The following is a 128,608-nucleotide window of genomic DNA, read 5'->3' as shown; positions in this document are numbered from 1 at the left end:
AGGAAGATGAACGAATGCGTAGCCCCTGAATCTAGCAACGCATACGTGGAGTTTCCTTCTACTAGAATTCTCTCTGCACGCAGAAAATCCCAACAATCGCATACTAAACTTACTCTCTCCCAATAAAAGTTATAAATATTTCTCTTAATTAAACACAAGTAAAAGTACATCTTACTCTAATCATGCAATCAGACAACTTTGTAAACAAACAATCATGTAGTAAATCCCCAAAATTACTTAAAAGAAGAAGTTAGGAAATACCGATGATTAAGGAGGTATCTGGGTCAGCCTCCTCAGCCTGCATAACAAACACCCTCCCAGTGGTGTTCTTCCTCTTTGGGCAGTTGTATGACACATGCACTGGCTCCTTGCAAAGACAGCATACATTGGAACCCACTAAACACTTCTCGGTGTGTGGCTTCTGACACTGCGGGCATATCGGAACTCCTCCAGTCTTAGGGGCCCCGCCCCTCTGCTGCTGCTGACGCTGTGGCTTCTGCTGATATGGGCCCTTAGATGGCCCTGCGTACTGCTTCTTCGTAGGAGGCTGCAAAGTCGCCCTCTGAAACCCTAGCTGAAATTGCCTCTTACTCTGCTGCTCTCTCTGAATCTCCCTTCTGCCCTTCTCAGAACGCAAAGCTCTGCTAACTGCAGCCTCATATGTAGTGACGTCCATCATCCGAACGTCATGCTTGACCTCAGCCCGCAATCCCTCAACGAATTGCCTCAGCTTCTCTGGTGCACTGTCTGCAATCAAGGGCACAAAGTGACAGCCCCTCTCAAACTAACTCACGTACTCCACCACTGACTTGTCCCCCTGACGGAGACTCATAAACTCTCGAACAATGCAACTGCGCACATCCTCCGTGAAGTACTTGGCATAAAAGGTACGCCTGAACTCTGCCCAAGTCAAGGTAGGAAGGTGTACTCCCCTGATAGTGCCCTCCCACCATAGGGCTGCATCTCCCTTCATCATGTAGGTTGCACACTTGACCCGGTCAGCATCAGTAATCCCCATGTAATCGAAGATGGTCTCCAGGGACCGAATCCATTCCTCAGCAACTAGCGGATCGATAGTACCCAAAAACTCCTTCGGTCCCTTCTTCTGGAATTGCTCAGCCACGTCCTCCTCATGTGACAGCCTCGGGCGCACCGCCTGCTGCTCCAACATAGCAGTAATCCCAGCCATCATGTTTGCATTGGCCTACTCCAATGCTGAAAGAGGGTTCTGCGGAGGTAAAGGTGGAGGTCCCCCGCGTCTGTTAATCTGTCTCGGAGGCATTCTACACCACCACATGTTTCTTTACGTAAATCGCAATGCATAGCTAGGGTTTCAAAAGTTTTACTAAGTATGAAATTCTCTAATACATAAGCTCCTAATAAATCTTATTAAAGCATTTAAAACTTACAGACCGATAGTGAGATTTCTGAGCTTCACGTGGCAGTAGGACACCCTCCAATGACCGCGCTTTGATACCAAATGAAACATCTAATACTCTTTAAACTTAAATGCGGAAAACTTTTTTTTTAAAATACTAAAAATAATACTATACATATATGCCCATACACATATGTATAAACATGCAAGAAAAATATTTCTTATTAAATAAAATATCTCAAATAATAATAAACAACTAACAACTTAAAAAGATTTCATGCATGAAATAATATAATAAGTATACTAGTGAAAAACTCCCATAAGCGGAAATAACAAATAAAGTATAACTGGTTTGAAACTCAGCATAATAAAATAACTGTATCTTAAAACATCAACTATAGAGCTGCAACGGTCACGGGGCCACTGCTCCGTGAACTCATACGTCCTCATCACCGGTAGGAGCTACATAATTAACATCTGTCTCACCTGCACCATATAAGCGTAGTGAGCCTAGGGGCTCAACATGTCTAAACTTGAATATCAAGGTTTAAAATAATGCATCGCATAATCATACTAATACATATACATGATACATGAACATGCATGGAAACATTTTCATAACATAAATGCTGAATCATAATCTTAAACATAATCATAATCTTTTCTTTGTCATACATAACATAGTTGAGCATGAGATTTCTTTGAAACAGCCTATGGCCCTATCCGTAAGTGTGACCTTAACTGTGCCGACTGATCAGTCTCCTGAACCAACGTACGTGGCGGTAATAAATCACCTCCTATGGTAGTAAACTATCTCATAAATCATATGGTGGATAACCACCCTTATGTCACACTACATCAATTTCCATCAAGAAAATATTTTATTGCTCAACACATACATAATCATAAGCATATAAAATTTCATGAATGCATGCACTGAAAATTTTGTCCGTAATATACATTTAATTGATTTGTCATAATATATACTTATACTTAAAATATTTTCATGCACTAAAATAAATAAATATATATTTCGGACTTAGAAATTTTTTTCATGGTTTCGGTCCAGACTGTTGGTCTCTCTACTAAGCCCCTTAACTGACTTAAATCATATTATCTAACTTACCCCATAATTAATAAATAATTTTAAAAATTATAATTTTATTTTTTACTAAAATAAAATGCTTAAATATTATTGGGCTTAAATAAAAATATTTAGGCCCATTAACTAATTAATTCATAAAAATTCATGGACTGGCCCAATAAAATCACTGACTGGCCCAAAAATTCCTATGGGCCCACAAGCCCATAAAAATTATTGGGCTAACTTAAAAATAATTTTGAAAGCCCAAATAAAATTATTTGGAAGCCCAAATAATTTTATTTCTAATTAATTGGCCCAAAAACCAATTAAAACATAATATACTTAAAAATTAAAAGACTCGAGCCCGGCCCACCTAACCCGGACCCGAACCAACCTAACCCGACCCTAGACACCCCAGACCTGACCCGGACCACCCAGACCCGACTGGGATACTGCCGCACCAGTCCGGCAATGACCGGCCGGACTGCCGCCGGCAAGACCTTCCCAAGGTCCTGCAGGTCCTAACCTAGCCACGGGTTGGCTGGTTCTCGGCCCTGCAAGCACCAGCCGACCCCCTCTTCTCCAAAACCCTAACCTGTGCCCACCTTGGACCAAAGTTGCATCAGCTTGCCTCCTGCCCTTAATCAACCTGAACCACCTAGACTAGCACAACCCCAAGGCCCCCTAGGACACCCCTGACCGAGCCCTCAGCCCTGGACCGTACCGTGCTTGGCAAAAACATGATTCATGACCAAACAAGCAAGAACATGCATCAATACAAGGCATACATGCATAAACTCAAAAGTTTCATGAAAAATCTGAAATAAAACACGTCATGCATGAGTAATAGCTTATATGGTGGCCAAATAAAAGTTTTAGACATGCCTTAAAAATTCTAGGACGATGATTGATGCGTCTACGGGGCTCCGGGACGACGAACGGACCAAAATCTTCAAGGAAGACTGAGGGATCGACTATGGAGGCTAGGTTTTCTGGAAAATGGCATGAAGGAGGGTTGAAGATGAGGAGGGAGGTGGCTGATCCGATTTGGAATCGGTTAGGGAGTGATTTTTGGGATTAAATTTTGGGTAAAAAATAGGATAATAACTAATATAATTTAATTAGGTAGATAATATAAAATAAACATAAGATTTTAAACTTTTAAAAATACCTACTAATCTGATATAAAACATAAATCCCGAAATATTAAAATAGGCAAATTTTAAAATTTAATAAAAGTCAATAAAGGGACTAATTTTGGCTAAAAATCAATCCTTAAATAAATATATAATTAAATACTAAAATTTTCTTAAAAAATACCTTAAAATATTATTTTAAGGCTCATAAAACTCCTAAAATATTTTTTGCTAAAAATTTTGGTGTTTCGTTCGTCCACGGTCCCGTCTACGCGATAAAATTCTCAAAAATCTAAAAATCCTAATATTGCGGGTTAAATGCTAAAATAAATTAAATCATGCATATAAATCACATAATATCACATAAATACATTTAACCCTCATTTTAAAAATTAATTTCGCCTAATTATGCATGCGGATTTACGTATAAATTTTCTGGGTGTTACACATACAATATCAATTAAACACCTCATATTGAAATGTATCAATCATCAATAAATCAAATGAGGGTAGATGTATGCATGACTTCAAAACATCGGGATTATCAAGTCAGATAATCGAAATATCAATCAGTACTCGGTTGGGATCCCGGGGTCAAGTCATTACAAACAACTCACCTACACTCCCATTCGGGGTGGATGTCGTACAACTCAAACCCCTAAACTTCAGAGCAACTATAAGAAGTATTCTAGCACTTGATAAAACTCGAAATCCAAAGCCACTTCAATATAGCTCCATAAATCGTCTAATTTCAAAACGAATCGAATATTCGGCTCAATATGAATGCAAGTAAAAACAAAATAATCAATCAAGTTCACACCAACAAATAAATATGCAGTATGTGATTTTCGGGACTCGAGAATCAATCGAACTCGATTACTCAATCCCAATTCAATTAAATGTCGTCTTTTACCTTTTCAAGTTCGTCGGAGATTCAAATCTGAAAAATGACAACGAACTCAATCAATATCGAATCAAATCAAAACAAACCATTACAAGAATTTCAATACTATACCGTCTTCAACTCTCGAATCGGTTCAAACTTTCAAGTTCGTTCCAAACCCGAATATTCCAACCAAACTCTGAAAAGTTGAACATACGGATTCGGTATCAATTTACTAACTCAAACAAAACCCAGAAATTAAACCGAAATAATAAAACCGATAATCCAAAACTCGATTTCGACGGCATAACGGCTATAAACGGTGAAACCAAAAATCTCAAACCAATAATCATCATCCACATAACCCAAACCATCTTCCAATCCATCAAAAACAACCAAATCCAACCAAAATCACAAGACCCATTTTTGAAAATATTCTCCAAAAATCATATAAAATCCAAACTTCGTTCTTTTTCTGAACCAACTTCGAATACACGGTCTATGCTAGCTCAAGAGCAACATACTAAAAAATTATCAAATTCTGACAACCCGACAAAAATCAAAGTTCATGGAACGTAGCGAAACTTACGGCAAAACGAAGCCCTCGTTGCGGTGATCGTGAATCTCAACTCGAAACAAAAATCTGACGGTCGGATTGTGCGAATCGGAAGGAAAAAAAGCTTGGAGAATCGTCCATGGCTTTCTCTCGGTCTCGGTTGGCGTGTGGGAGTAGGGAGGAAGGAGAGGAGTGATGGTGGGATATGATAGATAATAATAATATAAGTCAAGGCTTTGACTTGGTCCATCCCATAATTGCAACTCGGTCCCTGAATTTCCAATTTAAATCGATTCAATCCCGGCTCAAATAATCTCCATTAATTCCAAAATAAATAATAATCAACTCTGCTAATCACAAAATAATTAATTTCAGGGCCTTACAATTCTCCCCCTCTAAGATTCGATTTCGTCCTCGAAATCTGACAGATCACACACTGAAACAACGGAAGAATCATACTGAAGAAGGACTCACCTCAATCAAATAACTCTGGAAATCGCTGCCTCATATCAGATTCGGTCTCCCAAGTTGCTTCTTCAACTCCGTGACGACTCCACTGAATCTTCACTAACGGAATCGACTTGTTTCTGAGCTGCTTCTCTTTTTTGTCAAGAATCTGAATCGGTCTCTCGAAGTAACTCAGAGTCTCATCGAGTTCGGCCTCATCTGGCTGAAGAACATGGGAAGGATCCGGATGATATTTCCGCAATATCGAAACGTGAAACACATCGTGGATGCCTGAAAGAGACGGAGGAAGAGCAATTCTTTAGGCAAGATCGCCTATCTTCTCCAGAATCTCATACGGACCAATGAATCTCGGCGACAACTTCCCTCTTTTACCCAATTTGACAGTACCTCGGAACGGAGAAATCTTCAAAAACACTTGGTTTCCCTGATCAAAACACAGTGGTCTGCGTCTGATATTAGCGTACTTGGCCTGTCTGTCTTGGGTTGTGTTCATTCTGATTCGAATCAACTTCACCTGCTCTGTCATATCGTTAATCATATCTGGACCCAACTCAGGTGATTCTGAAATCTCATCCCAAAATAACGGAGATCTGCACTTCTTCCCGTACAAAGGTTCAAAAGGTGTCATTCCAATACTCGCTTGGAGGCTGTTATTATACGAAAACTCCACTAGAGGCAAAGAATCCTGCCAACTTGAGCCAAAATCAAGCACTACTGCTCGAAGCATATCCTCCAAAGTCTGGATTGTACGCTCGGACTGACCGTCGGTCTGAGTGTACAATCCGCTGTGCTCAAGTGCAAACGAGTACCCAATGCCTCCTGCAAGCTGTGCCAAAAGTGAGAAGTGAATATCGGATCTCTGTTTGATACTATCGACTTTGGCACGTCGTGCAATCTCACAACCTCTCTGACATACAACTCGGTCATCTGGTCGTGACGGTATGTCATTCGGTATGGAATGAAACAAGCAGATTTTGTCAGCCGGTCAATCACTACCCAAATCGCATCACAACCTCTGACTGAACGTGGTAGCTTCGTGACAAAATCCATAGAGATGTGATCCCACTTCCATTCCGAAACATGCAAATTGTGCTATAAGCCACCTGGTTCCTTCCTCTCGGCTTTCACCTGTTGACAATTCAGACAACGAGACACAAACCTCGTGACGTCTCCCTTCAACTGCTTCCACCAGAACTGAGTCTTTAGGTCATTATGCATCTTCCAGCCTCCGGGATGAACACTGAACCTACTGCAATGCGCATTTTGAAGAATACGCTGTCTCAATACCTCCCTGATCAACTGAAACAACTCTGGTTCTGCCTGAATCGCAAAAACTCTGATGGATCTCCTATCGGTCTCAAACTCCAAACCAGAAGTACAACAGTCTTCAATCAACTGAGAGACACCAATCGTAGCAAGAGATAAGGAACAAAGCTTCCGACTAAGAGCGTCTGCAGCTGCGTTCGAATTTCCGGGGTAATACTTGATCTCACAGTCGAAGTCCTTAAGAAAATCCATCCATCTCCTCTGTCTCGTGTTCAGCTCGGACTGGGAAAACAAGTATTTCAAACTCTTGTGGTCAGAAAATATTTCAAACGACTCACCATAAAGGTAATGGCGCCAGGACTTCAAAGCAAAAACGATCGCAGCAAGCTCAAGATCATGGATCGGATAACGAGTCTCGTGCGGCTTCAGCTGCCTCGATGCATAAGCCATGACGTGCTTCCTCTGCATAAGAATGCATCCAAGACCATGGTGAGAAGCATCACAGTAAACGAAAAAACCTACCGTACCTGATGGAATAGATAAGATCGGTGCACTAGTCAATCTCTTCTTCAGCTCAATAAAACTGGCCTCGCACTCCTCGGACCAAACAAATGGTGCATTCTTCTGGGTTAACTGGGTAATCGGCTTTGTAATAAAAGAGAAACCCTCGATAAATCGGCGATAATATCCCGCTATACCTATAAAGCTTCGAATTTCTGGCACTGATGTCGGTCTCGGCCAATTCATGACTCCCTCGATCTTACTGGGGTCCACATCAATTCCATCTCCCAATATAATGTGGCCTAGAAAAACCACTCGGTCCAACCAGAACTCGCACTTTGATAGCTTAGCATACAATTGTTCGGCTCGCAAAATCTGCAATACAATCCTCAAATGCTCTGCATGATCTGAACGGTTCTTCGAATAGATTAGAATATCGTCAATGAAGATAATGACAAACTCATCTAAATACCGCTGAAAGATACGATTCATCAGATCCATAAAAACTGCTGGAGCGTTGGTCAAACCGAACGGCATGACTATAAACTCGAAATGCCCATATATGGTTCTGAAGGCTGTCTTAGGCACATCCTCGTCGCGAACTCTCAGCTGATGATACCCTGATATCAGATCTATCTTCGAATACACTGAAGAACCCTGCAATTGATCAAAAAGGTCATCTTCTAGGTAGAGGATACTTGTTCTTGACCGTCTCTTGATTCAACTGGCGATAGTCGATGCAGAGTGGCATAGAACCGTCTTTCTTCCTCACAAAAAGCACTGGAGCACCCTAAGGCAATACACTAGGTCGGATGTATCCCTTGGCAATCAAATCTTCTAACTTCTCCTTCAACTCTTTCAATTCTAACGGAGCCATTCAGTAAGGCGCTTTCGAAATAGGCTGAGTATCATGTGCAAGTTCAATGTTAAATTTGATCTCTCGAATAGGCGGCAAACCAGGAATCTCGTCTGGAAATACATCTGGAAACTCGCTAACCACCGGTATCTCAGTCAACTCAGGACTAGACCTTTGAACATCCACTGCATAAATCAGGAATCCCTTTGCTCCTTTCTGTAGCAAACGAGACATGGATAACCCAGAAATTAAAGGAATTCTGGATCGAGAACCCTTACCGAAAAACTTCCATTCGTCTGCCATCTCAGGTCTGAATCGGACCACTTTCTGAAAGCAATCTACTGTCGCCCTATACTTGGTCAAAGCATCAATCCCGACAATACAGTCAAAATCAGATAGTCTAAGTACAATGCAGTTAATCTCAATCGAATTCCCTTAGGACTCTAACACACAATTACGGACCAATCTCACCGAACTAATTTTTCCACCCAAAGGCGAAGTAATAGAAACAACATCCGATAAAGGCTCAGCAAATAAATCATGCATCACGACAAATATTTCAGAAATAAAACAGTGAGAAGCACCCGTATCAATCAAAACATACGTAGGATAACCATAAATCGAACAGTTACCTGCTATCCGATCATTCGGAGCTGCATTGGCCTGATCCTCTGTCAAAGCAAACACCCTCGCCTGCTGTCGAAGAGGTTGGTTCTGATTCTGATTACCTCCCTAACGAGACTACTGCTGGGGCTGAAAAGAATGGACTGCAGAAGCTGATCTCTCGGGCTGAGCTGGCGGTCGAGAAGAAATGCCGCTCTGAGCTCTATCGGATCCCCGCTGAGGACAGACTCTAGCAAAGTAACCCTGCTGCTGGCAGATATTACAACTACCAAACACGCCTCGACACTGATCACTTGGGTGACGACCTCCACACTTACTGCACGATGCTCCTGAAAACCTTGAACTATGCCCAGAACTGAACTGTCTAGAGCCATTGGAACTCGATGAACTGCTCCCAGGCTTCTTAAATTGCTTTCCTTTCGGTCTATACTGATCTCGCCTGTTTCTGCCACTGTTACCTCCCTCAACCCTCTGAGACTGATTCGACTGCTGAGAAGGTTGGTACTGGTACTGAGACTGCTGAGTCTGAAACTGAACAGGCTGATCATTTTGAAAAGATCTCTGCTGCTGCTGAGGAGCTATCTGATTTTCTCGCTGCATCAAAAGTCCAGCTTCGGCTCCCTTAGCCTGATCCATAGCATCTGCGAAGTTATTTGGTCTCCCGGTATTGACCAAAGTGAAAATCTCCGGGTTCAAGCTGTTGATGAAATTATCGGTCTTGGCTTCTTCGTTGTCTGCGATGCGATGTGAGGTGCGAACCTTAAGAGACTGTCAAACTTGCTCATATAATCTTTGATACTCAAGTTTCCTTGCTTCAAATTCACAAATTCGGCACCCTTTTACTTTCGGTACGACACAGGGAAGAATCGCTTATAGAATTCAGTCTTGAATAAACTCCAAGTGACAGCGGTGCCTCGATTCTCATTTGATCTCTTGGTTGTAGTCCACCAATTCTTAGCAACTCCCTGTAGCTGGTGAATGACTAACCTGATTCTACGATCATCGGTATAGTCGAGAGAATCAAAAAGCTGATCAATGTTCTCTAGCCAACTTTCACAATCAACGAATTTCTCGGTACCCGTCAAGGTCGGCGGTCAGAACGATCGAAATCTCTTCAATAGAGTATCCATAGGGGTCGTGGTAGCATCCATCTGATCCACTCCAGTACTACCCTGATCATTCGGAGGAGTTACTACTGGCTGCGGATTCTCATTAGAAGGAGGAACCAAGTGTGGTTGATTCCTTCGAACAGATCGTCGAGGTGTCATTTGATATAAAAGGATTAGGACACAATATGTAACGCCCCGTTTTTATCTTAAATGAGTTTATTTGAGTTAATCGGAGATTTCAGAGTTCTCGAGCCAACTTGTTTTTGATCAGGATCCTTTTTGTAATTTTTGGAAATTTCAGGGACTAAAACGCAAATATCGATTTTAATAGATATTTATAAGGGAAATGGCTTATTCTATTCACTCATCTCCTTCCCTTAGCCGCCTCCCCTCCATTGAAACGCTTCCAACGTTTCTCCAAGCTCCCAGATTTTAGTCCGAGCTCGATCCGGCCGTTGGAATTTATTTCTGAAGGCAGATTATTGATCACTGCAGTGAGAGCTCTGTTATATTGTAAGTTTTTCTATGATCGGATACATTCTACTTTTTGGATGTTGTTAGAATCGTTCGAGATTCGAGTATGTTTCTTGACAGAGTTCTGATCGTTTATTATCTGTCGGTTTTGAATTAGAGCGACGTTCGGATTTGTTATGATTTTTGGAATCCATTTTCAAAAATGTGGATTTTTGGATTGATGGGTTTGCTTTGTTATTATTGTTTTGGGCATTGATATGAAGTTATATCGGTATTGAACTGCTGTCTGCGTTTCCGGTTTGTTCAGTTTATAGCCGTTATGCCGTCGGTTTGAGTTTTGGAGATTTCGAACCATTTTCGTATTGATTGAAGCTTTGGCTTGTGAGTGATCATTGTTGTTGATCAACTCTTGTATTCGTACAGATTCGTTGGAGTTTGTCGAGCCCTGTGTTAGCAGCATTGTTCGTCGAGAGTTGGACGAAGAACGGTAAAGAGATTTCCTTGAACCGTTGTTTGTTATTTATGTTGTATAGTTGTTGATACAATCTTTTGTTGTAGCTTGTCCGGAGTTGGATCTACGGTATTGAAAGGTAAAAGCAGTCATCGTAGCGGGATAGCATACTCGGGACAGTTAGTTCTCGAGTTTCCCCTTTCAAATCACATATTGCATCTACACTTGTTCTAGCATGATGAACTTATGTCTTGTTGATTGATTTTGTTTTTGATCATGTGGCTTATGTTCTATGTTTATGCTATGCATTCATCTTGAGCCTACGTTGATTTCAGCGGGCAGAACCGCCCTTTTTGTTTGGACGTTTGGGAACTATGATTGAGTGGCCTAGATCGTAGTCCTATCGTCTAGTGCTAGCATACTCATTATGGTTGCTCAAAGTCTAGAGGAGTGAGTTATGTGGCACCACCTTGATTGGGAGAGTCGGTGAGTCGTCACATGATCTCATCCTCGAGATCCCAAAAGCACAGCAGCAATCCTTCATTTATCAGATTTGATATCCCGGTTTAAATACATGCATTTCATTACGTTGTTATTGATTTTGTTGTTGTCTTGAAAGCATGTTTATTGTTGTATTACTTGATATGTTTCTTTTACTGGGATTATATTTCTCACCGGTTTATCCGACTGTTGCTTTGTTTTGTATGTGTACTTGGCAACAGGAAGGGCAGGATCAAGTCAGCATAGACCTGGTTAGCGTCCAGAGCAAGAGATAGAAGTGAGACTCGTTTAGAAGTCGAATCAGCATGTCAATCTAGTTATGTTTTTGCGAACATGTTTAGTCATTCGAACTTCTCGTATTTGTTTTGTAAGCAAGAATCGATGTAGGTACTACCGAATTGAATGTTTCTCTTTCCTAAACCTTTATTGTATTTGTGGGGACCCGGGTTGCTAATCTCATCTTAGGATAATTAACGATTAATAGACAATTAATCAAACAATAAAAGAATATTCAAACCAAGAGCAAACAAAAATTTTTTTTTAAAGAAGGCCCCTCGCTCGATCGGGCAAACACAGCCGATCGAGCGAGCTAAAATTCTACGCTCTCGGGTTTGCAACACTTTTGGTCTCGCTCGATCGGTGGAACTCACCCGATTGAGCGAGCCCAAAAGCTTAATACTCTGTTTTTGCAATACAGGCCTCGCTCAATCGGTGGAGTTCACCCGATCGAGCGGGATACTCTGCTTCAGAATTTTGCAGAGTTCATTTGCTGTTAAAAACAATTTCCAACTACAAATCATGGTGTATAAAATCTCAAACATGCATATAATCTTTTCAACATAATTCTAAATAATTTACATGCATTCAAACTAATACCAAGTGATCTAGAATACATGAACTCTCAAGTATAAATCAATACTTGACAAAAACAACCTATACAAAGGTTCTTGCTTTCTAACATGTTTACCAAATCATAAATACATGTCATCTGCTTAAAACCCAAATCACCACATGCTATCTCTCTTCTCAAGCTATCCAAGCCAACTCTAGCTTGATCATGCCCCAACCTGATGCAATGCACACATACAAACAAAGCAACAACCGGATAACTCCGGTGAGAATAAATCTCAGTATGAAAGACATGCATATACATCATGAAAGCATATGGAATCTATATGCCATACTAATCTAAAATCATAAAACATGTAATCACATGTAGATCATAGAATCATCATCTATTCTTAAATTCTTAAAGCATAACGATTCATCTACAGCAATAGCACACAGTCATATCTAGAATAGCGTATTACAACATGCTAGCATTTATAACTGCATAATCTAAACCATAGAAAACTCTAGGTTAATGCATAAATGCAATGCATGTGCCAAGGAATAGGCTATCAAATCTGATACCAATAAGCTTAGTTCTTGGGATCCCGGGGAATAAAATCTTTAACTAACCACCGACTCTCCCAATCGAGGTGGTGTTAAATATCTCAATTCCCCTGACTTTAGTGCAACTATAGTGAGTCATCTAGCTCTGGATATAAATCTATATTCCGTGCCATGAGTCATCTGACTCTGGAAGTAAATCTACATTCCATGCCACTCAACTACAGTTCTCCAAACGTCATATGCACTCTAGGCCATTCTGCCCTCTGTGCTATTCAAGGTAGGGTTCAAGATGAATGCAACATAATCTGTATGCATTAATCAAATAAATACTGATAAACATATTGAACACATAAGTCAATATTCATAGCAACAAAAGCAAGTAAATCACATAAGAGCACTTAAACAACTAAGTATGTGATTTTAGGATAACTCGAAAACCACCACGTTCTCGAGTTGTTCTAACTGGCAAGAATAATGTCAACTCATACCTTTCATCATGATTCAAATATCTTGAATCTGTTGCCAATGCTGAGTATCTCAAAGCTAGCCAAATCAGTCATACAAAATCTGCTCATTTCGTGTTTTTGATTCAACTTCAAACACTTCAAGTCATTCGAACTCAAACTCGTCAATTCGACTTCGATAATCTTTAACTCAAATCTGAAATAGATTATAACATATCTAAACATCAATATCCAATCTGAATCGATGTTTCTTTAAAGTTATATAGTTCAAATCGTGCTAATACAATCGAAATTCAAACCGACGTCGCAACTTATTCGAGTTCGATAAATCTTTTGATTCAAATATCATTATATCTACATTCTAAACTCAATCTCATATTCAATTCATCTACAATAAACTTGAAGATGAGCTCTAGATCTTTAGAATGCATATCAATTCAAAATCTTGAACCGGTGGCGTAACGGTATGATTTCGGTAATTCTCAAAGCATAAGCATCATCAATACAACCATCTCAACAATATATCATCACCAATTCCACAAGATAATTTCGAAATATACAGCCCCATATTTTCAGAATTTCAACAATTCTTTCAAAAATCAAAAACATGTCCAAACGACAATCTTTTCTCGATCCGTCTTAGATATGCTATCGTTGTATATGCTAGAACATGTTTATACAATCAAATCGTAATTCTACCAACAACTTAAAATTCAAACATGGTAGAACTTCATAAAACTTATGTCAAAACGAAGTACTCGGAGCTGTGATCACAAATATATATTCAATCGAAAATTCTACCGGGCGGATCAAAAGATATCGGAGTTGAAAGGAAGAAAATGAACTTTGAACCTTTCCTTCTCTTTCTCTCGTTCACTTTCTGAATGTTGACTGAAACAATCTGATAATTCCTTACTTTACACGTATAAACATATCAAGTTGCAAGGAATTTGCATTTTGGTCCCTGAACTTTGGCCTAATTGAAATTCAGTCCCCGGACAAGCGATTTAATTTAATTTCAATCCTAAATAATTTAAGAATATTAGAATTCAAGTCTTAACTCTAAATATTCTCAAATTAAATATTCTCGAATTAAAATTAAATCATTTCGGACCTTATCGCATTTTAGTCCTTGAATTGCTCAATATTTTCAAATGGGTCCTTGCTCGGATTTTATCCTCAAATTCAATATTTGATATTTATCATCTTGGAATTCACATCTTAAATTCCATAAATATCAATTGCAATTTTTAATCTTTTAATTTAAGAATTCTGGATATTAAAATCTTAAAATCCGAAAATCCTCAAATTAAATATTTCTGACCCGAAATTGAAATCTCTAATTTCCATATTCTTAAATTCATCTTTTCACTTTTATTCGGAATTTAAATCTTAAATTCCGTAATTAAGAACTTAATATTTTCGGGCCTTACAATTCCTCCCCTCTAAGGAATGATTTCGTCCTCGAAATCGCATTCAATCTGACTGCTGATTCTCGTAAACTGTATAGCTGACTGAAGTAATACTGACTTCAATTCTCTAAGCTTTCGATATCTATTCTGATATATTCTCTTCTATCGTATCTTAATCTTCTTTCTGATTGCTTCTGCAATACATATAATCACTCAGTCAACTTATATCTAAGATTCTCTTTCTCGTGATCTAACTCTGCATCAGTTAGTTTGTCTTGCTTACAATCTTATCGACTTCTATTGTATCTGAATTGAATGCACATACATATTTTAGCTGATATTCTTCAGCCAATGCATATGGATAACAATTCATCTATCTGACAATTCGAGTATGACTCCATAAGCTAGATCAAATACTCATAGGAATCAATTCTAAAATCTCTTTCTAAACCTAATGATGCTCGGAAAAGAAATTCTTAACTGATCATTCTGTTCAGGCTTCACATTTCTATCTGTTACTCATTTGCTCATTCTGTCTATGCTGTTCTGTTCTTATTCTGTTCAAAACCATCTTCACATTCGCTATCATTTCGTGACTCATAGCTGGTCTGATAGCTGATATTTCTGAAATTTTATTTCAATATAAAGACAATTCTGTGTTTCTGATCAATCAATCATCAAAATACTGTCTTTATATCTATCAAATAGCTGTCACAGGAATCATAGTAATCAAGTGGCAAATAATCAATCAATTAGTACCGAATCTAGTACTATCGTTCTGAGAATATCCTCGTAAATCTGGATAATCACATCTGATAATCCACTAATCAGAGGATGGTATAATGAAATCTCATACAACCAAACACTCAGAACATCTGACAATCAATGCCACAATCTAGAAAACATATCTAAAGTCTCTATCTCGACAATAGATTTCAAGAATTCCTGTAATCTGATCATCTTGCTAAATGCATAACCAGTATTTTTTATGTTTGTATCATATCTAATACAACATATTCATGAATCTGTCGAAATCTACTACACTCTAAATCGCAAAATCATTACGATTCGAGTAGATTCGAACCAAAGTCGTTCAAAAAGTTGATCTGATTTCAACTCTTATGTAACTAATCTGTTACATAAACCATATGAATTCTTCTGCTTCTTTTACTGGAATTTTCGTATTGGTACTGTTAATTCTGTCGTATCTGCTTTCAGTTCTTCTTCCAATACTGATTCCACGTAATGACTACATGTAAGTCATACATGTTTAGACAACTGAATGGATATTCAATCTGTTTTCATATACCTCTTTCAGAATCTAATATTTCATATCTAGAATATCTGGCATAATCAAACAATTAATCACCACAAAAATTCATCTGTTCTGCTCTGCTGTTTTATCTCTTATCTTAATCTAGCGTTCTCAATAAATCTGTTGCTTTTATCTGTCCAAACTAATTCGAGTTTAGCTTGGATCGATCACAACAATTTTGATTGTTTAAGTATCTGCCAAGCATAAACATTCAACAAGTACAGATCTGTACTCAATCAATCAAGCAATTATCTAAACCCATAAATCTTGCTAGTATTCTGAATCTGAATTTCTATCAGTTACGAGCCAAATACTTCAAGATACACTGAATAAATACATCAAATAATCAAAATTCTCAAATCTCAGCTCAAAGAACTTGCTCAAATCAAGATCATCCAAAATTACATATTCTGAATGATAAAATCTGCTAAGTGATACCATATCACTTGCATCATAAAAATCAAGAAGAAGGAATCAAATCAGACTCTAGTAAAACAATAAGAGTCCATCAAACTCGATCGAGGTCGAATACAAAAACCTCAGAATCGATAGCAAGAGATTTAAGAATCATGATTTCTATGATGGAATAGCTTCAGCAAAATTGAAGATAACGCTCAACTGTAACTGATTTTTCTTATTCTTTATTGACATGAGTTCAGTTATTAATTCTTAGCTGACAATAGTCGAATATAATCTTTTCGACGTAACTTATTGTCATAGAATTAATCATCATTTCGCTACTACATAACTCTTTTCTACGCAATCTGCTAGCTGTTTCTGAAGTTCTTCACTTCAAGTAATGCTCTTCTATACAAGTTGTCATAATACCATCGTACTAGACACCACTCTATATAGAACTGCATTCATGTTGTAGAAAGGTAGAAATATGTCATTGAACTATTTCTGTACAGTCTAACCACTGACATTGCTGTCAATTCTTGGTTAATTCTGTACTAGTTCAATATATCAACTAGACTTCTACTGACATTCTTCCACGATCATCGTGATATAAACAGTACCGACATAATAGAAATTTATTTCTGCAACTCATATCAAGTAGATCTCTACTCATTGCTGTTTCTGATCTAACTTAATCACTGCACAGAATCAATTAATTCTTATCTGATACTCAGTTATTGCAGTAATATCTATAATGCATATTCAATCTTATTTCCTCAAGTCTGCATTTCATCTTCTCTGTCTAATCATTCAAATGCATTTCTTCTACTCAAAGGCAAAAATCTCAGCAAATATATTGAATAAAGGCTCATCAGATACGGCTTATAGCATAACAAATCACTAATCTATGAATGTATACTATGCAGTCAATATATAAGCGGTTAATTAGAATTAACTCACTTACCTGTAATATTCTTATCTGATACAACTTGAGCCTTTCAATCTTTGCTGCTGTTGCCACTATCTCTTGCTTCATAGCTATACTGCTATGGAAGTTGTAGTGGAGGTGATGATCATAGTGTTTCCACAATTACAGAGGCATGAATAAAAATTCAACTCTGCCTCGTACTACCGGTTCATGATTTCGTTCTTCTATTACTGGCTTGAAATCAACTTATGCGTCTCTACTGTTCTATCATCTTTAGCATATACGGAAAGAAACAATTCTGTTTACTTACCTACCAAACAATTTCAGTACTTCTTCTGGCAACTTCACCAACTTCTTGCTAAGTCCTGGAGTTGATATAAAATCAGGCTGGTTCTATGTTCATCTGAATATGCTTCTCTTGAACAACTGATCCAGCTCTTCAAATCAAATCCTTTCTAGACATAGCATATTCTATATCTTTCTGAGTTGACGATTCATAGCTTTGGAGTTGTTCAACTAACATACTCCTCAGTGCAATAGGCTCAAAAACTTACCTCAACACTGTTCTGTTCTATCTGCGGTTCTGTTCTATCTGAGATTCTCATGCTCTCTGCATAATCTGTCTTATTCAATAACAGAAGCAATCGTTATGGCAGAGATTATAAAATACAATTGCAGTATAACATACATATAATCTCATGCTTCTGAATAGAACACTTGCTTGCAAATTCTCATGTTTTTCAATTAATACATGCTCGCAACGAATTCATTTATTCGAATGAATTCAAGAAATCAGGCATACATATCAGCATATAAGCATGTAATTCTTATCTCAATAAAGCAAGTAGTGTTCAATCAAGCAATCAGAGTCGCATACAATTCTGTAAAGCAAGTAAAGCATACTCATGCAATACTATAAATGCATGCGACTCAATCTACCCCCGCTCAACTTCTAGCTTAGTCCAAGACTTTACGCTCCAAGACTTTACGCTTCGCTCTGATACCACCTGTTGTGGGGACCCGGGTTGCTAATCTCATTTTAGGGCAATTAACGATTAATAGACAATTAATCGAACAATAAAAGAATATTCAAACCAAGAGCAAACAAAAAATTTTTTTTAAAGAAGGCCCCTCGCTTGATCGGGCAAACACAGCCGATCGAGCGAGCTAAAATTCTACGTTCTCGGGTCTGCAACACTTTTGGTCTCGCTCGATCGGTGGAACTCACCCGATCGAGTGAGCCCAAAAGCTCAATACTCTGTTTTTGCAATCACAGGCCTCGCTCGATTGGTGGAGTTCACCCGATCGAGCGGGCTACTTTGCTTCAGAATTTTGCAGAGTTCATTTGTTGTTAAAAACAATTTCCAACTACAAATCATGGTGTATAAAATCTCAAACATGCATATAATCTTTTCAACATAATTCTAAATAATTTACATGCATTCAAATTAATACCAAGTGATCTAGAATACCTGAACTCTCAAGTATAAATCAATACTTGACAAAAACAACCTATACAAAGGTTCTTGCTTTCTAACATGTTTACCAAATCATAAATACATGTCATCTGCTTAAAACCCGAATCACCACATGTTATCTCTCTTCTCAAGCTATCCAAGCCAACTCTAGCTTGATCATGCCCCAACCTGATGCGATGCACACATACAAACAAAGCAACAGCCGGATAACTCCGGTGAGAATAAATCTCAGTATGAAAGACATGCATATACATCATGAAAGCATATGGAATCTATATGCCATACTAATCTAAAATCATAAAACATATAATCACATGTAGATCATAGAATCATCATCTATTCTTAAATTATTAAAGCATAACGATTCATCTACAGCAATAGCACACAGTCATATCTAGAATAGCGTATTACAATATGCTAGCATTTATAACTGCATAATCTAAACCATAGAAAACTCTAGGTTAATGCATAAATGCAATGCATGTGCCAAGGAGTAGGCTATCAAATCTGATACCAATAAGCTTAGTTCTTGGGATCCCGGGGAATAAAATCTTTAACTAACCACCGACTCTCCCAATCGAGGTGGTGTTAAATATCTCAATTCCCCTGACTTTAGTGCAACTATAGTGAGTCATCTAGCTCTGGATATAAATCTATATTCCGTGCCATGAGTCATCTGACTCTGGAAGTAAATCTACATTCCATGCCACTCAACTACAGTTCTCCAAACGTCATCACTCTAGGCCATTCTGCCCTCTGTGCTATTCAAGGTAGGGTTCAAGATGAATGCAACATAATCTGTATGAATTAATCAAATAAATACTGATAAACATCTTGAACACATAAGTCAATATTCATAGCAACAAAAGCAAGTAAATCACATAAGAGCACTTAAACAACTAAGTATGTGATTTTAGGATAACTCGAAAACCACCACGTTCTCGAGTTGTTCTACCTGGCAAGAATAATGTCAACTCATACCTTTCATCGCGATTCAAATATCTTGAATTTGTTGCCAATGCTGAGTATCTCAAAGCTAGCCAAATCAGTCATACAAAATCTGCTCATTTCGTGTTTTTGATTCAACTTCAAACACTTCAAGTCATTCGAACTCAAACTCGTCGATTCGACTTCGATAATCTTTAACTAAAATCTGAAATAGATTATAACATATCTAAACATCAATATCCAATCCGAATCGATGTTTCTTTAAAGCTTATATAGTTCAAATCGTGCTAATACAATCGGAATTCAAACCGACGTCGCAACTTATTCGAGTTCGATAAATCTTTTGATTCAAATATCATTATATCTACATTCTAAACTCAATCTCATATTCAATTCATCTACAATAAACTTGAAGATGAGCTCTAGATCTTTAGAATGCATATCAATTCAAAATCTTGAACCGGCGGCGTAACGGTATGATTTCGGTAATTCTCAAAGCATAAGCATCATCAATACAACCATCTCAACAATATATCATCACCAATTCCACAAGACAATTTCGAAATATACAGCCCCATATTTTCAGAATTTCAACAATTCTTTCAAAAATAAAAAACATGTCCAAAAGACAATCTTTTCTCGATCCGTCTTAGATATGCTATCGTTGTATATGCTAGAACATGTTTATACAATCAAATCATAATTATACCAACAACTTAAAATTCAAACATGGTAGAACTTCATAAAACTTACGTCAAAACGAAGTACTCGGAGCTGTGATCACAAATATATATTCAATCGGAAATTCTATCGGGCGGATCAAAAGATATCGGAGTTGAAAGGAAGAATATGAACTTTGAACCTTTCCTTCTCTTTCTCTCGTTCACTTTCTGAATGTTGACTGAAACAATCTGATAATTCCTTACTTTACACGTATAAACATATCAAGTTGCAAGGAATTTGCATTTTGGTCCCTGAACTTTGGCCTAATTGCAATTTAGTCCCCGGACAAGCGATTTAATTCAATTTCAATTCTAAATAATTTAAAAATATTAGAATTCAAGTCTTAACTCTAAATATTCTCAAATTAAATATTCTCGAATTAAAATTAAATCATTTCGGACCTTATCGCATTTTAGTCCTTGAATTGCTCAATATTTGCAAATGGGTCCTTGCTCGGATTTCATCCTCAAATTCAATCTTTGATATTTATCATATTGGAATTCACATCTTAAATTTCATAAATATCAATTGCAATTTTTAATCTTTTAATTTAAGAATTCCGGATATTAAAATCTTAAAATTCGAAAATCCTCAAATTAAATATTTCTGACCCGAAATTGAAATCTCTAATTTCCATATTCTTAAATTCATCTTTTCACTTTTATTTGGAATTTAAATCTTAAATTCCATAATTAAGAACTTAATATTTTCGGGCCTTACAGTATTGTTATTGGCTTGTCAAATACTTTTAAGGCAAGTCTTTAGGTTTTGTTGAGTTTATTTCGGTGCCTTAATATTTCTGGGCGAGAGGACGGCGAGGGCGCGCGGCCTCTTTGCGAGAAAAGGGTGCGGGCGCTCTTCCTTAGAGCGCGGGCGCGCTGCCTTAGAACGCGGGCACGCTGGTTTTAGCAAAGCTTCGGCGCGGGTGCGCTGACTTCAGCGCGGGCGCGCGAGCCTTCTTTTAAAAAAAAATAAAAATCAGTGGTTGCTTCTAATCTTGGTTTCTTGTTTACTTATCGGTTGTTTTGACCGAGATTAGTTGATTAAAAATGAGGTCTCACATTAAGTGGTATCAGAGCGATAAGATTCTTGGTTGAACTAGAGTGAGCGGGGTAGATCGAGTCTGCGTGTATTGGCTCCTCGCATGTGTTTGAATTATTTTAGCTGTATAATTAATTCCATGCAAGCATGCTTTATTGTTGAGAATTATTTGAATTACATGGTTATGTGATTTATTTTTATAAAGCATGATCTACTTGAGATATAACTGCTTATGTTATCGACTGATATCCGGTTTTTTTGAGCGGTTGTTTAGGGCACCGGTTGTAGCGATTGAGATATCTTGTGCCCTAACCTTTGTTATTCAAATGGGTCCTCGTCGAGTGATAAACAGAAACACATCGCCAGTTTTCCCTGCGACTGAGCAAGCTAGCACTGAAGTTGATCAGTTGGATGCTTCAGCAACGCCTATGGAAACCTTGCTGAAGAGGTTTCAGTCATTTAATCCGCCGTTGTTGATGGGTTCAGAAAATCCAGTTGACTGTGAGAATTGGTTGGATGATATTGATCAGCTGTTTGATTCCATTGACTACACCGATGACCGCCGAATCAGGTTAGTCATTCACCAGCTCCGTGGGGTTGCTAAGAGCTGGTGGATCATGACCAAGAAAGCAATGGAGAGTAGAGGTACATAAGTTACTTGGTCTCTTTTTAAATCTGAATTTTATAAGCGGTTTTTCCCTATCTCGTATCGCAAAGATAAGGAAGCAGAGTTTGTCAATCTGAGGCAAGGGAATCTGAACATTGAAGAGTACGTGGCTAAGTTTGATAGTCTGTTGCGTTTTGCACCGCTAATTTCCGGAGATGAGGAAGCTAAGGCAGATCAGTTCATCAATGGGTTGAATCCCGATGTCTTCACGTTGGTAAACACCAACAGGCCTAACAACTTTGCGGATGCCATGAATCACGCAAAGGGAGCAGAAGCAGGCTTGTAGTGGCAAAGAGGTAACCAGGTAGCACCTCAGCAGCAGAGACAGTATCAGAATCAACCATCTCAGTATCAGAATCCGCCACCTCAGCATCAGAACCAGCAGCAAAGGTATGAAGGTGGAAACAGTGGGGGAAACAGAAAGGATCAGTACAAAACAAGAGGTAAACAGTTCAAGAGGCAGGGGAACAGTTCTTCTAGTTCCAGTGGTTCCAAGCAATTCGGTTCAGGACAGAGCTCTGGATCTTCAGCCATGTACTGCAGCAAGTGTGGGGGAAGACACTCATCGAATTAGTGTGTGGGAGTCTTTGGTAATTGTAACACCTGTCAGCAACCGGGACACTTCTCTAAGGTGTGCCCTCAGCGTAACAGAGATAGAGCTCAGAGTGGAAGTTCATCTCGACCTGCAGCTCAACCCGAGAGGCAGTCTTTGGCAGTGCACTCTTTCCAGCCTCAGCAGCAGAACAGACATGGAGGTAACTCTAGTGCGAACCAGCCTCCGAGACAGCAGGCACGAGTCTTTGCTTTGACAGAGGATCAAGCTCAGGCAGCACCTGATGATGTTATAGCAGGTAACTGTTTGATTTTCGGTTATTCTGTTCATGTTTTGATAGATACAGGTGCTTCCCATTCCTTTATCTCTGAGAAATTTGTGTTATTGCATGCCTTGCCTACTGAGTTGTTGCCTACTATAGTAGCTGTTACTTCACCGTTGGGTGGAGGAATTGTTTCTGTCAAACTAGTCAGGAACTGTGAACTTTGTTTTGAGGGGAATTTGTTAGAATTCGACTGTATTGTGCTTGGACTGTTAGATTTTGATTGTATTGTCGGTATCGATGCTTTAACCAAGTACAGGGCAACAATCGATTGTTTTCTGAAAGTTGTCAGGTTCAGACCTGAAATGGCAGACGAGTGGAAATTCTTTGGTAAGGGTTCTCAATCTAGAATTCCTTTGATTTCAGTGTTATCTATGACTCGTTTGTTACAGAGAGGTGCAGAAGGATTTTTGGTTTATACAGTTGATGTACTGAAATCTAGCCCAGCTTTGGTAGATTTACCAGTGGTTAGAGATTTTGCTGATGTGTTTCCGAAAGCTGTTCCTGGATTGCCACCTATTCGAGAGATCGAATTCAGCATCGATTTGGTGCCAAGTACTCAACCCATTTCCAAAGCTCCTTATCGTATGGCACCTATTGAACTGAGAGAGTTGAAGGAGCAACTTGAGGATTTGATTGCCAAGGGATACATCAGACCTATGTTGGAGAACGGCGATCAGATCAATCAGAATTGATACCCGGTGCAGCGGAAGTTTAAAAAATTTTATATGGAACGATTCCATAATGGGTATCAAAACTTTACGATTAAATTGTGTGTGTAAAAATTAAATAACAATTATAAACTTTTACCTCCAATCTCGAATCGAGATTATGGACACCAACAGATTGCTCTGCTCTTGTTGTATCTCCCAGGAACTGATGGACGAACTGTTCTTCAATCAGGTCCACGAACAGAGATTTAATCCCTCTGATAGATTGCACTAGAAAATCTATCAGAAGTTTCTACGAAGAGAATTAACGAATTTGATCCGTTAAACCAGACTGTAAATTCAAAATTCACAGGCTGGATTTTTCCCGAGCAGAGGGGAGGGGGGCGGCCACTTAGTAAAACGCAGCTAGGGTTTTTCAAAATATTTTGTGACCTCTGTTGTGTAATTTCTGTACTGCAATAACTTATTTATAATGTGGGCTGCTAACAGCTTAGGGCCCATTAGTCATAAGTTCAAGCCTGACAAGCAAAGCCCGCATGTTCAGAAATTAATATAAAATTCATCGTGACTTAGATTGATAAACCTATTTTACCAATGTTCACAGAAACCATTTCTGCATCTTTTAGAGTCAAGATAAATTTTCTGAATCCGAATTCAGTGATTTCCAAAAATGCCCATCCCTATGTCATTTTAGGAAATCTTACTCCTCTACTCTTAAATAAGAAGTCCCACTTCTTTGTTCATTAAATTTAACTCTTTAAATTTAACTATCTCAACGGGGATTAAAAATCCATTACTCTGTGTGACCCTCAATGGTTCAGGGATACAGCTAGCCGTGGGCTCACAACTCCTTGTGACTCGGAACAACAATTTCCGACTTGCCCATCGAATCATGGTAAGAGCGCCTAGCAACATCGCCCCATGATTCCCTAGGTATCACTGATAGTGCCTACAAGAACCAATAGATTTTGGTTAGCGTACAGTACGGTCCCTTCATCCATATATCCCGATCGAATCAACAACCATTGGTAAATCGAGAGTCGTTCTAGATTCGATAACTATGCAACACATCTTGAAGATCAAATAGTGACATCGCATGTGCTACTAAGAAACCATTTCTTAAAACACATCATGTACTCTGGCCAGAGATTCGTCACACTAATATCTCCTCAGATTGCATAGGATATCCACACTCGCAAGTATGTGGTGAATCCTTGACAACAAAGCATCGACTCCTATATGTGTTGTAACTGTACCCAATCTCGATACCTGATGACCCCAATAGAGTCGGTAAACGAGTCAAAGCACAGTACTAGCATATAGAGTCTCAATGATGTTTCAAGTAGTAAGGACTAATGGTGTACAACCAAAACCGCGGACTTTATCCACTCGATAAGTGATAACCACTTGGAAAGTCCGGATAGGGTAGTTCGATCATTCATCGTATGAATATCCATTTGCATGCTTCGAACATCTCTATGTTCCTTACCAATGAAACGTGGTACTCTGCATCGCAAATGCTAGTCTCAAACTCGAGCGATCCTTATCCTTATTAACGGACGGCTCAATCGACTAGGAACTGTTTAGAATATACAGTGACTATAAGATGTGTTTCATGATAGACATCCCCATGTACTACCACATCTTACATACACTATAGTATATTCAAGGTCTTTATCAAAACAACAATAGTATATCACAATATAACAATATGAAGAAAGATAAAGTCATTGCCATTAATAAAAGTGTAAATTATATTAAACAAAAGATTGTTTATACAAAGAGTCATCAAAGCCCTTAGCCACAAGTTGGCTCACCGGGCACCCACTCTTTCAATCTTCCACTTGCCCTAAAGCCAACTAGTCATACTACGTAGACCCATTGTTTCGCGATGTTTGTCAAATAATGGTCCTGGCAAGGGCTTAGTAAGTGGATCAGCGATATTGTCTGTAGAGGCCACTCTTTCGACAGTGATGTCTCCTCTTTCCACAATCTCTCGGATGATGTGGTATTTCCTCAGTACGTGTTTGGATCTTTGATGAGACCTTGGTTCCTTTGCCTGAGCAACGGCACCCGTGTTGTCACAGTACACCGGGACTGGACCAACAACTTCAGGAATAACGCCCAACTCTTGGACGAAATTCCTCATCCAAACGGCCTCTTTAGCAGCAGCTGATGCTGCAATGTATTCTGCATCAGTGGTGGAATCTGTTGTGGTGTCCTGCTTGGAACTCTTCCAAGAGACAGCACCGCCATTGAGCATGAACACAAATCCAGAGGTTGACTTCGAGTCATCCACGTCACTTTGGAAGCTAGAGTCGGTATAGCCTTCCAATTTTAGTTCTCTTCCTTCATATACCATGAACATATTCTTAGTCCTTCGTAAGTACTTAAGAATGTCCTTCACGGCTTTTCAATGCATTTGATCGGGATTAGCTTGATATCTGCTCGTGACACTCAGAGCAAATGCTACATCCGGTCTGGTAGATATCATCCCATACATGATACTACCTATGGCTGACGCGTATGGTACATGTGTCATTTTCTCTATCTCTTCATCAGTCTTGGGACACATAGACTTGGATAGAGAAACTCCATGACACATGGGTAGATGTCCTCTCTTGGACCCATCCATTGAAAACCGTTTCAATATGGTGTCGATGTAGGTTGCTTGAGTGAGTCCTATCATTCTCTTAGATCTATCTCTATAGATCTGTATCCCTAGAATATAGGATACCTCACCTAAATCCTTCATCGAGAATCTACCTGATAACCATATCTTTGTTGACTGCAACATCCCTACGTCATTCCCAATGAGTAGGATGTCATCAACATAAAGTACTAAGAATGTCACAGCATCCTTAACTACTTTCTTGTACACGCATGGTTCCTCCGGGTTCTTGATGAAACCAAAATCCTTTATTGTTTCATCAAATTTCTGGTTCCAACTTCTTGATGCTTGTTTTAGACCATAGATTGATCTCTGAAGCTTGCATACCTTATGCTCGCTTCCCATGGATGTGTATCCCTCAGGCTGCGTCATATAGATCTCTTCCTTAATTTTTCCATTAAAAAATGCAGTCTTCACATCCATTTGCCATATCTCATAGTCATACCAAGCAGCTATGGCAATAAGGATTCTTATGGACTTGAACATTTCAACTGGTGAAAAGGTTTCATCATAGTCAACTCCTTGTCTTTGAGTATAACCTTTCGCCACCAATCGCGCCTTGTAGGTCAATACCTTACCATCAGGCCCAAGCTTTCTCTTGTAGATCCATTTACACCCTATTGGAACAATTCCATCGGGAGGATCTACTAAAGACCAAACTTGGTTTGTATGCATCGAATCTATTTCCGACTGCATAGCTTCAAGCCATAAATTTGAATTCGCATCAGAAATTGCTTCTTTGAAGTTTCTTGGATCACATCCAACATCGGGTTCATCTTGATCCCCTTCAAGAAGAAGACCATATCGAATAGGAGGTCTAGAAGTCCTCTCGGATCTTCTAGGTATAGGCGTGTCTATCAATGATTCCTGAGTTGTAGGATCATTATTTTGTATTTCGGGTTCTTCTCGAATTTCTTCGAGTTCCATCATCTCGCCTTTCTTATCCAATAAGAACTCCTTCTCCAAGAAGGTGGCATTCCTTGAAACAAACACCTTTGTTTCAGCAGGATGATAGAAATAATATCTGATTGAATTCTTCGGATACCCTACAAAATAACATAAGGTGGATCGACTATCCAACTTATCTCCCACTGTCTGCTTCATGTAAGCAGGACATCCCCAAATCCTCAAGTACGAATACTTAGGAGCTTTGCCATTCCATAACTCGTATGGTGTTTTATCCACTGCTTTAGTGTGGACGTTGTTCAACAACAATACCGCCGTTTCAAGCGCATAGCCCCAAAACGAAGGTGGAAGCTCAGTGAAGCTCATCATGGATCGAACCATGTCCAACAAAGTTCGATTACGACGCTCCGATACACCATTCAGCTGAGGTGTCATAGGAGAAGTCCACTGAGAGAGAATCTCATTCTCTTTCAGATAGTCCAAAAACTCGGTACTTAAGTATTCTCCACCTCGATCCGATCGAAGTGCTTTAATACTTTTACCTAGCTTGTTTTCTACTTCAGCCTTGAATTCTTTGAACTTTTCAAACGCTTCAGACTTATATTTCATTAAATATAAATATACCTTGAATAATCATCAGTAAAGGTAATGAAGTAGGTGTGGCCAAATTTAGTACCAATCCTAAATGAACCACAAACATCTGTATGGATCAAATCCAACAGATTTTGACTACGCTCAGGTTTCCCCTTAAAAGGAGATTTAGTCATTTTTCCTTTCAGGCAGGACTCACAAGTAGGTAGAGAGTTAATATCAGACATATCAAACATGCCCTCTCCCACTAGCTTGTTCATCCTCCTTGAGGAAATATGACCTAGCCTAGCATGCCAAAGGTTTGCCGGGTTTTGACTATCGATTTTCCTTTTGTTTGTTGTTACCGGTTTATCAACATAATTTATTGGAACGTCTTTTAATTTTAAGTTATATAGATCATTTTCAAGTTGTCCATTTCCAATCAAACATTCATTCTTGTAAATATTGCAAATCCCATTCATAAATTGCAAGAATAACCATCTCTATCAAGCATAGAAACAGAAATAATGTTTTTAATCAAATCTGGAACAAATAAAACATCTCTCAAAAGTAACTTAAAATTGTTCTGCAAAATTAAATAAACATCTCCCACAGCTTTAGCTTCAACTCTGGAACCATTTCCGAGCCTCAGCTGGGTCTCACCCATTCTAAGCCTGCGACTTCTTGTCATCACCTGCAAATCATTGCAAATGTGAGATCCACATCCGGTATCCAATACCCAAGAAGTAGTATTAAGTGAAACATTTATTTCAATATAGAACATACCCTTCGCAGTTCGCAACTGCTCTAGATATTCCTTGCAGTTACGTTTCCAATGACCGGGCTTCTTGCAGTAATGGCAAACATCCTTGGACTTTTCCATGTTTGAAGCCTTTGTCTTGTACTTCTTCTCGGGTTCGGTTTTCTTGGGTGGGGCAGAACGTTTCTTACCCTTTGTACTTGGCCCCTTCTTAGCAGAAGAAGAGGAGCCCACCAAAAAAGCCGGTTTATCCTTCTTTAAAGTGGATTCATATGTTACAAGCATATTTAACATCTCTTCAAGGGAGGCCTCTATCTTGTTCATATTGAAATTCACCACAAATCCGTCAAACGAAGAAGGAAGAGATAGAAGTAATAAGTCCACGTTGAGTTCATGCTCCAACACCAAATCAAGCGTTACCAACTTCTGTATGAGCCAAATCACTCGTATCCCATGATCACGGACCGAAGTCCCTTCACCCATGCGACACGTCATTAGCTCTTTTACAGTAGCGAACCTTTCAGCTCTCGATTGAGCCCCAAAAAGTTCCTTGAGTTGTACGTGAATGTCAGCAGCATTCACGGTGTCCTCAAATCGCCTCTGGAGTTCATCAGACATCGAGGCTTGCATATAGCATTTGGTCTTGATATCATGGTCCCACCATGTATCAAGTTTGGCCAACTCTTTCGGACTTACATCAGCTGGTGCTTCCTTCGGAGGAGATTTTTCTAACACGTAGAGCATCTTCTCCGAAGTCAAGACAATCTTCAACTTACGGAACCATTCCGTATAGTTTGCGCCAGTCAATTTATTTTGTTCGAGGATAGAGAATAGTGGATTACGCGAATTCATCTTTATGAAATACTGAAAAGAAACAGACAATAATCAGTGATTGTTTAATTAATTTACTAAGACATAAAATAGGCAAAATTTATTTAATGAATCTCACTCCCACTATTTTAACGATTTCACTACCCTCTAGTGAAAACGGGAAACTGTTTTCCTTAGTGAGAACATGGAACTGATGGACGAACTGTTCTTCAATCAGGTCCACGAACAGAGATTTAATCCCTCTGATAGATTGCACTAGAAAATCTATCAGAAGTTTCTACGAAGAGAATTAACGAATTTGATCCGTTAAACCAGACTGTAAATTCAAAATTCACAGGCTGGATTTTTCCCGAGCAGAGGGGAGGGGGGCGGCCACTTAGTAAAATGCAGCTAGGGTTTTTCAAAATATTTTGTGACCTCTGTTGTGTAATTTCTGTATTGCAATAACTTATTTATAATGTGGGCTGCTAACAGCTTAGGGCCCATTAGTCATAAGTTCAAGCCTGACAAGCAAAGCCCGCATGTTCAGAAATTAATATAAAATTCATCGTGACTCAGATTGATAAACCGATTTTACCAATGTTCACAGAAACCATTTCTGCATCTTTTAGAGTCAAGATAAATTTTCTGAATCCGAATTCAGTGATTTCCAAAAATGCCCATCCCTATGTCATTTTAGGAAATCTTAATCCTCTACTCTTAAATAAGAAGTCCCACTTCTTTGTTCATTAAATTTAACTCTTTAAATTTAACTATCTCAACGGGGATTAAAAATCCATTACTCTGTGTGACCCTCAATGGTTCAGGGATACAGCTAGCCGTGGGCTCACAACTCCTTGTGACTCGGAACAACAATTTCCGACTTGCCAATCGAATCATGGTAAGAGCGCCTAGCAACATCGCCCCATGATTCCCTAGGTATCACTGATAGTGCCTACAAGAACCAATAGATTTTGGTTAGCGTACAGTACGGTCCCTTCATCCATATATCCCGATCGAATCAACAACCATTGGTAAATCGAGAGTCGTTCTAGATTCGATAACTATGCAACACATCTTGAAGATCAAATAGTGACATCGCATGTGCTACTAAGAAACCATTTCTTAAAACACATCATGTACTCTGGCCAGAGATTCGTCACACTAATATCTCCTCAGATTGCATAGGATATCCACACTCGCAAGTATGTGGTGAATCCTTGACAACAAAGCATCGACTCCTATATGTGTTGTAACTGTACCCAATCCCGATACCTGATGACCCCAATAGAGTCGGTAAACGAGTCAAAGCACAGTACTAGCATATAGAGTCTCAATGATTTTTTAAAGTAGTAAGGACTAATGGTGTACGACCAAAACCGCGGACTTTATCCACTCGATAAGTGATAACCACTTGGAAAGTTCGGATAGGGTAGTTCGATCATTCATCGTATGAATATCCATTTGCATGCTTCGAACATCTCTATGTTCCTTACCAATGAAACGTGGTACTCTGCATCGCAAATGCTAGTCTCAAACTCGAGCGATCCTTATCCTTATTAACGGACGGCTCAATCGACTAGGAACTGTTTAGAATATACAGTGACTATAAGATGTGTTTCATGATAGACATCCCCATGTACTACCACATCTTACATACACTATAGTATATTCAAGGTCTTTATCAAAACAACAATAGTATATCACAATATAACAATATGAAGAAAGATAAAGTCATTGCCATTAATAAAAGTGTAAATTATATTAAACAAAAGATTGTTTATACAAAGAGTCATCAAAGCCCTTAGCCACAAGTTGGCTCACCGGGCACCCACTCTTTCAATCTCCCACTTGCCCTAAAGCCAACTAGTCATACTACGTAGACCCATTGCTTCGCGATGTTTGTCAAATAATGGTCCTGGCAAGGGCTTAGTAAGTGGATCAGCGATATTGTCTGTAGAGGCCACTCTTTCGACAGTGATGTCTCCTCTTTCCACAATCTCCCGGATGATGTGGTATTTCCTCAGTACGTGTTTGGATCTTTGATGAGACCTTGGTTCCTTTGCCTGAGCAACGGCACCCGTGTTGTCATAGTACACCGGGACTGGACCAACAACTTCAGGAATAATGCCCAACTCTTGGACGAAATTCCTCATCCAAACGGCCTCTTTAGCAGCAGCTGATGCTGCAATGTATTCTGCCTCAGTGGTGGAATCTGTTGTGGTGTCCTGCTTGGAACTCTTCCAAGAGACAGCACCGCCATTGAGCATGAACACAAATCCAGAGGTTGACTTCGAGTCATCCAACGTCACTTTGGAAGCTAGAGTCGGTATAGCCTTCCAATTTTAGTTCTCTTCCTTCATATACCATGAACATATTCTTAGTCCTTCGTAAGTACTTAAGAATGTCCTTCACGGCTTTCCAATGCATTTGATCGGGATTAGCTTGATATCTGCTCGTGACACTCAGAGCAAATGCTACATCCGGTCTGGTAGATATCATCCCATACATGATACTACCTATGGCTGATGCATATGGTACATGTGTCATTTTCTCTATCTCTTCATCAGTCTTGGGACACATAGACTTGGATAGAGAAACTCCATGACACATGGGTAGATGTCCTCTCTTGGACCCATCCATTGAAAACTGTTTCAATATGGTGTCGATGTAGGTTGCTTGAGTGAGTCCTATCATTCTCTTAGATCTATCTCTATAGATCTGTATCCCTAGAATATAGGATGCCTCACCTAAATCCTTCATCGAGAATCTACCTGATAACCATATCTTTGTTGACTGCAACATCCCTACGTCATTCTCAATGAGTAGGATGTCATCAACATAAAGTACTAAGAATGTCACAGCATCCTTAACTACTTTCTTGTACATGCATGGTTCCTTCGGGTTCTTGATGAAACCAAAATCCTTTATTGTTTCATCAAATTTCTGATTCCAACTTCTTGATGCTTGTTTTAGACCATAGATTGATCTCTGAAGCTTGCATACCTTATGCTCGCTTTCCATGGATGTGTATCCCTCAGGCTGCGTCATATAAATCTCTTCCTTAATGTTTCCATTAAAAAATGCAGTCTTCACATCCATTTGCCATATCTCATAGTCATACCAAGCAGCTATGGCAATAAGGATTCTTATGGACTTGAACATTGCAACTGGTGAAAAGGTTTCATCATAGTCAACTCCTTGTCTTTGAGTATAACCTTTCGCCACCAATCGCGCCTTGTAGGTCAATACCTTACCATCAGGCCCAAGCTTTCTCTTGTAGATCCATTTACACCCTATTAGAACAATTCCATCGGGAGGATCTACTAAAGACCAAACTTGGTTTGTATGCATCGAATCTATTTCCGACTGCATAGCTTCAAGCCATAAATTTGAATTCGCATCAGAAATTGCTTCTTTGAAGTTTCTTGGATCACATCCAACATCGGGTTCATCTTGATCCCCTTCAAGAAGAAGACCATATCGAATAGGAGGTCTAGAAGTCCTCTCGGATCTTCTAGGTATAGGCGTGTCTATCAATGGTGAGTCTTTCGAGATCTTTTCTGACCATAAGAGCCTTAAGTACTTGTTTTCACAGGCAGAGCTGAATATGATACAGAGAAGATGGTTAGATCTGTTGAAGGATTTCGACTGTGAAATCAAGTATTATCCGGGAAATTCGAATGCAGTTGCAGATGCCTTGAGCCGAAAGCTTTGTTCTTTATCTCTTTCTACTATCGGTGTTTCTCAGTTGATCGATGATTGTTGAACTTCTGGTTTAGAGTTTGAAACAGATAGGGAGACTATCAGAGTGTTTGCTATTCAAGCCGAACCGGAGTTGTTTGTTGCAATCAGAGAAGCACAGAAGTCTGAGCCGAGCATTCAGGTTTCAGTAGAGAAAGTCAGATCTGGGCATCAGTCTGAATTTCAGGTTAGAGATGATGTTTTGTTTGTGAATAACCGTATTGTTGTGCCTGATATTTCGGAGTTGAGACAGCGTACTTCAAGAGGCTCATTGCAGTCGGTTTAGTAATCATCCTGGAGGTCGTAAGATGTACAACGACCTGAAGAACCAGTTCTGGTGGAAAAGAATGAAGAGCGATGTTGCGAGGTTTGTATCTCGGTGTTTGAACTGTCAGCAAGTAAAAGCAGAATGGAAGCGACCAGGAGGTCTGTTGAACAGTCTATCTGTTCCTGAATGGAAGTGGGATCACATTTCCATGGATTTCATCACGAAGCTACCACGATCCGTTCGAGGATGCGATGTCATTTGGGTAGTGATCGACCGATTGACGAAGTCTGCGTGTTTTATTCCGTACAGGATGACGTATCGTCATGATCAGATGGCTGAGTTGTATGTTAGCAATGTTGTGAGATTGCATGATGTGCCGAAGTCATTCGTTTCAGATAAAGATTCTAGATTCACTTCTCACTTCTGGCACAGTCTTCAGGGGGCACTTGGTACTCGATTGCATCTGAGTACAACTTATCATCCTCAGGCCGATGGACAGTCGGAGCGGACTATCCAGACGTTAGAGGATATGCTGCAAGCGGTAGTGCTAGACTTTGGCACTAGTTGGCAGGATTCTTTGCCTCTTGTCGAGTTTTCTTACAACAAAAACTTCCAAGCGAGTATCGGTATGGCGCCTTTTGAGGCTTTGTATGGTAAGAAGTGCCGATCTCCATTGTTTTGGGATGATTTGTCCGAGTCACCAGATTTGGGACCGGAGATTCTTAGAGATATGGCAGAGCAGGTTAAGATCATTCAGACCAAAATGAAGTCAGCTCAAGATAGGCAGGCAAAGTATGCGAATGTCAGGCATATACCTCTGAGTTTTGATCAGGGAGACCGAGTCTTTCTGAAGATTTCTCCGTTCAGAGGCAATGTCAGATTCGGTAAGAGAGGGATGTTATCTCCGAGATTTATCGGGCCGTACAAGATTCTCGAGAAGATAGGCGATCTTACCTACAGACTTGCACTTCCTCCATCTATATCTGGTATTCAAGACGTTTTTCACGTCTCTATGCTGCGAAAGTATCATCCAGATCCTTCTCATATTCTTCAGCCTGACGAAGCCGAGTTAGACGAGACTCTGAGCTACTTTGAGCGACCGATTCAGATCCTTGATCAGAAAGAGAAGCAACTCAGAACCAAGTTGATTCCGTTGGTTAAATTGCAGTGGAGCCGTCACGGAGTCGAGGAAGTGACTTGGGAGACAGAATCTGACATGAGACAGCGATTTCTGGAGTTATTCGGATGACGTGAGTTCTTCTTACTGTCTTTAGTTCTTTATTCTATCTTATGAGTTGTGGTTCTTGTTGATTTCGAGGACGAAATTTTTTCTTAGTGAGGGAGAATTGTAACGCCCCGTTTTTATCTTAAATGAGTTTATTTGAGTTAATCGGAGATTTCAGAGTTCTCGAGCCAACTTGTTTTTGATCAGGGTCCTTTTTGAAATTTTTGGAAATTTCAGGGACTAAAACCCAAATATCGGTTTTAATAGATATTTTATAAGGGAAATGGCTTATTCTATTCACTCATCTCCTTCCCTTAGCCGCCTCCCCTCCATTGAAACGCTTCCAACGTTTCTCCAAGCTCCCAGATTTCAGTCCAAGCTCGATCCGGCCATTGGAATTTATTTCTGAAGGCAGATTATCGATCACTGCAGTGAGAGCTCTGTTATATTGTAAGTTTTTCTACGATCGGATAAATTCTAGTTTTTGGATTTTGTTAGAATCGTTCGAGATTCGAGTATGTTGTTCTTGACAGAGTTCTGATCGTTTATTATCTGTCGATTTTGAATTAGAGCGACGTTCGGATTTATTATGATTTTTGGAAGCCATTTTCGAAAATGTGGATTTTTGGATTGATGGGTTTGCTTTGTTATTGTTGTTTTGGGCATTGATATGAAGTTATATCGGTATTGAACTGCTGTCTGCGTTTCCAGTTTGTTCAGTTTATAGCCGTTATGCCGTCGGTTTGAGTTTTGGAGATTTCGAACCATTTTCATATTGATTGAAGCTTTGGCTTGTGAGTGATCATTGTTGTTGATCAACTCTTGTATTCGTACAGATTCGTTGGAGTTTTTTGAGCCCTGTGTTAGCAGCATTGTTCGTCGAGAGTTGGACAAAGAACGGTAAAGAGATTTCCTTGAACCGTTGTTTGTTGTTTAGGTTGTATAGTTATTGATACAATCTTTTGTTGTAGCTTGTCCGGAGTTGGATCTATGGTATTGAAAGGTAAAATCAGTCATTGTAGCGGGATAGCATACTCGGGACAGTTGGTTCTAGAGTTTCCCCTTTCAAATCATATATTGCATCTACACTTGTTCTAGCATGAGGAACTTGTGTCTTGTTGATTGTTTTTGCTTTTGACTATGTGGCTTATGTTCTATGTTTCTGCTATGCATTCATCTTGAGCCTACGTTGATTTCAGCTGGTAGAACCGCCCTTTTTGTTTGGACGTTTGGGAACTATGATTGAGTGGCCTAGGTCGTAGTCCTATCGCCTAGTGCTAGCATACTCATTATGGTTGCTCAAAGTCTAGAGGAGTGAGATACGTGGCACCACCTCGATTGGGAGAGTCGGTGAGTCGTCACATGATCTCATCCTCGGGATCCCAAAAGCACAGCATCAATCCTTCGTTTATCAGATTTGATATCCCAGTTTAAAGACATGCATTTCATTACGTTGTTATTGATTTTGTTGTTGTCTTGAAAGCATGTTTATTGTTGTATTACTTGATATGTTGCTTTTATTGGGATTATCTTTCTCACCGGTTTATCCGGCTGTTGCTTTGTTTTGTATGTGTACTTGGCAAAGGAAGGGCAGGATCAAGTCAGCATAGACATGGTTAGCATCTAGAGCAAGAGATAGAAGTGAGACTCGTTTAGAAGTTGAATCAGCATGTCAATCTAGTTATGTTTTTGCGAACATGTTTAGTCATTCGAACTTCTCGTATTTGTTTTGTAAGCAATAATCGATGTAGGTACTATCGAATTGAATGTTTCTCTTCCCTAAACCTTTCTTGTATTGTTATTGGCTTGTCAAATACTTTTAATGCAAGTGCTTAGGTTTTGTTGAGTTTATTTCGGTGCCTTAATATTTCTGGGCGAGAGGACGGCGCATGCGCGCGGCCTCTTTGCGAGGAAAGGGCGCGAGCGCTCTTCCTTAGAGCGCGGGCGCGCTGACTTCAGCGCGGGCACGCGAGCCTTCTTTAAAAAAAAAAAAAATCAGTGGTTGCTTCTGATCTTGGTTTCTTGTTTACTTATCGGTTGTTTTGTCCGAGATTAGTTGATTAGAAACGAGGTCTCACATTAAGTGATATCAGAGCGATAAGATTCTTGGTTGAACTAGAGTGAGCGGGGTAGATCGAGTCTGCGTGTATTGGCTCCTCGCATGTGTTTGAATTATTTTAGCTGTATAATTAATTCCATGCGAGCATGCTTTATTGTTGAGAATTATTTGAATTACATGGTTATGTGATTTACTTTTATAAAGCATGATCTACTTGAGATATAACTGCTTATGTTATCGACTGGTATCCGGTTTTTCTGAGCGGTTGTTTAGGGCACCGGTTTTAGCGATTGAGATATCTTGTGCCCTAACCTTTGTTATTCAGATGGGTCCTCGTCGAGTGATAAACAGAAACACACCACCAGTTATCCCTGCGACTGAGCAAGCTAGCACTGAAGTTGATCAGTTGGATGCTTCAGCAACGCCTATGGAAACCTTGCTGAAGAGGTTTCAGTCGTTTAATCCGCCATTGTTGATAGGTTCAGAAAATCCAGTTGACTGTGAGAATTGGTTGGATGATATTGATCAGCTGTTTGATTCCATTGACTACACCGATGACCGCCGAATCAGGTTTGTCATTCACCAGCTCCGTGGGGTTGCTAAGAGCTTGTAGATCATGACGAAGAAAGCAATGGAGAGTAGAGGTACGGAAGTTACTTGGTCTCTTTTTAAATCTGAATTTTATAATAGGTTTTTCCCTATCTCGTATCGCAAAGATAAGGGAGCAGAGTTTGCCAATCTGAGGCAAGGGAATCTGAACATTGAAGAGTACGTGGCTAAGTTTGATAGTCTGTTGCATTTTGCACCGCTAATTGCCAGAGATGAGGAAGCTAAGGCAGATCAATTCATCAATGGGTTGAATCCCGATGTCTTCATGTTGGTAAACACCAACAGGCCTAACAACTTTGCGGATGCCATGAATCACGCAAAGGGAGCAGAAGCAGGCTTGTGGAGGCAAAGAGGTAACCAGGTAGCACCTCAGCAACAGAGACAGTATCAGAATCAACCATCTCAGTATCAGAATCCGCCACCTCAGCATCAGAACCAGCAGCAAAGGTATGAAGGTGGAAACAGTGGGGGAAACAGAAAGGATCAGTACAAAGCAAGAGGTAAACAGTTCAAGAGGCAGGGGAACAGTTCTTCTAGTTCCAGTGGTTCCAAGCAATTCGGTTCAGGACAGAGTTCTGGATCTTCAGCCATGTACTGCAGCAAGTGTGGGGGAAGACACTCACCAGATCAATGTGTGGGAGTCTTTGGTAATTGTAAAACCTGTCAGCAACCGGGACACTCTAGTTCAATTAATTCAAGAATCAATAAAGCATGCTCGCACATATTTAAAATAATCATTTAAATAAATCAATCACATGCGAGAATTCAATTCATGCGGACTCGATCTACCCCGCTCACTCTAGTTCAATTCCAAGAATCTTATCGCTCTGATACCACTTAATGTGAGACTCTGTTTCTAATCTTCTAATCTCGAATAATTAACTACAATCGAACACAAAGAGCCGAGGAAACGAATCAATTTTTTTTTTATTTTTTTATAAAAGCCTAGCGCCCGCGCGAGCTATCGCCTCGCGCGCGCGCAGGCAACGCGGCCAGAGGCCTCGCGAGAGGCTCGCGCCCGCGTGAGGTGATAAGCTCGCGCGCGCGCGCGGGCAAAACAACCCGAGCCCCTCCAGGCTCCTCGTTCGCGCGCAGGCCAATCGGGCAAAATGTAAGGCCCAAAAATATTAAATTATTAATTATGGTATTTGAGAATTTAATTCCATATTATGGGCTAATATTGATTTAAGAAGTGAAAGAAATTATAGATTTAATTTCCGAGCCGAAAATATTTAATTTAGAATTTTCTGGATTTTGAGAATTAAATTCCGAGAATTCTTAAATTAAAATAATAAATATTCGATTTGAATATTTATGGAATTTGAGATTAAATTCCATATTTCGGGAATTAAAGAAGATTAATTTTGAAGATACAACCCGATCAGGGACTGATTTGAGAATATCGAAGATTCGAGGACTAAAGAGCAATAGGCCGGGATTATTGATTTAATCCGAATTTATTTAATTTTAATCCGAGTATATTTAATTTTGGAATATTTAGAGTTTCGATTTAAATTCTAATATTCTTAAATTATTTTGGATTGAAATTGAATTAAAACGAAGGCCGAGAACTGAATTGCAATTAAAGAAGACTTGAGGGACTAAATTGCAAATAGGCAATACATATCTGATTTTACATTAGATTATCAGCATGAAACGTGTTTGTAGCATAGGAAATTCAGAAAAGGAAAGGGAGAAAATCGAACAGAGGCCGAACCCTCTTCATTTTCTTTTGAGTTCTTGTTTTCAAATCCTCGTAACTTTTGATCCGCTCGTCCGATTTCAATTCCGAAAGATGTTCTGGAATCCTTGCGACGAGAACTTCAATTTGATGTAAGTATTATGATATGTTTGATAGATTTCGAAATCAGTTATGAGCAGAGATCAGAACTTGATGTTAGTTTGTGTTCATGCATGTTCATTCATTCCGATATTGAAACCGAATCGACGATTTGATGTTGAATGAACTTGTCATGATTTCCAGCATGTATATAAAGATTTATAGCAGCTGATTGTGTTTAATATGCTGGTGTATGAGGTTATAGTGATGAGATATCACACGTTTATGAAATTAAAGAAGTTAACATCGAATTCCATATTTCGTTGATTACCGATATTTAATCGCTACGCCGTCGATTGATGTTTTGAAGCCGTTTTGATAGCCAATGACTGAGATAAGATCTTCTTTGAAATGTTATCGATGATATAGCATTTTTATTTCTCAGTTTCAGATGAGTTTCGAAGGCTAACGACTCACGACTCCGAGTTGTATCGAAGAAGAAGACGTTGAGGTTTGAAGCGATATGATTGATGACATATTGATGATTTTGAATCGATATTGACATGGTTGAATAGAATGAAGATTGATATGAATGTTTGATGCTCTGTTTCAGATTTGAAGCGTTCAAAATAGAAGAAATACGAAGGTATAATGACGACATCACGAGTCAGGGACTTTGAAACTCAAGAACGACTATTCTTGAGTTATCCCGCCAAAATCACATACGTATTTATTGTTTTGACTTGATTTTTTTGTTGTCGATCCATCCCAGGTAGTGGATCTTTGATTTGAGTTGATATGATTATGATACGAGACTATATTGAATTGATTCTATGCCAAGGTTGCGGTTAACCTTATTTTCTAGCCCAGAATGGCTACGTTAGGTGAATATTCATGTCAAGATCGGATACGAATCTTGATGGCAATGAAGTTGAATGAATCAATTCTCGATCGATCAAAAGAAGCGTTATTTACTCTATTTGTTGAGTCGAGTTAAATAGAGTCGATATGATTTATTTAACGCTTTTGATATGTTGCTTATACTGAGATGATTTCTCACCGTAGTTTATTCGGTTGTTGCTTTGTTTTGTATGTGTGCATTGCAACAGATGGGGCAGGAGCTAGTCTGAGAGGACGTTGATAGCTCGGGAGCGATATTTTGCAAGTGTGGACTCGAGTTTTAAGTTGAAAAACTTGACATGAAACTTATGTTTTAGAAGCTCACTTTTGAGACTTGGTGTAGCTTGTAGTTTCATGCCTTTTGAGCTATTTATTTGATGTAATAAATGCATGATTTGAGGTTAGGAACTTGATATATGAATGTATGCATGTTCTTAGATTTTATAACATGTTTTAGACTTGAATTTGATAGCTTGGAATGGATGGAAAGTATCAAGAATGGCTGTTGAAAAACAGGGTGAAATTCTGCCTAGGAAGCGCCCGAGCTGCAGTTTTTAGCAGCCCGAGCGCGAGCCTTCTGTTTTGGAAAAGATCAGGGGCGCCCGGGCGGTAGTTTTTAACCGCCCGAGCCCACCCCCTTTTGAAAAAAAAAAATTCTTGATCCTTATTCTTTTCTTATTAGATTAATGATGCTTATTCATTAATTGCCCCTTAAGATTTGAGATTAGCAACCCGAGGCCCCACAACAGGTGGTATCAAAGCATAAGTTTCTCGGACTGAGGTAGAAGTTGAGCGGGGTAGATTGAGTCACATGCATTTATAGTATTGCATGATTATGCATTACGCGATTTGATGATTTGATGATGTGATGATTTGCATGTAAGCGTGATTTATCTTTGAAATTCAACTATTTGATTTGCTGATTTGTAAATTTTTGAATTTCTTACTGATTTTGTTATAAGATTTTTCCCGGGTGATGTAAACACCCAAAATTGAATAAACCATTGTTCTTTGGGTGACGTAAGCACCCCAGACTGACAGAATAGTATGGCCAGGCGAAACAGATTGGTATGGTCAGATTGAACAGAACAGTATTGCTCAGCTGAAAGAAGTATCTCTGATTGAACAGAACAGAATATCAGTGAATGAATAGATGTTATTGCAGGTAGAAGTTGGCCTGAAGTACTTGATCAGTTGTTCAAATACCTGAAAGATACAGATGAATATCGTATCAGATCGACTGTCTACCAACTTCAAGACCTAGCAACCAGCTGATAGATTTTGACGGAGAAAATGATGAAAGAACAGAGGTATATTAATTTGTTGGTAAGTGCTTAGAACATGATTTTTGTTTATAGTTCTTTGCCACAACAGATAGAAATGATGAGAAAGAAAAATATACCATCTCAAAGTTGAATATTTTGAATATTGAAGAATGTTTTATTAGAATTTTCAAGCCTACTATAATTCTTTGAATTGTAAATAATGAAAAAGCTCAAGATTGAGTGAAGTAATTAATGACTTGAATTTGAAGATTATGTCTGATTAAATGTTGACGACTGAAACATTTTATGAAAGACATAGACAGAACTAAGAGAACTGAAATTGACTGATGAAGTAGAATGAATGAAATTGTAGATATGCCACAGTGTATGAGATAATCACCATTGGCTGCAATTTTCCTTCCACAAGAGATATGAAAGTAGTTTTTTACCTCTAGTAGACCGATACAGATAACATACATTGTAGAGAGAGTTATCTGGACAAGCAGATGTGGTAGATTATATTTGAAGCAAATCAGGTTTTAAGTTGATTTGAATGAAGAACAGTTCCAGAAATATACAGAGTAAGAGAATGAAAATGCACCTGAGAATGAAATTGCAGGTAACAGATTTATTTTGTTTTAACCTGTTTATGTTAAATGGTGTAAGAGATATATGATAGCGGAAAGCTTATTATATGATGATCTTTGTATCAGAAAAGAGAATTTGTGAATTGAACTGAAGAATGGAACTATTGCTTCGATGAACTGAAATTGAACATGATTGTGTTCATATTGAAATATCTGTTTATGCTGCATGATAGATGATGATGCACTAATAGAATACAGATGAGCAGAAGAATTGAGGATAAGAAGCTATAAAATTAGATCAACAAGAACATAATGTGCATATGAATATGATGATATAAAATAGAATCTCGAATTAAGATTCTGTGATTTCGGTTTGATATATGATGTTTGATTACAGAAATATTCCGAAATCAGTATATTCGATGCACTAGATATGTTCAAGATCTAAATCAGCATTGATGGATATGTCAATGAATAGAGATGACAGATAGAGTCCAATAAGAATTCAACTTTAGTTTAAGTTGTGAATTGGAATTGTAAAGCGACTTGATGAATTGATGAATTGAATGCTGCTTTTGAGGTTTATAGAATAGATGATGATATGAAAAAATCAGTTACAAACGAGTCTTTTCTGATATTACTGAAGTTATTACATCATAAGATCATGATTTTTGAAATTCTTGATATCGATTCTGAGGTTTTGTATTCGATCTCAATTGATTTTGATGGACTCTTATTCTTTGGTAGAGTCTGACTTGTTTTACTCGTCTTGAGTTGAGATGCTAGTGAGTTGTTTTCACTTAGCAGATTGTCATTCATACTATTGTTCTTTGGATGACCTTAACTTGAGTGAGTTCCTTTGATTATGAATTTCAAGAATTATTGATTGTTTGATGTATACATTCAGTATATTTTGATGTTTTGGCTCGTAACTGATAGAATTTCCAATTCTGATTATCGGCAAAATTTTGAGTTGATGATATAATTTGCTGAGAATTGGAAAATAGAACGAAGAGACGAGATGAATATTTGATTGATTAATCTTTGATTATGTGCTTGAGTGTCGAGATAGATACTTACACAAGCAGAATTACTGTAATTCAAGCTCAGTTAGAATTGATTGGGAAAGATTAAAGCATATGGAGATGAAATCACGTGATTAGAATTCGATTGAGAAATAGGAATGAGGAATGAGATAGACATTTGATGAATTGATTTCAGATTTATGTGTATTCTGGTTTGAATATTCTGATGAATATATAACCAATCAGAATGATTTTCAATTTGAAATGCATCAGAATTGATACGAAGATGAAAAAAACACAGAAAGTAAACTGAAGCGATAAGAATTCAGTAAAGAATGTCATATTGAGATATGAATTAAAGTCTCAGACCAGAATGGATGAATTTTATTATACTTGATTATCTGATTGTGCTTGATATTTTCGAAAAGAGATATCAGAATTTGAAGAATTGCACAACAATGAATTCAATATTCGTTCACTAATTGTTTTATCAGAAGATAAAGCAAATAGATGTAACAAAATCAGTACGTTTTCGAAGTTAAATGTATAGAGAGTTTCTGATGAAGTTGGAAAATTGCTGACTAGATGAGTTCAGTGATAGTTTAGAAACTCCAGAAATTGAAACGAGATTATAATTTGAAAGAATAATTTTGTGAAACTACCATGATGAAGCAGTATATATGAGGTAAACAGGTGGTAGTTATGATTAAATTGACTGAAGTTACTGACTAAGGTGATTTGTTTGTATGAATGAATCACTGATCCGTGATCAAAACGGTGTGGGATGTCACAGTAAGCCAAGAATTATTGTTTCAATTGAGACATTAGGTTTACTAGTGAATTGTAATGCAGACAATCAGAAGGCTCTGAGTACTTTTTGGATGTAAAAGTACGAGATGTTATTCTTGAATTAAAGAATAGTCAGAGCATATGAATCGAATTTTTGAGACTGAACTTTATCTGACATGATACCGATTATCAACAACTCTGAATAATTTGAAGTCTGTGGATACAGCAGATTATAATTTGATTAATGAATAGTCCAAATAGACTAATCAGATTTTTCAAAATATACTGTCTGAGATGTGAATAACAGCTATCTATTCAGATTTGTGAAGAAGATAGAGATATGATGAAATTACAGGAATGATTAAAATCTATAGTCAGGATTAAGACTTTAGATTTATTCGACAGAATGTGGCATCGATTGATTGATTGATGTTCTGAGAGTTGCTTGATGTGATTGCATTATCCTATTTTTCGATTGATGGATTATCTGAGTTGATTTTCCAGATATTGAGAATATTCTCAGAACGTTAATACCTGATTTGGTATTAATTGAATTGATGTATTGCCACTGGATGAATTTAATTCCTGTAACAGCTATCGAATTTATCTTGAGAAAATTTTATGATAATCTGATGAAAAGAAATCAAATTTCTTTGTGTTGAAATGATACTACCGAAGTATACGACGTTAGATCAGACATGAGATGTCGATATCAGATCAGATTTGATTTGAGACATATAAAGATTTTGAAGATGAATCTATACAAAATGAAAACAGAGACGAAGTAACAGAAGTAGTAATTGAATGATAAATATAACATTTGAAGCTGAAACTGATTAGTTAAGCGGAAAAATTATTCTTGAAACATCATTCCATTCAGAATAGAAAAGAGCAGAGTTTAATTTACAGATTCAGAATATGAAGTTGAATACTGATCTTGAAACGATGAACTGAATGACAGTGTAGACTTGATATATTTTCTATGCATAGCATAGAATGATAAAGAGAATGAAACAAGTCGTCACTGAAGATGAATTTCATTGACTGAGATGTCGGACCGATCTGATGATGGGATTGACTGATTTATTCTTTTCAGTTTGATATGATGGATCCGAGTCATTCCACGTATCTAAGATAAGGAAATGTCAGTTCGATTATTTCCTATGTACTGTCACTAGATAAGATAGCTATCAAAAAGATTCTGAGTTAAGTCAATTAGTCGACAGATCCTTGATTGAGGGAAGAAACAACTTAGAACGAATTCTTTTCAATGACTTGAAGTATAACTGAATAATAGAAACAGATTTGAAGAAATAATCTGATATGAGATGAAGAGATGAGATACGAAGATTAGAGTTATATGATTGAAGTGAGAATAACTTCAGATAATCATTCAGCCTATCAGATTGAATAGTTCGATTGAATACGATTTCGAGGACGAAATCATTCCTTAGAGGGGAGGAATTGTAAGGCCCGAAAATATTAAATTATTAATTATGGGATTTAAGAATTTAATTCCATATTATGGGCAAATATTGATTTAAGAAGTGAAAGAAATTATAGATTTAATTTTCGAGCCGAAAATATTTAATTTGGAATTTTCTGGATTATGAGAATTAAATTCCGAGAATTCTTAAATTAAAAGAATAAATATTCGATTTGAATATTTATGGAATTTGAGATTAAATTCCATATTTCGAGAATTAAAGAAGATTAATTTTGAAGATACAACCCGATCAGGGACTGATTTGAGAATATCGAAGATTCGACGACTAAAGAGCAATAGGCTGGGATTATTGATTTAATCCGAATTTATTTAATTTTAATCCGAGTATATTTAATTTTGGAATATTTAGAGTTTCGATTTAAATTCTAATATTCTTAAATTATTTTGGATTGAAACTGAATTAAAACGAAGGCCGAGGACTGAATTGCAATTAAAGAAGACTTGAGGGACTAAATTGCAAATAGGCAATACATATCTGATTTTACATTAGATTATCAGCATGAAACGTGTTTGTAGCATATGAAATTCAGAAAAGGAAAGGGAGAAAATCGAACAGAGGCCGAACCCTCTTCATTTTCTTTTGAGTTCTTGTTTTCAAATCCTCGTAACTTTTGATCCGCTCGTCCGATTTCAATTCCGAAAGATGTTCTGGAATCCTTGCGACGAGAACTTCAATTTGATGTAAGTATTATGATATGTTTGATAGATTTCGAAATCAGTTATGAGCAGAGATCAGAACTTGATGTTAGTTTGTGTTCATGCATGTTCATTCATTCCGATATTGAAACCGAATCGACGATTTGATGTTGAATGAACTTGTCATGATTTCCAGCATGTATATAAAGAGTTATAGCAGCTGATTGTGTTAAATATTCTGGTGTATGAGGTTATAGTGATGAGATATCACACGTTTATGAAATTAAAGAAGTTAACATCGAATTCAATATTTCGTCGGTTATCGATATTTAATCGCTACGCCGTCGATTGATGTTTTGAAGCTGTTTTGATAGCCAATTACTGAGATAAGACCTTCTTTGAAATGTTATCAATGATATAGCATTTTTATTTCTCAGTTTTAGATGAGTTTCAAAGGCTAACGACTCACGACTCCGAGTTGTATCGAAGAAGAAGACGTTGAGGTTTGAAGCGATATGATTGATGACATATTGATGATTTTGAATCGATATTGACATGATTGAATAGAATGAAGATTGATATGAATGTTTGATGCTCTGTTTCAGATTTGAAGCGTTCAAAATAGAAGAAATACGAAGGTATAATGACGACATCACGAGTCAGGGACTTTGAAACTCAAGAACGACTATTCTTGAGTTATCCCACCAAAATCACATACGTATTTATTTTTTGATTTGATTTTGTTGTTGTCGATCCATCCCAGGTAGTGGATCTTTGATTTGAGTCGATATGATTATGATACGAGACTATATTGAATTGATTCTATGCCAAGGTTGCGGTTAACCTTATTTTCTAGCCCAAAATGGCTATGTTAGATGAATATTCATGTCAAGATCGGATACGAATCTTGATGGCAATGAAGTTGAATGAATCAATTCTCGATCGATCGAAAGAAGCGTTATTTACTCTATTTGTTGAGTCGAGTTAAATAGAGTCGATATGATTTATTTAACGCTTTTGATATGTTGCTTATAATGAGATGATTTCTCACCGGAGTTTATCCGGCTGTTGCTTTGTTTTGTATGTGTGCATTGCAACAGATGGGGTAGGATCTAGTCTGAGAGGACGTTGATAGCTCGGGAGCGAGATTTTTCAAGTGTAGACTCGGGTTTTAAGTTGAAAAACTTGACATGAAACTTATGTTTTAGAAGCTCACTTTTGAGACTTGGTGTAGCTTGTAGTTTCATGCCTTTTGAGCTATTTATTTGATGTAATAAATGCATGATTTGAGGTTAGGAACTTGATATATGAATGTATTCATGTTCTTAGATTTTATAACATGTTTTAGACTTGAATTTGATAGCTTGGAATGGATGGAAAGGATCAAGAATGGCTGTTGAAAAATAGGGTGAAATTCTGCCCAGGAAGCGCCCGAGCTGCAGTTTTTAGCAGCCCGAGCGCGAGCCTTCTGTTTTGGAAAAGAACAGGAGCGCCCGGGTGGTAGTTTTTAACCGCCCGAGCCCACCCCCTTTTGAAAAAAAAAAAAAATTTCTTGATCCTTATTCTTTTTTTATTAGATTAATGATGCTTATTCATTAATTGCCCCTTAAGATTTGAGAGTAGCAACCCGAGGCCCCACACAAAAAGTGCAGGAACCTGGAAAAAAAATCATACAAAGCCATCTCCAATCAATTCAAAACCCATGCACATACATATCAATATTTAGAAAATACAATATTCTAAGTTCTACTCAAAATACAACATAACAAGTTCAACGATAGGGTTCGTTCGACTAATCAAAATAATACAAGTCCAAAAGGCACAACCGTACGACACACGATGTCTCACTTCTATCATTCTTACCCCGAGCTAACCCAGACGACTCGGTCCGGCTCCTGATCCTCCTGTTTTCAAGTACACATACAAACAAAAACAACAGCCGGATAACCCGGTTAGAAATATAATTTCTAAGTAAAAGAGACAGACATACAATATCAATTAAACACCTCATATTGAAATGTATCAATCATCAATAAATCAAATGAGGGTAGATGTATGCATGACTTCAAAACATCGGGATTATCAAGTCAGATAATCGAAATATCAATCGGTACTCGGTTGGGATCCCGGGGTAAAGTCATTACAAACAACCCACCTACACTCCCATTCGGGATGGATGTCGTACAACTCAAACCCCTAAACTTCAGAGCAACTATAAGAAGTATTCTAGCACTTGAAAAAACTCGAAATCGAAAGCCACTTCAATATAGCTCCATAAATCGTCTAATTTCAAAACGAATCGAATATTCGGCTCAATATGAATGCAAGTGTAAACAAAATAATCAATCAAGTTCACACCAAAAAATAAACATGCAGTATGTGATTTTCGGGACTCGAGAATCAATCGAACTCGAGTATTCATCCCCAATTCAATTCAATGTCGTCTTTTACCTTTTCAAGTTCGTCGGGGATTCAAATCTGAAAAATGACAACGAACTCAATCAATATCGAATCAAATCAAAACAAACCATTACAAGAAGTTCAATACTATACCGTCTTCAACTCTCGAATCAGTTCAAACTCCCAAGTTCGTTCCAAACCCGAATCTTCCAACCAAACTCTGAAAAGTTGAACATACGGATTCGATATCAATCTACTAACTCAAACAAAACCCGGAAATCAAACCAAAATAATAAAACCGATAATCCAAAACTCGATTTCGACGGCATAACGACTATAAACGGTCAAACCAAAAATCTCAAACCAATAATCATCATCCACATAACCCAAACCATCTTCCAATCCATCAAAAACAACGAAATCCAACCAAAATCACAAGACCCATTTTCGAAAATATGCTCCAAAAATCATATAAAATCCAAATTTCATTTTTTTTCGGAACAGACTTCGAATACACGGTCTATGCTAGCTCAAGAACAACATACTCAAAAATTATCAAATTATGACAACCCGAAAAAAATCAAAGTTCATGGATCGTAGCGAAACTTACGGCAAAACGAAGCCCTCGTTGCGGTGATCGTGAATCTCAACTCGAAACGAAAATTTGACAATCGGATTGTGCGAATCGAAAGGAAGAAAAGCTTGGAGAATCGTCCATGGCTTTCTCTTAGTCTCGGTTGGCATGTGGGAGTAGGGAGGAAGGAGAGGAGTGATGGTGGGATATGATAGATAATAATAATATAAGTCAAGGCTTTGACTTGGTCCACCCAAAAATTGCAACTCGATCCCTGAATTTTCAATTTAAGTCGATTCAATCCCGACTCAAATAATCTTTTTTAATTCCAAAATAAATAATAATCAACTCTGCTAATCACAAAATAATTAATTTCAGGGCCTTACAAAATAAATGCATTATTTTAAAAAAAATGACCAGAATACACATTTTATTGAGTTTGATTTTATGATATGTTACATAATTAGTTATTTATTACATATATATTATGGTTGGTATTGAAAAAAAAGTAATAGAAAATTTGATAAAATTTAAAGAACATGGTTTGGAAAAATATTTTTAAAACAGAAAGCATGGATCTCTATTTTAGAGGATAGAGAATGAAAATATGGAGATTTATGGTTGGAGATGGCTTTAGGTCTTTCAATTTTGTTTTGATTAATTGGATATGGATTCGATCTTTTTGGTTCAAGTTTATAGTTTTCAGGTTAGAGTCAGATAGTTTTTTTGTAATGCCCTTGCTTGAATCCGACTTATTCGAATTGACAACCTAGATCTAGACAAGCCCAGCAAACCATAAATGATATATGTTTATGAGATAAAATAATTGAGTTAATGATAATATAAAAGTAGTATCGATAAATCCAATGATAAAAAATTGATTTGAATATATGATGTCCAAAAAAATATACAAATCCCATGGTCATATTAAAATTGTAGTCATATTAAAATTGGGAGTATGACTCCTATGAAAGGGTTTCAGATATTTATATTCATGAAACAGAAAATTCAAACTTTATCTATGTAAAGTAGTGTATGTTATTCTTTTGGGGCTCTAAAACTCAGTAGCCGGGCTTGGACTTGTTCTCAACCCATATCAATTTGGTCTTGGGCTAAAACTAATTATATGGCCAAATAATTAGTGAAGCCCAAATCCAAATATATAAGTGGAGAAATTCGATAGCTGTTGGCAGTTGAGGAACTAAACAAATCAACCAATATATAAAGGGGATTGTTGCGGTGGTTTAAGAATAATTCCAGAAAATAATACACTACACTTCTTTTCTCCAAGAGAATAAAGATTCCACAAAAAGGAGGAACATTTCGAAAGAAGCAGCTGAAGTTACATAAAGAACAGAGGAAGATAAGAGGATATAAGCTCTGTATCTTGTTCTTTAATCTGTAGCTATATTAAAGCTTTCTTAATTGTTGATTGGATGTATTGATTCAAAAACTTGTATCTGGATTGTTGATTGATATGAAGAAAGGCGGTCTCCCGTGGATGTAGGCTCGTTATAGCCGAACCACGTAAATCTCAAAGTTATCTTACTTTCTTGAAATTGGATGCGAGATTGCTGTGCTGATTTTGAATTTAGGTTCTTGTGTTTTGAGATCGTGTGGTCTTTGTGATATTGATTTGGTTGTGACTCTGAATCTGTGTTTGAGTTAGAGTTGTGTTCTTGGAGTTGTTGACCCTATTGAATCTTAACAGTGGCACCGTCCGTGGGAATCATAGATTCAATGGGATTGATGAAGTTCGATATAGAGAAGTTCACGGGCAAGAACGACTTTGCCCTATGGAGAATCAAGATGAAAGCAATTCTGGTTCAGCAAGGGCTTGGAGAAGCAGTGAAATCCAAGGAAGAAATGTCATCTTCCTCAAATGAGAAGGAATGGACCGAGATACTGGAGAAGGCTCAATGTGCTATTATCTTGTGTCTTGGGGACAAGCCATTGAGGGAAGTCTCTAGGGAACAGTCAGCCTGTGCAATGTGGCTTAAGCTCGAAAGCATTTATATGACTAAGTCACTTGCAAACAGGCTCTATATGAAGCAGCGGCTATACTCCTTTAGGTTTCAAGAAGGGAAAAGTATTGAGGATCAGATAAAGGAATTCATCAAGATTTTTGATGATCTGGAAAATGTTGAAGTGAAACTCGAAGATGAGGACAAAGCACTTATACTACTCAATGCATTACCTAAATCTTATGAAAACTTCAAGGATGTCATGTTGTATGGCAGAGATCAGTCCATATCTCTGGATGAAGTCCAGTCAGCAATTCAATCAAAGGAATTGCAAAGAAAGATCCAAGCTAATGGTGAATCTCTGAGTAAAAGCTTGAATATAAGGGAAAGGCCAGATAAGAGGACACAAAGCTCTCATAAAACCAGAGCTCGTTCCAAGATTAAGCCAAAGTATAAGTGTTTTATATGTCACAAAGAGGGACATTTCAAACGATACTGCCCTGAAAAGAAGAAGAGATTCTTTGAGAAACCTAAAGACAATGCAGGGGTGGCTGTTGTAATAGAGGGTTATGACAGTGCTGAGGCTCTTGTAATGACTGATAATGATATGAAGAATGTATGGATTCTGGACTCAGGTTGCACCTATCATATGTGTCCAACTAAGGGCTGGTTTGAAGAGCTAAATGAAACAGACCAGGGAATGGTGCTACTAGGCAATGACAAGTCATGCAAGGTCAAAGGAGTTGGTACTATCAGACTACAGATGGATAGTGGTGAGGAAAGAATATTAAAGGATGTAAGATTTGTTCCTGAACTAAAGAGAAATCTAATCTCTTTAGGAACACTTGAATCTGGAGGATATAGTTTCAAATCTGAAAATGGAGCAATCAAGATTTCTAGGGGCTCTCTTGTAGTGATGAAAGGACTGAGAATGAATTCCCTATACATACTACAAGCAAAGACAGTCATAGGAGGCTTAGCTTTAATTCATGAAGCACAAGCCAAGTCAAGTTTATGGCATATGAGACTCGGCCATGCAAGTGAGAAGGCACTGTTGGAATTGTCAAAGCAAGGTCTTCTTTGTGGTGATGAAGTGAGAGGACTTGATTTCTGTGACTACTGCATTTTAGGAAAAGCTAAGAGGGTGAAATTTGAACAAGGAAAGCATAATTCTACAAAGCCACTGGAATATATACACTCTGATCTCTGGGGCCCTTCGAAGACTCTCACACATGGAGGCGGTAAATATTTCATGTCCATCATTGATGATCATACAAGAAAAGTTTGGACTTACCTGTTAAAGTCCAAGGATGAAGCTGCTTCCAAATTCAAAGAATGGCTGGTGAATTTTGAAAACAAAACAGACCACAAGGTGAAATATTTGAGGACAGATAATGGTTTGGAATTCCTTTCGAAATAATTCAAGGATCTATGCAGTAAAAGGGGCATCACTCGACACTTCTCTGTTCCACATACTCCCCAACAAAATGGAGTTGCTGAGAGAATGAACCGCACACTTCTTGAGAGAATAAGATGTCTAATATTGAATGCTGGATTACCTAAAACCTTCTGGGGTGAAGCTCTTGCAACAAAAACTTTTCTTATTAACAAATGTCCAGCAAGTGGATTAAATCAAAAGACTCCTATGGAAGCATGGAATGGAGTTCCAGCAGATTACTCACACCTCAGAGTGTTTGGTTGCTTAGCCTATGCACATACAAAGCAAGGTAAGTTGGAACCTAGAGCTCTGAAGTGTATTTTCATAGGATACCCAGAGGGTGTCAAGGGGTTTAAAGTCTGGAATTTAGAGTCTACTGGTCCAAAATGTTTCAACACAAGAGATGTAAGTTTTGATGAGTCAAGGATGGGTTATAATCTCAAGAAAGCAGAACTTAAAATCGAAGAAGTGAGAAATGATGAATCACAAATTGAGGTGGAGTTTCCTGGAAAAGAAAGCTCAGTGGATAATGCTAAACAAACAGCAGAAACTCAGGAATTAACTAAAGACAGTGACCAATCTCAAACAGTAATCAACCTCAATCTTACAGATTGGCAAGGGACAGGCAAAGGAGGGAAATAAAACCTCCAATAAGATTTGCTGAAGCTGATATGGTCTCTTATGCATTAAGCACAGCATAAAAAATTGAGTTTGATGAACCCTCCTCATACAAGGAAGCCATGAACAGCAAGCACAAAAAGAGTTGGCTGGCTGCCATGAAGGAGGAACTTGATTCTTTACATAAGAACAATACTTGGAAAATGATAGATAAGCCAAAAGGGAAAAGAGTTCTAGGCTGCAAATGGATCTATAAAGTTAAAGAATATGCCACAGCTGAAAGTAAACTCAAGTTCAAGGCAACAGTAGTAGGAAAGGGTTACTCACAGCTTGAGGGAATTGATTACAATGAGATTTTCTCACCGGTTGTGAAGCACAGTTCAATAAGACTCATATTGGCTATTGTCACACAACTGGAATTGGAGTTAGAACAACTTGATGTGAAGACAACTTTTCTCCACGGTGATTTAGAAGAATCTATCTTAATGGAACCGCTTGAAGGATACTTGGACAGTGAGGTTAAGGATAAAGTCTGTAAGCTCCAGAAATCACTCTATGGATTAAAGCAAAGTCCCAGACAATGGTACTTGAAGTTTGATGATTTCATGAAGAAGGTAAACATCAAGAGAAGCCGCTATGACAGTTGTGTGTACTTTAAGGAAGAAGAAAATCTCAATTATACTTATCTGCTCTTATATGTCGATGATATGCTCATAGCAAGTAAAAATAAAGCTGATATTGAAGATATCAAGAGCGAGCTCAGTAATGAATTCGATATGAAGAATCTTGGAGAAGCAAGAAAGATATTAGGTATGGAAATAAAGAGAAACAGACAGAAGAAGAGCTTGTTTCTGAGTCAAAGGGCATATCTAAATAAGGTACTGCAGAAGTTCAATATGCATGAGTCTAAATCTGTAACTACTCCTCTTGGTCATCAAATGAAGCTATCTTCAAGTCAATCTCCAGAGGACTTGGATGAAAAGGAAACAATGGCAGTTATACCTTATGCAAGTGGAGTTGGAAGCATTATGTATGCGATGGTTTGTAGCAGACCAAATTTAGCTCATGCTATAAGTGTTGTTTCAAGATTTATGGCAAATCCTGGAAGGCCACATTGAGAAGCTCTGAAGTGGACTCTGAGATACCTTAAAGGATCAGTAAACTTGGGACTGTTATTTCAGAAAAGAGACTGTGCTGCTAAACCTTTGGAGGGTTTTGTAGATTCGGATTATGCTGGAAACCTTGATACAAGAAAGTCACTTACTGGTTTTGTATTTACAGCTTATGGAACTGCTATTAGCTGGAAGTCAGTACTACAACATGTTGTTGCCCTCTCAACTACAGAAGCAAAATATATGGCAATAACTGAGGGGATCAAGGAAGCACTTTGGTTGAAGGGGCTGATATCTGAACTTGGTCTAAAGCAAGAGATTGTTGAAGTTCATAGTGATAGTCAGAGTGCTATACACTTGACTAAACATCAAGTGTTTCACGAAAGAACAAAACACATTGATGTTAAGTTTCATTTTGTGAAAGATATCATTGAAACTGGAGAAGTCAAGGTGGTGAAAATAAGAACTGGAGAAAATCCATCTGATGCACTAACTAAGTCATTACTTCAGTCTAAGTTCAAGTTATGTCAAGACTTGATTGGGGTGACTGACAAAGACTTCGCATGATCAGGAGGAGAACAAGGAGGCTGCCTCAACATAACAGACAAGGTGGAGATTTGTTAAGTAGTGTCTGTTATTCTTTTGGGGCTCTAAAACTCAGTAGTCGGGCTTGGACTTGTTCTCAACCCATATCAATTTGGTCTTGGGCTAAAACTAATTATATGGCCAAATAATTAGTGAAGCCCAAATCCAAATATATAAGTGAAGAAATTCGATAGTTGTTGGCAGTTGAGGAACTAAACAAATCAACCAATCTATAAAGGGGATTGTTGCGGTGGTTAAAGAATAATTCCAGAAAATAATACACTACACTTCTTTTCTCCAAGAGAATCAAGATTCCACAAAAAGGAGGAACATTTCGAAAGGAGCAGCTCAATTTACGTAAAGAACAGAGGAAGATAAGAGGATATACAAAGCTCTGTATCTTGTTCTTTAATCTGTAGCTGTATTAAAGCTTTCTTAATTGTTGATTGGATGTATTTAATTCAAAAACTTGTATCAGGATTGTTGATTGATATGAAGAAAGGCAGTCTTCCGTGGATGTAGGCTCGTTATAGCCGAACCATGTAAATCTCGAAGTTATCTTACTTTCTTGAAATTGGATGCGATATTGCTGTGCTGATTTTGAATTCAGGTTCTTGTGTTTTGAGATCGTGTGGTCTTTGTGATATTGATTTGGTTGTGACTCTGAATCTATGTTTGAGTTAGAGTTGTGTTCTTGGAGTTGTTGACCCTATTGAATCTTAACAATCTAGAATAAAATGTAATATTTTTTAGCATAAACATATATTTTTTTAATAGATCGGATAAGATAAGAAGTCCGTTTCATAGAAGTAATTCATAAAAACATGTTCTTATATGAGTTTTTTGTGTAAAATTGAACTCTTAAATGTAATGTGAGGATTTTATATATATGTTGTCACCAACAAACGGTAAAGATCAAAGCAATTATCAATGGAAAGCTATAAATTAAAAAAAAAAAAAAAAAAAAAGATTAGTTGTATATTTGATAGAGAGAATCTGTCAATATTACCAAAAAAATTGAAGGGAGAACAAGTAGTCTGATTTGGTGGTGGGAAACAAGGGTAAAAGTCTTGCTAATATCAATAGGTTGCCAAATTTGTTAGGTACGACGAATGACATTAAAAATGATCGAAAACGACGGCCTCCCCAACTTCGTGGAAGGTGAATCCAAAGTTATTAATCACCTCCATTATTTCAGATTTTCTTTTTCTTTTTTCTTTTTCTTTTTTTAAAAAACAGTAAATACATATTATCATTTTAAATGTTGTACTTGACTCCGTATTTGTTTTCGTACGTGTGTCAGTTTGTACATATATACAATATTTTAAAAATCTTGATTAAGTCTCGTTTAAGCTTGAAACTTCTCTAAAACGATTCGCTTCGGCTAAAAGCGGTAAAAAAATGGTTAGACAAAAGTTGACCATGTCAAGTGTCATTAAATACACATAAATGTGATTTTTATAAAAACCAACATTGATTAATAAGACGAAAATATATCATAAATTAGCGTTTTTACTAGTGAGTAATTGTTAGCAATGTTAGAAATGTATAATATTGTATGACTAAGTATAGCGATGATGTGAATGCAGAATATATTGAGACATTTTACAGCTAATGTTTTAAATTAGACCAATTAATTTATTTTATGTTCGATGACACTAGATATAAAATGAATGATGAAATAAATTGAATTAGAATCTCACAAAGAATTAATGCATTACACTTAATTTATTTGAGATAACTAAAATTATAGTTTAAATTCAACATTTTTCACGCTTAAGCGTACACTTAAACTCGTAGTAATCACGGTTAAGCTTAAAAAGCTTGAAACTTGGCTCTTACGCTTCGACGCGCTTCACACTTTTTAGAACCTTGTTAATATATGAATAATCCTCGATTAGTCCCTTGTTTCATCGTATTTTTCTGATTTATCCGCATGTTTTCTACTTGTCTCAATTTAATTTTTTATTTTGTGTAAATTTTCCCGACAGAGTCGTCATGTTAACTGTTACAATTAAAAATATTATCAATTCATTGTTTGGTCTCGTATTTATTCAATTAGTCCCTCCTTTCTTCAAGTATACTGACTTAATCTTTAATTTTACATAATTTTTCTTATTTTAGTTTCCTATTAACTATAGGATTAAAAAAATTGAAGTATTTAACTCATATCACCCATTTCAATCCGTCAATTACATTTAAATTATAATAACTAAAATCGAAATATATATTTCTTAATAAATCATAAATCAAACAAATAAGGTCTTAACATTCCCCAAGCTCTAATCGCAGTCACCCAAGCTTTCGTCTTCTGCCTTTTTCTAGTAGTTCCTGCCTTCAAATTTTTGTATATATATACTGAGTCAATTATTCTGTTTTTCAACTCTTCACAACTACATCTGTATGTTTTTTTCTAGAAAATAATCATAATCATGCTTTGTTGTAGCTAATTGAATATATTAAAATAATGATGTGTGTTCGTGTTTCGTTTATTTAAAAAAACAAAGACTAAATCGTGAAAAATTAAAGAAAATGAAAGGCTGAGTAGGGACAATTGAAAAAAAAAAAAAATAGTTTGAGTTGGGAAAGTAAATAAAGATAGGGAACTAAAATAGCAACCTATTTTATGAAATTTCATTCATTTTAACATTCAAATAATAGGGAGGACCAAATGAAAAAAAACGAAAAATAGAGGACCAATTCATGATAATCAGAAAATGAAGAAATAATATGTTTTTCACTTTTCAAAGGTTTTAATTTAGATTAGAAAACTTTGTTTACATTTTATTTTGTATATAGACCATGATATCATCCATTAAATGATCACAATTAGGTAGGGCTGTGATATCGAACCAAAATACCGACTTTTTGAGATAACGTACCGAAGTTTTTTCGTTTTATAGACATTTTTTTTGTATATCGAATATTTTTTTTTGGTATCCGTACGGTATCAATATGAGTTTATTCCATATCAAAATTTCAAAATTTCGATATCGATACCGGTATAAATTTTTTTCATACCAATTTTTTTGACACGGTATACCAAAAACGTACCCCTACAATTAGGTAGTATATAAGGGTCAGATTTGGAAAAACTATGTATATGAAGGTGAAATGCAAATTACAGCCACAGAGAAACAAATCCAGCTCACAACAAAAGAAGGGCGGAGGAATCCAAGTGAGGTTTTATTGTCTGTCTCGCTCTTCAGCCTCACACCATGGACTCGCTTTAATTCATTTTTTTTTTTAAGTTAAAAAAAAATATTAATTATTTAATGATGTAAAAATTATTTATGCAACAAATGTGAAGTATAGGTTATATAAATGGGGGCCCTTGTATGTTTAAATAGTGTTGGATCATGGAATAATTGGAATGTAAAAGTTAAAAAATATTATTATGAAACTTTGTTTATGAGTCTATTGGACCAAATCACCACGTTTTGTGATGGGTGTAGGTGAACCACACGTACTCTAATAACTTGCTGACCCGACAACCTATGACTGAACATCACAGGTGGCAACTCCACCAAACTTAATAAATTCCCCACTAAACTAAGAAAGATCAGACCGTCAAAAAAAAAAAAAAGAAAAAAAGAAAGAGGTTCAGAGTGTCGCCGCCGGGATGTCAATCACCACCGCCATCACTTCCCATATTTCGCCGCCGCGCTCTCTTTATATCCCCCACCACGATCGCCGGCCCAATCCCAACTGCTGCTTCTTCTCCCCTCCTTCGGCCTCGCACAACCCCAAAACCAGCTCCGTCGTCCAGCTTGCACTAATTTCTTTAACCCCCCCCAGTACTTCTCGCCGTCGTCCATTATTCATCTCCTTCTCTATCAATGCCGCAGCCACTGACAACGAAATCAACACCAAGTTTTTCTCCGGGGATGGGAATGGTGGGATCGGAGGCATCAGATCAGGTGGAGGAGGTGGCGGCAGCGGAGGAGACAATTATAACAACAGTGGAAATGAAGATGATAAGGACAAGAAGAAGAACAGGGATGAAGCTTTCATGGCGTTGGCGGAGGCTGGGAGGAATCTTGAGAGCTTGCCCCAGGATTTGAAGGCGGCCATAGAAGACGGAAGACTACCGGGCTCGATTGTTTCCAGGTACTTGGGTCTCGAAAAATCCGGGTTTCTTTCATGGCTGATGAAGTTTGGAGGATTCAAGGAGAGATTGCTGGCTGATGATCTTTTCTTGGCTAAAGTTGGCATTGAATGTGGCGTTGGGCTATTCACCAAGGTACGTACGTATAAATTATATATATATGCTGAAGAAAAACAGAATTCTCTATCTGTTACATTTTGTACGTTCTTCATAAATAGTGTGCATTCTGGTGTTTTTTTTTTTTTTTTGATAAAGTTGGCTTTGATAAATGTTTCTTGTTCAAACATTTTTGCTTCAAAGATTGTATGTTAATAATTATACATGATAGCTGCAAGATTTAATTCATACATTTAATGATGCTGTCGATCGAATTAATATGCTCGATCGCTTAATTTCTTAATTAATGGATTGTGTAAATATTTATTATTTTGATGCACATTTGTATGTGCGTGCATGTACTCTGGCTTATGATGCTAGCTAGCTGTAGTGTTTTTTACATGTTTCGTCTTGCAACTTTGTTCAAGTATATTATTGTATTCAATCTTCAGTGGCAAGTGTGTGCTTGGTTCACAAATATTAATATTTAATTTCTTGGCCGGCCTGATAATTGTCAAGCATATTCTTTTCCTAGACTGCTGCAGAATATCAAAAAAGGAAGGACAAATTTTTCAAGGAGCTGGAAATTGTTTTTGCTGATGTGGTAAGAAAGAATGACAGAATATTCTTCTAATCAGGAGATACCAACCTTTGTTTATTTGAATTGTTAATTTGTTTACATACTGAATTGATAGCTAGAACTCTGCTTGAAACTTTTTTGAGGTCCCCACAGAGATCATGGAAACTTGGTGTTGGGTTTGCATTCCTATTTGAAAGATTTGACTCGTATCGTTACCATATATAGGCTATATTTTCTGGTGTAATTAATGATAAGCACTCGTTTTTGCAAACCGAGGTAGCTAGAATCATGCCCTTATACTTGAAATTTTGTGATGTGGTCAGGTGATGGCCATAATTGCAGACTTTATGCTCGTATATCTTCCCGCTCCAACAGTTTCTCTTCGACCTCCACTTGCACTAAATGCTGGACGCGTTGCTAAGTTCTTCTACAACTGTCCTGATAACGCGTTTCAGGCAAGTTTTCTTAAAATTAATTTAATCACTTCTTATATATATATGTATGTAATTGGACTGATCGAGAGTGAAATCTTCGTTTAAATCTCATATGCAGGTTGCTTTGTCTGGAACCTCGTTTTCATTGTTACAGAGAGTTGGTGCAATAGCGGTAATTAAGAATATATATATATTTTTCCTCTTAATTCTTGGCTTCATTAAAATTAATATTGGATATCATCTTGTCATTATGATTATTGTTTTTGCCAGCGCAATGGAGCAAAATTGTTTGCTGTTGGCACCACTTCATCTCTGGTAAGTTCATGGATGAAAATCTTGTTTGGAAACTTGGTTTTATTTGGGCAGTATCGATTCCTTCACCAATATATGTATATTTCCCCAATAACTTTTCAAGTTTAATATATGACAAATTGACAATGGTTTCTTTGCTTTATAGGTTGGTACTGTAGCAACAAATGCATTTATAAATGCTCGTAAGGCTGTCGAGCACTCTGCTGAGGATGAGATTGAGAACGTCCCCGTTCTGACAACAAGTGTAGGATATGGCATCTATATGGCCGTATCTAGCAATCTTAGGTATATATGTATATGACTTAATTAATGTATATATATATATATACAAAATGACAATATAAATGATAACTTTAAATCCTTTAACCATCATATTTTGTCAAACTCTAGATACCAGATGGTGGCTGGTGTTATCGAACAACGTATCTTGGAGCCCATGCTTCATCAACACAAGTTACTCTTGAGCGCTCTTTGCTTTGCTGTTCGAACAGGCAACACGTTCTTGGGTTCATTACTGTGAGTGAAATGCTTCCTAATTAAAAGCTCTCTCAAACACTATCTTAGTCTAATGCATCCTCACTCTAATGAAACTACTCCTTAACCGTTTCGATTTTTTTATGCAGATGGGTTGATTATGCTCGGTTAATAGGAATCCAAAAGGATGACTAATCAGAATCGTATTACAAAATCGTCAATCCATGCTAGTTAAAGTTAAGAAAGTCAAAATGAGTTTGTTCCCATTAGAAGAGTTTTTTCCTGGAAACCAAGTATGCCAAGTTATACTTACATGAGTATGGTTGGCGAGTTGAAGTTGACAACCACGACGCTGTTCATCACATATATACATACGTACATCACCAGTTTGCAATTCTTTGATTTTCTTAAATACAAGTTGTGAACAATAATTCATATATATCAGAGAAATTTGTGCTGCTGCTTCTAAATTATGTAGCTAATTATCGTCTAATGATCATCTTTTTTTTTTGTCTCCCGGAGAAAACCAAGTTTCGTACACAGAGAATTAGATTGCATCTTCAGAAAAAAAAAAAGAAAAGAAAAAGAAAAGGAATTGGATTGACGCTGATTGTTAGCTCTCTGATCAGGTTGAGCATATATAAAGTCGAAGTAAATTAAAAGCACAATGTATTGGTGTTACGTTCATGCTGCTACAGATTCTTACTACCATGCTATATAAAATGGTAATAGTATTTCATATCATATGGAATAAATGATGTAAATCCATATCTGATCACAATAATAATTAATAATGCAAAAAAATTGGTTACTTCCAGTCCAGAAAGATAAATTAATTAAGCAATGATCTCATTTTTCATGCACTCCCTATATTTAACCTCTGCCTTGTTATCATGTATTTGAAGGATGTCACAGCATTCACTTCTATCAATCTGGAAAAAAAGAAAAAAAGATGATGATAATTTGAATATATAGTACTACTAATGAATCCCTGCAGCTAGAAGAAAAGATTATATATATATACCTCAAGACGCTTTGTGGGTGGGGTGTGTACCAGAATTTTGTAAACAAACTCAGCAGAAGTGTTCCCAGAACAAGCAGGCAAACTCCGAGGCCATGCTCGGGTAAATGTGGTTATGAGCGGATGATCATGCTCTGTTTTCTTATGGACGGCTTGGAAAAAGAAAACATGGGGGGCTTCACAGGGATGATCTGATGGGCGGCGCGTGTTAAACATGTAATGTGGTGGGCGGGGGCTCCTTCCCCATGGCCTAAAGGTTTCGAGGGGGAACTGTAAGAATCCTCGAGGTATGATTCTTTCATATATATGAGCAGAATATCCCCAAGAAATGGATAAGGACCACCCGTTTTGTCGGTGGTAGCAGATAGTTTGCTGCAGCATTCGGGACTGATCGGCTGCTGCTGCAGCCATGAGGTGGCGTGTGGATTCGTATCGGTTCATGGAGGGAAAGAGTGGGTCAACAAAGTCGAAATGGTGAAGGGAGAGTAAAGGGAACTGTGGGTGGGAGGATAGGAAACCTGATATGTCGCCACGAATGTCAATCTGCAAGCATGGATCGATGCAGCAAATATATAATATAAATATTTCATGAAAATTAATGATCATATCATGAATATATATATATATATATATATAGCAGTAGTACTAGGTACCTGGTGCAATCCTTTGAGGGGAGTTAGGCTAACTCCAATATCAGCAATACAAGACATTGCAGTAAGATCAGCAGCAGGTTTCAAAGTATACCTATATCTCAACAGACAATTCTCCATATCTTCCGCCAACACTTTAGCCAAAGGATAACTCAAAATAAATCCAGCACCTCCAAATCCCTGGCTGAAAGAATACCAATGATTGGACAAAATAAACTCCGACTGCCCCCCAAAATAGTAGTACTTTGTATGATCATATGTTGAGAGAACATCGACTATATTATCCACAAAAAATATGGAGTCATCGTCCCCCATTACCAACCACCTAAGATTAATGTCATCAGCAGCTTCTCTGAAAGCCTCCATGATGCCATGTATGATCCGTTGGGCCGTGACATCCGTGTTTCTGAAAAGTTTGGTGAGATCGTCGGATACTTTGTAAGGAGGAGCTGATGGAGACCAAGCTGGCATCCCCGGGGGTCGATCCAAAAATAGGTATCCCCGTGTGATGTTTGGACGCCACCAGGATTCGATGTAAGTTTTTCTTCGACGCCATGCTTTTTCTGAGCCCACCAGGCCAAATACGAGGTGGCTGATATTGGTCGGATCAGGAGAATCTGCAGTGGGAAGATCAGACAAGATGACAGAATTCATGTAATTTATGGGTTGATGAATGGCGAGGTAAATGATCAAGCAACAAAATGAAAAGATTACAACACAAATGGAAAGGGTCTTGTGTAGACGACGACTCGTAACTAAATGATTCAATATCTTTTGAACTAGTGCTGGAGCCATTAATTGATTACTAGACTGACTATACTAGACTAGATATATATATAGCAGCTTCCTTCAAATAACCATATTAATGATCCAAGCTGTTGAAATGGATCGGAGTAATTACGTTGCTTCTGTACATACATATATGCGTTCTGACTTTCGAATATATATATTTTTAATTCATAGCTAGCTTGCTTGGTCATGTGATGTGTGACAGTGAGTTTATACGTACTTTATGTATATCTATATATAATACATTTGATCAACTCATCCAAATTATTGAATCTTTTAATATCTTATTATTTTGATTCAAAATCATAATTACACTTAATAACACACCATATATATATATATATATAATTAATTAATAATTAGATTTTTATTATTAAAAAAATGCATCGTATGGGTAACGAGTACATTGGTTTAAATATATATAAAAACTAGCTCTTATTAGTTAAATGAATTCCCACCATTTAATTTGTATATATAGATCATGACTATATAAATATGTATTACATATCACGTGCCTTAAACATTTTATTGCTAACGAAGGAAGATTATGCTGGATTTAAGGTTCTTTACGTAACTAGGAAGCTTCAAAATTCAAATAAATTGGCTTTAAGTTCAAACCAAAAGCTTAATTTGTGGAAACTTGCCGTCAAGAGATGCATATATATATATATATATATATATATATATATATAGAGAGAGCGAGAGAGAGTAAAATGTATTTTGGTACACGAACTATTGGTAAAATGTCATATTGATACACAAACTATTGAAAATGGCTTAATTGGTACATGATAAAATTAAAATGTCAATTTTACGCTTAATAGGAATTAATATTATATTTATTAATTTTAAAAGAGTAAAATAAATTTTGATACACGAACTATTGGTAAAATGTCATATTGGTACACGAAATATTAAAAATGGCTTAATTGTTACATGATCCAATTAAAAGTTCAATTTTACTCTTAATAAGAATTGATATTATATTGATTAATTTTAAAATATCGTATTTATTTAAAATTTAATTATATATATAATGATAAATAATTGTTAAGTCAAATTATACAACAAATATTATAATATATTGATATGATAAAAATATATATCATCGAAATCTGTTGATCTTGTGTTTAGATGATTGAAACAAGCATAATCACCATTTTAATTTTACAAAATTTAGTATAAAAATTTTCAACATTAAAGATTAGATCATGAAAAAAATAAATATCACAGAAAAATCTCACTCATTATCTCAATTTACGTAGTTCTAATAACCCAAAAGTTTTTTACTCGATTTAATAATTTTTAATTTTATATTTTTTTACTCGCACTTAAATTAAATATAAATAAATAAATATGTATTTAATTATATTTTATCGTTATTAAATATATTTTAGTCTTGCATATGATTTATTTATTGAGTTTGTGATTTTATTATTATATAATTTATATCAATTTTTTAAATGGATAATTATTTACATAGATAGCAAAAAATACCATTTTATTTTATATTATTAATATTTTAAAAATATAAATAATTTATTAATGAGTAAAATATAAATATATTATAAAAATATTAAGATACTTATTTTTTATTATTTTTAAATTAATATAAATTTTAATTTACAATAAATAAAAATTAATTTAAAAATAAAATATACACTTAATTGAATTTATTATTAAAAAATAATTGAACTTAAAATCAATTACTAAAGGATAAATTAAACTTTTTAGTTAAATCATGTACCAATTAAATCATTCTCTTATAGTTCGTGTACCAAATTGACATTTTACATATATTTCGTGTATCAAAATGAATTTTACTCATTTAATTTTTAAATAAATATGATATTTTAAAATTAATAAATATAATATTAATTCCAATTAAGGGTAAAATTGACCTTTTAATTGGATCATGTACCAATTAAGTCATTTTCAATAGTTCGTGTACCAATATGACATTTTACCAATAGTTCGTTTACCAGAATACATTTTAATATATATATATATATATATATATATATATAGAGTTTTGTTATGCTGCCCACCAACCATGGCCACCTCCGTGCCCACCATATACAAGTCATGAGTTGACCTGTAGAATAAGTGAGTTGACTTGTACATGGTAGGCACAGAGTTGGGTATAGTTAGTGGGCAGCATAGCAAAACTCTATATATATATATATATATATATATATATATATATATATATAACTGTAATCAACACGACTAGCTTGCGTAAAAATTAAAGTCAGCAGCTCGATCGAGATTATTATTGTTATTATAATTTATTATACTAGCTAGTTTATTAATTATGTTCATCGTAGACATGCATTTTTTTGTTATGAAATTAATAAAACTTGGGTACAAATTCGATACACGGGAATCTTGATAGCTAGCAAGCTACAAAATCATGAAAAATTAGTGGTAATTAAGAGTATGAATGAGCACTCCAGCACCACATTCGGTTACGCGGATCATTTCATCCTATCTTTATTGGCATTATCCCAATGATAGATCTAAGGGTAGAGATTGATCAATATTTGTGGGGTTCACTAAATAAATTGTAGGTCTCACACATATTGATAAATCTCAACCCTTGAATCTAGGTTGGGGCATTGTCTATACAGGTAGTATCTCATCTATCCGGTTACGAAAAGAAATCTTAATGCAATTTAATTATGAGGAATTGGCTAGCTTTGGCCAATGCTAGCTGGGTTTTTTTTTTTTTTTTTTTTTAATCATTAAAATCGATCCGTCCAAGCAGTCATTGGTGACTGGTGAAGACGAGGGAATCTAGCTAACATTACATGGGAGCTCGAATAATTACTAAAGTTGATTCATAGGTTGATGTAATTAAGATACACAAACTATATATCGTGTTAGTTCATATATACTACACAAATAACAAATTTTTTTGTTGATAAAATAGTTCGTTTTACTTTTTTTTTCCCCCTCCAATTTTATACTTTACTTGGGATAAGAGGGATTTTTCATTTTGGTTAGAAAATTTTAATCTGACATTATTATTATTATTATTATGACAAAAAAAAAAAAGAAAAGAAAAGAAAAAACAAAGAGAAAAGAAAAGAAAAGGGAAGGGGAGTATCAAATGACAAGGAAAATACGTGGACAGGGCCAGAGGGTTTTGGGCTTAGGAATGGGCCTTAAGTCAACTATAAAAGCGGCGAGTGTCCTCTACTCCTCCACTCCGATGGACATACTCGGTGCTACCATTGATCCCGAGTCCTCTGTGAATGACTTCGGGAAAGACCTCCAAGCCGCTCCCTCTGAAAAAGCCTCCGATTTGGGGAATCCACTGGTCCTCGATTCCGATCGAAACGACTCCACCAAGTCCCCTGATTCTTTCCCAGAACTCGGTGATGATGGCAAGGAGGAACCTCCTCGGAAGAAGCAAATTAGTCCATCAAATTTTCCCAAGCCTGAATCTCATGTTTTAGACTCTTCCTCTCCCGCTGATACCATTATTCCGGTGCCTCAGGAACCAAAATTGCCTCCTTTCGTGCCGAAATCGGGGAACAAGTTGAAGAACAAAAAGAAGAAGAGCAAGGATGTCTGGGTGACCACTTCTAGGAAGGGAAAGAAAAAGACCAAGCACGCTTCCAACGGCAGCCATAACCCCAAGAATCCTATTAGCATCTATGGTTCACTGGCAGATAAAATGTTGATGCCCCCTCCATTCTCCAGATCTCCGGACAAATATGACGATAATCCAGAATTAAAAATCTGTCTTTCTAAAGTTTTCAAGGCCGAAAAGATCGAATTGAGTGAGGATAGACTTACTGCATCCACCACAAAGGGGTACAGAATGCTGAGGGCCACACGGGGAGTGACTGAGGGTGCGTGGTATTTTGAGATTAAAGTGCTGCATTTGGGCGAAACTGGGCACACGAGATTGGGGTGGTCCACTGGTAAAGGTGATTTGCAGGCACCTGTGGGATTTTATGGAAATAGTTATGGGTATAGGGATGTTGATGGCAGTAAAGTGCACAAGGCATTGAGGGAGAAGTATGGGGAGGAAGGGTACAAAGAAGGTGATGTTATTGGGTTCTATATTAATTTGCCGGATGGTGGTTCGTATGTCCCTGATCCTCTATGTTTGGATTCAAATAAGGTACAGCTGTGTGCTAGTGCTACAGGCGCCAAAGAGGATCCCCTGAAAGCTGTTCCTGGTGTGTGCTTTTTAGTTTTTATTGCTTTTCACCTATGCTATGTTCCACTGCCTGCCTATATTTGATCTCTGACCTTGCATTATCCTTTATATCCCCTATTGGTGAGTGTTGCTAGAGTATTGTTTGTTTGTTTTTTTGTTTGTTTGTTTTTACTTAGTTCTGATGCTCTTGCTTAATGTTTGTGCCTTTCTGAAAGGTCTACGGTATCGAAATCGGTTGTTATGATATTTGTGAGACTCATTATGTTATTTTATATTGTCTGGAATTATTCAGTAATCGACTGGATTTTCTGTTTTTGATGAAATTGTGAATTGGAATAGAGAAAACCATTCAGGCATAGCATGGAGTTTGATGCTTGGTGTGATCTTGAAAATGAAATTTGATTTACAACATGGAATGACAACTGTGATAATTGGTCTACCTCCAGTTTGAGTTCATGGTTTACATAATTCATCTACAAGTTCATTGTAGTTTTGAAACATCATTAGTTTTCGTTTAAAGCATGAGAATGCTCATTGTACGTATTGAAACGCAATTCCCATAACCTTGAGCTTTTGGGAGGCAACACAAATTAATTATTTTATAATTTATACAATGACAAGCCCCCCATTTGTAAGCCAGAGACTTAGGAATTTATGCTCAAAATTAATATCCAAGGCACACACCTTCAAGTTGAATGACCATTAAACAACATAAGGTACTAGACAAACATAAGAAATATGTGTGCTTTTGCCCACTATGCGATTTGAATCTGTGGCCTTCGGTGCGATATCATCTGGTAATAACTCGTATTGGAAGCTCAAGTTCACGAGTGGTGGCACATCAATAGTACTTTATTTTAACAGGGATTGATATGCTAGATATTAGGTCGACCTTGGCTTTTCAATACCATACAATCACATATTTAATTTTCGAGGCCATGTCATCAAAGGAGAAAATATTTCCATAGTATTTAATTATCCACTTGTGTGCATTCAATTTCTATGAATTTTTTGTCAAGATATCATCCGGTGATCTGGACGAGTAAGCCACGAAAAGAACATGTTCGTACAAATTATTAGTAGGAGTAAGTTCGGAATGTCATTGAATCTCGTAAACCCATCAATGCTATTCATGTATTCATAACTACGGTGTGCATACCATTATCTTAATTTTCCTAGTGTTCTTGCATTCATAATAGTGGTGTACATACTATGTACTTCAAAGTTTTTTTTTCCTTATGTCTTGTATGAAGATGGATCAAGGGAAACCTCGGAAATTTTCGTCGACGTTGCAGAATAAGCTCTCTCACTTGACTTTTGTGCATGAATTAATTTCTGTCAACCAGCATATATATGTAGCCTAAAGTTATATTACAGTTTGTTGTGTTCATTCTGTTTGTCAGTCAAATCACTTAGAAGCTCAGACATGAAATTGGAGTACTGGATACCTGTCCTTCGTTTTTTTTGAAAAATTGCTCGTGCTTTGCAGGAAGTGAGATATCTTTTTTCAAAAATGGAATATGCCAGGGGATTGCTTTCAGAGATCTTTATGGCGGTCGTTATTACCCAGCTGCTTCAATGTACACTCTTCCGAATCAGCCAAATTGTGTTGTTAAATTCTGTTTTGGTCCTGGTTTTGAAAGGTTTCCTGAAAATTTTGGTGAACGTCCCATCCCGAGACCTATGATTGAAGTTCCATATCAGGGTTATGATGGTAGAGTTGAGAATGGTGTGTCCATCGTGTAGCCATATCTTTAAAATTTGTTTCCGTACTATTTTACCATATAGCAACCAGAATGCTGAATGCTGAATATTTCATATTTAATTTTTTTTAATAACCTCTTCGTCTACTTTTGAAATGGCAAACACATTACCTTCTTGTGAACTTGACTTCTCTTAGCCAATGATGTTGCCTTTTCCTTCAAGGAAGAATCAAAGAAGTAGTTGTAGAATTTGGAAAGTGAATAAAACGGGTGTCATCGACTCTCAAGATGATGGAGCAAATGACTCTGTTGAGCTATGCATTCCATCATTTATATAGATGTCTAGTGAAATTACTAGCCACTTAGATCACAAGTCCAAAAGAAGAACTCAATCCCAAATTATCAACTTTCTTGGTGGGACAGCCTCCAAAATCATTAGTATTTTTACAATATCTTGTTTTTTTTTTTGGAGAGGAAAACCACTACATAAATTAGGAATTAAAGTCACGCATTACTCACACATTACAATAGAATTGAGTTGGTATCAAATCATAGTATTGCTGGCCGCTTGAGAAGTCAACGTCCTATTTATTATGTAAACGCAGGCCATGTAATTGATATTGACCCAATGATAGCCTTTTCCAGATGTCAGTCATTCCAATGCATTGAGTTTCATCACAACTCTTAGACCTTTAGTCCACGTGAACCAAACATCAAAAGATAAGCCTCCGGGTGGGAAATTCGCACAAATTTATTACTCTCCAAGATTCCTTGTGAAATTGATGTGCGGTCATAATAGTCACTCGTTGCAATTTGGATCTAATGTCGTAAGGTTCTAACCTGGTATCCTGAAAAGTATTCTTGCCATTTTTAATAATCAGGTTTTCGTTATTATTTCTTCTCAATCTTTTAACAGTTCTTCTATGATGTTATTCAAACATAAATGATAAAAAAATTGTTTCTGTTTTTTTCATCTTTAGTTTCTTTCATCCGCCTATGCCATTTTCAGCTCCTTGTTATTGATAGTTGCAAGTAAGAAAGTGGTATGGAAACGTGACGGGGCATAAGTCGTATTTCGGAAAGGAATGCAGAATCCAGTTGCATGTGCATATGACTGATAACATTAATTGTATTACCATGTCTTCTCTGTATGAGTGCTTACATTTACTCTTGTTATTTCCTTTTACGAGAAATTTGAAGGGATACCTCATTTGGTGCACTTGTATATGATAGAAACTTTCTTTGTAATTCAGGTAATCCACGGAAAATTCTCAGAATGTCGCCTATGTTCAGAGTATTAAAAGAGGACGACTGTGATTTGGTGAAAGCTGGTGAAGTGGTGAGTCAATTTCAATAAGGTTGGTAATCTTCGACATATAAAAAGCTTAATTTATTTGCCTTTTTCCTGTTAAAGCAAGGGCTGACGTGTGTTAAAAACAACAGTAAACAATATGTATAACTTTTCTAGAAATACAAGTTTCCCTCCCCCAAAATATATTCTCCCTCGACCCATCGCCCTTCCTGAATTTTTGTGTACGACCATATTGTATACAAGCATGAAAATCTGTTGTAGAGTTCGAATCAGTTGTCAATACCCCTCTTTTAGCTCTATGTTCCATGCGTTCTAAATTCTTGGAGCAGTATGTTGTCAAATGGTTGCACTCTTGGCTAGTTGGTGCCAGTCCTTCCGTTTTCTCGTATACTGCTGTACTTTTTTTTATCCATTTTATCTTGTGTTCTAACCTGTGTTTTTTAGCAATATTATCTCCCTAGAATGCATGTGGACCTATTGATTAAGATGTAATAAGATTGTGCATTTTTGTCTCAAGTATGAAAGCTCACATTAGGTCAGATGCAATTCGAAATAAAGTGGCTTTTAGGGATTGCATCTTTAACTTAATGTAGGTTGAGTCACACCATTCTGGTGTTTGATTCTTAACTTTCCTATTTCACTATGGTATCAAATGTACACCATTCTGAAGTTTGATTCTGAATTGTCCTATTTTACTATGATATCAAATTTTATAAGTATTATGATGTTTTAAAGTAAAGTTCACTTTTTTTGTGAACACTAATTGATTATTGGATGAGGTCTTGGTATGTTTCAAGAATTAACTTAGCAATTGTAATAAAAAGTTGATTTTAAAAAATTTGGGTGGAAACCGATTTATTCAGTAATAAGTATTTGTGATATGGATGACTTTGGAAACCGTATTAATCGACACATACACATAGGAATTATCATACGCATCATTGTGAAGATAAACTGATGTCATTGTTTCATTTAGAAGCACTGACGTCAATTTTATGCAAGCTATGCATTGACTGATAAGATATGCACACATGCAATTTTTTTTTTGTTTCCGTCATAAAATATAAATCTTGTGTTATTTCCACAACATTTACAGCTTTTTGGTAGTCTTATTAATTCAGAAGTTGGAACATATAAGATAAAGCTTACCTACATATATTTTACGATAAAAACCAACTGTACTTTTAATATAATGGAGAGTTGAGACCCTCTTGAGAAGACAAGGAATGGTGAACATTATGTCTCGCCGAAGGAAATGCCGATGACTTTCTGAATGAAGGCCTCTTCTTGATACGTTGAACAGTTCTTTTCACATAAAATGCTCGAAATTTTGTCAGAGCCTTCTCCTTGAATTTTAGGATGCAGAAGAACAGTAGTCTGTAAGTTATGAGAATGCCTATCACCATTGCCAAGTCCCACCATTTTGAGTGTTTTAGTGAAATTCCCATCTCAGACTTGAGGACTTCTTCACCTTTCAGTTTTGGTTGACCGAATAAAGGGGATTCGAACTCGATCCCAATCATGTCATTTTTGTATGCTCCCTTTATTTATGAGTTAAGGGGGAAAAACAAATTAAAATAATCACATTAAGGAGAAAATGTTGAATTTAACACAGAAACACTTTAGCTTTACCTGTAAGCCCCATGTCATGTAATTCATATATGAAATCGGGTATCTCCAAAATGGCTTTGGAAGCTCGGGAAGGCGCCGGAAAAAACCAGATGTTGCCATCATAATGCCCTATATTAACTTACATTTAAATGGAGAATTGGAGACAAGGTAAGTATGGATAGGTGAAATATGGAGTACTTACCATAAAGCCTGCCCCTACAATGACCCCCATCAGAAAATTGGGAACGATTGAAGCCACTACCATCATGCAGCTCTCAACTACTGCTATGCAAAATAAAAGATCGACCGTGGCGAACATATAGTGGGAGAGGCCAGAGTGATACTTCACCATGAAATAAGTGATGGATGCCGAACTAAAGGACATTGTTACCAAGAATGGAAACGAAGAGATGAAGTTAGAAAGAATGAACACTCCAACACCATAATGTCCTTTGAGCCTTTCTTTATAAAATATCTGTTTATACCATAATACTGAAAATCAGAATCTTTAATTTACAAGTTGATATTTATACAAGGCACTAACTAGCACGAGGGTCGTTCACGCTGTAATTTATAGTAATTTGTGCCAGAGACAGATGTACAAGAATTCACTTAGGGTTGTGTTTGGATTGATGGAGTTCAAATTACTTAATTATTTGGACGGACAAAATTCAAGTGAATTTAAGTTTCACTCCATACAAAATTAAGCATTTCCGATGGTCATAGTAAGAAATTTCAAGTACACTCAACACTCATTTTAAATCCATCCCTCACATTTTTCCCAAAATCAAATCCATCAATCTTAGTACATACAACCTTGGGTTGTGTGTTGATGGATTTATTTCATTTGAATGTAAGGGTGACTTTGTGTTGATGCATAAATTTTGCTAATATATACCTATGCCCTGGTGAACGGTGAACTTCATGACCATGGACTGGAGACCACTCTACATTGTAGCTAATACAACTGACCAGTACATTAACATTTATTAGGTGGCTCAAGTTGCCACCCATTTCTACTAAAAGGCACTGGCTAGGATGTTTCCAATATTTGATTATACTTTTTAATATTGTATTACACACTGATACCAAGTGAGATTATTTTACCTTCATCTCTTCAATGAATGATGGGAATCCTCCAATGGTCATGAATGTCATAAAACCTGACACAAATCCACCACATGCTGCCCTTGCTAGAAGTGCCTTATACTCAGTTCTGTGTCCAACATTGTAAAAGACAGAGCCAACACAAATGGATACTGTTATATACACGATGATTCTTAGCCAGTAATATCCAAAATCTCTAGACATATTGGTGAAAGATCTGTTTATCAAAGTTGAAAGTTGCTTCCACCATGTTGCCTGGCTTCCTCTGGTTTCTGTGAAATCAAGTCCTTGCTGCAATATATTTCTCATCAATAGGAAATAGGATTGTAGTAGTTAGGGTAAGAGGCATCATTCAAAACTGATTGGTTTGCCTTTAAAATGATTTATCCACTTTCAAGGCATATAAGATGCTTACAGAGGATGAGAATTTATGGACTCTAGTTCTCACTGTTGCCGCAATTTTCGAGCTTCGATATTTATGAAGAAGCCTTGCTCTGATTTCTGTTGTTGCTATATTCATTAGCGGGCTGGAATTATCTTTTAGATCCTGCATACCCAGTGAAAAGTAATATAGTCTTTGCTAATTTAGCGGTATTGGGATTAGCTCTAACTTACTTTTATTCTTTGAGCTCCCATCAAAGTGTTGTTTACATGATCAAAGTCTGTGTTTATACTGCGAAGAAAATGGTCTGATGGATTTCTTCTACTAGGACAAGGGAATCCCGCATCAGCAAAGAACTGTAAGAAAACTCATATGACGGGCATCAACAGTTGATAAGTGTTAACGTAAGTATTCTTTTGAAGCCTATAAATTGATGCTTTTTTTTTTTTTAATATTTATACCTCTACGGTCTTTTTGCTTTCCCCGAAATAAACCATTTCACCGCAGGATAACAGTAAAAGATCATCAAAGAGGGCGTAAACCTCACTGCTAGGCTGGTGGATGGAGGAAATAACTGTTCTCCCACCAGATGCCACATTCTTAAGAGCTTGAATCACGAAAAAAGCAGACGCACTGTCTAGACCACTGGTCGGTTCATCAAGTAACAAGAGACCTGGTTTTGTTAAAATCTCCAAAGCAATACTCAGCCTCTTCTTCTCACCGCCACTTATGCCCCTCAAATGCCAGTTTCCAATGAGACGATCAGCACAGTCTTGAAGTCCCATTTCAAGTATGGTATTTTCAATGATTTCATCCATGTCATGTTTCGGTGTGCTGCTTGGTAGCCTCAACGAGGCCGAGTATTTTATGGTTTCTCTTACAGTAAGTGTTCCCAAGAAAACGTCTTCTTGAGTTACATAAGCCTGATATTTCCAGTACAATTTGTATAAGAATTTGAAGAAAAGAAGAGCAACATTCATAATTTTCTGGAATGATTCTGTACTAAAATTAGCCAAGGTTAAATCAATAACCGCTTTATTTTTGTCCACGGGATTTCACTCATTGATGATATATGCTCATTCTATTTCGGTCTACAATATATTTACCTCTAGGGAAAAGAACACGTGTAGGCCTTAAATTGTGTAAACAATTAGGTGATTATGGTGTAAATTAAATTGGACAGAAGGGGGAGAAGATACTTTTAAATTCCCATTTTTTAGATTTAATTAATAATTGATCGATGTCAAATTAGTTTGTTAGTAATTTATTTGCATTGTCCTTGAACATGACTTACCTTTACTTTAAACTTTTTAGTTGCATACAATGGGTATTTTATTAAGCTGACAATTAAAAACACCAAGTCATTGTAAATATTAAAAGATATTATTAGCACAAACAAAAAACGGGGATATGTTTAAAATAAAATAAAAAGAATAATAATAATAATAAAATTTGAGATATATGCTTACGAGGAGACCAAAATCTGCTGTCCTTTTCCTTCCATTAAGGTAAATATTACCAGTGACGAGTGCTTGGCCTGAAACCCCGCCTGCAACATTCAACATGCACATTAATTGCACAACTACCTCAGTAAATTCAAGTGTCAAATTTAGAAATCCTGTACGCATTCAATGCAAACACATAAGCGGTTGATACCATTCCCATTCCCACCCTTGTCTTTTTTCAGAAATATTTCAGGGTCAAATATTATGTATTTTTTTATGTTTCTTTAGATTTCTTGTACTTTAAAATTCAGGTTTTAAAAATAAAACTCTATCTAAATATATAATTCTCTCTTCTCTTCTCTTCTATTCTAGTTTCGATTCATTTATTTTCAATAAGTTTTTTTTTTACTCTTTCAAATGCAAACCAAATTGGACTCCAACTTATTATAGGCCGTGCTTGAAAAAAGCTACTATTAATTTCCACAATTGTAATTGCTGCTAACAGTTTATTTATTTATAATTACATTTGGAAAAAAAAACTTGTACCTGCACATTAATTGATTAGTAATCAAGAAAAAAAATGGGACATAATTAGTAGATGAATTGAACAAACATGATATTAGTACCATTATTCAAGAAAAAAAAAAGGAAAATAATTAGTAGATGAATTGAACAAACATGATATTAGTACTATTATTCAAGAATTTGGCATCTCCCATTAATTGGGGTGGTTGTCCCAATTCTTCGTAGGAATTACGTACGTACTTAAAAAAAAAAAAAGAAAAATATGTAGATCCTTATTAATGAAGTTGGAAATCATGAATCCAACATATTTATAGACGCGAAACCTAAAATTTAAATTATGATGAAATGCAGTATATATATTTGTGTATATATTTCATGGCAGCCCTAGCTAATCCACTGTTGTTGTGCGTTCACCATATTCGAAAAAGGTGGTACCAATTTTTTTAAAATTTATTTAAGAAAAAGAGGTGGTACTTTTTGCATTGGTTCAACATATATATAATATATGTATTCTAATTTGAAAAGTGTGTGTGTGTATATATGTATGTAGGTAGGTATATTGATCTTAATTCCCATGCACAAATTAATTAAGAGAAATATATAATTATAATAACTGATGATATATTGGGATGAAAATAAAACCTGTTAAAGAATCAAGAAATGTGGACTTGCCGGATCCAGAAGGACCCATAACAGCCATGATCCTACCCGGAAGAGCATAACCCGTTAACCCGTCTAACAATCTTCTGGTGGATCCATTCCCAAAAATGGGTAAAATCACTGTTAAATCTTCCCATGCTAAATATGCTGCGGGAGCTTCTTCTGCAGTAGAACCCGAGATTCCTTCCACAGTTGCCTGACTCGTCGTTATCTCTATCTCTATCTCCATATATATATATTCTTCTTTTATTAAAAAAAAAAAATTTCTTTGAGCTAATTAAAAATTAAGACATATATGCAGCAAGAATTATAAGAACATGGACGCTGGCTAGCTAGCAACTCGATCGTATTAATATAAGTAGTGCAACAGTGGGCATTTATTGCATGAATGCCGAAGCTGTCAAAAGTGATAGACGTGTCAATCGTAAATTTAGGGTCTGTCAAATTTAAGTATCAGGAAAAAAATAAAAAAGAATAAGAAAAAATTGTACATATATTAGCTAATTAATTAATTAAGGTATAATTCATTTGAGGGTACATATAAATATATATATGAATACCAATTAATTAGTTAATCCGATCCTCAAATCAATAGATCAGTTAGGCATGCTGATGCATAAGTTATGGTCCAATTTGTAATTACTGAATGACTATATATGTAGCTTGAGTTTGGCAGACACATTGGATATATTAGTTCTCGATCGTTACGTCTTTCGGTCGACATTAATCACATGATAATTAAGAGATATGTGTTTTCAAAATCAAACGTACCTAGTTAGAAATTTAACATATGTGCTAGTTGATCCATCCAAGAAAATAAAAAACATATATACAGATCACTACTATAGGATTAATATAATTTTTAAGTATATATATAATGAAATTAATCTAGATAATTCAATGATCTAGCTAGCTGTTATTGTTTAAATTAGCATGCATTGTGATTTATATACATACAATATTTGGGCTTTAATTATTTATTAATACAGCTAGCTATAGCTAATGCATGCGCCTTCTAACTTTGGGTAAACAATAAATTTTCTTCTTTTTACAGACAATATCATTTATTCACGCTACCCATATATCCATTTCTGTTTAAAATTATTATATTACTTCTTTGGCCACACATGTACGTACATGCACTACTCTCCAACAATATTATTTAATTCATTTCGCTTCTATTAATTCAGTTTTTATTTCAATATTTATATAATTAATTCTAAGGCAAGCCAAATCCCTCTTGATATTTTCAGATTCCTTGAATATATTTATATATATAGTAGAAAAATGTATGTGCGTTGTAAGTAACAATAATTTTATTTAATTGAGATCGAAGTTATCAAATTTCGAATGTTTAGCTTTATTAAAATCAAGTGTTATACTTTTTATGAGCAAATTCAAACTTCAGTCACAATAATTCAATACCTAATTAGCTACTGAAGTGGTGAAATGACCTATTTAACTTTTTTTTTTTGTTATATTTGTCGGTTTCTGATTGACGATATTTTTAGTGATATTATATGTTTATGCATTGAGTTGGATTTATTTTTTAGCTAAAAATTTTAAAACAATAACATATGTTGTATTTTTATTGAAAAACATAAATATATCTATTTGTTACAAATTGTAGGATCAAGAGATTTGTGTTTTACTAAAAGATATAGTTAGTGCTAATTGTGTAACGCAAATTTTTTAGATCGTATCGCAGTTCAAACAAACACATGTTTCAATTGTTCAACCCAACGAGACAATTATTGTACCCAAACAACCACCTTATCAATAATTATGCTTTCAATTAATATGAATCAAAACTACAAGCTTGACTCTGATATTAATTGTATGACCGAACACGTCTCACTTTACCAAAATTTATAGTTGATGGTAACAATACGGCTCAAAATTTTAAACAATACAAAATCTCAAACGTCATGTTTCGATTAATGCTCTCAGCGACTATTATTGCACCCCAGCATAACACAATTTATGTTAAATGATAATTTTACTTATATTGATTTTTAAGAAAAAAACAGTAGTTTAAGAAATGATTTTTTGATTCATTAACTTGTCCAAATTTGAGTTTTGTAGGAGTTGTCAAATTTGGTTATGGTGCACTAACATTTAATTTTCAATTATTGTTAGTTCAATTTCTGACGTGATATTTGACAATTCAACAATGTTCGATCTCACTTCAGCATTTTTACGTCGTGTCAGTATTTTTTTTAATTATAAATCAGTATTTTCCAGTGTCACGTCCCCAATTAGACCAGAAGTAGCCGAATTAAATTTTAGCGTATCACAAATAAACTTTGTAAACTTAGTGGACCAAAGCATAATATTAAATAAGCTAGTGAACAAAAAAAACTATTTTTCCTTTATTTAAAAGTTTTATTTAGAGATGAATTTTGATCTTCTATTGATAATTAAAGTAAATATAAACCACGTATTATTTTTTCTCTGATAAATCATGTTAATCATTAGATAATTGTTGTAGTTTGACTTGCTACACTAATTTCTTTCAGATAAATGATTATTGGATTCATTAACTTGTTCAAATTTGAGTTTTAATCCATTGAGTTGTCAAATTTGGTTTTGGTGCACTAACATTTAATTTTCGACTATATATTGTTAGTTCATGACGTGATTTTTGACAATTCAATAATATTCGATCTCAATTTTTGACTTGAATCTGTTTTTATTCTTAATTTTCTTCAATAATAATTTAATTGAGTTGTTTTAAATTTGATATACATATAAAACACATATTGTTGTACATGCCACAAAAGGCATTCATATGGCATGTGATAATTAATATGTAATTTTTAAGAATAGTATGTTAAATATATTATCTGCAATAAAAATTTGAGTAGACAAAAAATGTGAAGAAAAAAATATTTTTTTAGAGGATGAACAATCATACTTTAAACAAGTTAAAAAGTTTTATAATCAATCATTTTTGGGATTTAAGTAACTTAGATATAAGAATAACTTGTCTCACTTAAAAATCAATTTGAATTTAGTGTGATTTTCTATGTCATGCAACTTTTTACGATTTTATAAGAATTAATATTAATTGATTCTGTTAGCCAAGTATTATACTATAATACAAATATCAACATGAAACTTAGTTATAATCATATTTTCTACGTCTCACTTATTTAAACTATATATATTTTTTATTTGTCTCAATTATATAGTTTAGTTCTCAATTAAATATCATATGTCCTACTCTTTTAACAATTTATAACTATTAAATTCATATTATTAACTACTTGTATAATTATTTTATTTTATTAAAATTTAATTAAATAAGGGCAAAATGAAAAATTCTTTTACAAAATTTATTTTTACAAACACTTTCTTATATATATGTGAAAATACACACAAACCTAAATAAATCGAACGAAATTAACATATTTTTTTTACCTTGGACAAGAAAATATTTATGTTATTTATTAATTCTTTTAAATTTTCATATTATTTTATCGATTTATTCCTATTAAATTCATATTATTAACTACTTGTATAATTATTTTATGTTAATTATTAATATTAATGGATTCTATTAGCTTAGTATTATTTTAAAAAATATATTCTATTAGCCAAGTATTATATTGTAGTACACATATCAACATGAAATTTAATTATAATCATACTCTTTATGTCTCACTTATTTAAACTACATTTATTTTTTTATCGGTCTCAATTATATAATTTAGTTTTAATATTAAATATCATATGTCCTATTCTTTTAACAATTTATCCCTATTAAATTCATATTATTAACTACTTTTATAATTATTTTATTTTATTAAAATTTCATTAAATATGGGCAAAATGAAAAATTTCTTTACAAAATTTATTTTTACAAACACTTTCTTAATATATATGTGAAAATACACACAACCCTAAAAATGTGGGATGAAATGATTATAATCTTTACCTTGGGCAAGAAAATATTAATGTTGTTGATTACATTAGTAGTCCTTAAAATTTTCAAAAATATTTGAAAATAATATTAATTATTAAGTGAAAATTATAATAAATAAAGTGCCACTTTTATTTCATATTAAATATCATATGCCATATTATTTTACCAATTTATCTCTTAGATATAGACATATAAATTTAATTAAGACATATTTCAATTAATATAATATAATATAATAAATTTTTAGTTTAAGACATGAATTAAATATTAACAATTAATATATCTTTAATAAATAAATGGACAAAAATTAGCTTAGTATTATTTTAAAAAAAATATTCTATTTGCCAAGTATTATATTGTAGTACACATATCAACATGAAACTTAATTATAATCATACTCTTTATGTCTCACTTATTTAAACTACATTTATTTTTTTATCGGTCTCAATTATATAATTTAGTTTTAATATTAAATATCATATGTCCTATTCTTTTAACAATTTATTCCTATTAAATTCATATTATTAACTACTTTTATAATTATTTTATTTTATTAAAATTTCATTAAATATGGGCAAAATGAAAAATTTCTTTACAAAATTTATTTTTACAAACACTTTCTTAATATATATGTAAAAATACACACAACCCTAAAAATGTGGGATGGAATGATTATAATCTTTACCTTGGGCAAGAAAATATTAATGTTGTTCATTACATTAGTAGTCCTTAAAATTTTCAAAAATATTTGAAAATAATATTAATTATTAAGTGAAAATTATAATAAATAAAGTGCCACTTTTATTTCATATTAAATATCATATGTCATATTATTTTATCAATTTATCTTTATTAAATTCATATTATTAACTATTTGTATAATCATTTTATTTTCTTTAAATTTCATTAAATAAGGGTAAAATGAGAAATTTCTTCAAAATTTATTTTCTCAAACAATTTCTTAATATATATATATATGAAAATACACACAAGCCTAATAAATTGGGAAGAAATGAGTATATTTTTTACATTGGACAAGAAAATATTGATGTTGGTGATTACATTTGTAGTCCCTAAAATTTTTATAAATATTACAAAAAAATATTAATTATTAAATTAAAAATGATAATAATTAAAGTGTCACTTTTATAGATATATATATATATATAGATATAGACATATAAATTTAATTAAGACATGTTTCAATTAATATAATATAATAAATTTTTAGTTTAAGAAATGAATTAAATTTAACAATTAATCTATTTTGAATAATAAATCAATGGACACAAAATTAAGATAAATTTAAATTAATAAATTTTTTAATTTAATACATGAATTAAGTATTAACAATTAATATATCTTGAATAAATAAATGGAAAAAAATTAATTACTCTTGACTAATATTGAAAATGAAATAGAAAACCTAAAAAAACATTGAAAATAAAAAAAAATTTAATTAATAGTATGTAATATAAATGAAAAATGATAATAATTAAAGTGTCACTTATATATATATATATATATAGATATAGACATATAAATTTAATTAAGACATATTTCAATTAAAATAATATAATATAATAAATTTTTAGTTTAAGACATGAATTAAATATTAACAATTAATATATCTTTAATAAATAAATGGACAAAAATTAATTACACTTGACTAATCTAGAAAATGAAATAGAAAACCTAAAAAAACATTGAAAATGACAAAAATATTTAATTAATAATATGTAAGATAAAGAAGGATAAATTAGAAAATTTACAATTGGAACTCATATAATTATAAGAGTAATAGAATAGATAATATGTAAGATAAAGAAGGGTAAACTAAAAATCACAATTGGAACTCATATATTTATAAGAGTAATAGATAATATATATATATATATATATATATATATATATATATATATATATATTCAAAACATATATATTTCTGCCCAGATAAATTAAATTAAAAACAAATTATTCTGAAATTGGGTCTTTATAAATTAATGATCATGATTTCAATTTTAAAAAATAATAAATTAAACCGATCGATTAAATTAAGTTGGAAATTAAATCAGAAAAATTAATTGAGCGTATTTGTTGTCACTAGCTAGCTGATCAGTCACAAAATACAAATGAATTATTCTATGCTATATTTGGAGTACTTCTACCCCATGATGTGGTCAAATATCAATCATTGGATTATCAGGACATATGCCAATTTCCATAAAAATATATGGATCTCACATGATTTAATCGTATTGAAATAGGGGAGTGTAAAATAGACTAACCCGATACAAATACAATGAAGTGTCGTAAAATTTAATTTGAATTTATTAATTATTATATTATTGCAGTAACGTACATTAAAGACAAATTAAATTTGAATAGCAGTGAATAGCAGCTAGCTAGGCAGGAATAGGTGAGTTGAGTCCCTCTTGAGAAGCCAAAGGGTGAAAATTGTTCTGGTAGCTCTTGGAATTAGGATATGAGCTGCTGGGTTTTCGCTTAAACGATGGCCTGTTCTTGAAACGATGCAATGCTCTCTTGGTGTAAAGCGACTGAAAGTAGGGCGATAATCGCTCCTTCAACTTGAGAATCACAAAGAAAAGAAGCCTGTAACATACTATCAGTCCATATACTGCTACCAAATCCCACCATTTGGAGTGATCTAATGGTATTTTGAATAGATTCCGAACAACATCCTCTCCTTTTAGTTTTGGATTTCCAGGTACTAGAGGGTCGAATACAAGCCCAACCATGTCGTTTTTGTAAGCTCCCTGCACCGGCCAGTACTCTCCATCGATCATACATTAATTCATCATTACATATAATTAATTAAACATTCTTTTCTTTAATTTTTAGCAGCTTAATTATTGTATAAGATAAGATACTAGCTATCTAGCTAGCTAGTAAAAATTCAATATAAAACGAACCTGCAGTGACCATGCCCCATAGCCAATGTATGAAATGGGATACCGCCAAACAGGTTTTGGAAGATCCGACAGCAAACGGAAGAATCCAGCAGTCATCATCATAATCCCCTACAAATTAATTAATTCATGATGATATATATGGTGATTAATTACATATGTATATATATGGGGATATATATATTATACATTTAATTAATTAATTAATTTACATGCACTTACAAGAACTCCGGCACCGGCTATGAGCCCCATCAAGAAGTTGGGAACCAGTGAAGCTACGATCATCATGACACTCTCTACCATAGCAATGCACCCAAAAATGTTTAGGCAGAAGAAGACATAATGAGAGAACTCGGGCCGAAATTTCACCATATAGAATGTTATTGTCCCAGTAATGATGGATACTGCAAACAAAAATGGTAAGGACGAGAGGAAGTTGGACAGTATGAACACAGCAACGCCGTAATACCCATTAAGCCTTTCCCGATAAAACACCTGCATGCATGTTAATTAATTTCCAAAGAATTAAAATTCGATAATATTATGTCTTTATAAATTTTTTAATTCGTTTTTCATCACCTTCATTTCTTCGATAAAGGATGGAAAGCCTCCAATGGACATGAAAGTCATGAATCCGGTGATAAATCCGCCACAAGCTCCCCGAGCCAAGATCGCTGTATAACTCGTGCCAACATCGTAGAATAGAGTTCCAACACACAAAGCAACCATGGTGTATATAACTATTCGTGACCAGTAATAGCCAACGTCTCTATGCATATTCAACAATGATCTGTTTGTTAAAGTATGAAGCTGTTTCCACCAACTTGCTTGGCTTCCTTTTATTGCAGTTTCAATAACAACTCCAGCTTGCTGCAATTCGATCAACACCCTTTTTTATTAACGATCTAATCTAACCATATATATAATATATATACCTAAACAAATTATTAATGCATGTAACGTACATTAAATATTAATATATATTTTTTTTCAAGCTAGCTGTGTACGTGTGTTCCTAATCGATTTATTGCAAAGCACATATATAAAACTATCAAGCAAGAGCTGATTTAAATTGATTATATATATATATATATATTTATAACTTACTATGGCAGATAGCTCCCGTATTCTTGATCTTGCCTTTTTTGGATAATCTGAATGCCTGTATTTTTCAACAAGCACTGATTTGATAGCTGCCGTTCCCAAATTCATCAAAGGGTCTGATGATTTGTGTGTTTCCTGTCATTAACGTGATTTTCTTTAGCAAATATATATTATTAATTCATGATCATATATATATATATATATATATATTGACGAAAGAATGTATATATAAAAATTTGTTTCAGAATTCATATATATATATATATATATATACCTGGAGTAGTAGTCTTTGTGACCCTTTGAGAGTGGCCGTCACAACATCAAAATCTGAGTTAATACAGCGCAAGAAATGATCCGATGGATTCCTCCTGCTTGGGCACTGAAACCCTGCTTCAGCGAAGAACTGAAAAAGGCAAATTAAACATTAATATATAATAAGGATATTTCTAATTAAGTAAAGGAATGAATGAATAAAATAGTTAGTATACTGGCCTTCACTGCCGTCTTTGCTTCTCCAAAGTAAACAGTTTGGCCCCCGGATAGTAAAAAAAGATCATCAAACAGGGCAAAAACTTCACTACTAGGCTGATGGACAGAGGAGATAACGGTTCTTCCGTCTCGAGCAAGATTCTTGATAGATTGAATGACAAAAAATGCTGATGCACTGTCAAGGCCGCTGGTTGGTTCATCAAGAAACAGCAAACGGGGTCGTATGAGAATTTCGAGGGCGATACTTAGTCTTTTCTTTTCTCCACCACTTATGCCTCTTAACTGCCAGTTTCCTATCTGCCGATCACCACAATCTTCAAGTCCCATTTCCACTATAGTTGCCTCTACTATTTCTTTTACTTCTTCCTTAGACATCATGTTGTTCGGAAGCCTCAAGTTGGCCGAGAAAGATATAGTTTCTCGTACAGTAAGTGTCCCTAACAACACATCTTCTTGGGTAACATATGCCTGATCGAATATATCATCAGTTGATGCATGCATTATATTATATATATTAGCTAGCTAGAAATTAAAAAATACCTACTAATTTGCAATTCATCAAGAATATATATAATATTTTTATAATGTACGTGCACTTATAAGGATCGGATCCATATATATATATATATATATATATACTTACAACACCACCGTAGTCGAGCCTCTTTTTCTTTCCATTAAGAAGAATGTTTCCTGTCATGAAAATGTTTCTTGATAATCTACCTGCAGCAGCGGCAAAGTATATATGAATTAGCTAGCTAGTGAAGCACGTACGAAACAAGAAAGGGATCATTGAATACTCAAATTTTCTCCAGGAAATAAACAGTCATATATACATACCATTAATTTCAACTGCTCCTTTCATGCTTAAATTACCAAATTAATTAAGAATTAATACTGGTTTATATATAATAAAATATCGTGTCAAATGGATTGCTACCATTAATTTCAACTGCTCCTTTCATGCTTAAATTACCAAATTAATTAAGAATTAATACTGGTTAATTTATATATAATAAAATATCGTGTCAAATGGATTGCTAAAAATTATTAACATATGTTTTCAACTGGCAAAAGTACGTACTAGAATGATTTTTATTTAAGTTTTTTTTTTTAATATTGAAATTGCTAAACAACGAATTAAGGCCCATAATTAACATTTAAGTGCAAATAAGTAGCTAGGTTGTTGCAATATATAGCTTTTTTTTTTTAACCAAAAAAAAAAAAGGAAGAAGAAGAAGAAAGAAAGAACGAACTTAGTACGTAGGTGCAAAGTACTGTTGATTTTCTATTTAATTACAATAATTCTGAAATTGAATCTGTTTTCTGCTTTAGAACCCGTTTGGATTTTGTAGAGATTTTTTAAAATAAGTGCTTTTAAAAGCTACAATTTTTTGCTTCTAAAAAAGCACTAATTTTGACTTAAAAAAGTGGTTATTTAAGCACTTTTTGATCAACCAAACATCTTGTTAACTGAAAAACACTTAAAAAAAATGTTTTTATAGTCTAACTTTTAAAACCAAACGAGGCCTTAAGTTAATCTGTTTGATACTAGAAAGAAATTCCCGTCCTCTTCTATAATTGGGGGAGAGGAATGGTCTTTAACTGTTTGTTTGTTTTTTTTTCTTTTTTTTTTTTATGATAGATTACTCCTTTAACTGTTGCTACAATATATAATATATTTTTTTTAAAACACGATTATATATACAGAATGCCAACAAAATTTTCCACGTATTATGGGTTAGACGTTGCACTTGAAATTACATAAATATCTTTAATGTATTTTGGAAAGATTTTTTTCAAATCAAATGGAGGGATGGGTAATGCTACATGTACACAGGGTATTACACGTTGGGTTGCACATTGCACTTGAAATTACATGATTATCCTACATGTATTTTTGAAAAAAATTTATTCAAATAAAGTGCAAGGATAATTATATAATTTCAAGTGCAATGTGTAACCCAACGTGTAACACCCTGTGTACATGTAGCATTATCATACTATTATAATTTCATGTATAGTGTGTAATTCAATGTATAAATCAATGTGTACACGTATCATTTTCCTTAATAAAATATTAGTAAGAGAAGAAGGGATTGTGTTTAATTAAAGCTAGGAAGATATTTTCATCGTAAATAAATAGCTAGGCACAGGCCATGCAGACAGTATAATTAATTAATGATGGATGCGCTGAATTTGTCATTTAATACTCCAACCACTCTGCTCCTAACCCCTTTAACTCATTAATGGCTGTATTCTCTTTTCACTTAATTAATTAATTAATAATGTACGCCAATTCCAGTAATGCATGTGATAATTGATTATCAAAGCTAGCTTATCCAGGCCAATGCAGCAATTAAGCTAGATTTAATTTGTTAAATGAATCTAATTCATAAGTCCTTAATAAATTATGGGTTGGGCCGGGGAAAGACTACTAGAGCCTTTCACTTCAATTTAATTTGCCACAAATAGATATATGCATCAATAATCAAAGCAAAAGCAAGCACATATATAATTAAACAAATTAACCATTATGAATGAATGAATTTGATGAAAGGGGATATATATTGGATCGGACTAGGACTAAATTAGAAATAAAAATATATAGATAGATAGATAGATACCAGCCAATGCATCAAGAAGAGTGGATTTGCCAGAGCCAGAAGGACCCATAATGGCCATGATCCGACCAGGTTCAGCAAATCCGGTGAGCCCATGAAGCAACTTCTTGGTCGGACCCTGCCCAAAATTGGGCACCACCACCGTCAAATCCTCCCAAACCAAGTACGCCTCGCCCTCGTTCCACGCCATGCCCATCTCCAAATCAACAGCACCACTCGCCGCCTCTATTTCCATCACCAAATTAATTAACACTCCAAAAAAAAAATTATATATAGATAGGAACACATTGCTTGCTATGCTAGCTAGCTAGATGGATGGTATTGATCACTGAAACTTGTTTTGCTTAATTGTCATGATATTGTGCTAGAAGAATGATCGATCGATCTAGAGTACGTAGTACTACAAGTGCCTGATCTGATCTGATCTGGGCCGGAGTGGATGAAGATAATTTGTTTTTGAAGCAAATGAGATCAGGAGATTAATGGTAACTGGTGAGTGAGGGCAATGCCAAATTTATTGCATATATGGGGTCACAACTAATAAATGGTTTCCGGTTGCATATATAATTAATTGCCGTTCAAAGTTATGGAAGGAAATATATATATAAACAAATTGAAATATCTTCGCGGTATTTTATTATTTTATTTTATTAAATTAAATATATATATCTGCGCGCAGATAAATTTAGTTACAGCTGTACGTGCATATTAATGATCCATCGATCGATCGATAGGTTTGCATGGGAAGTTATTCTTTTTTCTCACTACACCAGATAAATATTCTATTAGGGATTTTTTTTTAATTTTAATTCATAATTATAATAAATCTATCGGTTTCTTAAGTTGAATTTATTTTTCTACTCCAATCATTTCATGATATCCACCTTCCTTTAATCCTTTATATACTCTTTCAAATCCAAATCTCTCCATCGGTGAATTTGTGCGCATGGATAAAATAATTTTGGATGTATTTTGTCACACCCCGAGACCAAGACGTGCCACCGACGTTATTTCAAATTCTCAAAAAATTATAAAACAACCAGCCTCGTAGTACAGTATAAACCAAACCAGTCTATTAATTATCATAAATAAAATCCAAAACATCGTCTTTACAACTCGATAAATCCAAAATAACAAAACACTGCGGAAGCGTCTAAAAACTTAATAACAAAATATTAATGCGAAAATCTCAATAATAAAAATAGCAAAATTTAGTCTTATTGATCATCTATCACCATTCCCAATACATATCTTGTTCACGAACTTCTACATCATCATCTTCATCATCTGGGAGGAAAAAATAAGGGGTGAGTGTTTTGGGAAACACTCAGCAAGTGGGGGCCGATCGATCATATCAAATATATATATATATATATATTTATTTATTTCAAAAACTCATAGCATAATTCAAAGCGTAAACATTTCATATCATGTCTTAACATAGCATAGCATGAACATCATCATAACATAATTGACATGACCTAACATAGCATAACATAACTTTGGCCAGACACTGAAATTCCTCTCATTATTCGTGGCTAACTGATCAGTCCCCTATATGTAATCCATCTAAGGGGTGAGGTCATAGAACGGTTATTATATCCACCGTATCAGGGTCATAACATAACATGGTTCAGAAATTCCCTTTCCACTCCTAATTCGATTCATAACAGTGTCAAAACATATTTTCAGCAAAACACCATCATGAACAATATTAAATAACAAAATTCCAACGATTAGCATGAGCGATCGAATTTTTAAATCAACATAATAATTTTAAAACATAAGCCCACTTACAGAAATTATTGGCGAGATCAAATACTACAAATACGAGAAGCTTTGACCGAAAATTCTAAAAGCAAAAACTCAAAATTCCCACTTTGTTTCTTCAAGAATTTGGCCGATTTCTTAGATTTTTCTTCCATGAAAATGGAGCAGACTATTGGACCGAATTTCTTTGAGCAAAAATCTTATCAATTCCTAGACAAAACCCACGTGTGAGTGGAAGGGAAATTGACTAAAACTTTGGATCCATTTGCCACTTGCCTCTGAAAAGTCTTAAGAATTAAATTGACACACCTTTTAAAATGGATGACTAACTTTGGTCTGACAACACGAACTATTTCCTTCTCCTATATCCTAAGCTGAGACCTTCGAAAACAAGGAAAGGAACAGGCAGAAACAATGAGCCTCAAATTATTCATCCAACTTTTCAAAACTAGGCAGAGAAATAAAATCACCTTAGCGACTTGAGATTACTCCACCGAGAATAAATCTCTCAACCGACGACGAAGAGAACACCGTGAGATTTCAGCAGCTTTGGTTCGAAAAAATCAGCAGCTATGGTATTCGAGTTTTTGAGCGGCCATGGTTTGAAAACTCCAGTAGCTTGGTTCGAAATATTGAGGGGGCGAGGGAAGGATTTTAATGGATCAAAACTCAGCAGAATTCAAAAGAAGTTGGTGACTGAATGGGGCGATTTCTTGCTCTTAAAAAGATAAAAATATCGGCTTTGATCTCACGCATAATGGAAGGAAAATTTGCAGCTTATACTCGATTTAATTTCTGAAATTATATTGATTGTGTCCAAATTTCAGTCATTATCTCGTCATCACAAAAAGGAAAGATTTTTTATTTCCATGCTGAGAGTTTATTCCTTAATGAAGAAACTTGGAGACCAAGTTTCGGGTTTCACATTCCTCCCTCCTTATGAAAAGTTTCGTCCTCGAAACTTGGGTTAACTTGCTTTTAGGGGTCGCTACTCTAAATAGTTAAGTCAGTTTCTCAGGTATAAGCCCTAACTTCTTAGCTAACCTCCTAGATATAAACGAAGGTGTGGCACTACAATCAAACAGAACGTATGCAGACTTTGATTAGAAGGGTACCTGCCACAACTTCATTTACGTTGCCTGCTTCTTCTTGTGTGATGGCATACACACGAGCATTGGGCTTAGCTTCCTTCGGTTGATTCTGAGTGGTGCCAGGAATTGGTCCCGTCATTGGCTTCACAGGTTCAGGACAATTAGACATTCGGTCTCCCAACTTGCCACAGTTGAAACAAGTGCCAGTTTTTTGCCGACATTCCCCTTCGTGTCGGAGGTTGCAGGTAGGACATAGCTTGATGGGTGGGAGATTGGGAATAGAATAAGTCTCTTTGAACGTTTCACCAGAGTGGTTCAGACGCTTGGAAATCTGCTCGTTCGAAGAAGATTGGCCCCTCAGAGGTCGTTTGTTATGGAAGTCATTCTCACAACGCTTGATATCCGATTCAGCTCGGATGGCTGCTCCCATCAAGTCTGCAAGTTCAGCTCATCATCTCCCATAATAGTTGGGGCGTAAGACCCGAGCTTATTTAACTTGGAAGTGTACTCCACCACTGTCATATCTGGTGTTTGCGTAAGGTTTTCAAATTCGCTCAATTTCTATATTCGAACCTCCGCTGGGAAGTACTGCTTCAAAAATGCAGTACTGAACTGTTGCCATGTGACTGGTCCCGCGACTAGCATAGCAGGTGAAACTGCTTCCCACCATTTCCTTGATTTGTCCTCTAGAAAATGAATTGTCACCTCCACTTTAAGTGCTTCAGGGACTTCAAGTAAACGCAGTTGGTCCTCCATCTTCTTCATCCAATTTCTTCTCACCTCTGGGTCAGCATCTCCCTTAAACATTTCAGTTCGGTTCTTACGGAGTGATTCATAATGGAATTTGACTCCATTCTGTTCAGGTGGAGGAGGTGGCGGATTGTCATTGCCGTTTCCGTTGCCATTTGTATTTCCCATCCCTTGGAGGGTCGTCGCCACTATTGCTGCGATAGCCGCAAGGTCTTCTCTGCTAAGACTGATTCCTGGAGGTGGATTCACATTATCCACACGATTGTTGTTGCGTGTTCTTGGGGGTTCTCCGGCCATTTCCTACAGTAAGGGAGTTCTAAGAGTTTGTCGAAACACGATACTTAAAGAAGAAAGGAAATAGCGAAATAAATGAATCAATAAATAATCCAAATTAAAGGAATAAAGTTATTTTATTGATCCCCAAAATGTCATGAAGGTGAACGAAACAAAACAAGCTAAGTCTCAAAAATACTAAGATATCACTACAAGAAAAACTCCTAAAGACAACATTTTTTTTTCAGTTGTCGTAGGGGGCTCAAAACTGTTGTAAAAGCCCGTGTTGTTAAAATTCACGCTCAAAGACGACAGTTAAAAAATGTTGTCTTTGAGAAAAAAGACAACAGTTTTACAACGTTGAAAAATTGTTGTCTTTTATCTCAAAGACAACAATTTTTAACTGTTGTCCTTGAGCGTGAAACTGTTGTCTTTTCTCTTAAAAACAACAGTTAATAATTGTTGTCTTTGAGCGTGACTTTTAACAACACGGGATTTTACAACAGTTTTGAACCCCATACGACAATTGAAAAAAAAATGTTGTGTTTTTTCAAATAAAAAACAAAAAAAAATTAAATAAAAATTATAATATTATAAATCATTCAAAATAAAAATAAATGAAAATAAAATTATTATAAAATTTTCCAACGTTCCAAAATAATATTTACGACATTCTAAAAATTACATACGCAACCAATCAAATGACATAAACATAAAATTCTAAAGTATACATGATAAATTAAATACAACAAAAACCATAAACATAAAAATCTGAGATTAACTAGAAACTCATACGTAGCTTGTTGATCTAATTTCTCTGTCCTTCCAATTGTCTGCGAAAAAAAAAAACACTAGCCATAATTGCTGAAGTGATGTTAGTTCGTTAACCAAACATAAATTATAACATTGTTCATTCTGGAACAGCCCCAAAAAATAATGCGTATCTTGCATGTAATAATCAAACAGTTAATGTAATAACACCAAAAAAAATATGTCTAATTAACTAACAAAAAAGAACTCATATTCCCTTTAAAAAAAAAAAAAAACTCGTATTCAAGTTAAATAAACTGTTTATAAAGATATGTTTTGATCCTCCTCCCTTTATCCAAGTTGCAGTAACACACTTGTCAACCATTTGAGCATATTTATCAGATTCATATGCACCGACACGGTTAATGGTAACCTGAGGAGTTCTTATCAATTATTGATGATCCTTTGGGGTTTAAGTAGGAAAGGTCGAATTCATGAGACCTAAACATGATTATACATAGGATTGATGCAGCAAGCTAATGCAATATAACCATGTTTAATCGTTGTGAGAACTTACTTCTTTACAAACAGAGAAAAGTTGTGGATGTGCAAAGTAGTTTCTTGAAGAATCTGTGTGCGGACCTCGGGTTTCTAATCTCTTCTTAGGACAACTAATGATTAATTAAACAATTAATCAAACAATTAAAAAATAATAAATCAAGAGCAGAATTTTTTTTTAAAAAAAAAAATTTGGTCAAGATCGATCCTGGGACTTTAGAAAAGTTTCTGCCCAGCATCATTTTGTGCCAGGATCGATCCTATGAAATTCCAGGATCGATCCTGGAGCTCTGTTCTGAAAAAAAAATATTGTTTCAGAAGAATTCTGGTGCTGTCAAATTCGTGCACCAACAATCTAATTCACCAAAAGCATGCTACAATATCTAGGAACATGCATATAATCATATATAACGCGACTTGAGCATATAATAATACAATTCTTACATCAAACAGATAACGTAAAAGACATTAAATCACAAGCTACACCAACGACATAAGTGAGCTTCAAGTCTCAAGTCTTCTACTAGGTTTGATGTACTCTAATACATATTCGTTCAGCTATAAACCCGAGTCCTCACGTGCTAAATCTCGCTCCCAAGCTGTCAATGTCATCTCAGACTAGCTCCTGCCCCACCTGTTGCAATGCACACATACAAAACAAAGCAACAACCGAATAAACTCCGGTGACAAATATATTTCCCAGTAAAAGCAACTAAACATGCATAGCAAAACATATATCAAATTCATGATATAAAAGTAACTACAATGCATGTTTTAAAACAAGGTTCTCTAGTTCATCGTTTGGGATCCCGAGAAGAAGATATCATAACTAACCACCGACTCTCCCGATCGAGGTGGGGCTACTTATCTAGCTTCTCTAGACTTTGAAGCCATTATATATGTAAATCAGACGCTAGGCTAAGTCAACCACCCAGGCCATACATATATAATCCCTCAAATCGTCTAATCGAACGTTTCCGTTCATTTCAAAATCAAAGAACAAGTCTTACAAGATGAATGCAACATATATCAACAAAATAGCATTCATTAAAATCAAGACTCATTCAACCATTCAAATACAACATATAAAAGCAAATAAGCAAATAAGTATGTGATTTAGGGAACTCGATACAAACCATCTCGAGTTATAATCACATTCAAAATAGTAGTCCACTCTTACCTTCGTATTTCTTCTGTTCTGAATTCTTCAAATCTGAACTGCAATCTCAAAACATTCACATCAAGCTTCGTTCAATTCATTCATTTCAGAATCGAGTCAAAATCATCGACACAGCTTCAATCAAATTCATTTCAAACCTCAAGCAAACTTCCTCGGTTCACAATCCGACCTCTTGAGTTGATTGAGCTCGTAGCACGTCTGAAATGTAAAGATTACCATGTAACAAAATCAGTATACAATCCCAAGATCATTGGCTCAATCGTAGACTATCAGTATGGTTTCAAAACATAACCGAGCATCGTAGCGATTGACAATCGGGAATCGTTACGATATTGAATTCATTTCTAATTTCAACTCCATCATACGGCTTTTCATATCCGTTCATTATCATTCAACTCTTCATACCAAAATTTATAATCATCAACATATCAAAGAACATCTCATCTCGATAATCAGCTATCAAACTGGTCTCAAAACACCAATCGACGGCGTAGAGATTAAAAATCGGTAACCGACGAAATATCGAAACTATTTTCAACTTCAATTATGGCTTCTAATCAACATATCAGCAACATAACATCATATTCCCAGCATATCAGAAGTATACATTCAAGATACATGCTGTGAAAACTCATTGGAATTCATACGACATCAAATAACCGATTCGACATCGATACGAAAATACATAACCATTAAAAATCATTATTCACGCTCAACATCTGATCTGTTCAATATATTGATTTCAAAATCTATCAGAAACCTCACAATACTTACATCAAATCGAAGTCCTCGTCACAAGGATTCCAGAACATGTTTCGAAATCAAAATCGGACGATCGGATCAAAAGTTGTGGCATTTTGAAAATCGTCGAAGCAACAAAGATGGAGGGATCGGCTCCCCTGTTCTTGGCTCTCAAACTTTTCTGAATGAAATATGAGTGATACACGTATTCATGCTGATAATTATAATTAAAATCGGATATGTATTGCTTAATTGCAATTTAGTCCCTCAAATCTCCATTAATTGCAATTCAGTCCTCGGCCTTCGTTTTAATTCAATTTCAATCCTAAATAATTTAAGAATATTAGAATTTAAATCAAAACTCTAAATATTCTCAAATTAAATATTCTCGGGTTAAAATTAAATAAATTCGAATTAATCAAATAATCCCGGCCTTTTGCATTTTAGCCTTTCAACTTCGATATTTGCAAATCAGTCCCTGATCGGGTTGTATCTTCAAAACTAATCTTCTTTAATTCCCGAAACATGGAATTTAACCTTGAATTCCATAAATATTCAAATCGAATATTTATTCTTTTAATTTAAGAATTCCCGGAATTTAATTCTCAAAACCCGTAAAATTCTCAAATTAATATTTTCGGATCGGAAATTAAATCTATCATTTTCATAGCTTCTCAAATTAAAAATTAGTCCATAATATGGAATTTAATTCTCAAATCTCATAATTAATAATTTAATATTTTCGGCCCTTACAATTCATCCCCTCTAAGAAATGATTTCGTCCTCGAAATCGTTGTCAAATCAAATATCAAGTCTGATAGATTGAATGATTATCTGAAGTTATTCTCACCTCAATCATATAACTCTGAACTTCGTATCTCATCACTTCATTTCTTATAAGATCCTTTCTTCGGATATGCTTCTTTTCTCTTTGGTATCTATTCAGTTGTACTTTCAGTAATTGAAAAGAATTCGTTCTGAGCTGCTTCTTTCTTCAATTAAAGATTTGTCAACTAATCGACTTAAATCAAAATCTTTTCGATATCTATTTCATCTAATTAAAGTACATAGGAAGAATCTACTGATACTTCCTTCACTTATATACATGGAACAATTCAAATTCATTGAACAATTCGGATTCATTGTATCAAGCTGAAAAGAATAAATCTTTCCCATCGTCAATTCCATCTGACATCTCATTCAATGAAGTTCAGTATTTGTGTCGACTTGTTTCTTTCTGAATATCATTCGATGTTCTAGATAGAACATATATCAAGTCTAAGCTGTCATTCAATTCAGTGCTTCAAGATCAATAGTCAACTTCATATTTTGAATCTGCAAATTAAACTCTGCTTTTTCTCTATTCTGAATTGAATGATGTTTCAATAGTAACTTTTCCGCTTAACGAATCAGTTTCAGCTTCAAAAGTTTTATCTATCATTCAATTACGAATTCGGGTTTTTTTCTTCTTTGTTTTCATTTCGTACAGATTCATCTTCAAAATCTTTGTGTGTCTCAAATCAAATCTGATCTAATATCAACAATTCATGTCTGATCTGATATTATATACTTCAATAGTAACATTTCAACACAAAGAAATCGGATTTTCTTTCATCATATCCTCATAGCATTATCTCAAACTCGGCTCAATAGCTGTTACAGGAATTATAATCATCAAGTGGCAACACATCAAGTCAAGTAATATCGAATCAGGTATTAAAGTTCTGAGAATAGTCTCAATATCTGGAAAATCAACTCAGATAATCCATCAATCGACGAATGGTATAATGCAATCACATATAACCAACTCTCAGAACATCAGTCAATCCATTGATGCCACATTCTGTCGAATAAATCTAAAGTCTTAATCCTGACAATAAATTTTCATCATTCCTGTAATTTCATCGTATCTCTATCTTCTTCACATATCTGAATAAATAACTGTTATTCACATCTCATACAGTGTATTCTAAAATTCTGATTAGTCTATTCGGATTATCTATTAATCAGAGTATAATATGCTTTAGTCACAGATTTCAAAGTATTCAGAGCTGTTGATAATTAGTATCACATCAAGTGAAGTTCATTCTCGACATTCGATTCATCTTCTCTGACTATTCTTCCAATTCAAGGATAATATATTGTACCTTTACCTCAAAAAGTACTCAAAGTCTTCGCATCATCTGTATTACAATTTAATAGTAAACCCAATGTTTCAATCTGAAACATTATTTCTTGGCTTACTGTTCATCTTACAACGAATCTAATCACAATTCAGTGACTTGATCATATCGACAGATCATCATATACAGTAACATCCATCAATCTATTCATAACTACCACCTGTTTACCTCATCTATATTGTTTCATCATGGTAGTTTCACAAAATATTCTTTCAAATTATAATCTCGTTTCAATTTTTGGAGTTTCCAAACTATCACTGAACTCATCTGGTGAACGATCTTCAAATTCATCGAAAATTCTCGGTACATTTCACTTCAAAAATGTACTACTTCTGTTACTTCTATTTGCTTTATCTTCTGATAAAACAATTATCGAATGAATATTGAATTAATTTTTGTGCAATTCTTTAAATTCTGATATCTCTTTTCGAAAATATTAGGCACAATCAAATAATCAATCATAATAGAATTCATTCATTCGGATCTGAGGCTTCAATTCATATCTCAATCTGACATTCTTTACTGAATTCTCATCACTTCAGTTTACTTTTTGTGTTTTTTTCATCTTCTGAACAGTTTTGGCTTACTTCTAATCAAAATCATTCTGATTGGTGATATATTCGTCTGAATATAATCAAACCAAAATACACAGAAATCTAAAATCAATCGATCAATGCCTATTTCATTTCTCACTTCTTTTCCAAATACCGAAAATTCATATCATTTAACCAAAAAATCATGGATCATATTCAAATTCTTCTATCAGTTACGAGCTAAAAATCTTAAAATACGCTGAAATGTCATCAAAGGATCAATAATTCTCAAAATCAAAAGAAATAAATCAAGATCGAGAAAATCCCTCAATCAAGGTCATTCAAAATCAAATCTTCTGGATAACAAACTCTGCAAAGTGAAAACAACTCACTTGCATCACATAACTCAGAATGAGTAAATCACTCAGGCTCTATGAACAAAACAAGGAGAGCCACTCGAAATCAAACATTTCAAGAATTATATGTCCAATTGATGTAGTCGATTCAGCATAATCAAAGAAAAGACTCATCTTTAACTGATTTTCATATCATCATATATCTTCTAAACCTCAAAATTAATATTCAATTCATAATCTCATCAAGTCGGTAATTCATAAATTCATCAATTCATCAATTCACCATTGAATTCCAGTTCACAACTTAAACTAAAGTCAAAAAAATCTTACTGGAACATATCTGTAATATCTATGCATTGGCATACCTATCAATGTTGATTTAGATCTTAAACATATTTAGTGCATCGAATATACTGATTTCGGAATATTTCTGTAGTCAAACATCATACATCAATCCGAAATCACAGAATCTTAATTCGAGATTCCATATCATATCATCATATTCATATGCACATCATGTTCTTGTTGATCTAATTCAATCGTTTCTTCTATTCATCAATTCTATTTCAGTTCTCCTTTGATCAGCCTATTCATACTTCTCCTCAATACTCGAGTTCTGACCAAGAACCAATTCTTCTTCATTTTCACGGAATACATGCTTCCAATCAACTCAGATATTCAGGTAAACATATACTTCGGAAAGCATAAAACATACTGATTGGGTAAATCACAAAATCAAGTGATTCAATCATCTGAAACTATCACTAATCAGTACTTGGTTATAATCTCATAATCTATCATGCATCGTAACCAAATATTTCCCATATGAACAACATCATGTTCAATTTCATTTCATTGAAGCAATAGTTTCATTCTTCAACTCAATTCACAAATTCTCTTTTCTGACACAGAGGTTAAAATATAACACAGCTTTCAGCTATCATATATCTCTTGCACCTACAACATCAACAGGTGAAAACAACATAAATATGTTACCTGTAAGTCTCATTCTCAGGTGCAATGTTATTCTGATCCTCTGTATACTTCTGCTATTTATTCTTCATTCGAATCTTCTTAGAATCTATGTTTCTTCGAACAGATTCTAGCACATCTACCTAAATTTTCTTTACACTGCTAGGTCGTATATCTTCCTCCACAATGAGTGTAATAATTTCTAATATACTCTGCATTCAGACCCAAACACTTCTGTCTTGGTCCGCTAGAGTTAAAGAATTACTTTCATATCATGCACTTCATATCTATCCTCTTCCTTCTCATAATTTCTTCATCAAAATCCACCAGCTGGTTGCTAGGTTTCGAAGTTGGTATTCAATCAATCTGATCCGATATTCATCTGAATCTTTCCGATATTTAAACAACTGGTCAAGTTCTTCAAGCCAACTGTTACCTACAACATCATCTATTCATTTGCTGACATTCTGTTCTATTCAATCAGCGATACTTCATTCAGCTGAGCAATACCGTTCTGTTCCGTTCAGTCTGACCATACCATTCTGTCAATCTGGGGTGCTTACATCACCCAAAGAACACTATTCTCTTCGATTCTGGGTGCTTACATCACCCGGGGAAAATCTTATAACAAAACAGTATGAAATTCAAAAATTTATAAATCAGTAAATCAGGCAGTTGAATTTTAAAGATAGATCATGCTCACATGCAATTTATCAAATCATTGAATCATCAAATCGAGTAATGCATAATCATGCAACACTAAAAATGCATGTGACTCAATCTACCCCGCTCAGCTTCTATCTCAGTCCAAGAACTTACGCTCTGATACCACCTGTTGTGAGGACCTCGGGTTGCTAATATCTTTTTAGGACAACTAATGATTAATTAAACAATTAATCAAACAATTAAAGAATAATAAATCAAGAGTAGAATTTTTTTTTAAAAAAAAAAATTTGGTCAGGATCGATCCTAGGAACTTCCCGGATCGATCCTGGGACTTTAGAAAAGTTTCTGCCCGGCATCATTTTGTGCCAGGATCGATCCTATGAAATTCCAGGATCGATCCTGGAGCTCTGTTCTGAAAAAAAATAATGTTTCAGAAGAATTCTGGTGCTGTCAAATTCGTGCACCAACAATCTAATTCACCAAAAGCATGCTATAATATCTAGGAACATGCATATAATCATATATAACGACTTGAGCATATAATAATACAATTCTTAAATCAAACAGATAACGTAAAAGACATTAAATCACAAGCTACACCAACGACATAAGTGAGCTTCAAGTCTCAAGTCTTCTACTAGGTTTGATGTACTCTAATACATATTCGTTCAGCTATAAACCCGAGTCCTCACGTGCTAAATCTCGCTCCCAAGCTGTCAATGTCATCTCAGACTAGCTCCTGCCCCACCTGTTGCAATGCACACATACAAAACAAAGCAACAACCGGATAAACTCCGGTGACAAATATTTCCCAGTAAAAGCAAATAAACATGCATAGCAAAGCATATATCAAATTCATGATATAAAAGTAACTACAATGCATGTTTTAAAACAAGGTTCTCTAGTTCATCGTTTGGGATCCCGAGAAGAAGATATCATAACTAACCACCGACTCTCCCGATCGAGGTGGGGCTACTTATCTTGTTTCTCTAGACTTTGAAGCCATTATATATGTAAATCAGATGCTAGGCTAAGTCAACCACCCAGGCCATACATATATAATCCATCAAATCGTCTAATCGAACGTTTTCGTTCATTTCAAAATCAAAGAAGTCTTACAAGATGAATGCAACATATATCAACAAAAAAGCATTCATTAAAATCAAGACTCATTCAACCATTCAAATACAACATATAAAAGCAAATAAGCAAATAAGTATGTGATTTAGGGAACTCGATACAAACCATCTCGAGTTATAATCCCATTCAAAATAGTAGTCCACTCTTACCTTCGTATTTCTTCTGTTTTGAATTCTTCAAATCTGAACTACAATCTCAAAACATTCACATCAAGCTTCGTTCAATTCATTCATTTCAGAATCGAGTCAAAATTATCAACACAGCTTCAATCAAATTCATTTCAAACCTCAAGCAAACTTCCTCAGTTCACAATCCGACCTCTTGAGTTGATTGAGCTCGTAGCACGTGTGAAATGTAAAGATTACCATGTAACAAAATCAGTATACAATCCCAAGATCATTGGCTCAATCGTAGACTATCAGTATGGTTTCAAAACATAACCGAGCATCGTAGCGATTGACAATCGGGAATCGTTACGATATTGAATTCATTTCTAATTTCAACTCCATTCATACGGCTTTTCATATCCGTTCATTATCATTCAACTCTTCATACCAACATCTATAATCATCAACATATCAAAGAACATCTCATCTCGATAATCAGCTATCAAACTGGTCTCAAAACACCAATCGACGGCGTAGCGATTAAAAATCGGTAACCGACGAAATATCAAAACTATTTTCAACTTCAATTATGGCTTCTAATCAACATATCAGCAACATAACATCATATTCCCAGCATATCAGAAGTATACATTCAAGATACATGCTGTGAAAACTCATTGGAATTCATACGACATCAAATAACCGATTCAACATCGATACGAAAATACATAACCATTAAAAATCAATATTCACGCTCAACATCTGATCTGTTCAATATACTGATTTCAAAATCTATCAGAAACCTCACAATACTTACATCGAATCGAAGTCCTCATCACAAGGATTCCAGAACATCTTTTTGAATCGAAATCGGACGATCGGATCAAAAGTTACGGCATTTTGAAAATCGTCGAAGCAACAAAGATGGAGGGATCGGCTCCCCTGTTCTTGGCTCTCAAACTTTTCTGAATGAAATATGAGTGATACACGTATTCATACTGATAATTATAATTAAAATCGGATATGTATTGCTTAATTGCAATTTAGTCCCTCAAGTCTCCATTAATTGCAATTCAGTCCTCGGCCTTCGTTTTAATTCAATTTCAATCCTAAATAATTTAAGAATATTAGAATTTAAATCAAAACTCTAAATATTACCAAATTAAATATTCTCGGATTAAAATTAAATAAATTCGAATTAATCAAATAATCTCGGCATTTTGCATTTTAGCCTTTCAACTTCGATATTTGCAAATCAGTCCCTGATCGAGTTGTATCTTCAAAACTAATCTTATTTAATTCCCAAAACATGGAATTTAACCTTGAATTCCATAAATATTCAAATCGAATATTTATTCTTTTAATTTAAGAATTCCCGTAATTTAATTCTCAAAACCCGTAAAATTCTCAAATTAACATTTTCGGCTCGAAAATTAAATCTATCATTTCCATAACTTCTCAAATCAATATTAGCCCATAATATGGAATTTAATTCTCAAATCTCATAATTAATAATTTAATATTTTCGGCCCTTACAATCTGTCATTGAGTTATAGGAGTAGTTTTTCTTCACATTCTGCATATTTCATAACTAGCACTCGGTTTCAATTTCAAGAATCACTATTAAAGAAAATATTTCGAAATCATGCAAGACATGATATTGATGATCCTTTGGGGTTTAAGTAGGGAAGGTCGAATGCATGAGACCTAAACATGATTATACATAGGATTGATGCAGCAAGCTAATGCAATATAACCATGCTTAATCGTTGTGAGAACTTACTTCTTCACAAACAGGGGAAAGTTGTGGATGTGCAAAGTAGTTTCTTGAAGAATCTGTCATTGAGTTACAGGAGTAGTTTTTTTTCACATTCTGCATATTTCATAACTAGCACTCGGTTTCAATTTCAAGAATCACTATTAAAGAAAATATTTCGAAATCATGCAAGACATGATACCTTGGAGGTAGCACAGTCATTTACTGAAATAGTTTTCTCATCGACATTGGCGGAAACACTTGTCTTGCTCGAGCATTTGTGTTAATGGTTGCGAACCATCTTGAAGTCACGGTAATCACAAAATTTGAGAATTCTTGATGTGAGGGCTTACACATTAGAGATTTGATGCAAACAATAATAACCTTCATAATTTCAGTGTCATTCCAGGGGCCCTTGTAAAAAACCATGCAGCCTCCCTTATCAGCACAAGTGCAACTTCCACCCAAAAACTTTGTCAACTCATTGATTTGTATAAGATCAAAACAACAGATTCAAACTGCAGCGCCTTAACAAGAAATGGGTATTTTATGATATGCAAGTAATTGAATTTCCGGAGAATATTTACCTCGCGTCAATGATCTCGAGCAGCTTGATTCTGGTATTTATTATCCAAAACCTGGTAAGAAGAAACATATCAGCAAATCTAATCTTTATTTTTGTGAAATTTGAGCAAAATGTTTCGGCCTAATATGTTCCTATGAAGCTAATTGTCCACCATGTAATTGGACTAAGAAACTTGTTCCCTATAACTTAGATCCTGATTTAATTAAATCTAATATGAATCAAATCAAAATGACAAAAAACAGATTTGGCAGAAGTTTACTAATAGAAATACATAAATTGGTAATCTGAATAAGCAAAGGGCCAATTCGACAATACAATTATTAGGCCACCAAAGGCATAAGATTTGAGGAAAGCATTTGTATATTCTGATATTCTGCACTTCAAAACTTCTTCTCTCTTTTCTTTCTTTCTTGTTGGCTTGGAAGGGTTACAAGGTTTCAACATTTTATAAAGTAAAAATAGAAACATGTGCGGAAATTAGAATGACGTTGAAAATCACGGTAAAGTACTCACTGTTAGGGGGCTCATTAGCCAATAAGCTTTCAATGTATGCAGCAGAAGCATCCAAACCCTCTAAATCTTCACTATCATTTTCTGAAAGGTCATTTACGTCAAACCCTATAAGCAAAAACAGCAACCGTAATTCCAGTAATAAAAATCCATAAATCTGACAATGCATATCATAATGATATAAAAATGCAAGCGTTATTATTGAAAGAAGCAGATGAGGTTGCACATATTTTTATGAGGCTCCGAGTGTCTCATGTGGATGTGCCTGCAGGTTGCACATATTTTTACGAGGTTAAACTCTCAATCAAAAAAGAAAGAAAAGTTAACGGAAACAACATTCTAAATTTTTTTTAAATTTTTGTAGGAAGCATAAATCTGTCAGCACTTGCACATGACACTCGCATGCTTGGTTTCCTGCAGATTGGAGCAGTTAACATAGAAAAATCACATAAAATTCATTTTATGTCCAAATGGCTTGTAACTTGTGGCAATTCGAAGAAAATGCAATTATATACAAGTTTTATTTGAACTTCAACTTCGAATTATGTCACAACCAATACCAGATTTCAAAAGAACAGTAAGTCATTGCACAAATAAAAAGTAAGATTCTAACACAGACCCGTTTCAGAAAAATGGGTATATCTCTATCAAATTTGTATGAAATGACTTCATCTTAGTACCAAATCGAAGATAATAGAGAGAACTAAAACTTTTATTCACATTGTAACTTTAAAATCTGAAAGCATATAGATCACAAAACACGTTTTTCAGATCACATATGGACTGCATTTTCTGGTATTTTGAAGCACTTGACTGCTTTTTCCTATAGAGAAACAATAGCTCAATTTTACTAAAAGAAATCCACACCTTTGACAGCTAAAATCTTACTCAATCAAGCAAGGGCTGAACAAAAAAAAAATAGTAGCTCAAAAGTTCAAATTTCAGGAAATCACAGAACTAGAATTCCAAGCCATACACATTCTAGCAATATTAGCATAACTCCCTTGTTAATAAATCAAATTACAAGATGTTGGTGTCATTCCGAAGTAAATGCAATGATGTAAAAGTTTTATGCACACCATGTCTATAGATTCTTAATCAATATTACTCAGATGTCACAACAACACACTGCCTGGGACATGAACTCGAGTAACATGTACATGACCAATTTTAGAAAAATTATCATATGCCCATGAATACCCATTCGCCAATATATCATACAAGAGCCATCAGTGACAAGAAATGAAGGAAACGTATCGAAATTTCTTGTATTTTTGCATGAAAATGTTGTCTTTTGCGTGTTCTCTATTTGCATTTTTCTTGTAGTGCAAATAATAAGTATGTACTGCTAGTGTGAAAACTTCTCATACGCACTGGGATAGACAAGAACATAAGACCCATGAGATGACGGATAGGAGAAGGAAAGGGAATGAATGACTGACTTCATCTCAAGCTATTAAAATACAGTTAGGTATTTATTGAAATATACAATTAGATTTTATAAAATTAAGCATCATATAATTTAAGACATAATTAAGATGATAAACTGCACCAAGAAAAAGCAACAAATTAATGACTCATATCATACCGATAATAAGAAAAGTTTTAGTTTGAACTGATGTTATCCTCACCTATTTGATTCAAACCCTTGGTTAACTCTCACAGAAAGACCTGCTTTGTAATGCTTTAATTGACATCATCACAAAAATGTTATGACATGTTTTACACAACCCCAGGTCATCAAAGTGAAAGAAAACTGTCTTCTCACGGATTAGGAGCCAAACTACTGAAAGTGAACCAAAAAGTAACAAGCAAAAGTAAGGTAATCCACCTGATTTATTGGCACTTAACTAATAAAATTCTCGTAGTCTTTGGAGCTGCATGCTTTTTTTTAGAGCCAGAAACTATGAAGATCAAGCAAAAAACAATACAGCTAGCTATTCAAAATGTATAGATGTAAATATGTCAAAAATTATATTTCGTTTCTTCCATTTGTTTATACATAATAAATGTTTGTTTAATTTTTGGTGCAATTCCTACATACATACGTGTATATAGACTTTATTGAATGGCTCTTCTAATTAATTCTAATTTGCATGCCAACAGTACGTACAGTAGTATTACATGAAATCCCAACATACGAAAAACTAATTACGTACATCATGTACTGCAAAAAAAAAAGAAGCTAAAACCAAGTCTGTGAATTATATGGAAAGATGTTTCTTCCACGATCCAGCCTGAGACGTTGAATCACCTATGATCAATCAATAATAATATATAAAACAAACTAAACTAAGTTCATATATACTTCACTAGTTCACTGGATTCTCAATCGATCATCAGGCTTATGTTACGAATCTGAAAAACAATAAAGGTTGGAAAGGAAAAATACCCCAGATTAACAAATAGATATTTGGATGGTGTTTCATAATACAATCATGTAATTAAGTTTTAACAATGCCAAAAATAAAAAAAGAATCCAATTATTGATGATACCTACGTATACAAGCAAAACAACATATAAAAAAAGATGGCGATGAATATAAATGAGGACGAAGCAATTCTATAAGAACTACTCGGAAGCACTGTTGGCAGCGAGCATTCATCCCCATTGAAGTAAACTTTTGTGGGGAACCCATCTCCATGGCTCACATCAATACCATGTATCTGTTTCTTGGTAAAAGATATCACCGATTGTTGAGTAAAGAAAACTGGGGAAAAAAAACTTACAGAAACAACAATTGGGTGCCAGATCCCACAACAGCAGAGACGAAGTCCCCAACTGTATCAACCTCTGAAGGTTGGCTCTATACGTTGCTTCCATGTCGACGCCATTCACACCTTTCTCCTTCGATAGATGAACGAACAGAATCTCCAGAACAAGCCCGAATTTGAGCAAATATTTGAGCACGTCTATTTCATCGTCTGTCCCCTTGAATCCTTTCACCTTCACTGTCTTCAAAGTTCGTTTCGCACATTGGTAACACCTTCAATGCAACATTATATTAATTATAAGTTTCAATATTTTCAAAATCCCACATATATATATATATATATCTATATATATATATATGTATATACCTGAAGCATGTAGCTACAAATGGTGAGAACCCTGACGCTGAAAATTTCTAAAAGCAGATTGTAAAGCATATGCCCATCTCCTTGGTCCGAAACTTTGGATTGAAGCTGGAAATCAATCACTGCCTCGATTCATGCTCCATACATTTTTCGATAACAAGAACCTTCAGTCTCAGTGCGCATCATACATTAGAATCAATTCAAGGAACTAGAAAACAAACCAAACAAACCTGATTTATCATAATAGGTGCTTCAATCCAATGAAAAGCGAAATATCCAATGATGCATATCTCGAATTCTTCAACTAAAAAATTGATCTCGACATTCTCAAAGAATAATTAAATAAAAACAGCCCAGTATCCGATTAATGTCAAAACTCAAAACAGTGCACTAGATATGAAATATGCTCAAGATGAAATAGAACAGATGGCTATACTCATTACGAGTGGTCGTGCATGAGTGCATCTCGGTCCCTGTCTCAAGTGCTGGCTCTAATGGAGCTATGCATCATGATGACCACTTGTCAAATTGGCAACTTAGTGAAACATATGTCCTCTCGAACTTCAATAGAAGATGAAATCAAGAGGCTGCTGATGTGAAACTCCACAGGCAGAGAAGCTCTCCCCACCACCACCAGGGTATCGGCTTTCGAGTCCTTGATCGTATAAGATTCCCTTGAAAACATGACCTCCGATGCTTACAGTTCTCTGGTAAGAAAAATGTTCCTCCGCGTCATCCATTGTACTGACTCTCACGCAGCGGAACACTGCTGGAGAATTAACTTCTAGGGGGAATTGTCCTAAATCATACCCTAAACACAGGCCAAGAAAGCAAAAATCACAACTAATTCTGAATAAATTTTCAACGCTGATTCGTTGAGACCTTTTTGCGCGTCAGTATTACATTTACTTGGTAATAGTAAAGAGGAAAAGGAAAAGGAAAACTTAAAACAAGTGGTTGATGAAGTATGGAGATCGCTGATTCGTTGAGACCTTTTTCCACAACAATCATCATTTCAATTTATCTACATATAATTTTATCCTTTTCCAAATATAACGTTTTGTCCACTAGTCTAAAATGAAATAAAGTAACCAAGGATCACTTTTTTAGTTGCAAGGGTGAGACTCTAAAACACATCAAATAGTGAGTTAAGAGTTTTCTTTATGTGAATTGTTAGTTGGATAAATCTATTCTCCACCCTCATGCATTATGTTATATTATATTATATTATATAAGGAACTAGTGTACGTATATTTACAAAACATTTTAGATGAAATTAAGTAGAATGTTGGAACAAAAATTGACCAACATTTTCTTGCCACTTAGAAGAGAGTTGTCGTATATAGGAGGGAGAATGCGGGAGGCTTGTTGTGTTCCCCACATTGCGGTTGTCCCAACACCAATCATTTTGAACCAGTGCCAAGAAATAGGTGCCAAGATTCAGTGCCACCACATGGCAGACCCTCTAAGTCAATAAGAAGTTTTGACATTTCGATGCCTCTGATAAGTTGTTTTATTCATCACTATTAATTTTTATTTAGATGTGTTTCGTCAGCTTGCTTCTTGTATGTGCCAGAACATCATTGGGTGGCTCTTACTCTCGGAATTTCCTCTGACAGACCCCAGAAGCAGAGTTGGACGTCATGATAAAAACTGGCACTGACTCAAGACTCACCAAAACATAATAGATCTTAAAGCCAAATGGAAATCCACACACCCACATGCCACAACCCAACCAGAAAATAAGAAATCAACTCAATCACACAAAAAAAAACTCAATCTCGTAAAGGTCAGTAGATTCGGCGGCTAGTACTCATAATCAGCATACTACAAATACTAGAATAATAATACCGAAACAATGAAATAAACCTTCGTCAGCATCATTTCATAAAGCTAAAACAAAGAGTTAGAAAAAAAAGGAAACCGGTCCCTGACCTTAAAGCGTTCTGTGATGCTCAGAAGCCCAAAAACTCTGCTTTGAAGCCGGATAGATAGCTAGGGTTCAGCTTCAGCCTCCTCCGTCTCTCTTTATGTCGAGGAGTTTTATTCACTTTCTGGATCGGCCTGCAGAAACTTCGTGGTGACAGAAGAAAAAAAGTTAAGAATTCAACAAAGGAAGATGCTCCGAAGGAGGAAAGCGCCACCACCGGAGAGAAGAAAAAAAAGCGGATGAAGAAGATGTGGAAGAAGAGGTTAGGCCAAATTTGGGGCTTAGGTCATATTGTTAGGATCCCGATTGTTTAACCGGGGAAATAATTATTATTTAATTTTTTTAAAAAAAATAACCTTAATTAAAAGACATCATTTTTATACAACAATTTTTTAAAATGTTGTCTTTTATTCGAAAAAACAATCTCATTAACAACAGTATATAAAAAATGTTGTCGATCGTAAAAAAAATTGTTGTCGTAGCTAAAAAAAAAGTTTAAAGACAACAATTTTTTAAAAAATGTTGTCTTTCAGAATAAAAACGCTTAACAACAACATTTTTTAATAAAAATGTTGTCAAAAGTTAGAAGACAACATTTTTGCCTTAAAAATGTTGTCTATTTACTGTTGTGGATTGAGGATTTTCTTGTAGTGTATCAAAACCATGCTGAATAAAAATCAAAACAATGCTGAATAAAAGAACTAAGCTAGGTGGTAGCCTAATCTATGATTTCTTCATTCTCCGCTGCTTCCACGGGGCCCTCAATCTCTACTCCCTCCGGATTCTCTTCTAGTTCTTCCTCTGGATCTTCTTCTGGATCTTCCTCTGGATCCTCTTCCGGGTCGTCTACTTGCAGCTGGTTAACCGCATTGAGCAGTATGGCATTCTGAGTATTCAAGTTTGCCACCGCGTTCTGTAGTTGCTGGACTTGAACCTCTAGTTGTTGGATGCAAATTCGCATTTGTTGACGAACCAAAACCTGCTCGGCATCGAACTGCTGCCTCTTGCACTTCTTATGATCCGCCTGTTTGGTCAAGTGGCTCACAACACCAGAGAGTTTGGATATGGTGTCATGAGATGCCTCCATACTTTCTTTCATTTTCTTGTGCTCCACTACAAACTCCTCCATTTTTTCTTTCGTCTTTTCATGCTCCATCTCAGACTTGATAACTTGGTTGCGCAGAGCCTCCTCTCGGAAATGATTGACGTCAATGTCATCTCGGAGGTAGATGTTATCACGCCTCACTTGTTCCAAATCGTGGAAGAATTTGTTGGCCTTTTTCTCCCAATCCTTCTGCTCACGCCTAGCGTCCGCTAATTTAGCATAAAGTCGGGTGATCTTTAGCTTCTGATTATCAATGACGAGTTGTCTCATGCGAAAGATGGCATGGGCACGAGTACGAGGAAAACTTGGTGCTATTTCCTGAAAGGTACAAATGGAAAGGCTTAGGATACAGAATAAAATATCAGACGTAGGAAAATTATTATTTCGTGGACAGTTACTCATGATAGGGGATTTTTCGGAAAATTTTTCCAAAAATAGAAAATTTTGAGATTCTCCTAGGATTGAAACTACTGATCAAAACAAGTATGAGACAATCGACGGAATCGAATTTTGAGTTTTCTACGAAAAGTTATAAGCAAAATAAACATTTCCAAAAATAGCAAAAACGTGAATTCGAGGGCTCAAACGGCCGAATTTGGGTTAAAAGCATCACTGATCATACAAAAATGAGTTTGACTCAGAGGGTCGTTTCAGGTCAGGATACGCTGGGCTTGGGTCGAAATTTGACAACGTCAAATTTTTCGATACGGAATCCCATCCGGATTTATGAACCTGGCTCTGATACCACTTAAATGTCATGCCCCGAGACCGAGACGTGTGTTAGCTATGTTTCATATGCATATTTTTACTGTTAGTTTTGCATGCATTCATATGTTTTTGTGGTTGTTTTAGTTAGTTTTAGCATCTTTAATTCATTTATTTGCATAATACTCCTTTTGGTCGGTTTTGAAGGAAAACTTGGCATTATTTAGATTTTTGGACAGAAGGTTGCTCGCTCGAGCGAGAGGCAATGCCCGCTCGAGCGAGCTCAAGGTTGAAAGTTTGTTCCAGAAGGTTGCTAGCTCGAGCGAGAGGCTAAGCCCGCTCGAGCGAGCTAGACGGGGCAAAAAGGATTCCGAGACAGAAGATGGCTCGCTCGAGCGAGAGGCTATCGCTCGAGCGAGCCAGGTTGGAAAATTTATCTCCCGGACAGAGAACTGCTCGCTCGAACGAGACCCTATGCTTGCTCGAGCGAGAATCGCGCACAGAGTTTTTAAAAACGAAAAGTCTTACTCGGGAAGGATACCAACTTTTGAAGACCCTTGTGCATATAAATATGATTCTTATCAGCAGAATAAGGGTTACACATCAGATTTGAAGGCAAGAGGCGGCTATCACCATCAACTCAATTCTTCTTCTTCTTTTATTTTATTTTTGGATTTGATTATTGATGTTTAGAGTAAAAAAAACTTTTGTTCTTAAATTATGTTGAACGTTGAGTAGTTTCTTTCTTTCGATCAAGGCCACGTGATTGGGCCAGACAGTTCATTTAAAAACTTGATTTGTTTATTTGAGATTTTCAGACTTGATTGAGTTTATTGATTATCAAATTTATCTTTGTCTTACAAATTTCCTGGTCAGTTGTTTGTTTGATCGTTAATTGATTCCAAGTCGACAGAGGAGGTATCGAATTCGATCACTTTGATTTTTAACATAGTGTAAAACTGACTAGAAATAGAATTCGGTTTTAGTATGCGATTTAGGTGTTTACTGAATTTTCATAGTGATTTATGCATTTAAATTTGATTAGAATTACGAAAAATTAGTTCATCAATATTTGAATATGCTTGATTGTTCTAGAAATAGTCCTTCAAACAAATTAGAAAAATTCTCGTGAATTAAGATTAAGTCTGATATCTTAGATCAACTGCTTGTTGCATGAATTGTCTGGTACCTACGTGACCCTTGATCGAACTTTTCCAAAATTTTAAGTAATCCAAAGTTTTCCAGCTGCGTTTTAATTAAATTGATTTTTATTGCAATTTTAATATTTAGTCTAAAATCTGAAATTTTTAATTTTTTTAATTAGTCTAGATTAAGTAAAAATAAATATATTTTGGTAATCATACTTTTACAGTCCCTGTGGTTTCGACATCCGGACTTTTGTCCACTTTAATATAATTTGACCTGGTTCGCTTTCCAGTAGAATTTATTCATACCAAAATAACCGGTCAAGTTTTTGGTGCCGTTGCTGGGGATTGTCTTTGATATCAGAATTTTTATTTCGCTTGAGTTTAGACCTTATTTATTTTCTAAATTTCTGAATAGAATTTCTTGGTGGCTTTCAGGTACCTTCTGTTGTGCATGCATAGCATTCGATCTAGGAAATTATTACCACTTGATTTGGAGATCGAACGCACGCTTAGCAGAATTCGAAAAGCCAAGAAAGCTATCAATCTTGAACTAGAGTCAGAATCTGAATCTGAAGTAGAGATGGCAGACAACCGCACTGTTTGGGATATCATCCGTCCGCCAACTGAAGGATATGGATCTAGCATAGTTCGCCCCGCTTTTGAGGCGAACACTTTTGAGCTGAAACCCTCTACTATTCAGCTAATTCAACTACAAGCTAGATTTGGGGGTACATCTGTGGAAGACCCATACGCTCATCTGGAGCGTTTTCTGTCGATTTGCGACACGTTCAAGGTGAATGGGGTAACATCTGATGCAGTGCGACTGCGGTTATTCCCATTCTCTCTCCAAGGAGAAGCTGCTGAATGGATAGATGATCTGCCTGCTGGTTCTATCACTACCTGAAACCAACTTGTTCAGACCTTTCTGAATAAGTATTTTCCCCCTACAAAGATGGCTAAACTGTTCTCCGATATCATCTCATTCAGGCAGAAGGAAGCTGAATCTTTACATGCTGCTTGGACCCGATTCAAAAAGATGTTGAGGATGTGTCCTCAACATAATATTACTCAGAGCTAGTAGACTCAGACTTTCTACAATGGGGCTGATCAATCTGTCCGATCCATGTTGGATGTCGCTGCTAACGGAAGCCTATTCAGGAAGACACCAGGAGAGGCATGGGAAATCATTGGAAATATGGCTGAAAGCAACATTGGATGGCCAGATGCTAAAAAGGAGAGAAAAGCTGGAATTCTAGAAGTCGACGCACTAACATCACTGAATGCCAAGATTGATGCTCTTACTCATCAGATGGCAGCTATGCAGACATCTTCAGCCAGCCAAGTGCAAGTTCAACAGCCTGACGAACAGCAAGTATTTGAATTTGATGCTGCGAACTTTATGGGGAATCAAGGGAGACAGCAGTACAATCCATACAGCAACACTTACAATCCTGGCTGGAAGAACCATCCAAACTTATCTTGGAAAGCTGAAGATCCTACAGCTAATACATCGAAGCCAGTCGAGAAGAAGCCTTCCTTTGAAGAAATTATGATGAAATATGTAGCTGGTACTAAGATCCGTCTACAGAATCAGGAGGCAATGTTGCAGAAGTTAGAGACACAGATGAGCCAGATAGCAACACAGTTGTCTACTCGGCCAGCAGGATCGTTGTCTAGCAATACTGAGCGGAATCCCAAGAATGTCAATGCTATTCTGGCGGTGACTAGATCGCAAGCAGACATTGTAGAGAAGAATACTGAGGATGAAGAAGCAAGTGAGCTAATCAAGGAAAAAGAGCTGGAGGAAGCATCAAATCCGTCAGACTCGACGCCTATGGGAAAGAAAGGTAAGTCCTCTCACCCAGCTATTAATGAAAATATTGACTTGAGTAAACTTCCTTTCCCCCAAAGAGCAAAGCAACTGCAATTGGATAATCAATTTGCAAAATTCTTAGAGATTTTCAAAAAGCTTCATATTAATATTCCCTTTGCAGACGCTTTAGCTCAAATGCCCAGTTATGCAAAATTTTTGAAAGAAATTTTGACTAACAAAAGAAAACTTGTGGATTTTGAAACTGTGAAGTTGTCGGAGGAATGTTCTGCTATTTTACAAAATAAACTCCCTCCAAAACTTAAGGATCCCGGTAGCTTTTCAATTCCATGCACTATTGGAAAATTATTTTTTAATAAGGCTTTATGTGATCTAGGTGCAAGTATAAATCTTATGCCTTATTCATGTTTTGAAAAGCTAGGAATTGGTGAAGTTAAGCCAACTACTATCTCCCTACAATTAGCTGATAGATCTATAAAATATCCAAGGGGGATTGTAGAGGATGTGTTAGTGAAGGTTGATAAGTTTATATTTCCAGTGGATTTTGTTGTGCTTGATATGGAAGAGGATCGTGAGATACCTCTTATTTTGGGTAGACCATTTTTAGCCACTGGAAAGGCATTGATTGATGTGCATAAGGGAGAGTTGATATTGCGTATGAATGATGAGAAAGTAATTTTTAATGTTTTTCATGGCATTCGATATCCTGCAGACAATTCAGATTGTTTCAGAATTGATGTTACTGATGATTTGGTTGAGTGTTCTCTGCAGGAGCAGTTGTCGGTGGATCCACTAGAAATATGTCTGACGGGTACACCTGATGAAGAGCATGCTAGTGAGGAAGTTCATGAAGTAGCACGGTATTTGGATTGGAGTCTACCCTTCCACAGACTCATCAATACCAAGATGGGGGAGCTCAACCATACTCCAAAACCGCTGAATCCATCCACCGAGGAGCCCCCTAATCTTGATCTTAAACCACTGCCTTCTCACTTAAAATATTTGTATTTATTAAAGAACGATAAAATGCCAGTAATTTGTTCATCTTCTTTGACAGGTTGCGAGGAGGAAAAGCTGTTGCGTGTGATTCGAGAGCACATAAGAGCCATAGGATGGAGCTTGGACGATATCAAGGGGATTAGTCCAACCATGTGAATGCACAAAATCTTGATGGAGGCAGAGCACAAGACATCGACTCAACCACAGAGGCGACTCAACCCAGCGATGCAAGAGGTAGTGAAAAAAGAGGTAATCAAGCTCCTTGATGCAGGTATTATCTACCCTATATCTGATAGTGAATGGGTGAGTCCAATTCAAGTAGTGCCTAAAAAGGGAGGGATGACTGTAATTGAAAATGCCAACAATGAATTAATTCCTACTAGAACTGTTACGGGGTGGCGGGTTTGTATTGATCATAGGAAATTGAATGATGCCACCCGTAAGGATCAGTTCCCCCTTCCCTTTATTGATCAGATGGTTGAGAGACTTGCAGGGCATGCGTTTTATTGTTTTTTGGACGGTTATTCCGGATATATGAAAATTCCTATAGCACCTGAGGACCAACACAAAACCACTTTTACTTGTCCTTATGGTACTTTTGCATATAAACAGATGCCTTTTGGGTTGTGTAATGCCCCTGCCACTTTTCAGCGATGTATGATGGCTATTTTTCATGATATGGTTGAAAAGTTTATAGAAGTGTTTATGGATGATTTCTCTATGATTAGATTGTCATTTGATGCATGTTTGCTTAATTTGAAAAAAGTGTTACAGAGATGTGAGGAAAGCAATCTAGTATTAAATTGGGAAAAATGTCACTTCATGGTAAAAGAGGGCATTGTTTTAGGACATAAAGTGTCTGAGGTAGGTGTGGAGGTGGACAGAGCAAAACTTGAAGTAATTGAAAAACTTCCACCTCCCGCGAATTTGAAAGGAATTCGAAGCTTTCTTGGGCACGCGGGTTTCTATAGGAGATTTATTAAGGATTTTTTTTCTATTGCTAAACCCCTTACTAATCTGTTGATCAAAGAGGTGCCGTTTAATTTTTCTGCTGAGTGCTTGCAGGCTTTCCAGATTTTGAAGCAAAAATTAACAACTGCACCAGTGATAGTAGCACCTGACTGGAATTTGTCGTTTGAGTTGATGTGTGACGCCAGTGACACTGCATTGGGAGCCGTGCTTGGACAAAAGAGGGACAAAACACTTCATGTGATTTACTACGCCAGTATCACCCTGTCAGCCGCCCAACTTAATTATGCAACTACTGAAAAAGAGCTTCTCGCAGTCGTGTTCGCCTTGGATAAATTCAGATATTATTTATTGGGAAGCAAAGTCATAGTTCACACGGATCACTCGGCATTGAAGTATTTGATGAGCAAAAAGGATGCTAAACCCAGGTTAATTCGTTGGGTTTTATTGTTGCAAGAATTTGATTTGAAAATTGTTGACAGGAAAGGCGCGGAGAATCAAGTTGCAGACCACCTTTCACGCTTGGAAAATCAAGGAGTTGAAGCGCAAATAATTCATGATGATTTTCCAGATGAGCAGTTGTTTGAGGTAACGAAACTACCTTGGTATGCAGACATAGTAAATTACCTCTCAAGTAAGTTTCTTCCCTCACATTTAACTTATCAACAGAAAAAGAAATTTTTCGCTGATTTGAAATATTTTTTGTGGGAAGATCCTTTTTTGTTTAAGATATGTGCAGATGGCATAATTCGTAGGTGTATTCCAGCGGAGGAGGTAAGCCCTATACTCTCACACTGTCACATAGGTCCGACTGGAAGTCACTTCGGCGCGGGACGTACCGCCGCTAAAGTACTTTAGTCGGGATTTTATTGGCCTTCATTATTTAAGGATGCATATACCTATGTGCTTGCTTGTGATGCTTGTCAGAAAGTGGGTAATATTTCTAGGAGACACGAGATGCCCCTTAATAATATTCTTGTTTGTGAAGTTTTTGATGTATGGGATATAGATTTCATGGGACCGTTTCCTGTGTCTGAAGGGAACAAGTATATTTTGGTTGCGGTCGATTATGTGTCTAAATGGGTTGAAGCACTGGCTTGTAGGACGAATGACTCTAGGGTGGTTATAAAATTTTTGAAAAAATTCATATTTTCTAGATATGGAATCCCTAGAGCCATAATTAGTGATGGAGGAACCCACTTTTGTAACCAACAATTTGATAAGCTTTTGACAAAGTATGGGGTCACTCACAAGGTGGCAACACCTTATCACCCCCAGACTAGTGGGCAAGTTGAGATTTCTAATAGGGAGTTGAAAAGAATTTTGGAAAAGACTGTGAATTCCAACAGGAAAGAGTGGTCGAATAAATTAGATGATGCATTATGGGCCTATCGAACTGCTTTTAAAACACCTATAGGAACTTCTCCCTTTAGGTTGTTATATGGCAAAGCATGTCATCTTCCTGTTGAACTTGAGCATAAAGCACTATGGGCTACTAAATTTCTAAATTTTGATGTGCAGGCTACAGGTGAAGAACGTTTGCTACAATTGAATGAACTTGACGAGCTTAGGTTGGATGCTTATGAGAATGCCAGAATTTACAAAAAAAAAAAAACTAAGAAATGGCATGATAAGCGCATTGTCTCACGTGAATTAGAGGTAGGCCAAACTGTTTTATTATATAACTCACGTTTGAAGCTCATGCCAGGAAAGCTACGGTCGAGATGGTCAGGACCGTTTACTATCAAGCAAGTGATGCCGTATGGTACTATGGAAATTCATAGTCCTACAACAGGAGCTTTCAAAGTTAATGGGCATAGGATAAAAATTTATCAACGTGGTATAGTGGATCCGACACAAACCACCATCGACTTGCATGACCCGACAAATTAAAAAGGGAGGTACAGTCGGGCTATAGATTATAAATTTAGCGCTGTCTGGGAGGCAACCCAGTGTTCTTTTTTCTTTCTTGGTTTTATTTATTTCTTTTTAATTAATTATTGAAGTTTTTGTGTTTCTTTTCGAATTTTTTTTGAAAAAAAAAAATAGTTTTTATTTTTCTCGCTCGAGCGAGATCTCTTTCTCGCTCGAGCGAGAAGATTTCTGACCTCGACATCATTTTGGGCTCGCTCGAGCGAGCGGCGCGTTTACAGAATATAGTCGGGACCCCCTTTCTTCTCCCCTCATTTTTTCTTCTCTCAAATTCTTAGAACCCTAAATCCCCAAATCGCATCTAATTAGATCTCACCAATTTGCAGGTTAAATTCTCCGCTTTTGTTCGCTCCTCCACTCCAGTTATACTCAATCCATTCCCCTCACATTCGTCCGGCTCTCTCTAGGCCGAATTCCTTCGCGCCGTCTCTCCTCCACTCCTGGTATAATCCAAGCTTCTATACAGTCCAAAATCTCTCGCCGGAATTTGCTCAGATTAATTTCAATTCAATGGGTCCTAAAAGAGCACGATTGGATGGAGCCTCTACATCTCAGCGAGCTCCGGCATCTTCATCTTCCTCGGGCATCATCGGAAAATTTGTTAATGCCGCTGCAAAAGAAAGGTACGACCGAGCTAAATTGAATCGCACCCCTATTCCTGAGAGGGGTGTCGAATTAACTCATAGGGATAGTGGTGTTGCGATTGATATAATGAATAGGAATTGGGAATTTTTCTGCCAACAACCAAAGGCGGCGGTTGTGCCTTTAGTTCGAGAGTTTTATGCTAATGCTGCTGAAAGAGAGGATGGTAAAGTATTTGTTAGAGGGAAAATAATTTCTTTTGATGAACATGCTTTGAATGCTTTACTTCAAACTCCTGCGGTTGATGATAGTTTTTATCAGAATTTGAAAGTCGACCCCGACTATACCGAAATTCTGGAGCAATTGTGCTATGAAGGGGCGGCTTGGCATGACTCGGTTGCATTTTTACATTTTCCTGAAAAATATATGTTATTGGACTCATCCACCTGGTTCGCATTTGCTGCTAAACGTCTAATTCCTATATCTCACACGAGCAGTGTGAACATGGCAACTGCCATTCTATTATATGCTTTGAGTTTGGATTGCCCGATCAATGTCGGTAGGCTTATTCATAGTGAGATTCGTCGCTGCATCTATACACCATCTCCTCTGGGTCTTTTCTTTCCTAGCATTATTTCAGAGTTATGCATTCAAGCTGGGGTCCAGGTTCGAGCTGACAAGGAATGGCTGCAGCCACGACAGACCATTGATGCTGCACTTGTTGCAAAGAAGAAAGCAAAGAGGAAGAAGGACTTTCCTCGGGTAGGACGCGCAAGTTCTAGTTCTGCTCCGGCACCTCCTCCACGACATCCCCGTCGTAGGCCATTTCCTGAGGCCATTCATGAGCTCACTGCTTTTGCTCATGTTCAGAATGATTTTATGGCAGCTGCGACCGCGAATTTCCAAAGGATAGATGCTCTTCTCTCTGGCCTTACCACACAAATGAGGCTCGACACCTCATTTATTCCTGATGCTGTGCCATTCCCGCCTCCATTTCATTTTCAGTACGCTGCTCCAAACCCATCATATCAGGAGCCACCATTCCAGCACCAGCCTGCACCACAGGATGCTTCTGTTCCACAGCCTCCTTCAGAATATGAGGAGGATCCCGATGCTTTTGCACCGCAGTAGACCAGGGGAGTTCCTTTTTATGTTTTGTGCATTATGTTTTCAGTGTTGTCCTTTGCATTTGTTGTGTGTTTGTCAGCGTTTCTGAAGCATTGAAGGCAATGCTTTAGATTAGTATGGGGGGGTGTTTAGTTATAATGTTTCGTGTTCATTTTGTTTGCATTCATTTTTGTTTCGTCAGTTGCATATAGTTCGTTTACATAACATATCATTTCGTTACTGGTGTGTTGAGTCAAGAACGAATTGGATAGCATGGCCAATGATGAGATTGTTTTTGCTCTGTTTTGAAACCGTAATCCATGTCCATCTGCCTGTCTGACCACTGCGAACTGGTGAAACCAATTAGATGAATGATCTCTGATTTACTCGATGATTTGTACTAGAATATGAGTTTGAAAAATGCAAACCAAGAGATGATTGAGGCGTCGTTGTGATTTTTGGGCCTAATTTTCTTTGAATTCATTATCTCTAGTGCCATCTTGAGCCTTCACTTATATGAGTACGTGAGATACATTTTTTTAAATTGTTGATAATCATCGTTCACTGTTGATGATCGGTTGTTTCTGCACTGATTGAATTTGTATGAGTTGATGGTGAATTGAAACGTATCTAGAACTAGTTCGAACACTCTTCGAGGCGCAATACGGGCAAAACTGTGATTAGGGATGATTTAGGCAATTTTTCTGTGAATCGTTTGAGCTTTTCAAGCTACCCATTGATACATTCTATCCCTAGTACCTTATTTGAGCTTTACTGAAATCGAATGGCACGCGTGAAAACGTGTGGTAAACCCCCATTCGTCATCTTTTTACGGACCTACATTCACTACCAACTACTAGCTTAAACAGTAATTCCCACCTTAAAAGGAGTAAAATTGCATGTGTAAATGATATGTCCTCCTGCGTCTGAATTTGAAGAGTGGAATAGTGTGAAAAAAAAAAGGTAGATTGGATTAGAAAGGAAATTTGAAAATATGTGAATCAATGGTTGGATGAGGTGATTTGGAATGAAACAAGAAAAAGGAGGTGAATAATAATGGTGTAGTCATAATTTACTCCTTGCTTTGAACTGTTATCCTTCATTTGTAGCCATAAGCCAGACCTAACGTTACAAGCTTATTAAGTCTTCTTGACCGAGTCACAGTTGCCCAATATACTAGTGGAGAAGAGTTGTAAGAATTTAGCATATGGTCTGTTATAGACACTATTGATAAGTATGAATTTTTAGTCAATACATGCACACACTATTTATTTTTGTCTTAACTTGATTGTGAGTGTGGCGATGCCAGCTGTTTGATTCCTTGGTTACCTGTAAAAGTCCTCATGAGATACGAATGTGTGGATGAGATTTATATGAAGGTACTTTGAAACATGAGTTGAAGAGATTATAAGTTTATGCGGTGATCCAGTTTATTTATAAACTTTTACATGTTAGTAGGTTTGATGTGATTGGATTGGATTTGAGTTGTTTTTGAAAAAAAAAAAAATTATTGCTGAGGCCATTGCTCCATAGTATTTCTTGATTCTTGATTGTGTGTTTGTTTAGTCTTGCTTGAGGGCGAGCAAGGTTTAAGTATGAGAGAGTTGTTAGCTATGTTTCATATGCATATTTTTACTGTTAGTTTTGCATGCATTCATATGTTTTTGTGGTTGTTTTAGTTAGTTTTAGCATCTTTAATTCATTTATTTGCATAATACTCCTTTTGGTCTGTTTTGAAGGAAAACTTGGCATTATTTAGATTTTTGGACAGAAGGTTGCCCGCTCGAGCGAGCTCAAGGTTGCAAGTTTGTTCCAGAAGGTTGCTCGCTCGAGCGAGAGGCTAAGCCCGCTCGAGCGAGCTAGACGGGGCAAAAAGGATTCCGAGACAGAAGATGGCTCGCTCGAGCGAGAGGCTATGCCCGCTCGAGCGAGCCAGGTTGGAAAATTTATCTCCCGGACAGAGAACTGCTCGCTCGAGCGAGACCCTATGCTCGCTCGAGCGAGAATCGCGCACAGAGTTTTTAAAAATGAAAAGTCTTACTCGGGAAGGATACCAACTTTTGAAGACCCTTGGCCATATAAATATGATTCTTATCAGCAGAATAAGGGTTACACATCAGATTTGAAGGCAAGAGGCGGCTATCACCATCAACTCGATTCTTCTTATTCTTTTATTTTATTTTTGGATTTGATTATTGATGTTTAGAGTAAAAAAAACTTTTGTTCTTAAATTATGTTGAACGTTGAGTAGTTTCTTTCTTTCGATCAAGGCCACATGATTGGGCCGGACAGTTCATGTAAAAACTTGATTTGTTTATTTGAGATTTTCAGACTTGATTGAGTTTATTGATTATCAAATTTATCTTTGTCTTACAAATTTCCTGGCCAGTTGTTTGTTTGCTCGTTAATTGATTCCAAGTCGACAGAGGAGGTATCGAATTCGATCACTTTGATTTTCAACATAGTGTAAAACTGACTAAAAATAGAATTCGGTTTCAGTATGCGGTTTAGGTGTTTACTGAATTTTCACAGTGATTTATGCATTCAAATTTGATTAGAATTACGAAAAATTAGTTCATCAATATTTGAATAGGTTTGATTGTTCTAGAAATAGTCCTTCGAACAAATTAGAAAAATTCTCGTGAATTAAGATTAAGTCTGATATCTTAGATCAGCTGCTTGTTGCATGAATTATCTGGTACCTACGTGACCCTTGGTCGAACTTTTTCAAAATTTTAAGTAATCCAAAGTTTTCCAGCTGCGTTTTAATTAAATTGATTTTTATTGCAATTTTAATATTTAGTCTAAAATCTGAAATTTTTAATTTTTTTAATTAGTCTAGATTAAGTAGAAATAAATATATTTTGGTAATCATACTTTTACAGTCCCTATGGGTTCGACATCCGAACTTTTGTCCACTTTAATATAATTTGACCTGGTTCGCTTGCCAGTAGAATTTATTCATACCGAAATAGTCGGTCAACGTGCCACCGGCGTTATTTCAAATTCTCAAAAATTATAAAACAACCAGCCTCGTAGTACAGTATAAACCAAACCAGTCTATTATCATAAATAAACTCCAAAACGTCGTCTTTACAACTCGATAAATCCAAAATAACAAAACACTGCGGAAGCGTCTAAAAACTTAATAAAAAAATATTAATGCGAAAATCCCAATAATAAAAATAGCGAAATTTAGTCTTATTGATCATCTATCACCATCCCCAAAACATATCTTGTTCACGAACTTCTACATCATCATCTTCATCATCTGGGAGGGAAAAGTAAGGGGTGAGTGTTTTGGGAAACACTCAGCAAGTGGGGGCCGATTGATCATATCAAATATATACATTTATATATATATTTATTTCAAAAACTCATAGCATAATTCAAAGCGTAAACATTTCATATCATGTTTTAACATAGCATAGCATGAACATCATCATAATATAATTGACATGACATAACATAGCATAACATAACTTTGGCCAGACACTGAAATTCCTCTCATTATTCGTGGCTAACTGATCAGTCCACTATATGTAATCCATCTAAGGGGTGAGGTCATAGAACGGTTATTATACCCACCGTATCAGGGCCATAACATAACATGGTTCGAAAATTCCCTTTCCACTCCTAATTCGATTCATAACAGTGTCAAAACATATTTTCAGCAAAACATCATCATGAACAATATTAAATAACAAAATTCCAACGATTAGTATGAGCGATCGAATTTTTAAATCATACATTATAATTTTAAAACATAAGCCCACTTACAGAAATTATTGGCGAGATCAAATACTACAAATACGAGAAGCTTTGACCGAAAATTCTAAAAGCAAAAAACTCAAAATTCCCACTTTGCTTCTTCAAGAATTTGGCCGATTTCTTAGATTTTTCTTCCATGAAAATGGAGCAGACTATTGGACCGAATTTCTTTGGGCAAAAATCTTATCAATTCCTAGACAAAACCCACGTGTGAGTGGAAGGGAAATTGACTAAAACTTTGGATCCATTTGCCATTTGCCTCTGAAAAGTCTTAAGAATTAAATTGACACACCTTTTAAAATGGATGACTAACTTTGGTCTGACAACACGAACTATTTCCTTCTCCTATATCCTAAGCTGAGACCTTCGAAAACAAGGAAAGGAACAGGCAGAAACAATGAGCCTCAAATTATTCATCCAACTTTTCAAAACTAGGCAGAGAAATAAAATCACCTTAGCGACTTGAGATTACTCCACCGAGAATAAATCTCTCAACCGACGACGAAGAGAACACCGTGAGATTTCAGCAGCTTTGGTTCGAAAAAATCAGCAGCTATGGTATTCGAGTTTTTGAGCGGCCATGGTTCGAAAACTCCAGTAGCTTGGTTCGAAATATTGAGGGGGCGAGGGAAGGATTTTAATGGATCAAAACTCAGAAGAATTCAAAAGAAGTTGGTGACTGAATGGGGCAATTGCTTGCTCTTAAAAAGAGAAAAATATCGGCTTTGATCTCACGCATAATGGAAGGAAAATTTGCAGCTTATACTCCTTGATTTAATTTCTGAAATTATATTGATTGTGTCCAAATTTCAGCCATTATCTCGTAATCACAAAAAGGAAAGATTTTTTATTTCCATGCTGAGAGTTTATTCCTTAATGAATAAACTTGGAGATCAAGTTTCGGATTTCACATATTTCATATCCATTTTTTTAATATTGAACACAAAAATGATCACTACATATTAATCAGTATATATGAGACTTGACTCGTAAAAATATTAATTTTTATATCGAAATTATTATTTTTCATTCTAAATGTGAATCTCGATGTTTTTTCACAGATAAATATCCATGAAACCATCTAACAAAAACATACTCTATTTATTAATTTATGTTTATGTAAATGTAATGATAATCGTGCAATATATAACCATATATATATATATATATAAATAATATACATATATATATATATATATAAGTTTTAAGCTGCATAACTCGTCTTCGACCACTAAAACTCGGTATCGGATTTTAGTGGATTTTTTTTCGCATCACTAAAATACGATTTAATGGTCGGGATGAGTTGGACATCATTAGTTGGGCAACTGAAAATTTCTATATATATATATATATATTCATTTCAAATCCTACCCCCAAATCCAGTTCCAAATCAGTATCTTCCTATCAATTACTTCACTACAGCCAACTACAATTAGACTTTCTAAGTGATGACATGCAGAGTTGTACTTGTGTATAAGGGGGCGTGAGGCAAAAAGTAAAATAATATGTCCTGTTGTTGCGATAAATAACCGTAAATTCATGATCAGTTCACAAATAATAAATATAATAAACAATATATAAATATATCATAAACAGTGTATTACATATAACAAGTCAACAAGTATTTTAAAAAGCTACATATCTATCGTCTAACTATTTTAGAGGCGATAATATTTTTTACATCTGTGTAATCTAGTTGTCAGACTATTTCTTTGTAAATATACAACATAACTAGCTCATTAAATCTATTATATTATTTTGTTTTTTTATTTCTTATCTTTTGTAAGGCCCGGGATTATTTGAATTAATCCGAAAATAATTGAATTTTAATCCGAGTATATTTAATTTGGGAATATTTAGAGTTTTGATTTAAATTCTAATATTCTTAAATTATTTAGGATTGAAATTGAATTAAAAAGATTTGTCTAGGACCGATTTGCAAATAATGAAGACTTGAAGGGCCAAAGTGCAAATAATGGAAAATTTGCATGTACACTTGGCTTTCAATGTATATTTGAACGTGTTATGTCTTTTATCATTATCATTCTCCCATAATTTTCAGAAACCATCGCAAACCCCATTTTCAAGTTCCTTTGTAATCTTCTAAATTCAATAACTTTTGCTCCGGTTGTCCGAATTCAATTCCGAAAAGAGTTTCGGACTCCTTGCAAGAAGGGCTATCATTTGATGTAAGTATTGATGAGATTTATTGTGTTTCAAAATTGGGTGATGGGGGAGAAATCAGATTTGAGAATGATTATGTGTTCTTGAGTTTATACGTATCGTTATATCGAAACCGGATTGAAGATTGAACGACGTATGCTTTTCTTATGAAATTCTAGCAATTATTTCGAGATGATCACCTTTGATTATGCTGGTATATGATGTTAAGAGATGAATTCGATGTTCAAATCATGGTTAAATGCGATATGTATGGAGATATCGAAGACGGATTAAAGAACAATTATTGTATGAAATTGTTATGAGTTTTAGCTATGATTTGAAATTCCTACCATTTGACCTTGTTGGTTTGAACGTTTATGTGCTGGTTCTTATTGATATCTTGCTGGTATGAGGTTTATTAGAAGTTAATATGATGTTTAGAAATGATATATATTACGATATCGAAGTTGAACAGAAGAATAAGCACCGTTCGCACGTGCTATGATTTTTCAGAAGTTGGATTCGACCCTATGCTTCTTATTTAGATGATATATGATGATATTCAGCTGTCATAATATGTATATGAAGTTGATAAGAATGATAGAATGGTTGGAAATTAATTACGGTTGCCGAACTTATATCGTTATGCCGTCAAGTCAAGAATTGACTAGTTTTGGATTCTCATTGATTGAGCTGAACATGGTTTGAGTTCTTGCTGATGTTCTTCTATATATATGATGCGTTTTCAGATTGAAAACAGGGGACATCGAGCTTGGAAAGTTCAGCGTCGAACCTTGAAAGAATTGATCAAAGTTTGTGCATTTTATGACTTGAAGAGTGATTGATGGTTGAGCAGATTTTTACAAGGGACTTGTTGTGTTGCTTGACTAGAGTTGAAGAGTTTGAAAACCAAAATTGAAAGGTATAAGACAACCTTTAAAGAAAGGGCTTGCACACTCAATATGAATCTATTGAGTATCCCTTTCTAAAACCACATACTTTGTGTTTCTATTGTTAATAGATGTTTATATGATTACTTACTTGATTTAGTTCGTATTGTTGGTCTTGACTTGATGCGTTTGAGTTTGTTGCATTCATATTGGGCCAACTTTCTTTCGAGTTTTGAGGGCTGAGTTGCCCAGATAAAATGATAGGACGTTTGGTCGTATATTGAGGAATTTAGGTGATTGAGTTGTCCCTAATTTTTCACGGTTGGGTGATTGAGTCATCCCTAACGTTTGACGATCAATATAGTGGACCAAATTCCGAGAATAAACACTCAACGTCACCTCAAATAGAGAGTAGGTGGATGGGTTGACATGTTTCTTTTCCAGGGATCCCAAAATGAGAACCGATACCGATATGATAATCGATTTTAAATCATGCATTGCTTTTGATTTTAATAGATGAGTTTCTATTATTTGTTTAAGTTGAAATATTGCATGATTGTTTGAAGAGTTGATAGCATGTCTTGCTTGAATACAACGTTTGCAACTTGATTAATAGCATGTTGAATTACTATGCCTTAAGTTGCCTTGAGTCCTATTTGTTGAATGATTGGTATTATGCTTCAAGTTGAATTACTTGAGTTTATGCATGTTTATGTTGTTTTATACTGGGATTAAATTCTCACCGGAGTCTCTCCGGCTATTGTCTTGTTTGTATGTGTGCATGACAATAGGTGGGACTGGAACGAGTCCGGGAAGACCGTGAAGAACTGAGATCGAGAGAGATTAGAGTGGTGATCCGGGTTTAGATATGAGTTGCTGTCAAGTTGTACCAATTGGATATGTAGTTGGGATTTGGCTTGTATGCTATGACCTTAGCTTGTGTTGTATTGAACTCTAGTTTATGAAATACTAGTTGACATCTTCTTGAGATATTATGTTAGTGATAATGCTAGATAGTGTTGGATTATGAAGTATAGATATAATCTATTGAGTTGTATACGAAAAGAAGCATGTTGAAACTCATGTTATGAATCTTAGTATTGCCTTGATTCTTCTTAGACTTGAGATAGCATGCATATGATTTTGTAGCTTGTACAAGACTAGATGGTTTATTATTCCACCTTTGACAGCAATCTTTGTGTAGCAAAATTTTCAGAGTTAAGAGCCCGCTCGATCGGTTGTAGTTGCCCGATCGAGCGAGGCCTGTAATTGTGCAAACAAAGAATTCAAATTTTTTTGGCCGCTCGATCGGTTGAAGTTCACCGATCGAGCGAGGCCAAATTGTGCAGACCCGAGAGCTTGATTATGCTAGCTCGCTCGATCGGCTGAATTTGCCCGATCGAGCGAGGCTCTTGAAGTTTAAAAAAAAAAAAAAATTTAGCTCTTGGTTCTTAATTTCTTTTGAGTACTTGATTAATTGTTCCAAGAGAAGATTAGCAACCCGGGTCTTCACAATAGGTGGTATCAGAGCGTAAGTTCTGGACTGATTTAGAATGAGCGGGGTAGATCGAGTCCGCTTGATTTCTTTATTCGCATGTGAGTGAATTCTTTTTGTGATTACCTAAAGTACATGCGAATATTGTGTTATAATGCCAGAACTGCATGATCGCATGATTTTGTGATTTAAATTATCGAGCATGCTTTATTGTTTTTCGAATTATATGATGATATAATTATGTGATCAAATGGTAAGAATAGCATGTCGTACAGATGCAAGAATTACATGCTTTCCTTATTATCTGAGTTGATTGGAAGCGTGTATTATTTGAGAATGAATTAGAATTTGATCTCTTGAGAATGCACGAAAGTGTTGATCAGAGGAGGACTGAGACAGAATTGTTATACATGAGAATGTATTATATACTAATCTGTTTGAAATATCAGATATGCATCCTCGTCGAATGATGAATAGACAGACAGAGACAGTTCCTCAGCCAGAACAGGTGAATGTAGCCCTGATAGTGCCACAAGCACCTGAAGCTCCGAGAACAGAGCAAGGCAGTACATTGAGAGATATGAGTGATGTTACAGCATCACCAATGGAGATACTTCTGAAAAGATTTCAATCTTTCAAGCCGCCTACTTTGAAAGGAACTGAGACTTCAGTTGAGTGTGAAGGTTGGTTAGAGGATATTGAGATGATGTTTGATTCCCTTGATTATGCAGACGATAGAAGAATTAGACTGATTGGGTATCAATTGCAAGATGTTGCAAAGAGCTGGTGATTACAACCAAGAAGGCTCTTGAGAATCGAGGTACGATGATTAATTGGAAAGTGTTTAAAACTGAATTTTATCAACGATTCTTTCCGATTTTGTACAGAAAAGATAAGAATGCAGAGTTTTCCAATCTGAAGCAAGACAATCTGAATATCGAGGAATATGTTGCTAAGTTCTCCACTTTGCTGAAATTCGCTCCACATATAGCTGAGAACGAAGAAGCTAAAGCTGATCAGTTCATTAATGGACTGAATCCAGATGTATTTACACTGGTGAATGTTGGTAGACCAAACAACTTTGCTGATGTACTTGATAAAGCAAAGGGATCAGAGGCTGGTCTGATGAAACAACGAGAAGCATTGTTTGAGTTACAGTCTTAAAGAGAGCCACAGACACAGTTTCAGCAACCATTTACCAGATCTGAGGAAGGTGGTAGTAGTAGTGGAAAGAAAGATTCTTTAAAAGCAAGAGGAAAGAAATTTAAGCGATCAGGAGATAGTTCATCTAACTCTAGTGGGCAGAGGCAAACTAGTTTAGATTATGCAGGAATTTATTGCCACAAATGTGGAGGAGGACATCCTAATGATCAGTGCAGAGGTGTACTTGGGAGTTGCCATATATGCTATCAAGCGGGACTGTAGTAGCCCGTACCCTAATTGAGTAATTAAAGGAATTAATCATAATTACTTGGTTAGAGTTCGGAAGCTCCGAAGGTGAGATCGGAAGCTCCGATCAGGATCGGAAGCTCCGATCGGTATTACGTCAGGCATGACGTGTGGTTGGATCGGAAGCTCCGATCAGGACCGGAGGCTCCGATCACCCCTATCCGGAGTCAACAAGTGATATTTTGACACGTGGCAGATCAGGATCTTCGGAAGCTCCGATGACAGGATCGGACGTTCCGATCGAGGTTTGGACGTTCCGATCGTTGTCTATAAATAGAAGGCCGAGACTTCACTTTCATTTGCCAATTCCGAGTTCTCCTTTCCTTTCTAGTCCTTTTGGAGCTGTTCTAGTCTTCTTAGGCTTGGTCCGAAGGTCGGAGAGGCATTCGGTAGTCGTAGCGGAGTTGTGCCCAAGTTCTGGAGGCATCGACATCAAAGGGCTAACGACGGACGAAGGTATAGCTTTTGCTCCCTATAAATATTTAGGAGTATGCAATAGCTTAGTTAAGGCTTTTAGAGCACTTTAATGATAGTAGTATCATTTGGCAGTGTAGAGTAGACTATAGGCGTGGACCTAGAGTTGGTAGAGCTTGCACTGTTTTGAGGTACGAAAGTACTGTTCGAGATATCCTGACTGAGTATGCATGTATTATGTGACCGCATGATTTA

The 128,608-nt window shown here is 35.9% G+C and overlaps 6 protein-coding genes and 1 long non-coding RNA gene across 36 annotated transcripts; 3 read left to right on the top strand and 4 right to left on the bottom strand.

Moving 5' to 3' along the window:
• The first annotated feature begins 39,455 nt into the window (after positions 1–39,455).
• On the top strand, positions 39,456–40,177 carry LOC140886962 (uncharacterized). The gene is made up of 3 exons (XR_012151732.1): positions 39,456–39,516; positions 39,619–39,651; positions 40,115–40,177. It is a non-coding gene; the product is annotated as an uncharacterized lncRNA (long non-coding RNA).
• Positions 40,178–57,987: 17,810 nt separating this feature from the next.
• Positions 57,988–60,941, top strand: LOC140891955 (protein RETICULATA-RELATED 4, chloroplastic-like). Its single transcript, XM_073300661.1, has 8 exons — positions 57,988–58,648; positions 59,145–59,213; positions 59,513–59,644; positions 59,742–59,795; positions 59,894–59,938; positions 60,081–60,220; positions 60,326–60,451; positions 60,559–60,941. The coding sequence occupies exons 1-8, from the start codon at positions 58,028–58,030 to the stop codon at positions 60,602–60,604; spliced, it is 1,233 nt and encodes a 410-aa protein (XP_073156762.1). The 5' UTR covers positions 57,988–58,027; the 3' UTR covers positions 60,605–60,941.
• A 238-nt stretch (positions 60,942–61,179) lies between these two features.
• On the bottom strand, positions 61,180–62,926 carry LOC140893391 (uncharacterized). The gene is made up of 3 exons (XM_073302455.1): positions 62,084–62,926; positions 61,434–61,973; positions 61,180–61,341 (listed from the first exon to the last, which is right to left on the bottom strand). The coding sequence occupies exons 1-3, from the start codon at positions 62,873–62,875 to the stop codon at positions 61,246–61,248; spliced, it is 1,428 nt and encodes a 475-aa protein (XP_073158556.1). The 5' UTR covers positions 62,876–62,926; the 3' UTR covers positions 61,180–61,245.
• A 3,103-nt stretch (positions 62,927–66,029) lies between these two features.
• On the top strand, positions 66,030–73,726 carry LOC140888747 (protein TRAUCO-like). Its single transcript, XM_073296447.1, has 5 exons — positions 66,030–67,062; positions 68,533–68,772; positions 70,000–70,104; positions 73,487–73,562; positions 73,666–73,726. The coding sequence occupies exons 1-3, from the start codon at positions 66,030–66,032 to the stop codon at positions 70,101–70,103; spliced, it is 1,377 nt and encodes a 458-aa protein (XP_073152548.1). The 3' UTR covers position 70,104; positions 73,487–73,562; positions 73,666–73,726.
• Positions 70,115–76,100, bottom strand: LOC140893034 (ABC transporter G family member 12-like). The gene is made up of 9 exons (XM_073302105.1): positions 75,771–76,100; positions 74,628–74,707; positions 73,620–74,081; positions 73,392–73,514; positions 73,192–73,323; positions 72,777–73,067; positions 71,872–72,144; positions 71,691–71,798; positions 70,115–71,599 (listed from the first exon to the last, which is right to left on the bottom strand). Exons 1-9 carry the CDS (start codon positions 76,015–76,017, stop codon positions 71,243–71,245), a joined length of 2,073 nt encoding a protein of 690 aa, XP_073158206.1. The 5' UTR covers positions 76,018–76,100; the 3' UTR covers positions 70,115–71,242.
• A 5,861-nt stretch (positions 76,101–81,961) lies between these two features.
• Positions 81,962–87,410, bottom strand: LOC140886252 (ABC transporter G family member 15-like). Its single transcript, XM_073292777.1, has 9 exons — positions 86,867–87,410; positions 84,883–84,962; positions 84,243–84,707; positions 84,025–84,153; positions 83,754–83,885; positions 83,226–83,516; positions 82,869–83,141; positions 82,650–82,757; positions 81,962–82,493 (listed from the first exon to the last, which is right to left on the bottom strand). The coding sequence occupies exons 1-9, from the start codon at positions 87,096–87,098 to the stop codon at positions 82,122–82,124; spliced, it is 2,082 nt and encodes a 693-aa protein (XP_073148878.1). The 5' UTR covers positions 87,099–87,410; the 3' UTR covers positions 81,962–82,121.
• A 3,978-nt stretch (positions 87,411–91,388) lies between these two features.
• Positions 91,389–108,078, bottom strand: LOC140886745 (uncharacterized). 30 transcript variants are annotated; one of them, XM_073293515.1, is made up of 12 exons: positions 107,799–108,075; positions 105,867–106,674; positions 105,516–105,772; positions 102,789–102,893; positions 102,277–102,327; positions 102,074–102,169; positions 101,892–101,990; positions 101,717–101,821; positions 100,751–100,893; positions 93,373–93,433; positions 93,236–93,273; positions 92,438–92,689 (listed from the first exon to the last, which is right to left on the bottom strand). In XM_073293515.1, exons 8-12 carry the CDS (start codon positions 101,810–101,812, stop codon positions 92,674–92,676), a joined length of 354 nt encoding a protein of 117 aa, XP_073149616.1. In that variant the 5' UTR covers positions 101,813–101,821; positions 101,892–101,990; positions 102,074–102,169; positions 102,277–102,327; positions 102,789–102,893; positions 105,516–105,772; positions 105,867–106,674; positions 107,799–108,075; the 3' UTR covers positions 92,438–92,673. The 30 variants fall into 30 exon arrangements, 10 of the variants coding, with proteins under 10 accessions (XP_073149616.1, XP_073149618.1, XP_073149619.1 ...); XM_073293517.1 differs by having other exon boundaries at positions 102,074–102,160; XM_073293518.1 differs by having other exon boundaries at positions 102,074–102,146.
• Positions 108,079–128,608: the final 20,530 nt, after the last annotated feature.

This window comes from Henckelia pumila, chromosome 3, assembly GCF_033568475.1.
Source record: "Henckelia pumila isolate YLH828 chromosome 3, ASM3356847v2, whole genome shotgun sequence".
NCBI lineage: Eukaryota > Viridiplantae > Streptophyta > Magnoliopsida > Lamiales > Gesneriaceae > Henckelia > Henckelia pumila.
Note: the sequence above shows the minus strand (reverse complement) of the source record. Positions and strands in the feature narration are given on the sequence as shown.

Excerpts from the sequence above, each read along its gene's own strand:
- LOC140888747 (XM_073296447.1), top strand. The coding sequence starts at position 66,030 with ATGGGCCTTAAGTCAACTATAAAAGCGGCGAGTGTCCTCTACTCCTCC. Across the intron at positions 67,063-68,532 it reads TCCCCTGAAAGCTGTTCCTG|GAAGTGAGATATCTTTTTTC; the intron begins GTGTGTGCTTTT and ends CGTGCTTTGCAG. Across the intron at positions 68,773-69,999 it reads TGATGGTAGAGTTGAGAATG|GTAATCCACGGAAAATTCTC; the intron begins GTGTGTCCATCG and ends TTTGTAATTCAG.
- LOC140891955 (XM_073300661.1), top strand. The coding sequence starts at position 58,028 with ATGTCAATCACCACCGCCATCACTTCCCATATTTCGCCGCCGCGCTCT. Across the intron at positions 59,214-59,512 it reads AAATTGTTTTTGCTGATGTG|GTGATGGCCATAATTGCAGA; the intron begins GTAAGAAAGAAT and ends TGATGTGGTCAG. Across the intron at positions 60,221-60,325 it reads GCCGTATCTAGCAATCTTAG|ATACCAGATGGTGGCTGGTG; the intron begins GTATATATGTAT and ends GTCAAACTCTAG.
- LOC140893034 (XM_073302105.1), bottom strand. The coding sequence starts at position 76,017 with ATGGAGATAGAGATAGAGATAACGACGAGTCAGGCAACTGTGGAAGGA. Across the intron at positions 74,082-74,627 it reads CAGCAGATTTTGGTCTCCTC|GCTTATGTAACTCAAGAAGA; the intron begins GTAAGCATATAT and ends TGGAAATATCAG. Across the intron at positions 73,515-73,619 it reads AAAGCAAAAAGACCGTAGAG|TTCTTTGCTGATGCGGGATT; the intron begins GTATAAATATTA and ends GTTTTCTTACAG.
- LOC140886745 (XM_073293522.1), bottom strand. The coding sequence starts at position 101,812 with ATGCAGAATGTGAAAAAAAACTACTCCTGTAACTCAATGACAGATTCT. Across the intron at positions 100,894-101,716 it reads TTTCCCCTGTTTGTGAAGAA|TTTGAGAGCCAAGAACAGGG; the intron begins GTAAGTTCTCAC and ends CATTCAGAAAAG. Across the intron at positions 93,274-93,372 it reads ACCGAGGAAGTTTGCTTGAG|TTCAGATTTGAAGAATTCAG; the intron begins GTTTGAAATGAA and ends TTGAGATTGCAG.
- LOC140893391 (XM_073302455.1), bottom strand. The coding sequence starts at position 62,875 with ATGGCTCCAGCACTAGTTCAAAAGATATTGAATCATTTAGTTACGAGT. Across the intron at positions 61,974-62,083 it reads CCCTCAAAGGATTGCACCAG|ATTGACATTCGTGGCGACAT; the intron begins GTACCTAGTACT and ends CCATGCTTGCAG. Across the intron at positions 61,342-61,433 it reads CACCCACAAAGCGTCTTGAG|ATTGATAGAAGTGAATGCTG; the intron begins GTATATATATAT and ends CTTTTTTTCCAG.
- LOC140886252 (XM_073292777.1), bottom strand. The coding sequence starts at position 87,098 with ATGGAAATAGAGGCGGCGAGTGGTGCTGTTGATTTGGAGATGGGCATG. Across the intron at positions 84,708-84,882 it reads GGCTCGACTACGGTGGTGTT|GCATATGTTACCCAAGAAGA; the intron begins GTAAGTATATAT and ends ATATTCGATCAG. Across the intron at positions 83,886-84,024 it reads CACAAAGACTACTACTCCAG|GAAACACACAAATCATCAGA; the intron begins GTATATATATAT and ends CGTTAATGACAG.